The sequence below is a fragment of the Lepeophtheirus salmonis genome, chromosome 9 (genome assembly GCF_016086655.4).
Source record: "Lepeophtheirus salmonis chromosome 9, UVic_Lsal_1.4, whole genome shotgun sequence".
Taxonomy (NCBI): domain Eukaryota; kingdom Metazoa; phylum Arthropoda; class Copepoda; order Siphonostomatoida; family Caligidae; genus Lepeophtheirus; species Lepeophtheirus salmonis.
This window is the reverse complement of record NC_052139.2, coordinates 3,603,826-3,706,825: the sequence shown is the minus strand read 5'-3', so window position 1 is coordinate 3,706,825 and position 103,000 is coordinate 3,603,826. Positions and strand designations below refer to the sequence as shown.

The 103,000-nt window shown below is 32.1% G+C and overlaps 4 protein-coding genes and 1 long non-coding RNA gene across 20 annotated transcripts; 4 read left to right on the top strand and 1 right to left on the bottom strand.

Moving 5' to 3' along the window:
* Window positions 1-408: 408 nt before the first annotated feature.
* Window positions 409-2,215, top strand: LOC121124273 (uncharacterized). The gene is made up of 6 exons (XM_040719430.2): window positions 409-542; window positions 611-854; window positions 907-1,454; window positions 1,523-1,619; window positions 1,672-1,826; window positions 2,091-2,215. Exons 1-6 carry the CDS (start codon window positions 533-535, stop codon window positions 2,129-2,131), a joined length of 1,095 nt encoding a protein of 364 aa, XP_040575364.1. The 5' UTR covers window positions 409-532; the 3' UTR covers window positions 2,132-2,215.
* Window positions 2,216-2,346: 131 nt separating this feature from the next.
* On the bottom strand, window positions 2,347-5,068 carry LOC121124274 (uncharacterized). Of its 4 annotated transcripts, none has more exons than XM_040719432.1 (3): window positions 4,979-5,068; window positions 4,642-4,910; window positions 2,347-3,360 (listed from the first exon to the last, which is right to left on the bottom strand). In XM_040719432.1, exons 2-3 carry the CDS (start codon window positions 4,806-4,808, stop codon window positions 2,667-2,669), a joined length of 861 nt encoding a protein of 286 aa, XP_040575366.1. In that variant the 5' UTR covers window positions 4,809-4,910; window positions 4,979-5,068; the 3' UTR covers window positions 2,347-2,666. The 4 variants fall into 4 exon arrangements, with proteins under 4 accessions (XP_040575366.1, XP_040575367.1, XP_040575365.1 ...); XM_040719433.2 differs by having other exon boundaries at window positions 4,642-4,858; window positions 4,979-5,063; XM_040719431.2 differs by having other exon boundaries at window positions 4,642-4,913; window positions 4,979-5,050.
* Window positions 5,069-7,397: 2,329 nt separating this feature from the next.
* On the top strand, window positions 7,398-71,390 carry GramD1B (GRAM domain containing 1B). Of its 13 annotated transcripts, none has more exons than XM_071890996.1 (16): window positions 8,496-8,559; window positions 8,622-8,777; window positions 10,479-10,586; window positions 11,168-11,295; window positions 11,381-11,471; window positions 11,545-11,782; window positions 11,918-12,021; window positions 12,178-12,354; window positions 14,040-14,234; window positions 52,923-53,100; window positions 57,410-57,619; window positions 57,684-57,805; window positions 57,866-58,058; window positions 63,778-64,017; window positions 68,216-68,610; window positions 70,852-71,390. In XM_071890996.1, the coding sequence occupies exons 4-16, from the start codon at window positions 11,180-11,182 to the stop codon at window positions 71,050-71,052; spliced, it is 2,460 nt and encodes an 819-aa protein (XP_071747097.1). In that variant the 5' UTR covers window positions 8,496-8,559; window positions 8,622-8,777; window positions 10,479-10,586; window positions 11,168-11,179; the 3' UTR covers window positions 71,053-71,390. The 13 variants fall into 13 exon arrangements, with proteins under 13 accessions (XP_040575771.1, XP_040575772.1, XP_071747100.1 ...); XM_071890997.1 differs by having other exon boundaries at window positions 8,526-8,563; XM_040719837.2 differs by lacking the exon at window positions 11,168-11,295 and having other exon boundaries at window positions 7,398-8,563.
* On the top strand, window positions 18,775-19,646 carry LOC121124657 (uncharacterized). The gene is made up of 2 exons (XR_005866362.2): window positions 18,775-18,912; window positions 18,987-19,646. It is a non-coding gene; the product is annotated as an uncharacterized lncRNA (long non-coding RNA).
* Window positions 37,361-39,972, top strand: LOC121124656 (uncharacterized). Its single transcript, XM_040719848.2, has 3 exons — window positions 37,361-37,525; window positions 39,274-39,726; window positions 39,783-39,972. The coding sequence occupies exons 2-3, from the start codon at window positions 39,334-39,336 to the stop codon at window positions 39,831-39,833; spliced, it is 444 nt and encodes a 147-aa protein (XP_040575782.1). The 5' UTR covers window positions 37,361-37,525; window positions 39,274-39,333; the 3' UTR covers window positions 39,834-39,972.
* Window positions 71,391-103,000: the final 31,610 nt, after the last annotated feature.

Genomic DNA, 103,000 nt, shown 5'->3' with positions numbered 1-103,000 from the left:
TTGCAACAATTATCCTCACTCTTCCCATCTCATTAAAGTATATTTTATAGTGATTAAACTTAATTCAATTTATTATGAGTAACTCATTTTTACTAAACTCTAGAAAATATATAACTCTATATAATAATTATGGGCTTGAAATAATTGGAAGTAACTCGGAGGATTCAAACTGGATATATAAGTATATGAATTATTTGATTTAAATACCTTTGTAAATAAAACATACAAGGTACTTAATTATTATTTTTTTTTTTTTAATTTTTGGAGATTTATAATAGAATATACATCATACTTTGTGATATTTTCAAATAGAAGCAATTTCAACTTGTTTAGTTTTAGCGTTTTGCAGATGAAATATGATAAAGTTAAAATCCTAAATATATAATATTGTTTAATTAAATAAGATTTTGTTTATCAACAAGTGTTTACTATTCAGAAGTAAGAAATATGTTTTCTAAATATTGCTACTTACATAAAATGTGATATTTTCACCTATGAAAACAAAGTTTGAGATTAGATCGTACTATTTAAAATGTTCGGGGGTAAATGATTTACATAAAAATCTTCATATCCTGTGAGTAAATTCTTATTTTGTTACTTCCTCTTATAGCTCGTATTATCATTCAATTGATGTGCTTATTTGAATTATGTCCTATCATACTGAGCGATACTTATATGCATAGCAATGATATCCGGTGTTTAAAGACTCCTGCTGGAACTCAAGCCACTTATGATGACTGTATGTCTTATGGTTCATTTCCGTTTCCATACGGAAATGAAATTGAAGTGCTTTGGACATTTCATTATTTTAGAAAAAAATGTTTTCCATTTACACATAATGGATGCGTTCCTAGGTAATTTTTTAAATTAGAACACATAATACGCCATAACCTATTGTTTTTATAGATCAGCCAACTGGTTTTATACAGAAAAAATGTGTAATGATATTTGCGGACACTACATTAATGAAGCTAATAAGAGTAATTCAGAAAATGTGACTGAGAGTGGTCCTCTTCCAGAAAATGTGACTGAGAGGGGTCCTCTTCCAGAAAATATATCTGAGAAGGGCAATACAACTACAAACCAAAAGGTATTTTTTGGTTCATCTAATAATGGAAATGATAGTATGAAGAGTAAAAACGAATCCCCCAATGCACAAAAAGAGTCAAAAGGCTCAATTGATACTTCCTCATCGTTTAATTCATTAGGGCCTTGCAGTGAACTACCCGCTTTTGGAAGCTGTGTTAATTTTAGAAAATATGACCTGACCCTTAAAAAATGGACTCAATACCCCCAGGAAATTATGTATACATATCGTAGAGGAGAATGTAAGGAGTTCATTTTCAGCGCTGGCAATTGTGGAAAAAACATGAACCTCTTCTCAAGAATTGAAGAGTGTGAATCATCTTGTGGAAATATGACGAAAGCATGCGAGCAAATGCCCTTCAAAGAAGGTTAGACGATAAAATTATATAAACAACAATAATTGATATATATTATTATATATATAATATTTAAACAGGCATGAAGTGTTCAAAAGCAAATTCCACATCTGCAATGAGGGGATTAGGTCCTGTGCCCAGATTTTCTTACAATGGTGGAACATGTACACCCTTCTGGTACATACTTTTTTTGAATGGCTGAAATTTTTAATTAATTAAAATATTAAAGGTATTATGGATGTGGAGGCACGCAAAATAACTTTGTATCACTATTGGAGTGTGAAAAAATATGCAGTAATGGAGAAAATACACAGCCTCGTTCAACGACAAGAAGTCCTTCTTGGATCATGCCTACACTGAAAACCGATTATGATGATACTAAAGGTGTCTATAATTATTGAAACTATTTTTTAAACTTTCGCAACTATGAAATGCAAGTTCATGTTGCATAGTTTTAATTTATCTTGACTTACAAAAATGTTAAATTGTATTCAATGGAAATCTAAGGTTATAATTAATGATAATTAGCTTTGATTATTAATTGTTTCAAAAATTTAATTCATAAAGAAATTTCTTCAAACCCGACAATGGTCATCATAAACATAACAATATCAACTAAAATTATGTTTTATTTTATTCTATTTTTAGTGGATCCTGGTGCCGAAGGATTAGAAAATTCAATATTCTAAGGGAAAAATATGCATATATACAGAATAATTAAATTATGCAATCAAATATTTATTATTTGAATACAATAAAGAAGTATAACTATCTTCCAGGAACATTTTTACCATATATATCAATTGTAAAATGTATACTAAGAAAACGAAATTTCAGTAATAATAAGTACTTGAATACTGGTAGAAATTATAAGCATTTCACTGAGAAATAAAATATTATGAAGTGTGACAAATATATTTATTTCATAAAGAATTGGTAGCAACAAAACGAATAGGCACATAAAAAAAAGTTAACTTTTCTTCAATAAAATGATGAAAAACATCTTATTTTCTTAAAATAAATAAATAAATGCATTTAACTGCAGAAATTAAAAGTGAAGCGAGTTCTACTTTAATCTCCGAAGGAATAAACATTACTGAAGGAATTTATATGTATATTTAAAATGGAACAAAGTATTACTTTCCAAAACCATTTTTCTGCAACAAATTACGACGTCGAAGAGCCTCTCTCCTTTTCATTTCAATTTCTAGTTTCATTTGAGGTTCAATGGAGACATTTTGATTTTGTTTTGTTTGACGCTTCTTCAGAGCAGCTTCCTTTTTTTCTCATAATTTCTTCTTGAGTGCAAGGAATGGTTTCTGGAGGACTCTCAATGATGGGAGCACTATTATTTCGTCTGAAAGAAAAATTCCTACCAGTTGATTTGGAGGATCGAGGAGTACCGATATCTTCTGACGTACCATGCCTCTTTAAAGTCAGCTTAGTTGACTTTGGAGTAGATTTATTAAAAACATCCTCCGGAAGTTGAGATAACAAGACATCAAATGAGTCATCTTCAAAATGATCTGTTGATTTTTTTCTGTTGAAATCTTTTTTTAAAGATAGGGGTGTCTTTTTAATGACGGAAGAATCAATGGCCTGAGATGCGAGTAGTAAAAACTCGTCCTCATCCTCATTATCATCAAATAAATTACTACTCCCTTGATCTTTTGTTTCATTTATTTGAACAATGGAATCAGATATGGCATCGGAGTTCTCTTTATTTTTCTTGATAAAATCCCCAAAACACTGATTCAAAAACTCCTTTGCTTCCTCATCATCATTATTATTGTTTCTCCGTCGACTTCCAGCTATTTTCAATCTCAATTTTGGAGTACTTCTTATTCGAGCCTTTTTACGACATGTAGGAGATGCATCGTCCAATGCCCTTACCTTCCGGTGCAATTCTTCGTCTAATCTAAAAATATATATTAAGAGTAATGAAAATACAGAAAAAAATACTTATAGTATGCAAACTAAATATCTACAAAGTGCTCAGGACCTAAAAGAAAAACAAAGGATAATATGTTTCATATAATATAGGTTAATGAATCATATTTATAATTTGCTTCTCATAACCTCATATAACGAGTCCTTATAACCTCAACATTTATAAAAGTAAAGTACTATGCACAATTGCATCATCATGGATTGAGATTGATTTATAACTTGACATTCAACTTTTTCTAAGATTATGTTTTAATGTTATGGACACAGTGTGCGAATAGGGAGAATAACAATATAATAAATAAGTATTTGTTATTTTTGATACAGTAAGTCCAAAAGGATTTTTTTTTATTAGAGGGGAAGAGAGGGAACGAAATATGCTGGAACACCTGCTCTATGATATATGAGTCCGTTTTCCACATAGAGTACCAACCCCTACAAAGGCATCTACACAACTAAGATAAAGATCCACTGTATATGGACCATTTATTAGAGTAATCCGGAGTACTAATTTATTTAAAATGTGCCATGGGTTGAGCACCTTTATAGTCATTAATAGAATACTTTCCCGTGACGTCATAATTGTTGATGTTGCCCAGTTTGGGGACCTAACCGACCAACAATAAAACCCTTTTTTCATTAATATTAAGAAAAATATTCAACTATTGCATATCAAAATGTGCCCGTTATTTAAAAAATAATATCGCATAGTTTTATTATATATTTGAAAAATGTATTAAAAATATGTTATTACATCGATAAACAATCTTTTCCATATAGTGTAGATAAAAATTAACTATGCCAATGGAGAAGATAAGATATTTTTCCATAATTATCCTACTTTTCTCGTCTTTCATCAATCAAAAAAACAACAACTACAAATCTAGCAAATTTTAGGAATTTTCAATACTTTGTTTTAATTTTAATAACACATTCGATCAAGTAGTATTAAATGCACATAGTAAGTCTTTTTTTGTATTCATAAAGGTATTTAATGAAGTTGAATATAGATTTATCGGAAATTTGTTTATTTTATGTAGTAAAATACCAAGTTTGATGCCCTCAAGATGGGGTCTCCATCAATGATGATGCAATTTATGGCTAAAGTAAAAGCGCTCTATGATGCTAAAGCAAATTTTTAGGAACATTCTTTGATAAAGTGCGTCAAAGCAGAGAATGTATGCCTACAAAAGCCATTTCCTACTGACCACTGATGAGTGACTCTCCCAAACCGAAGAATGTTAAATCATACTTAGGATTATCATATGCCCAGTAGATTCCATCCTCTTGGGGAACTTGAGATTGGTAGATTTCTTCTGGATACGGTGACTCCTCCTCTTCTAGAGTCGGAGTGCTGGTCTTCAACTTTTTACGTGGACTTCGTCGACGCTCCAAAGAGAGAAGTGGTGTCTTGTTCATTTTCTCTAGCCTCTCCTTCAAAATAACTCCATTGGACGAATTGACATTGTCTGAAAAGACAAGAGCACGGCGGATCGTGATGAGGAAGCTCTTTCGACTTTACTACTTATAATGTATTACGTTATTATTGGTGATTAAATAAAGTAGAGGTTAAAGTTAAGGTTACTTACTCTGGTTTTTGGAAGTTATAAATTATTGTGTAACAACTTGTTCCTTTTTCCTTTTGTTTATTTGGTGGTTCCGATTGCAGCGCTCTCATTTTGCCTTATAATAAAGAGTATTACTTATATAAATATCAGGAAGAGCACAAACTATACCACGCAACCTCTTTCACTGATTAACAAAACTAACATTGAGACTCTGTTCAAGACTGATTTCTTTTCTTTTTTGTTACATCTTCATTAGTGTAGTGTGAGTCCTTATTTATCAAATCCTGTCCAGTCATAAGACCAGTCCTTAGTTCTGTAAGTACTAGGACTGAAGACTCCAGTTCCGTCCCATTCAGTTCTGCATATCTTTCGATCCTATCACTTATGAAGTTATAAGGCATTGATGACGTTATTGAATATTTTTTATCCTTTTTTAATCAATTTTTGTCCTGATGATCCAAAGGACCGATGGTCGTAACTCTTAATGACCTGCCCTAAGAGTACACTAGACCTAATAAAGAAGGACTGACACAGCAGTAATAGAACTGATTAAAAAATAATGAATAAAGGGATTTTATCTGGACTGATAACGACCAGTATTTCAGTCCAGATTGCCATCTCAAACCGTAGACCAAAACTTTATCGTTTTTAAATCGCGGACCATTTTTTTCACTCTCATTATTTATATATATTTTTTAAGTATCGTGTATGGACCTAATTTCTCACATATCCTGATTTATGAGTTGTAAAAAAATATATAATTTGTATTTTTTAATTTGTTCTACACATTTAACGTAATGTTATTGTGCCAATGTTCAGAATTTTGAAATATTCATGACGTCAATTCATCTTTGTAATCGGTCTGAATATTAAAAAAAATTTATACCAAACCGAACATTTCAAAAGTAGCGAGTTAGTTCGGTTCATCTAAAACATATGCTCAAATCTTCCGAGACCCAACACTAATTCAAGCCACATAGTTCGAATTATTTTAAGGTATTGTTTATCAATGTGGAAAATAATTATTAATTTTGCACAATTAAATAAAAATAACAACCATTCGTATGTGTGGTCATCAAATCACATCCATTTCATTTAGTACAATTTTAACAAAGAAAAACAATTCTCTATATTTTGAGCCCTGGCATAAGTAGATTCTTATGCAAGTATTTTGTACTGAAAAGGCACAGAAAAAATATTCAATAATTAATTTAATTTTGTCTTTGACTTTCACGATTAAAGGGACACGTTGCGTGATTCGGCTCATGTTTCTCCATATATATTATTAGAAATAATTATTTGCTGATGGACTTATGATGTCATTATTTATTCAGCCGAAGCGGCAAATAGATACTTTTATGACGTCATTGTTCTAGTTTCCCTAACAACATTACCAACCTAGTGCCCATATAAAATACACAGAATGACTTTACTGAGCAAAATCAAGGGGAATTCTTTGAGGTCACGACAGCAGACAAGAGAAATTGATAGTTGACCAAAACATTCGAAAACCTAGTACTTCTCGCTCTAAGATCCAACATTTTTTCCCCAAATTAAAGCCATAATTTGCATCTCATTAGTCATTTCATCACATTCACTCGCACATCATTACTACATGCGTACTTTATTTAAATAAGATAGATATATATTTAGTCCCAAGTTTAAAATGCCAACTTTTTTAGCCTATTTTAATATTTAATTCAACAAAATCCTCCAAATAATAGGAACGATTCTCAAATAAATCATGAAGATGATGATCACAAGCAAGAAACAAGGTCTATCAGGAATTTGAATATTTATATCATAGATCTAGAGGATCTTTAATACTTTTTTGAAGGATCCTTATTATGTATAATTAATTTAGGGTTATAGTCGTTAGCGTATATTATTTTAAAAGCGTATAAAATATATATAATTTGGGAAAACGTAAAAATGAGAGGATTCAAGTGACCAAAGTTCCGAGCATACTCACAAATCTTGCTCAATTCACGCATAAATAATTCTTGATTCTTGAATTGAATTAGAGTGAGAATAATTTAACAAATACAATATTAATAATTATGCTAATAAATTATTATAATCACAATAAACATTTTTTTAAAAATATAGGCATTTGAAGCCCCTTTATGTTTTTAACATATCTTAGCAAGTGTATAATTTGAATATTTTTGTCAACTATTTCTTAATTCTATGTATTTTATATCTATGATATGGTGCCCCTAGTAGAAACAAGACATGACGTCATTTGAAGAATTCATGTGGAGGATTTATCTTCTTCTATGTTATTATTTATTATGCCTCTGCATGATCCGCGCAAGGAGTGTGCTGTGTGTCCGACTTTCATGTAGAAGCTCTCCTTTGCAGCTGCATTATTTATAGAAAAACTCCAACGCTAGCGTAATAGCAGAAATTGTACCTTCTGTTTTATTATTCTTTCTTTCTTTCCGTATTTACAATAGACCAAAGAACGCTGAAATGAATATGAAAGACGCTCTATTTCTGTACTTGACGGTAGTGCAAAAGTAAAATGCAGGAAATTGTAACTTTGATAGCTCATATCTTACCCATTTCAAAGTTGAATTTAATTTCTTGTTATAGAAAAATTTTAAGGATTAAAAAATAACCATTTGAATGCCTTGGGATATGTATTTTAATTTAATTGTTACCTAAAAATAAACCAAATTTTTAGTGTTATATATATACAACACTAGTACACAGTATGTATTCCAGCTAATTTCCGCAAATGAGCGAAAGAAAATCAATTTCCTATCCGACTAACATGATTTTAAAAATTGACATGTAGTAATAGCTACCTACTCAGTACTTTTTTCAATCAAGTTTCATCGAAATTCTTCAATATCTAATCTAAAAAAAATGTTTCTCAAGGTAACTGTCGTCAAATTCATGAAAATAAATAAAGGATAAGTGTTTTCAAAATACATTTAACTCCTCTTTTTTTTTTTTTTTTTTTCAAATGTTTAATTAAATTATGACTTAACTTCGTTTTATCTTCAGTCTAGTGTATATTTGTTGTGTACGAGCTGAAATTTGTTGGTTTTAAAATTAATTATTGTAATTATCAATTATACAATTTTACTATTATTTGATTTTGATCTATTAAAATTACATGGTTATTATGTATTTATGAGTAAAATGACTCTGGGCATTTAAAACTACAACTTGCACATAACATATTGACAATATTGTACATAATATAAATGTTTCTCCATAAAAGTTGAGTTAAATTTAAATTACTCAATACATATTTAATGTAATTGAAATGACAATTTTTTAATGGTTAAACTGTAAAAAAAAATAATGTAATAGTTTTTTTTAAATGAATAAAATATAAGTTGTTAAATTTACAATTTACTGGATTTACTATATAAATATGAGACAATATTTTGCACTAAAGTCAAAATAAGCGCACGTCAAAAAAAGATACCGTTGTATATTCATTTGAGTTTTCCTTGTATAACATAAACTATTATATCAAATATGTTATGTTAATGTTTTTATTCACTTATGTTATGTATCTAACTCCAAGGAGCAGCTAGAGGATCACTGTATGCATGAGTCGACGTTGTGAGTCGTGAGTCGTCGTACGTACGTCTTTTCCCTTTTTTCTTCAATAATAATAACTCACTTCTTCCAACCATAACAGAGAGTTGTTCGCGAAATGTTTTTCATTTCCAACTATTCGTATTAATTAATAAATACATTGAAGAGAGAAAAAAAGTGAAGGATTTGAGGACATCATGATGGACAAGGAAGACGAAACCAAATTCGACGACGAAAGTCCAATTATTTTCTCTGCAAGGTCAGATTTTCGAATATTTTTTATGATTGTTTGAGGTTAAGGGATTTTTTATAAGTTGTTGTCACTGTTTCGTTCATTGCAGTAGTTCATTTTTAGCTATACTTTGATTTATTCAATGCGTTCGTGTATTTATATTAATTGTAAATAATAGTCCAAGGTCTAAATTTGGTGGGGATCCTCTAGTTGGGGGTACACGGAGAGTTAATCCAATGACTCTACAAAATGGTCAATCACATGATAGTGATTCATTTACCACAAAGAAGAAGGGGAAACATTAAATAGTATGTGCATGTTTCTACTTAATATGTACTATTCATTATAATGTTTTCTATGCCTTTGCGAAATCCTCATTTTGTCAATTTTGCCACCAAGATGTTGACGTGTCATTTTTGGCAAGTAAAGAAACATTTCAATACCTGTACTCAAATTACAAGAACAAAAGTGCAAATACTGAACTTTTTCATCTTAGTATTTCCCTTTGTAAAAAAATAATGAATTATTTAAGAGTATAATTGCCAAGGTATAATTGATTTAATTAATTGATAAAAATTTAGATTATATTGTTGGATATAACTTATAATAAATTTGTGTGAGAAGGCATAATATGCTCCGTAAAAACTCTACTCTCATCAATTATGACGACTTGTAATACTAGTACCTGATCATAACCTGTACGTAAATTACACAAACAGTGGCCCTTGTAATGTTTTCTTACTTTCAAGATAAGAAATATGACCCTATCTGCATACATAGGTGGTGAAAACGAAAAAGTTCAATTTTCTCTGGATTTTGATAAGTGTTTGTACGTTGAAATACGATCAAAGTATATGTTATAGGTAGAACTCATTTGTAACATGAATGGATCAATCAAGCTTATGTGAATCGCGTTATGTGTCATATTTTGAATAATAATTAAACTTGCGCTTCTCTAATTGATGTTGAGCTCATTAAGTTCATCATTCATTTGTTTTTCACAAGTGCTTTTCAAAATGATTAGTTTCAAAGGTCAGAGTGATTCATTTTTATTTTTGAATATATTTTGTATATAAAAGTCCTTTTCAGTATGTCTTCTCCAATATTTGTCGTTTTGGAAGAGTATCTTTTGGAGCTATTTATAGTATATCTCATTTTTTATAAATTATTTCAAAAAGATTTCTGTCTTTTATTTTTTTATCTCTTTGTTAGCCCTCATTGAGAGTATTTATAGTTTGATGTAAGTTGTGCCGTACTTCCTTTGAATATTGTTTATTCTCATGCATCAGCCTCTAACATACATAATATGAAACGTTTGTTTTAAGCAGTTGTAAGTTATGTTTCCCTTAAACGAATCATTACTCATGTGTATTGAATGAATTTGCTTCATAATACTTATCCTTATTTTTGTCAGTTTCAATAGTGAAAAGCTTGTCTTTGGTGCTATTATATTCAAAAGTTTTTAGTAGTTTTAAATGACTACCTATCAGTGTTGACATTTTATTTAGCCAAGAGTAAGGTACCTTTAAAAGTTGGGTTTATTTTTTTCTATTGGAAAACAAGAGTCGTTGCTATGTGTTGTTGCATTTGTAACTTCCTTTTATTTTTCTGCCTTAGTTCCTGATCCCTCCCTCCATAAATGTAGATCAACTTAACTTCATTTGAAGTATAGATAATGGATGCTTTAAGATTGTCGTGACTTTTAACATATTTTTAATTTCATTATAGTCGAAGATCCTCAAAAATTGACAACGCTCAAGATAATCAATTAGGACTGAGAAATGAAAGTGCTCCTAATTTTTATAAACTATCAAATGACAAATCAATGGATAACAGGTGAAAATAATAGCTTAATATTTATTTGAATATTACTTTAATTCTATGTATTGACAACATTATACGTACAATTTGTTTTTACATTTCTTGAGGAGTCGCCATAAAGTTAGCTACTATTAACTTTTATTATTAATATATATATTTTCCTCTGCCTTAGGCGACTGCCTTTAAAGTTAAGAAATTATCTTCAAGATAAAAAATATTCATTATGCAAAATTATCTTGTTATATCAAAAATGATAATCATATTAACTATATTATGAAAGTCAATTTATGATTGCATTTTTACTCTGTTTCAATATATATATATATTTTCATCCTACTTATGAGGATATTATTTGATCAGGGGCTTTAAGACTGTAATAATTATTTTTCTTTTTATTATTTTAATTTGTTTCTATGTATTGCTCCCTTAACTTATATCATTTTTATCAGTACTTATTAACCTCTATTGACTTGAATAATATTGAAAAAGTTGCTACAATGAGTTTTAATCAGTTCTTTTCCTCTTTATTTTGCTAGTTAGTATTTGTTTCTCAAAAAAGATAGTGGAAGTTTTTGCTAATTTTATTTCTAATTCAGTTTCATTTGATAATGGTGCTGGGACACATAGTATCAAAAAATCAATTTAGAAGGAAAATAACTTTTGAAGGTGCAATAGACTCTGGCGATTTCGTAACAGCCATTGGAACATTTCTGTATTATGATGAGTAATGTAGTTCCCTTTTTTAATTGTGTCGTTTATTGATGTATTTTTATTAAAAACACACTTTTAAAGTCTATTATTATTTTAAGAAATGATAACACCCTAAATGGGGGTATGTACTCCTCCAATTCAGAAGACTCAATCATGCCTGCCTCCACACAATATCTTGTCAGAACAGAGGTAAGTACAACGAACCCATATTTACTATTATAAAAGTGACGTTATATCTATTGTTATTGCTTTTTCTATGTAGTTGAATGATTCCGAGCCTAAGGTGTCGACTCCAAATCCTTCAATTTCTTCAAGTATTAATCTAGAAAATAGGAGTCTCTCCTCCAAGTCCGATCTAAATGAGGCAAAAAATTTTGATTCTTCGAAAAAAGCTAAGAAGAAATCCTGGTATAATGCTTTCTATCCCAATTATAAGTCCGTAAGCGAAGACTTTAAGAAAATTTTTCCTTCGATTCCGTCAGATGAAAGGCTTATTGCTGGTAAAAAAATTAGTCACATTAATTTTATTTTAATGATAAAAAAATGTAAAATTAGGCGTATATATAAAAAAATAAATTCATAAAGTGTAGATAATTTATTCAAGAATTTGATAATATCCATTCTTTTTCTTGCAGGTTATTCTTGTGCCATTCAAAAGGATATATTAGTTCACGGTCGGCTCTACTTTACAAAGAAGTATTTGTGTTTTTACGCAAAGATTTTAAATTGGGAGACTCAGGTTGGAAATTTTGATTACAAATATTTTCATATTTAAGCCATTAGTATCAAAATTAGTTCTTTATGACTTTAAAAGTCTGGAGAGTCGCATTGAAATTTAATGATATTCTTAAAGTTATTAGTTTAAATTATAATTATTTTTTAAATTTCCTTTTAGTTGGAGCTTGCATGGAAAGACGTTGTGTCTATTTCACGTGAAAAGACAGCTTATGTTATCCCAAATGCTATTTCAATATATACCGACAATGAAAAACACTTCTTTGCTTCATTTGCATCGAGAGAAAGAACATTTTTTATTTTGGAAAAAATATGGGAGAGTGCAAAAGCGGATCAGGTGAGAGTCAAAGAAAGAAAGACATTATAAATTGCTTCCCTACCTCAATACTGAGAATATCCAATCTTTTAATCTACATTAGATTAGCTAAACTCGCTACCTTCGTTCGTTGAATATTAGATAAATAAATGTAATTTTCTAAACTTTTAAATCTATAGATTCGGTTTTGTATAATTTTATGTTAAACTCTTTGGGTGGCTGTACAAATTATTTTTAAACAAAATATTAAGTATGTATAAGACTATTCGTTGACTATACAATTTTTGTAGGTTAAAGTTGCATAGATATATATAGATGATTTTTAGTATTCATTTATTAAGTTCTAGGTATATCATTTGTTTCGACAAGAGGCTAATTCTATATGACCAAGTTTTTGTATAAAATAAGTTTTTATAAAAACGCCAAGAGGAGTGTAGCATAAAGTGTAACAAAGATGGAATTTACAGACTCCCCAAAAACGTAAAATAATAACCTATATTAAGGCCAAACCTACAAAGAAGTCATAACCCCAAAACAAGCTCATTCTATCCATTGGTTTTGAGTCTTCAAAGTAGTAGGGATATATATTTATACACCAGTTAATGTTAAAGAGGGATGCGTTCCATAACAAGGGCTTGTAAAACGAATTTACATGAATCGATTACATGGTACTGATGGAATTTAAAGGTTGCATGACTTCATAAAGTTTTCTTGCATCTTTCGGTTATAATTTATACAACTTTATTTGAGGCACATATATCAATATACATAGGCCAAAGTCGAATACATTGCAAAATAGGTCGTATAAGATAAGAGTTACGTCATACGTGCCTTTAGATGGATCTCATACATAATGTGTATTTAAAAGATAATTGATCTTGGTCCTGACAGCATATATATGCATATTTTTACTGCACAAAGTTGTTTTATTGATTATTGTTTTACTACGCATCTAAGCGACTCATTTTTACTGGAAACATTTTCTTAGCAACCTACTTAATTTGGTGATTCATCTTATATTTGTATCCCTTTAGTAATTATTCACCTTTATTTGCCTTCTAATTTTATTTACTATGTAAAACTCTTTGGAAACCCCCAGAGTTATTACATTCACGATATTGTATTTTTCATTAAAAGGTTTTTCTCAGTATCTTATAATTCTTGACTTACTTGTATAATTAATCCACATAGTTTATTTTGTGTATTAAAAATATACTTACATTGATTTTTGATTCACTCAAGGATGTACACCCTATGTTTTCTATAATATTGAGACTGAATCTTTACCGTATATTGAAGTAGGGATAATTTCATTTACGAAGATTTTTTGATTAATTATATAATATGTGTTTATTTACTAGCGATCAAATCCCCCTTGGTGGTTGAAATAAATATATATTATTCTGATTTGAATCTTTTACTTACCAATGCCTATATATTTAGTTTAATTAAAATGAGTGAAGATAAAATGCTCTTGGCGCTAAGGAAGTATAAAATAGATAGAATATTTTTTTAACTTATCTGCTTTAATGCAAAAAAAGAATAGCCACTCTGGCCTTCTTATTTATGAATAATCTCTCAAAAGTACATTCATACATATTTACACACCAAATCTCTAAGAATTATTTGTTCTTTAATGTAAATATGCAATCATGTTAATGCATTTCATATTTAATAAAATACTACTTTTTTCTTATGTCAACTAGGAGATTTCTAATTCAGAGATTTGGCAGCTTGTTCATTCCGAGTATGGTGAAGAACTTGGACTCACATCTGAAGATGAAATGGATTACGTTTGTCCTTGGAATATAGAAACCCAGTCAGTTTATAGTAGTTCTAAAGACAATGACGAAAGTTCATCCTATAAAAAGTCTTCCAGTTGTAATAAAATTATGAATGAGGTAAGGACCTTTATTTAGCATTGATTCTTAAATCATTATCAATTCGGATCAATACATTGTTTATAGCTATGAATCAGGGTTATCATTTGTTATTCATAGATTTTTGTGAGCCATTTGTTTAAAAATTAGCTTTTTGTCGTTAAAAATTAGATTAATAGCTCTCACAAATATACTAATAAATCAATGTAATTGTTCATATTTGAAAAATACTGTCTGAAAATATTCAATATATATATATATTGTAAAATATACTTTAAAAAATACCTAAATTCAAAACTTTAATTACTGATATCTCAAAATAGTATTATTGTATATTTTTATACTTTTCTCATGACCCACGAAACAAATAATATGTTATTATTGTGGTCCCTTCTTGCCTTTGTTTTGATATCATTATTTGACAGACTGATTGTATTTTGGGTCATTCTTCGTCTATGATCTTAATCAGAGAATCAATCATATCTGAGATCTTTTTTATAAATTACAATCAATTAAAAAAGATAAAAAAATATGTTGTCTAAAAGGCATTGATTGTGTCAAACTTTGTGATGTTTAATAAATAAAAAAGTTGAAATAATTAGGATGACATCTTTTTATTTATTTCTCAATAATATATTAAATTAATAATTTGTCATCGCCGTCCAAAAAAAAAAAAAAAAAAAAAAAAATTGCAAAACATGGTGTCAAAAAACTATTGTCAAATCTTAAAATATTTCATTAAAAAATGTCAAATTTAGTTTTTTAATAAAATCCTTAAAATGCTTGTTTCTGAGCAAGTCAAGCCTTCATCCCTTATAGGAAAATCTTAGTAATGGTTATTTAATATTTGTAACTGGTTAAAATTTAATTTAATTGTACTAATTAATTAGTATAGTAAAATTTTGAAACTTGTCTATTTCAAAAACGTTTAATTCCATCATTCTTTGATAGAACAGTAAAGAAAAGCAACATATGAATGTATGTATAAATACACTTCTTCTTCTGATATTAGTGTTGGGACTCGGTCCGAGACTAAATTTTTTTTTTGGTTCGTAGAGTGTAACAGCGGTACTTTAATAGTAACAGTCAAGAAAGGCGATATATAGCTACTCTTTGGAACAGTTATTCTCTTTGACATCACTATTAAAAAGCATGTTGGAAGTCGACAAAGCGTTATGGTATAACCTTATATTTCTATTAACCTTGGGGCAGATCTACAATTTATCGGATGCAGATCAGACGTTGACGGGTTCGACGTAAATATTTGTCTAAACATCAGGGACTCGAACTTTTGAGTCTGGATCTGACACCAAATTTTGACAGATATTTGTCTCCTATTTTAGGAGTATTTTACCCGAATTTCGGTTCTTCATCAAATAGGTTCGGGACATTTTTACTTATTACTTATTTCGAAACAATGAATAACTCAATCTTGTTACTATTAAAACATAATTATTATAACTATTGTTATAATATTATTGGACACGTCTTTACCTATACCGTATCTCGCAACCTCTCATTCATAAGAGAAGCTGAAAAAAGTCTTAAATCCGTTAGTTGAAAGCCAATTCCTCCAACTATGGAATTATGACTAATTAATTCATAGTTGGTAATTTTTCACAGCATCATTCCAACCAATTAATATTTAGACCAATGATTAGAGAAAATGAAGAAGAAACACCGGCAGGCTAATACAAAAATATACAGTCCATTTTGATGTTTTTTGCTTCTTTTCTTTTAATTAGGCATGCGAACGGAACGCAAAATTGAACGGTATAGTTTCCACTAATTTGAGTTTTTAATAGTGATATCGCTGCTAGTTATTTTCATCGAAGAGAGCTGAATAAAAATAGTAATTGAGAATTATGATTTTTCCTCTTCCATGAAATAGGGGTGTGGCTCTATGGAGTTGGGATGCGGCTCCCTCACTTTTCGTTTTATTATGAGCAGGTTTGTACCTAAAGCGGCCTTAGCGATTCCAAATTATGGAACCGCTAGAATTGAATCCGATGCAATAGTACCAAGGCACCAATTATATTTTTTGTCAGTCTAGATTCTCAATCACCCATTATCCAATTCCAACTAAGAATTATTCACTTGTAAATCTACATTTCTTATCAATCACACGAGGAAAAATAATTTATTTAATTCTCACATATAATTGTTTCCTGTTGCCATGTATTGATAACGACAAAATAAAGATGTAAACGCCAATTTTGGAGCAAATTTGTACTGAAAAAAAAAAAGAATACATTTTTATCATAATTAATCATACTAATTTTTATCCATCATATTAATAAAGATACGAAGAAAAGAAAAATTCATTAGATATTGGTAGATAGCTGTTCATATTGTTTGTTCTTGAAATTTTATAGCCGAGCCCGTTGAAATAGAATCGATAAATTTGGAATATTCTCAACATTAAAGAAATACAAGGTTAGGTCGTCATTTATTCGGGCTTCACCGAATTTTTAATTTGATGTACCGTCCAGACTTATGGGCAAGGCGGATAGATTTTGACGTCATAGAGAATAACAACGGTATATTAATTAAATTACTAATAGTAATAGTATATACTCTTTGACGGCACTATTTTAAAAGCGTGTTGAAAGTCAAACATCGGTGGGAAAAGTGTTATGGTATAATCTTGTATTTCTATTAACCTTGGAATATTCTCAGAGGATAATTTACATATTTATATCAGAGGAATAACGTTTTTTATGATTGCCATAGACATTTCTGACAAAAATAGCTTTGGCGCCCTTGATACACATGAAATTGTTCTTGATTTTCTACGTTCAATCTATTCAGCAATCTCATTTGGAGTATCCGGTTTGTTTATGCCTCAAAAACTGTACAGCTTCATTTAAGGTATACACAATAGTGTGTGTAAACCAGAAGCCTAGTACTACCTTATGATTGGAACGCTGAACGAATTAAAAAATGAACGGAACACCAAAACAGGGGAACGCTAACAAGCCTTCTTATAATCAATGTACTGAACATTAATTGGTTGAATTAGAATAAGTTTATTTTAAGCTTTTGATAATTCTCAACAACTATTGAATAATATTTCCATTTTTGGGAAGAGTTTTCTTACTTCCAACTGATTTTGGGGTTTTTTTCGCTTTCTTTTCGAAGGAAAGGTATAGTAACACAATAAAAGTAATTGTGAGCGGTGCAACTAATTATGAATATATCGCTCCAAGCAATAGTCTCGATAAATAGAGATGCGACTTTCAATTTTATCTTTTTTAAAGCTTTGATTAAGTACAACCATAACCTTTTTAAGACTAAAAAATCCCTCAGATCTTTTTTAAGATACGTAAAAAGTGCGAGTACCCGGCTTACCCGAAGCTGGTTTGGGTCTCGGATCTTTTGGGATAATACAAGTTTATTTATACCGTACTCGAGTACTTGGGACCGGGTTCCATAAGTTAACCCGTCCTATTTCTACTTGGAGGTAAAATTTCAACTTTGGAATTGATGATCATTTTGATTTCATGCAATATTTTGAATTCGATACTCCCACATTTTATTAAAGAAAATATTTGGCTTATGCAATTCACTCATTGAAATGATTTTACTTTTTTAAATTTTTCATGCTAAATTACTTTTACTTTTTCTTTAGCCTTGATAAAATAAATGGATACTTAAGTGTATTTAATGTTTTTTTAAATAGAAAAAAAACAAATCATGTTTGACTTATTCGCCAATTAGTAAGTTTTTAAATCACGTTTTTAGACTTATTTACAGACAACAATTCATTAGTGTTGTTTTTTTTAAAAACATCTTGGGATTATTTGAATTCATAATTACTCTGGGAGGAAGAAAACTAATTATGCTTCCTGTTTTCTTCTTTTTTAAAGCTCTAATTATTTTCCATATCGTGTAACAAGCTGTAGTAGGATTTAAAAGTAGATCCTAAAAAATAAAAAAAGCTTCATTTCTATTGCGTCCTTATTTTTTAATTTCATGTACACCTATTGGACTATTGTTGGTGTGTTGTCACGGGGAGGGGGATGGGTCACCCATGGAATATTAGTGAAATAAAAAATGGGAATGTTTAGGATTATTTATGAAGTAATTTAAAAAAAAAATTAATAAGTTCTTTTAAAGAAATACATTTAAAAAAATGACTTATATAGGTAGATTACTACATATATCGTGCGTATACACGTCTAGGTGTAGATATAAAAATGATATTGGGGAAGAGTTGCTCTCACAAAAATACCATTATACAGATCGTCAGTGTTGCTTTTTGTCTTTGATGAGGACACCTTCTAGTGATAAATTGATACTTATCTCATGAAGAATGAAAGCATAATGGCAACAGCTTAAGAAGATAATAAAAAAATCATTCTTTAGATTGTTTACTAGAATAAAATATTGCAAGAGTTAAGGTTTTCTATATAATGGAACGTGTCTCACAAAGATCGGGTTCTGTGCACCGTTTTTGAAAGTAGAGGTCAATAAATAGTAATGTAAATCGTGTGTATTTTTTAGTTGGTCTGGTTTTTTTTTAATAGGTAATCTAAAAAATGAAATTTATTTTCCTTAGGTGTTGTCATTATTATTTAATTCCTGATTATTGAACTTCCTTTCCTTTCCTACTACATTACCGGGTACGGCTAAAAGTTCTTAACACTTTCAATCTAGAAATTTATGAAGGTGCATTTCAGCAATCAGTTGTAATGGGGTATGTCAATGAAATAAAAATAACTAATCTGATGCCTTGGCTACCCTAATCATAGATGTAGCTCCCCTTGGCAGCAATGATGGCTTCCAGGCGACCCGGAAGGCCTTGCACCCATTGTGGATGTAGTCCTCGGACATGGGATCCCAGTACTGGTTGACTGTGTCCTTGAGATTGTTGATATTTGGGTGACGCAAAGTGCATGCCATGGACTCAACGTGCACCCAAAAAGTGAAGTCCAATTGGTGTGCATCTGGTGAGAAGGGGTGCAAAATTTTCTTTGGCCAGAAAGACAAGTTGTCCTCCAACAACTTCTGGGCTTTTTTGGATGCACCATCCTGCTGGAACACTACGTTCATATCCGGGTATTTGGTCTGGACCCATGGTAACATGGCAATCTCTGTTGGTTTCTGGCCAGTGTCCAAAAGTGTACGGACTTAAATTCTTTTGTGTCGTTCAGAGTGCATTTTCTCAACTTCTAAGACATTTGAGAAGATAAAGTGTTTTTTTTTTTTTGAGTATTTGACCGGAACCATTTTAGTGCATTCAATAATTAATGTAGCAAAAACGAAGTGTAAATACTTTTTCGACGCACCCGGTATTTGAATGACTCCAATTTGGCTCTCATCCAACGAAATAGACTTAACATCTAAGATTCAGTGCTTTAACTGTGCAATTTGATTTGGATTGTGTAATAAAGTTTACATTGAAAGAATAAATAATTATTTTTAAACTAAGAGATGGCACAGCTACTAAAAATATGATGCAAAAGCAAAATGTTAATATTTTTTCGCTGCACCCGGTATATTATACTCAAAACCTGATTAAATATTCGTGTGTGCTCATAACAGACGGAAAGTCACCTTGAGGATTTGTTTCGGAGTTATAAATGTAAGTCGTTGTTGTTCTCAGAGTATAATTGAGGATCAACATCTGAGTAATTCTGGCCAATGTTCTACTTGATTTCCTCTTCCATCGCCACACCTGATATATATTGATCTAATGGAACTTCATGACAGCTAAGCAGCTCTCCTCCAAGGCATTCTTCAAGTTGTCCCGGTTACTATGTTGATTTTCATTTTTTACAAATATTTCCACTCACTACAAATAGCTATATTTGTAAAAATAAGAGTTTTATGCTGCAAATTGTTGGGTGGCCATTTTAACCGTCCTCTTTTTACATTATGTCCTGTGCGTCTGGGAGACTTTTCACAAATGCATAAAAATGTCCGGGGGTGGTTAAAGGTGTTAAATATATTTTCAGAATATAAAAATATACCACTTGGTCTTCTTAATTTAATATATAATAGGGATTATTTATCCTTAATTTAATATATAATAGGGATTATTTATCCTTAATTTAATATATAATAGGGAGTATTTATCCTTAATTTAAATTATACTAGAGTAGGTTTTTCGTGCCGTTGCAGACTGGAACAGTAAGAAATTTAAATAATTCTGAACTCTTCTGCTTAATATAAAACACAATAAAAAGACTGTAAAATTTGAAGAAGTATTCTGGCTGGATGTAAGTTATATCTTTACACACTTTTTTTTAAGGAGATTATAAGGTTTAGAGAAGAAAAAAATAATTTTTGTTTGTTTTTGTTTGAATATGAAGCATCTGTAAACTTGTTTTAATTCCCTTACATCTAAATTATTAATTAAATGTTTCGTCATAAACTAATAAATAAACAATTCCCCCCTTCCCCGGAATATTATTGTAATCATAGTTCACGCAACCAAACCAACTTATTTTATTAAATTTTTATGATAAAAAATAAAAAAAGATATTAGCTTTTAAGTAAGTTCCTTCATTTTACTCGATGCTTTTTTTCATTTTTTTATTAATTTCAATAAAGATAAAGGAATAAATTATTTATTTTTGAAATTCTGAAATGTTTGTATCAATTTGTTATTTCCTTTGATTTTCATCTATATAGTTCTTTCATATCGAAATATGGCGCTGCAACATAGTTAAACCCTAAAACATGATTTATAAAAAGCCTGTAAAGGCCAAACCTGTCGAGGTTGTAAGTTTTTATGGTCATTTTTGTGTTTTACGGCTTAGGTAACAGTAGTATGGGTTTTAGTCTCTGGGCAAAATACGTTTTCATGGTGATATTATTTCATTTCTAAGTAGTAAACTTCCTTTATATTCAAAACTTGATTTAACATTCGCTGATGTTCATAAAAGATGGAGAGTAATCTTGAGGATTTGTTGTTGCGGTTATAATTGTCAGTTCTCAGAGTAGAATTGAGTTTCTACATCGGAGTAATTTTTGTCATTGTTCTTATTTATTTTCTTCTTCCTCTCCTCTCTTGTGCCAGCTGATTGACGCTGATCACATCCCAAACATTCTTCAAATTATCAGGATTACCACATTGATTTTCGTTTTTTTCAAACATGCCCATTATACAGACAATTTTCATCATTAAGGATCTGTCACTCAAGTGGGAAACAAGGAAAACAAAAGGACGTCGATGGATTTCCATGTATCTCTATGGATAATAAACAAGAATCAAAATGGAACCTTAAATTTGACTAATTTCAAAATGTTTATCCTCTAACCCCACACTAATTTGGACACATGACTCTAAAAAAAATATGGACACCCCACCTATATAACCATTAGCCACCCCTGTACTCCTCTTCCGTTGTACGCAGGAATGCCACTCAGAATTTTATAATATCCTTAGATTTCCCCGCTAAAAATAGCAATAATCATCTTTGAGATCCTAAGAAAACATTAAAAGTTCACAGAATATCAATTAAATTTGACACTCAACTTGAATCAGTTATATTTATTTTAAATTTTTCTTCACTTTCAATAATATCTGCTGATAAGTATATAATATTTTCCGTATGAGTTTTAAGCCTATCTTTGTATCGTTGATATTGAACATTCCCTTGTTCAAGTTTCGTTATTAAGGCTTTATGCGTACATTTTCAACTGTTCTTTCTAATATATTATTTAGCTTTAGTTAAAATCAAACGAAACCAAGACGAGTTCTGAACGAGTTAAAAACAATAAAATGAGTAGTAAACTCTTAGAGATTGTGATTTAAAAAGTTTATAGATTTAAGTAATATAATCAAATAAAAGTAATTTCAATATTTTGATACTAGTAGTCTCTAATGTAACGTCAATATCCTCAGATCTTGGAAATAAGTCCCAAGAAGTGACATCTCTAGTTATACGCGTGGCTATGGAGTCAGTACATAAAATGCCCGACTCCAACTCAGACTTTAGTATTTTGAATTTCACCGACTCTGACACACAATTTTTTTAAGAATATATTTTACAGCCTATATAAGTTACTATTGGGTATTTTGAGTCTGGAGACTATAAATATATATTTAATTTATAGCTATAGGTAGTTATTAGTTATATGCAGTAATTAATTGTGCCTGGTGTAAAGAAAATATTTGGAATACATATAAGATATTTAACAAGATTAACAACAAATGAAATGGATTAAAAACTATCTATTGCTGATACATTTCTAAGTCTCTGTGCACTTGTGACCGAGGACAAACAATTAAAAACAACCTCTCATTGCAACGTTACACTGATAACATCGACTATTTACCAGGCTAATAGTTTTTGTAGCCGGAGTCTGATTGGATACAAATTTTCCGACTCCTGACTGACCCCATCAAAAAAGGTACTGTCTTCGACAAATCTGCAGCTCTAGTTGTACGGCCCCTGAAAATATATTCATTTTGTAAGGCTCACGGAGGAACCATTTATTATTCATACGTCTCCTTTCCCTCTTAGAGTAGAGACGGTTAATTAAGTTAGAGAAGCTCTTGATTTAAAATGTACATACATTTATTCGTAAATGGTTAATAACTCCTTACCTATGTACAAATCTAGACCTTACATAAATATGCATACAATTATTACTTATTAAAGGGGGTCAAGAGAGATATTGGATACTATCTTCCTTCCTACATATTTGATTACAACAAGTATATTAATTAAAAATACTAATTATGTAACAATTGGGCTGAAAAGTTCCTATGGGGGGTGGGGGAATCGCTCGACCCACTGTTGTGCAACACGAACCAAGAGAGTATCGGGGTCGTATACATCGCAAATCTTCTTGGTTGCTTTGTATGCCTTTTTACCTATCAGGTAGTCAAAATGTAAAATAGGGTGAATATCTTCCTTTGAGACCATTATACTCGACGCACTATCAAAATATCTGTAGTATACACTCACCCCTTTACATCACTTTATCGTATGATCCAATGTGTCCATTATTGAACAAGATATACTTAGTTAAAGAAAAGGACGGTAAATACGAAATTACTTTTTCCCCAACCTAATATATTGATAATATTGAGTGAATATTTAATTGATTATATATTCTTTACTTTTTATTCATTCTGAAAAGGGACCCAATCTTTTAGATGTCTCTTCTTTTTTAATGAATGTGATGGTTTGCCAACGTTAAAATATGTATACTTGTTCGTAGTAGGAATGTGACGGATTGGAATCTGTTTGCGATGTGTCAAAATGGGAACTGTTTTCCGTTAAAAAATATTTCATTTCTACTGAACGTAACATGAAAAAAAAACCCACAATTTCATTTATCTAATCTTTAAATTTATTCATTAGAATTAGGATGCATAGACAATTTCATTAGTTGTTTATTTGGTTGTAACTTCTTCAGTTATAGTCCGAGCTTTAAGAAAATATTGTAATAAAAGTACACTTAAAATAATGATAAAATTTAATTGACAATTCAAATAACTCACCCAATCAACTTAAATGTATAAATATGTGAAGCAAGATTTGTATTTGTGACGTCGTTTCGCTTCTTTTTATATATATATTTGTAACACTTTTATGCGCATAAAAGATGAAATATTTGCTTTTAATAGTTGTTTACCAGAACAGGATTTTTTAAGTTCCAAAGCTGTTGTCATCTATTATTTAATTCTTGAAGACTGAATATCTAATCAATACTTATGCTGCATGTGATCATGAAAGACCCACTCAATAGAAATAAGGGTTTGCTCGGGGCTTAAATGTTTAAGTCTTGCTTGACTCAGAGTAGTAGAATTGAGGATCGAAATATAATTCTAACCTGTATGTCCGTCCTAGCAATATGCACTAGTGGGATTTGTGTTTATTTCAATTCCTCTCTTGCAGCTGATTTATTAAAACGTCATGACAGCTAAGCTGCTCTCTTCCAAAAGATTCTTCTGATTGTCAGAGGGAACTCGTGAATTTTCTGTTTCTTTTATTTTTAAATTCAGGTGGCACGTACGTATATTTTATACAACTCTTATCATAATCAGGGGCACCCGTGGGGGTGGACTTGAGGGAATTTAGCCCCCACCCCCCAAATTAGGGATCTTTTGCTTTTCACTAGAAAATTTGAAATTTAATTGATTTTTTCATATTATTTTCCAAAAAAATATAATTTTCGGTGAATAGCTCTGGATTTTTGAATTTGGAAAAAAAATTACAAATGTTAAATTTTACGGAGAATTTAATTTTTGTTGAACAGCTTTGGATATTTTTTTAATTTTCCCAAAAAATTAAATTTTCTATCAAAAGTTATGTTTTTTTTTATAACTTTATTTATTTAAAGAAGTTAAACACTAATGAATATATTTAATTGAATATTTTAGTTTAAAAATAATTCCCTAAAACAAAGTAAAACATCCTGAAACATTGATATATATGATGTTAGTTATCAAACAGTTTTCTACAAAAAGCTCCTTTTATAAAATTTGACAGTAAATAAATAAACAAAACAAAGCCATAAAATAGCTAATAGTTTCTTAATACAGAATGATACATAATTGATATGTAAGTAAAAGTAATTATTCTGTAGATCCGGAAAAGCTTTTAATATTTTATAATTGTGGTGAATTTTCAAAAAAAAAATCAAAAAATTTAATTTTTGTAATTTTGTTTTAGAATAGCTATAGATTTTAGAAATTTTCTTCGAAAAAATGTAATATTGAAAAATAAAAATTCCAAAAGAATAATTTTTCAAATTTTTAGATTATTTTTTTTTTCAAAAAACCTCCAAAACCAAGCCCCAAAAAAAAAAAAATATATATACAGGGTGTCCACGATAAATTGGAACTACTTTAACCTTCATCCAGATCCATAATGTGGATATTCGGGGCTAAATCGTACTAATATAAAAGTTTGCGTGAACAATACACTATAACTTCCACCATAACTGTTTTGACAAAAAACAATAGTTCTCATGAAACAAGCAAGGAGAGATGCCATCCTCGAATTGGCTCGCGTGGGACACAAGCCCTCTGCTATCTACAAGCTTCTTAACTACGCCAAGACCACGGTGTACCGGGTCTTCAATGCCTGGGAGGTTGAGGGGAAGGTCTGCCACAAGGCCCACAACATAAGACGTGACCGAATCCGCACTCCCCGCTTCCTTGAAGGCCTCTGGAAGTCCATCAAGGCTTCGCCGGGGACTTCCTTGTCCAGGTTGGCCAAGAACCGTGGAGTGAGCAAGCAGCTGGTCTCCAAGACTGTGAATGAGGACCTCAGGTACAGGTCATACCGAATGACCAAACAACATATCCTCACGGCATCCATGAAGGCCACCAGGCTCACCAACGGTAAGTGTCTCCTCAATGACCTGAAGAGCCATGGGGGAAGAATCATCTTCTTCTCCGACGAGAAGAACTGGACTGTCGACAGAAGTTACAACGTCCAGAATGACAGGTGGCTTGTTAAGAAGAGAGAAGAGGTCCCTGCAGTCTTCACCACAAAGTTCCCGGCCTCCGTGATGACCCTGGGTGTCATCTGTACACCGGAGAGGTGATGCCTCCTTTCTTCTTCAATCCCAAGGAAAGGGTTAACGCGATAAGGTACTGCGAAGTCATGGAGGAGTTCGTCATCCCATGGATGAAGGATACGGCCGCTGGGAGGGAGTTCATATTCCTACAAGACTCAAGACTCGTCATGAGGGCCACTAACCTCTTCAACTCCCACGACATCACTTTCTGGGATCGTAACACCTGGCCCTCCAACTTACCCGACCTCAATCTGTGTGATTACTACTTGTAGGGGTAGTTAGAGAGGGAGGTGTGCAAGGTCAGCCACAAGAGCATCGCGGCCCTAAAGGGCTCCATTACGAGGGAGTGGAATGCTGTCCATTCCGCAGAAGTTATCAGGGCATGCAAATCCTTTAGGGGCAGGATGGAGAAGATGGTGGCTACTGAGGGAGGACATGTTGAATAAATTTATTGTTTAATATCATGGCTAACTTTTTCATATTAACAAATACACTCCAAATTCCATTTTTATCAAGCAGGTTGAATTTTAAGATAGTTCCAATTTATCGTGGACACCCTGTATATATCTATATCTATACATCTAATCATGCGAACGCTCCTGATAATACTTTGTTAATAAATGTATTATACGTACGGTGTTATCCTATCACTAACATAAAGTAATTAGGTTTATTTTGAGTAATGTCACTTATTCGTGTGTAAATGTTGATTGTTGCTTGAACTTCAACTACCTCTTATTAAGCTTTAAACAATCCCCTACTATTGATTAAATGAATACATGTCCAATAATTAGGAAGAATTGGGTTACAATTAACTCATTGTATCCCCTTTTTCTTCATCTTTTGTTACAGACTGCGAATTACAGTTAATATAACATTGTGTATCTTATTTTTGTAATATTCTTTCAAAGGTTATACGAAGTTAGAGGTGTGAAAGAGGTCAAAGTCCATATGAGTGTAAAAACAACGCCTTGGAGAAAGTTGTCAAAAATTGTAAGAGACAGAGACAACTATAGAGTTCTCATTGTCTGCTAATGCGCTAGAATGTTCAAAATAGGAAGGAATTATAAATAATATCACTGCCAAGGTTAATAGAAAAATAAGGTTATATCATAACGCTTTTGTGACGGATATTTGACTTCCACCACGCTTTTTAATAGCGAAGTCAAGGAGTATGACTATTACCAGGAGTAGCTATATATTGCCTTCCTCTACTGCTACTGTTAAAGTACCGCTGTTATACGCTATGACGTCAAAATCTGTTCGTCTTGCCAACAGTCTATACGGTACATCAAATTGAAAATTCTAGCCAGCCCGATTATATAATAACATAACCTTATATTTCTTTTAACCTTCGAGCACTGTAATCTTTCAAACTACCACGCCGTACTTTTTATAAAAAGGCTTGCCCGTATTTCGGCCTTTAACTCCCTTAGTAATCATTATAGCATTTAAAAAATATTGAATAAACGTAAACGCAAAATAATGTTAAATTTCAGTAGGCAATCTGCAGCATAACTCACTTAAAAATCAAACGTCATAATTCTGTAAGATATAATTTATATTCATGACGTCAGATTACTTTTTTTTTCATATCGGTAAAGCATTTTTTTTTTACAATTCTTTGCATAAAACTGTGTCTAAAAAGATATTGTGAGTTGTTTTATGTTGTAAATTAAACATAAGAAAAACAAAATAACAAAACTCCACTGATATTTTTATTAGGAGTAAGCGTGTACCATTATCCATTATTTTTTTTTTTTTGCAGCTCTATTGTTTATTCAAAATTATTATGACCATTATACGGGGATCATGCATGTCTCCAACGAAAGTGTAGAGATTATTCAATCGTGTCACTAGGGTAAAAATGTGGTATACGTCAGAGAGTTGGACTTAATGTTGTAAAAAAAATGACAGTGGTTGTTGTGAATATTAAAAAAAATTAAATTATGTTGTAAAAATTGTGAATACTTAATAACTGAAAAAAAAAAAATCTATTTTTATAAATACGAAGTGATTGAAATGTTTTGTCCATCCCGTAAATATGTCTTAATGTTGTAAAGAGAAGTTTATATATATACATATATATATATGTTCTTTTTTGCATAACATTAATTTCAAAAGTTTGTTCAAAAGAAACCGTGATATTGACATTTCTAGTTAATATAAACATGTAACGTAATTCCATTTCTCTCCTTATTTTTTCACCATCAAAGAGTTGAATGAATAGTTACGAGTATGAAATGAAAGAAGGAATTAAAGTTATTTTAATTTCGTAAGACATTCATTAAACGACTGTTATAATTCTATTTTCTCTTTTATTTCATAGAAATTCTATTGATAGAACAATAGAAAATATAGCCTTAAGTTGGTCTAAAAAAAGAAAAAGAAAAGTGTACGCTTGCCAAGTATATAGTAATTCCCTAAATAATAGTTAGTGATGCTAATCGGCTGCATTTTTTAGCTTGCTCTTTTTTGGAAAGTTGGCAACTGAAAGAGTGAATTTACTTCTCTTAAGCTGTTATCATTTTTATTTACTTCATGAGGATTGAACTTTCTTCACTACGGGTGTGGCGAAATGCACTATGAACGTGACCAAGGAATTTCAGTCAACGCACTTTCGGACGCTGGCAAGAAACCAACGGAGATTGCAGCCCAGAAGTGGTTGGAGGACAAAGGAAATGTGGCTCTCCTACTCACCAGCCCATTGGAGTTCACTTTTTAGGTGATTTTGAGTCCAAGTCTGCACCGTCCGTCACACAAATATCAATAACCCCATGGACACTGTCAACCAGCACTGGAATGCAATGTATGAGGACCCCATCTTCAATGGGTGCAATGCATTCTGTGGGCGCCTGGAAGCCATCATGTGTACCAAGGGTTGCTAAAAAACATATTCATAAAGTTCTGGATTAAAATTGTAAAGATTTTTTCGCCGAACCCTGCATACACGCTATCATTGATATATACGAAACTGGATTAATCATATTTGTTTGCAAATTGTAGACGTAGAGTAATCTAGAGGAGAGTTTCGTAGATGTAATTATAAGTCATTGTTTGACTCAGTTTAGAATTGAGGATTGACATCGTTGTAATTTTTGCCTATTTCCTTATTGATTGCCTTCTACCCACGGCACAGCTCCTTATAGCTGGTCTAAGGGTACGTCATGACAACTAAGCTACTCTCCTCCAAAACATTCTTCAAATTGTCAATGTTACCATGTTGATTTTTTTAACGTGTCAAAAATGCTACCGATTTGCATTACTAGTAGTATTAAAACTCTGCGAATTTTTATTATTTTTGTCTCTACCGAGAAAAAGTCAACTTAGTCTGACATATTTGTCTCCTTTTTCAAAAAACAGAACAAAAATAAACACTTCATTTTATTGTGGGATTGATTTTTAGTGCAAGGCTGCTCCAGACTCAAAATTTACCTGATTTGATAGTAAAAATTATAACGGTCTTAGACCGGTTTAAGATTTCTAGGCCCAACCCCAATACCATTATCTAGAAGTAGATAAGTATTAAGATATTTCATATTACTTAACCACATTATATAATGTATTTTAATGCAATCCTATCACTTGTTCTGTTGATAAACATTTATATTTGTATATACAGGGCTATTCATAAGTTTTAAAACTATTATTTTACAATATAATGAATGGGATAAAATTATATAAGTTGATATAAAAAACAATCCATTATTTTTAATGGATTTAAAAAAAAAAATCAATACTGTTTATCTCTGTGGCTATCAAAACAGTTCTTACTAGTGATGGGGAGGTTAATTGGAATCAGCATGTTTAATCTGCAATACTGATTCTTATGTATTACCACTAGTATTTAACTATTTATTACTTTTCTAAGTTATGAAATAAAATTACTAAATATATAAAAAACGACTATGTGAATTTGTTACATGAGTTTTAAATATTGTAATAAAATAATTTATGATAAAAAATGCTCTAAAACTGAGAAGAAACAAATGTTAGGGGAATAAGTTTTGTGGATTTATCTTAGGAAAGTCCACCTTTGCAAAATCTGTCTTCGGAAAGTTTGTTGTGGGATTACTCGCCCGGGAAAATTTGCTTTGGAAAAAAGATCGCCGGACATAGGAATGACCTTACTTTATTTAATGTAAATATTATTGATAAAGGAAGGCAATTTATTTGATCAATTGTAATTCTTAGAAATTTATAGCAAAATGATATTTTTTTAACTATTATTTCAAATATTAAAGCATCGGGATTGGGATTTTTTTGAAATCGTTCCTTCACTTGTGCTTACACAGGGGCTGGATTCGACGATTTCCATTATTTCCCCCATATTTTTGATGATTGCCCTTGCGTCTTTGACTTCAAAATTTACCGAAATTGAATCGAAAAAACCAAAAATGGACGTGACTGGCTCTTATAATATCAGGACCATAAACACTTCACATTTTCAGCCGCCCGGCTTGCATTTTTGCCTCGTTTCTAAGAAAAAAAATGTAAAATACAGCGTATTTTCTCTTTGCTGATGTTCATCCTTGGTGTGCAGTCGAAAATATCGTAGTCAAATCATTACAAAACCATCTTAAAAGTTTTTTCAGCATCAAATAATACCTTTCTAACGCCATCCAGCGTAACTTATACAACACAAAGTACAGATTGATAATGCCATCTATTCGATAAATAATGGATTATTTATTTACTACCCCCTCCCCCTATTTAGAAAACAATAAAAACTTTATATCTGAGTTTATTTTTGATACACTATTTATTCAATAAACAAGAGTAGAAGAGTTGCATGCTCTACGTATGTAGTTTTCCAAAAGTTCCAGCCATAATTCTTCGATGAAATTGCAGATTGATACCCAATTCTGATAGGAATGAGTCATAACTTTTGACATGAATCGACTTAGCTCAATGGACAACTCTTCTGTGTACGTAGGCTCACTTCCTGGTCATTCCTAGAGAAGGAAATATACTTAATGAATTTGGACTTCAGAGACAATTCTAAAGTCAGATGGAGTAATTTCTATACTAAGTATAATGTTTACTTATACTAAATCAATGCAAATCCATGTGACCAATTAAAAGAACAGCAACAACAAAAATATTTAAGTCTTAATATACCTATAAAAATAATGAGAGAGAGTTGACTCAAAGGAGACCATATATATTTTTCTCAAAATTGAATTATTTCTTTTAGCCATTCCTGAGATTTTTATCTTCATCTTCCTGGAAACGGTTTTACTGTTTTCTCAGGAATGTTCATTAAACCAAAGAAGGACGACAACAGGCTCCAAAAATTGGGAGATATATTCTTCCTGCTGTATACGAAATCCCTCTGGTTGAAAAACCAAAGGAAACTTATTTCAGAGCGTGAAACTCCTGTCCAGACCATCAAAAATCCACTGTTAACTCAACAAGGGATCACTTTTTCCATTCAAATAGATTTGTTGGGAAGTTTAACTGCTCAAATTTAATCATTTTAGCAGTTAAATTTTTTATTAATATCCCATTTTTTCAGTCAGAAAAGACAATGCAGAGCTTCCGCGTGTACAAGTTTCCAAAAATTTCTCTGACTTTTACATTATTTTCGCTCGTATAGTCTCTGTAAGTTACTGACCCTAACGTAGTTTAAAACGTTTCTAGATCAACCTTTGCATTGATGGTGGTCAAATTGCGGTTTCTGACGCCATTTTCGACGTCTATCGTTTAAGGTTAAGATACATTTTTCATGGAACCTTTTCGATGTTCCTCCGGATCCTTACTGACCTTGGCCGGCTACTTCTTGGTGTTTTATCGCAGCTACCATTCTTACAAAGACTTTGGTTCGTATATTCAGTGGTATTCAGTCTTATGGAGTAACCTAGGGTCTGATGAATTTACGATGGAGTTGTTCCTTCATTGTTAAGAGCTTCAATCCCCTTTCTAAATGGATGACTGAATGTAGGAGTCTTTAGTTCATCCTTTTTCATATATTTTATCGGACTTGATCTGGAATTGAGTTAAGCCCTTCATAATGCAAATTGACTTATTAAGGCCTGAAAAATTTCGTGCGAATTATGGAACCTTAAAATTGATTAAACCCCCTGTATATTATTTGCATTATATATTAGGTAAGGTATATATTTTATGTACATAGAAATATCTTGTTTGCATTCTACTTAAAAATAAATGTAATTTTCTCTTAGCATATACCCACAAAAGCAATTGTGTATTTTATTTGACCCACTTCAATTTATAGTAACTTGATTATTTCTCAAATATGCGGGGAAATTGAATATTTTTTTCCTTAATATATTTTTATATAAAATATTGCTATTCTTAACATATGGATGTAATCATATCTAATGTTACACCTAGTGTTGTTCCAATCCTTATTAACGACTGAAGATTGCATTCAGGTTCAGTTCAGTCCTGTATATTGGTCTTAAAACTTAATTAGTTCGGTCCTTGATGAAAGCAATCAACTTTTTTTTCTCCATCAGTTCTATTACTGACGGTGATAAGGTCCAGTCTCAAGGACTGATCCTAAAGCGGGACTGGACCGAATAAATAATTCAACAGAATAAGAAAAATGAGTTTTTTATGCTATTATAACTTTTGTCATCATACAATTACATTCATGACATATTTCGCTTATAAATACTCAACAGATTCTATAATGGTTTGATTGACTTCTAAAAATGTAGGACGCATGTTATAACCAGGAATGTGACTTGTGTAAATTGAAGTGAACGGCCGGAACAAATGTCATATAAAATATGGTAACTTTGAGAGAGGACATATTTGCTGACAAGGGATCACATGGAAAACTCCTCAAGGGACAAAAATTCCAAAATTGAGATGTTTTTAAGCTGTTTGATCGGCATTGCATGAACATATGATTAAAAAAGTCCATACTTTTATTATTTTCTAATTATAAATTATTAACAAAAAGTTTTGATTAGGTCATTTATTATTATTTAAAGATGTCATACGTAGTGAATGGTGGTGCTATATAGTAAAATATAATATGGCCCAGATACAGTAGGCAGAACCAAATTAAAACGATAATAATAATCGATAAATGATCTATGGTACCAGAAGTCCTCACTTAGCAAAGATGTGCTAAATTGTATAAATTATAACAACTGTGAAAATTGGTTGTCCGAGTTTTTGGCCAATAGGGACAAGGGCTTCTACGAAAAGGGCATTACAAAGTTGGATTCTCGCTGGTAACAAGTTATCAAACAGAACAGGGCAAACTTGGGTTAAATTGAATGATTGTGACACTTCTTATAAAACATTGAAATAAAGCAAAAAATACATAATATTTGCTTATATCTGGAATGTGTTGAATATATTTTTGAATATTTTTTCATCTTCCATTAATTTAAAAAAAAAATCACTTAAACTTCCTCCAAATCCTTCATACGAATCTACATTTTTTCCTCGTTACGTCTCGTATATCTAAACTTTCGTCCGGGTTGGTGGCTCTGGTACTATGGGCTGAGTGATAAAGTACCTTTGTAAATGATCATAAAACATAAAAGTCAAGAAATAATTGACAGCTTAATGGAAAGTTGTGAAAGTAGAATTAGTTGTAGGATCTCTTTTACTTTCTAAGTGGACTCTAAGAAAATACATTTCTGACTTTTGTTCCTGGAATCCAATTATTGGAATTTCAATATACGCTTAAGGGTAGTCAATTAGTAGCACTTCTCTCCTTCTCTATATTGACATCTATAACAAAAAAGATAATAATGTTTTCTAAACTTCATATAGTATATATATATATATATATATATATCCTTGGGCGTATTAGTGAAATAACCAAATTCATCGAGCGTATTTACTGAAAATTTTGATTTTGTTTTCTTTAATTATACTCATATTAAACGGCTTCATTTATAAGCGTGTATAAAGTATATATATATTATTGCGTATGGACAACCCGTTCGGGAGAAATTATTTTTGTCTGCTCAATGTGTGTAAGTTCGATGGCCGGTCGATCCTAGAGAAGAAAATATAATTCATAAATATGGACTTCAAAGCCAATTTAATATATATATTACATAGCTTTAAAAATTGAGGCATGCCGTAGTAGAAAGGTAGAAAGCATCAAACATGAATATAAAATGTCTTAATTTCCCAGCAATTCACTTGTAAGAATACTCAGTATTGCTTGGAGTTATTAGGTGTCGACAAAAGAAAGGCAGAATTTACTGAATTCATTTAGAAATATACAGGGTGCACAAGCTATCTATTCCGCGAAAAGAATTTTTTTAGACACTATTTTTTCTCCAAACAGTCTTCAGATCAAAAAAATAAAAACAGATTCTGAAAGCTTGATGGTTTTTGATTTATTTTGTACAATTTAATCACCTCCAGTATCAATTACTCTCTCTATACAAGGCCGAAAGTGCGATCAGGTCTTCTCCACTTGGTTCCTTGGCAAATCATGGAATTCCTTCTTGATACCACTTATAAGTTTAGCTTTGGTGTTGGAGGGGATTTGGTTGGTTGTCGCTCGATCAAGCCATACACAAAAAATCCATCGGATTCAGATCTATTGAGTTTGGAGGCTAAAAGTTTGGCAAGATGAAGTCTACAAAATTGTAGGACACAGTCACTTCGACCTCAGTCCACATTGCTGTTGCCTCAAAATTACCTTTACAGGCCTTAAATTCCCTCCTAACTTTGCAGATGAACGTCTCACTGATTCCCAGAGTTCAAACATTTTTTATGATGTCTTGCCCGCCCCGGATTCACAGGATGGCTTCGTCCCTTTTCCAAATAATTTGGGAAACTAATTTTTGTCAGACTGGTGCAAGTTTGAACAAGCTGTCTTACAAAAAAATATCAACTGCATAAGTGAACAACCTGTACATATTCATTAAACTTAGGGGAGAAAAATCTAGGATGACAATTATCTTCTATGGGCTTTCTATAAGAAATTATGGGAACAAAAGATTTGATGCCAAACTTGTTACACAGTACGGGGGCCCATTTACACTTTATGGCCACGCTAATTAAATAACATTTAATGGTAACAAAATAGTCTAATGAACCCTAATGATCATCTTTGTTAATGAAATACAATTTTGATTCCGATTAGATATCCGTATTTATGATTGGAACTCTCTTTAAACTGCATTACGAGCATATAAAATTTTGAGTTGAGGATGTTAAAAGATAGAGTGGTAGGATTTATTTTTTTTTCTAGCCCTGATATGTGACTTTAAAAATAAATAAGATTGGGCCTTTTTAACTTTTTCCCAAAAATATTAAAAATCCTTTTTGATAAATAATTTGAAGGAATATTTTATTTTTGCACAAAAAACCTCCATTTCAATTTTTTAAGTCACTACCTACATAATCAAAAATTCCTAGTGACATCCCATTTTTCCGACCAAGATACTCAATAATGCCCCCCCCCCATCACAACGGACCTGGATGTTAGATATAATTTGGTTAAATAAAATTTCTAAACGAAAGGATATCCCTTGTTTTTTAACTTTAGCCTTAATACGCTTACGAATTATGTTAAAAAAACCAAATTACATTTTTGTAAATATTCATAAAAATGAAAAAAAAATCGTCAATTGTATTTCTTTTTAAATCAAAAGGAGTACTTTAAAATCTTTATATTTTTACTTTTTGAAAAAAAGCAAAATAATTGACTCTACTGAGCAGATGCACTTTTTACCTCATGCCAAGAATTTGCAAGAACATTTTTTTATAAATTCTTGATATGTTTGCTTTTTTTTATAGTGGATTAAGTTGATTTTAATAGGATTTAAAAATAAGGAAAGACATATATAAACTTTTTGAAGTAAAAGTATAAAAAACAAGATCAAACTTGTACAAGGATCCAAATTTATTAATATTTTAGGTATTGTTAAATGTTATTAGTATTCATTATGTCATATTCCCCCTTTAACACCTAAACTCGTCACTGATAGAGACACCCTCCTCTTTTTTTAGATTTTAAAATACGATCCCTAGTGTTGGATGACGGTCTTAAAATACTAGACCGGTCTGAAACCTTTAAACTTTTTTATTGGACCCAACTAAATAAAAAAGTTCAGTCTGGACTGGTCTCAAAGAAAAATTCAGTTTCGACTGATTCTATCAATGAACTGTGAATGACGTCAGTTGTATTTCAAAATGTTGGACATCGACCTTTAAATAAGATCATGTGAAGTTAAAGCATTCATAAATCATATTTGTGCCAATCATAAATCAGAATAGGGAATAATAGAACCTGTCAATAGTTTGAGACTGAACAAATTGGTCCACGATTTCAAAACTATTATATTTTGGTCTACCCTCTGAGATCACGGCTTGGATCGAAATATCGGTCCACATCAGTATAGAAAAGAGCTGAGCCACAAAAAAATATATAGGTTTAAAAATCGGTTTTGGACCGAGTCTCAACACTTAGGGTCGGTCTCTCTTACGATAATTTAAGTATTACTGCATTTTTTTATAAGGAGAGGTTGAGAGAGAAAAATAAAGATGGCATCCGGATGATGTATAATATAATTCTGACCAGTATGTCTTATTATTTGACTATTAATTATGAAGCATTAAATCTTATTAAATACATATATACTCGTAAGTAGTGATGGGAATTGGATTAATTTTTTAGTTGGCCTGTTCTTTTTTTAATTGGTAATGTGAGCATTGATTTTTTTCAGCTGTTATTAAATTGCTGAATAGTGAAGTTCTTTTCCTACTCCTCCATTCAATTATACAGGCTCCCGTTTTTGAAAATGATACAGATTTGTATATTCTAAAAAATATACAAAAATTTGGATGTAAATCCACGGACACCTTATTCACATTATCAATCAAAATAGCCGGCTGCTGTCAAATTCACGAACAAGGACATTGATTGTCATCTTGCCTCAACTGTATTCATTCATCCCTTCAGCAACAAATTCTTTTGGACTTGATCTGGATCCTGTGGAAGCTTTTGGCGTGCCTTTTGCAGTCACTCAGTAGAGTGGTTACAACCCTGCACTTTATAGATCTCTGGTGGTGATTTTCTGGCGCTGATAGCTCAAGAATTGCAGTCCTGCGTCACTTTTGGTTGTGACGCTCTTAGTTCTCTGTTGGCTTTGCTTATTTTATTATGCAGTTTTTTAAGACAATTTAAACAGGGTTACCATATTTATTTTCATTTTTTTTTAACATATCCAAATTACACAGGATTTTCATCATTCTAGTTGCAGGTCGCCTCTGTTTTTCTTCGGAAAAGAAACAGAAAAAGGCCCAAAATCAGTTGATCATTCTTCCCGACTATGGAATTATTATTCAATAAAGAATTGTGCAGAGTTTAACAAGAAATAATTTTGATTTCCCCAATCAACGCCTGAGCACAAAATACATTTTTTTATTTTTGTGTCAGGGAAGTAACGCCGTGGAAAAAGTTTTATTCCTTTTTAGCATAAATAATAGTAGATTTCTCTGTTCCTTCCTCCCTTCTTTTATTACTACTACTCATTCTGTCTCCTCCGTGCCCTCTTCTCAGCTATCTTTTCTAGTATGGAATAGTAAAAGCATAAATACTTGCCTATTTGTTACTACACTTTACTCCATACCGTTGTTCTATGTGTGCGCTTGAAATTTATTTTTTCACATGATATTTTGGAAAGGTTTGTGGCTGCTGCTTTAGTTTGTGACAAGTGGATTTGTTGAAAGGTGTTTCGTTTTCGTGTCTAAAGCTAGAGGATAAAAAGGAACATCAAGTGTAAAACATCCTCGTCTGGATCTTTTGAGAACAATGGCTCTACATATGCTATACTAATAAATAAAGTGTGTACCGTACTCTCCTTTTGGTAGAAACACGAATATGTTATTCAGTTTTTTTTTTCATTTCCGGCCCGTCAACACAAAAGCAAGCACTAAAGATGAATCTCAAAATTGAGTGGAGATTACATTTGTACTTTTTGCCGAATTATAGTCAATGTAAAGAAATGCAAGGTTATACCATAGTGCGTATACGACTGAGGTTTGACTTCCAACACGCTTCTTAATCGTGACGTCATAGAGAAGGATTGGTTGCGTGTTGTATCAACATCTGCCTTTCCTGCTCAGCAGTCGGTACGACTCATCAAATTGAGAATTCTAGCAATAGTGACGTCATAGACTATGATTGGTTGCGTGTTGTGTCAAAATACGTTTGTCTTGCCCAGTAGTCTGTATGATACATCAAATTGTAATGGGACACATGGGGACAATATAAGTCTCTTAGATCAATTAAAGGTTTTAAACTAAAACTTTTGAGTATCTTAATTCATATCAGATAGTTGAATACTGAGCCTATAATTGTCACAAGTATGAAATATGGGGCTGTATGTTGTATTTGTAATAAAAAAATACGTTTGGATTTTTAACTTAACTTGATTTTTGTTCAAAATTATTTTTATACTGACACTATGTACTATGTTTAAATCTATTAACAAAAACCGGCTTTAAAGGTGCGGAGATCAGTCTTACATAATTGTTTTGCTGTTTTAATTGTATTTACCTAGGCATGTGTGTCTCGATTGCTTATGCAATATAATCATCTATCTACAGTTCAATTATTATGACTGTGAAATAAAGTTTTTGGACAATTTATGTGACGGGATTCATGTCAAATATTTAGAATAAGTTATGTATGTAAATTCATGTTTTTATGAGTTCAACACTTTACAATGACTCATAACTGTTAATTTTTTAATCACCTTTTTATTCATAGAATAATTATCATTATACATATTTTTCTGTTATACTCAACAGATTGCTGTAGATTCTATGAGCCTTTTTAAGGTTTCATTATATTATGATGTATCTACTCATATAATTAATATGATCTACTACGGGGGGTCCGCATGTCCAGCCCTCCCTAAATTAAAGAATTCAATTTTTGATCAACTGCTGTTGATTTTTGAAAAAAATGTCAAAAAATTCCAAAAATCTTGCCCCCCTCCCCCAAATATCCTGTGGACGCCACTGTACCAAGGAATTCATTTGACTGGAAGCTGTATTTCAGCGAGATCCCGTATAAAGTTATGAAAGGTATAATCAAATATTTAATTGTGCCTTTCTTAAGGGTGCTTCATTGGTCTTTTTTTTATTATACAAATCATTTGCACTGTAGCATAAATCGTTAAAAAAAATATTTCAAATGAAGCTTTAATTACATGTCTAAATTCTGAGTCTTATTTATTACACGTATCGAAATGATTTTTTCTTTGCAAAAATATGCTTGTTTTTGTTGTGTTGAATATTGACTGTTTGGTCCTGAATCTCCTCTTCTAATTTTTTGTTTGATGATGTAAGAAGAATATGATATCATCACATTGAGAGACATGTCAATTTTTTAAAGAAACCTTTTATATAAAAGGAAGAATTTATTATTATGTATACAAAAATGTTATATGCATAGATGGTTGGACAAGCATACCATAACTATTTTAATGTGTTGTTAGAAGCCATATCATCCATCCCTGCTGATTTCATAACCTAATTTTTGCATTAATTAACTGAATAAACATATTTAATTATTCAACAATGTGACACTTCCCTTTATGAAACAAAGAGTAGACACCTTGGTTCAGCCACCGCCAAAATGACGATGGTAATTCAGAACGGATAAGGTATGCTAAAGCAGACTGCAGGAGATGAACTTCCTCCCTTTCCTCCCAATTCTCCGACCTCGAGTGGTTCTCGCCGAAAGAGCTCTGTGGGACTCTTTCGACGAAATGGAAGCCCCTCTGATGGAAATGGAGAATTACCTTTATCCAATAACTCAGCACCAGGAGGATGTCTTTTAGACATCAAAAAGAAAAAGTCCCGCTCCAAGTCAACTCCTTGTACTCCGTTCACATTAAATACCGGAGTCAATTCCCTTGGAGGGTTTTCGGCCATTGCTGCAGCTGCTACAATTGGTATGGAAACTCTGGGCTATGAATTAGACTCCTTACGACCTGAAGGGAATGTGGTGAAACACTGTGGAGTGAGTGTCACTCTAAATGATGGGGAAAATATCCTAGTAAGTCTTTAGTATTTATAATAATTAATTATTAAATGAGTATCATTACCTTTTAGTCTCTTGATTTGATTTATGAGAGTATATTTGGCTTCGATGTGGCCCTTTAAGTAGTATTACTTTTCATGAATTAATTAACGTTCGGGGGATTTTCTCTATCTGTAGATACAGATAATATTTGTGGTGCTTCCAAATGATTAATCAGAATAATTTATTAAAGAAATTGAAGATAATAAATAATTGAAAATACCAAATATGTCCTCCAGACTCATTTTAAGAAAAATCCTCTTTGCTCATGGTATTTTATTGTACAGGGTCGTGCACGAAAATTATACAAACTTTAACCTCACCCGATTCCCGTTTATCATGGGCCTGGGTATAATCAGCAGCAAGGGTGACACTCTGATCCACTTAAAGGAAGAGAGGAAAACTAAGTATCTATCTGGAGGTCCCGAACTCGATGGTGAAGCGTTTGATGGACAAGAAGACAAATGGAAGGCCTTACAAGTTCAAACAGGATTCTGAAACAGCTCAAAATGACAAGAATTTGCAAGCTTGGCAGAAGGACAGCGTGCAGCCTTTTACAACACCCAAGCGTATCCCTTGAACTCTCCCGACATGAACACATAGGACTTATATGTATAGAGAAAGTTGGACATGCACACATGCGCCACTTCACAGAACAGCGGGAAGTCCTTCAAGGCCGACATCAAGTGTGTTGCTCTTCTCTCCGAACATCATCAAAACCTGTTGAGCATTCCGTGAAGTTGTGGAGGAAGTGTTTTAGGTAAATGGAGGTCATATTGACAATGATTATGCTATTAGATAAACAAAAAAATCGTCACAATACATTTGTTCAGGATCTGGCTGAGGCCAACGTTTGTTTAAATTTTAGTGCACAACCTTGTGTATACATAAACAGTAATGAAAAGCTGGTGTATTTTGTAGATGCTCAGTTTCTTTTATGAATTGATAATCGGAAGAATGATTTTTTTTCCTTAGTAGTTGTCATTATTTAATTCCTGGGTAGTGAACATCCTTTCCTAAATAGATTCAATTATATTCAAAACGTGATGAAACATTCGTGTGTACTCATAAAAGAAGGAGGTAACACTGAGGATTTGTTGATGAGTTATAGTTGTAAGTCCTTTTGGACTCAGAGTGGAATTGGGGATCGACATTGGAGTAATTCTAGGAAATGTCTTTGTGTATATCCTTTTCTCCTTCCTCCCTTTTTAGAGCTGATTGTAGTTGATCTAATCAAACGTCATGAGCATTATTCCTTCTTTCCTCTAAAACATCATATTGTCAGTCACCATGTCGATGATCGGTTTTTTGCCCATTCCACTCTGAATTTTTCTCACTGTACATAACACAGGGGCTGAAAAGTTGCGGGCTTCACACATACAGTTCGATCCCGTCAATACCTAAAAGGTGTTATGGGGACTACGCTCCATAAATCGAGTAATTAAAAAAAATTAAAAAATAAAAGCAAATTTATTTATTTCTCATTTGAAGGAAGATTTTTAAACAATATGGCTAAAGGAGTTACAAGGTACAAAATGGCACCATTATGTTCTTCATTTTCTTAAGCTGTTTTAAAACTTGAAAAAATATACACATGTATTTATGAAAAGGCCTCTTATCCTTTGGATTGAAGTAGTACTTTCAAAGAAAGTTTCTAGCGAGTAGAGTCTTCAATATGAAGGAACGAAATTAGTATATCTTTTTCTCTATAATGTTTTCAAAATATGGAGATTGGGTTTTTTATGTATTAGTAACACGTACGTACATAACTCTTGTAAATTTAACTTATGATGCACTTAAGATTAATGAAACATTTTTTTGCTTTTTCCTGAAACATTTATTACAAGACACATTATATATTGACAGTACGCGTGGGATTGCCCGCAATTATACTACATTTATAGTAATTCATCTACCACTCTGTCCTATATACAGATAACTCTAACCAAAGAGACTACAATAGAAGGAGGCGTCACGTATATCAGTCAAGAATGTTTTTTCTTATCTTTGATTTGTCTAAAATTATGTATATGCCCTATTTCCAATTCTTACAAAGTTCATTGTTATCACGTCGTTCAACTAAGATTCATCTAATTTAAGCTCAATGAAGTGATACTCAAAATTCTTGAGCGGAAGTTTGTTTTCTTATTGTTTTAGAAGAGCGATAAAATCTCTCGAATTTTCGTTCATTTATGTATGTGTTAATTACTTTATCGGTGTCTTCCTCTGCTTAGACTCAACTGTCTATTTCCCCAAAAATACGGCTAGTTCCTTCCTTCGTGGAGAACAATTGGGAAATATAATATCATAAATGAATCAATCAAAGGAAGTCACCTTGAGGATTTGTTTCGGAGTTATAACTGTAGGTTTTTGTTGGACTGAGAGTACGATTAAGGATCGACATCGGAATAATTATTGCCTTTGTCTTTGTTTATTTTCATCTATCTAGTCGGAGCTGTTTGCAGCTGATTTAATGCATCGTAATGATTGCCCATGTTAATTTCTTGCTTCTTTTTTTAACATGCCAAAAATATAGACGATTTTCATCACTAATTATAAGGCATTCAATTCCATTATATATAGTTTTTAATTATAGAACTATTACATAATAATATACATAATATTTTGCTTTTATACAAAGCCTTTTGAATCCTTTATTGAGGGAAATATGTTTCAATAAATTTGCAAATAATTGTTTTTCCTTAGCTATAGGTCTCTTTGGGAGCTATATATATATATATATTATGGTATTCTAGTAACTTGCATGAAGTCTTTTTCTTTCATGCATTATATTATTGATTTATGTATGCTCAATAAAACTTTTTGGTGCATGCTTACACTTGAGGTAGGTACAGCAATTTAGACCTATTCAAGAATATACTTTTTGGAATTTGTACATGTTTTTGCATTTTTTCCCATGCTTTAATATGTGAGAAGCTCGGAAATTATTTTGTTATGGATCCAAGTATATCCTATACCTTACCTATTCGTCCTTAAAGTTTTTCCAAAATCCCTTTTTTGATGATTTTTCGTAGTTTTTGGACATAAAGAATAGATTAAACACACCATTTCATGCCAAAAAAACGACATAAAATTAAAATATAACCATTTTAAATAATAATTTTTTTATATTTTAATTATTTAAGTATCAAGATTATCCGGTGAAATGAAGGTAGAGAGAAATATTTATGTGTGCGGGCCACGGTAGTAAAATTGTATACTCCCATCTATCAATGTTATGTTCTCTTATATTTACCCATCTTTTTGAAAAAAGATATATATATTTTCGAAAAATTATAAACTTATCTCAATTTATTATTAAATAACAATATTTATAATACCAATTAAAAATCAGATTGATTATCATTTTATATTATTTTTCTTAGACTTCTATAAATAAAAGCATACAAAAAAAAGTGATTATTTTTCTTAATAATTTATTTAATGAAAATATTATTTTCCAAACAATCAAATAAATGCCTATTATATTCTACGGCTTGAAGGATATACTCTCTCTGCTTGTGATTTGTAGTTTTTATGTCCCCATAGTCATTGATCATTTTTATTCCTCTCTCTGCAATAACCGAATATTGTGCATATAAATATTTGTTGCTTTCATTTAGTCTTCATTTCTTGACCATGATGCAACACACAGTGAGGTGGACCAGCAAAGTTTTGTAAAAAAAATATACCAACAAAATTACTCCCTAAACTGAATAGCTGTGCCATCTGGCTATCAGAGTCACTTGAGAATAAAATATTCCAGGTAAGGAACCATAGTTATCAACATTTCAATTTCGAAATGTGGTCAAAAACATGATTTTAAACCACCTAAAAATAGTTTTCCCCCATTTTTTGAAGCTTTTGGTCGCCGTACGATTATGTATTGTTGGCATATTATTATCAAATTCGATCTGCCATTCCTGCCGTTTCTTCCTGAGGAAGCGGGCTGAGTAGTGAAGTTCTACCTCAAAGCCAATAGTTATTTTTGCGGCTTTTAAGTTCTTGGAGGTTGTAGATTAATTCAACAACTTTCCCATCCCCAGAAGTGCCAACCCTAATCCCAAAGTTGACTGTTGCTGTTACTTTTGTAAGGTCGGCAAGTAAAAGAATAAGACTCTTGATTCCCCTGTTCCTCTCGGCAGACCCAAAATCCTTTCTGACAAATCTCCTAAAGTTCTCCAGACCTGTTCTAAATGCAAACACACCTGCCTTCCCATAGCAAGGTCTTCTAATATTCTCACAAGAATGTCACCGAAACGAAAAGGCCAACTTGTCACTGCTGCACTGAGTGCCCTTAGCCTATCTTGTTCTGGTGATGCTGTCCTGCCAAACGTCTCCAGACACCCATCCCATCCTCAGATGGGTGGAAGCTTACTTCAAGCTAACTCAAGTCAGATCTCTGCTCAAACTTTCCTCTCTTTTCAGCATTCTGTCGATTTGTCAGGTCGCCGAATCTTTGAGGGAAGATCTCGGCAGGTTTTTCGTTCAACCAAACCTTTCGAGAATCTTGACGGTGAGAGGAGTTAAATTCCAGGAGTTTTTTTAACGTGAGAGAGCTGGACTCAAGAAAGAACAGAAGGATGGATCTACTGAGCTTGAGAAAAGGCTTGTTCCCTTCTGAAATGCAGTTAATTGTTCAGTAGTAGGAACTCTACTGGAGACTATGACATAAAGGTGGCACTGGATTCAGGGGGGAGGTTTCTTTATAGTTTGCCTCAATGGGATACAGAAAGATAATTTTCCAGCAGGCACATCCAGGGACTTCATAGACTCGGGGCTCCATAATGCCATAGAAACATACGAAAACGTCTTTCCCTCATTAAGAACTTTTTAATTAAGAAATTCTACAAAATAGTTTTATAATATGTAAAAAAATATTTAATCTTATGGAGACCAGAAGCTTTAACAAATTGGTTTTTTTTTGTAGGTGGTTTAAAAACATGTTTTAACCACATTCACAAATTGCAAAGTTGACAACTATTGTTCCTTACCTCGAACATTTTATTCTCAACAGACTATGAAAGCTAGAGGTCACAGTTTTTCGTTGTGGTGTCATTTTGATGGTATATATATATTTTTTTTTTTTTGCAAAACTATGCTGCTCCAGCTCACTCTGAACAAGCCCTTGAAGCCAATCTGAACCTATATTCAGTGTGACTAACAAAGATGCTATTCTGGAACAATAAGAAAATCTAATTTATTTTTCAGTTGTAATCTAAAATATAGGTTTGTAAATATTTTAGTAAAACTGATATTACAGGAGTCTGAATGGGTCCCGAGCCAAGGGTAGAGGGTCGCCCCTAGGGTGGTAAGGAGTGTGCAAACCCTCTCCCTTTGGCATAACCCCAAGGCTATCAGCATGAGAGTACTTAGAGTTCCTCGTCAAATATAATTAGGGCAAGGGGCTGTTTAGGATCTAGCCCAATTGATTATTCATCTTCTTTAAACAATTGACCTTTTTCCTTTCAGGCATAATATTTTAATAGTGAGGTTTTTTGTATGTTCTTTATTCGGGTTACCTCATTTGTCCTTGTAATGTTTAAACCAAGTATTTTCTAGAGACTGAACTTTCCGTAACAACTTATCCCAAACTGAGCCTACAACCACCTTCAGTATGTACTGTCTACATGCTAGATAAAATAACAGGATGTCTAATTGGTTTTATATAAGATTAGTGGTTCCCTTACGAATGACAGAAGTGGTGTCAAAAACCAGGGTACTAATCCTATCCTTGATTTTTTATCTATCTAATGGATCTATTGGTGCATCGGCTCGGCATTCTCCTGTTGAGATGCAAATCACTGGCACTCTCAACAGTTTTCCTTCAAGATATCCGCGTTGGATCCATCACATTTTCTCAACATTTTGATATCCCTGTGTAGCGCAGCATATGATGGAGGATCTCTAATGAACATGTATGTTTAATTAATTTTATGTCTTGAGGGCATCCTGTTTCGATGAGTAATTGATATAGATACAATGAAAATATCTAAGTCACCCCTGCTAGAATTTGTACGTAGCATAAACAACACCGTTAATGTGTTGTCAGGTAGTCCTAAATCATAAGTAGTATTGCATATTATTTCACATTTCATATTTTTTTGTGGATATGTAATTTGAGGTGTAAATCACTTTTGCCTAGTCATTTGATTAATTTTAGTTCATTAATAAAAACATACATGTTGCTAAATTAATTTAGTAATAACTTAATTCAAAAACTTGTCGTCGTAATTTTACGTTTTTAGCAATAGAAGTCTAAAAAAATATGTAAAATAATATAACGGGTATATCATTCCGGTTTTCAAATGGGTATTTAAAAGAATATTGTTTTATAAGAAATTGAGCTAAATGTAAATCTTTCGAAAATATTAATACATTTTCCACAAAAAATGGGTAAATATAAGAGAAAATAAGATTGATAGATGGGAGAATACAATTTCAATTTTAGTACTGCGGTCCGCGCACATTAATGTTTTTCCCCCCTTCATTTCACAGCGTAATCTTGATACTTAAATAATTAAAATATATAAAAATTATTATTTAAAAATGGTTATATTTTAGTTTAATGTCTTTTTTAGCATTCAATGGTCTGTTTTATCTATACTTTATGTCCAAAAACTACGCAAAATTATCAAAAAAGGCATTTATTTTAGAAAAATATAATAAAAATATATATTTTACATATTTTTTTAGATTTCTATTGCTAAAAACGTAAATAAGGACAAATAGCCAAGGTATAAGATATACTTGGATCCATAACAACATAAAAAAATGCGGAAATATATCAAAATTCTAAAAAGTATATTTTTGAATAGGACTAGAGAGCAAAACCCTTCTTTAACTTATTGTTTAAAAGTTATTTTTTATCCTTTTCTTTTGTGGTAATAGTTGGTTTTTTTTTCTTAGTCAAAGGAAAATATTAAAAAATAATGAAAAGGTTTGTTTAATTACGTTATGAATTATTAATTAGGGCTTTGTGTCATATAATAAATTATTTTGTCAATGATTAAAAAAACACTCATTTTCATAAAAATACATGCATTAATAATGCGATTAATTTTTTTTGGAGATTATTATTAAAGATGTGAAAAGTGACTAAATGTTTATGTATCGGAATGTGTTTTTTCCCTTGATCTAATTGAGTAATTTACAACGTTTTTGATCCTCTGACGACCCCTTTCCTAAAAGTGGAACACCCAAGAGACTCCTCACTGATGACTTTTAATTTATCTGAAGCATTATTTTCTTTTTCTTTTATAAGATATAAAGGGGGAAACAATCTTAAAAACCCTGTAATTATTTATTACACAAACTAATAATAGGGGATCCCAAAGGAACCCTAATTTTAAACTTCAGTTATTTCTTGTTAGTTTACTTAAGTTGACATAGCATTGTTACAAAGGCCATTCCTAGCGTTTTTTTAGTATCTTTTACCAAATTATTTAATACAAAAGTACCAAAAATCCTACTTCTCACTGAAAAACTATCAAAATATGAATAATATTAGCTATTAATAATGTTTTCAAATTCATGTATTATACCAGGTGGTCCATTGAAATCTGAAAACTTAATAAATTAATAATTTTTCAGTGATTGAAATTAATTAATTCATATTTCGATATAAACAATTAGTTAGAAAATAAAAGAAACCTGAGCTCCAAAGCTTACTTACAAGTCGAGCAAATGCCACTTGAACGTGATCGACGGATTTCCATTCGCGCACGCCAAGCAGTTGGGCGTCTCTAGGACCACCATCTGCGGCATCAACAAGTCCAAAACGTAAGAGAGGAAGAAGGGCTCTGTCAAAAATGCCAAACTGGATCCGGAGGAGTTAAAGACACTTTTGGCCCCCGTTCAGCCCTGATACCAACTTCTCGACATGTATCCGAAAGATGTAGGGGCCTGTAAGGTCCGTGATCCCAACACTGAGGACCTACAAACCACTGTCAGCCAGCACTGGGATGCCATGACAGATGAATACATCTGCAGTGTGTGCCAGGCCTACCGCCGCCACCTGGAAGTCATTATTGCCACTAAGGGCGGCACCATTAGAGTTGTGGTGCCTTTCTCCTAACCTTCATTTGAAGGAAAACAGCCATGATTAATTCAGTTAAAAATCAATAAAACTGGGGGCATATATTAATCTATTTTTCTCTATAAAAATGTTTACCCTCGGCCGCAATCATCGAAGCGATTCTTATAGCGGATGGAGCAAATTTCCCCTTATCATCCTCCATCCTGCTGCAATTGATGGTGTTGATAGATTTCTCGTTAAAATCGACACATCGATTAGTCCTTGCCTTGAACACGGCCCAGAAATTTAACCCTCCCTGGAGACTGAAATATCTTCTTAATAATGTTTTTTTTTTTTGTCATTTTTGCGCCTTGAGTGACATCAAGATATCATTTTCCCTTGGTGTTGATCACTACGACGTACTTAGCGGTTGAAATCGACCTATCCTATTTTATTACATGTTGACTCTATGGAGGGTAGTTGCTATTTATAATTAGTATCAATATAAGATTATATGAGGATGAAGTGTACCAATACTTATATTTTTGGTCTAACCTTTCTTGCATAGACTAGTGTTAATATTTTATCGAGATACATGTCCAAAAAAAAAGGAATGATGTGCCAAAACTTTCTTAGATATATCTTGAGTACGACCTCTGTTCACATCTACATAAATCAATTGCCTCTTTAATCGATAAATATAGAAAAGGATCTTTTATTCAAAAACTTCCTTGTCATCATTTTCGTGATTTTCTTTAATATAAAAATATATATGTCTATATATTTTATATTTTTTTTTTGCCTTTCCTTTATCTCTTCCTCTAATATTTATTCTTTTAAATGTTTTCTTGTAACAAAAGCAAATATGTATCATATTTGATACATGACTGGTACAATCCTCGTGTAAACAATTTGATACAAAAACTACATTGTTACTATGGGGATTGAGCAAACTATATAAATTTCAATAACTGCAAGATGGCGTAGATGTACTAATTATAGATGATAATCAATATATCATTGAAAATAAAAAATTGCAAACGTATTTTCTTAAGTGTTACTTAGAATCATACAAAGTTCTCAATTTTTAAACTAAATTTTTTTTTTAAATATTGTAAAACTAGTAGGTGAAGTAAAAAGTTCGGAGTGTTTTTTCGCTTTATTTTGACAATAAAATTAACATATTTCGGATATATATGGTTCCAAACGGTAATTTGAATAATCTTCAGTTCCTGGGCAATGGAATAAGTGCTTACAAGCCGGTCCAACTCCACGATATCCATTATTTTATCGACATTTTTGACGTTCATATTACCAGAACGGAATTGTTGGAACCACTGCTTTCCCGTTACATTCTGTGTTGGGTCCATAAACAACCCAAATTTTATGGGTTGCAGCCTGCTCCACCTTCTCGTAGTAATACTGAAGAATCTATCGAATTTTCTCTTTTTTTTTTACTTCCGTTTTGAAACACAGTACAAAAGACATAACTGTAAATTGACTTTTTTTTAAAGTGTACGTTTCACCTTTAAGCATACTTTAAGCTTTTTTAATTGTGAGACATAGCTCTCAAAAGACATTTAGCGAAAAACGCTCAGCACTTTTTATTTAAGCTTATAATAATTTCAAAAACAAAAATTGAGCCACGTATTAACATATTGGGGCTATGGGGTTAAGGGGAGGCTGTCAATGAATAATCCCATTCAGTATCTGAGGATTAGTAATGAAGGGGCTAATGTTTCAAAGAGGGATTTTTTGTTTTTTTGTGATTATTATTCACTTTGTTTGATTAACAGATCCTTTTTTGTAATTAGGGGCCTCCTAAAGTTATAAATATCTGCCCCTATTTTGTATTTTTTTTTTTTTTTTTAAGAAATGGACAAGGATTTTAATTAAAAAAATATATTTATATATGGGGCGCTTAAATAACCTATTGGGGCTAATGGAGCAAAAGCTAATGAATGAGCCCTTTAGTATTTGTAGAGTAGTAATGGAGTGGCTCAAGTTTCAATTTAAAACCTTTTTTTTATTAAGATTTTTCATTTTATTTAATTATTTAATGTTTTTTTTTTAATTTTGTACCTCCTAATGTTTTTTTATGTCCAGATAAAGTAATACTGATGTGCGGTTCTTTATATTGTTCCAAACCTTCTATATCCTAAGAATGTGAGGTTCTTACTTATTCATTTAAAATCCCTCTCCTCATAAAACTGCTTGAAAATCAATAATCGATTTGGTAATGATATCAAAATACTAATAATCTATTAACATAATGGCATTATAGGGTTATAAAAGAAAGAAAAGAAAAAAATTAAATATTTTTTATGTTAGAATAAGAAGGACAATAGTCTACAATAAAAAAAATCATAAGATATAGTCTTAAAAGCATCATTTCTCAGAGATTGTGGTTCACATGATTCCATTTCTGATTGTGCAATATATTTAGAATCTAGATGATGACTTTCTATTCCTTTTCAAAGCATGCTCATTTATTCTTATGCCCTTTCTCTGTCCTTCCTACAAGATTCACAGGGATTACGTATAGGCTTATTATTGCCTTAAGTGTTCTTTGAATACATTGTTCATATACAGAGATATACTAATTATTTGTTTAATGTGCAATACATATGTATGGTTCTGATTCCATGCAGATTGTATGGTTTGACATCAGATTTTTCTTCCTTTGGCCCCCTTTTTTCTTTTTTTGCCCCCTCTTTTCTCTCTGTCTCTCTCTTTAACTTCTCCGTTTTTTTAAACATCCTATGTATCGTCCTGTCTACATAACATGTATACAAAACGAACATAACTTTTTTGGCTTCTTGCCTATGTCTCCATTCGTAGTATTTACTAACGTACTTACTATTGAAGGACACAATCAGAGAACTCTCTCGCTCTGGTCTACTAGACTCTACTTACATTAATTCATAGAGGGATTAGTTACATTGTTTAGGACTCTCGAACTCACATCATGAACCAAATAGAGGAAAAAGAGGATTAAGTGCAAAGTGTGTCTGGCTCAAAAGGGACTAATGAACAGGAAAAAGTGTTAAATACCCTAGATGATATGGATATCGCCTATTTATTAAGTTTGGATGGTGATGGTGGGATTTGTTATATTGATCTGCAAGAGTCGAAAGGGAGCTTGAATACTTCTTGATGGAAACATGGACTTGGAGAGGGGAGATTCATCTATATACAATATGTGGCTTTCATTTGTCCAAACAAACAACATGCTTTCAATTCATTTAACCTAATGTTTACTGTATTAATAATGTTATATAATATGATAAAAGTAATATTCTAAAGAATAACAAATAAATTATTCTATTAAACATACATAATACATAGATTCGTATAAAGGTTGTGTTTTTATTGCTTTCCTTTCTTTGAACCATATTAGGATTATATACTTTATTTTATATATATTTGAACTTATTTTCTATTGCGTCATGATGCTTATTTCATAAATTGCGCTTAATATATTGTGTATGCTCCCACAATAGATTTGTTTGTTTTGAAGTAGTAAATGATCTAATTATGTGATATTGTTGAACATGTACATATATTAAAGCGGGGTTGACTTTCAACTTTTATTCAAATTTCGATTACGGCGAGTGTGGAAAAGTTATCCCTGTTATGAAAAGACATATGCTAAATTTCATTGTCTTACAAGGGCATTTTTAGGGAATGATGGGAAAAATTAACTTATTTTTTTCAGTAGTTAAGTTAAAGTTAATTATGATTTTATTTTTTAATAACTAGTTGAGTTACAGTTAATGTTGTTTTCTATAAAAATTAATTAGTTAGGTTAAAGTTAATTAAGAGTTTAATTTTTATAACAAGTTAAGTTTAAGTAAATTTAGAGTTTAATTTTTGTTACTAGTTAAGTTTAACTTTAAAGTACTTTAAGTTTAATTTTTGTTACTAGTTAAGTTTAACTTTAAAGTACTTTAAGTTAAATTAACTCACCCAACCTTAATTTCGATATTAATTATTCTGTCGGTCTGTATGGCTGGGATTTTATCTATATCCAATTGAATGATCAACTGAAAAATACAGATTCAAACTCCCAACAACTTTTCTTGCAAGGTGAAAAAGCAATGCAAGAGAAATTAAATCAATAAATGTAGGTCAAGAAAGCTAGAATTTTATATTTTTGAGTTTTTATGTAATTTTAAACTATATGTAAAGTTATAAGAATATCGAAGATAATTTAAAAAACGATTTGTTGTGGAATATTCCAGCTCCAAAGTTGGATAAAACAGATAGTGTCGACACAGTGTTTAACTAAATTTTCGGAGAACTAACGGTTATTTAAAGAAAGTTTTTTTCTTAGTATTTTCACTGAGAATAAAAAAATAGATTTAACTTTCACAAATTAACTTAATCAAGTTATGTTTAAGTTAAGATAATGCAGTTTAAAAAAATAATTAGTTAAGTTAAAAGTTATTTAACTTAACCTATCTGAGTTGAGTTCAGTTGCATTAACTTGCCCTACACTGTTTTTAGGTCGCACATCTCGATCAAATTATGAAAAAAAGCAAAAACTCTTTACTTTGTTTATATAGATGCTAAGGAGACTCTTTTAGTTATTTTGCATAAAATAACATTGGATTGCCATTTTTTTTAACTTACTATTAGTTTTTGAAAGATTTTTTTCCTTATGAAATTGTTTAATGGCACAAGAAAAGTCAAAAAAGTTTTGAAAATTTTATGATCCCCGTATAGTGCGCACCCCTTTTTATTTCACATTTTTGGAAAGTAAAGATCAAAATTTTCTAATGATATTCTCTCTTTTTGCTCCGTAGAGTAGCTTTAGAAAAAAAACTTTAATTATGTTTATTGTAGATTAGAATAATATCTATTATAAAAAATTTATGCAAAATAATGATTATTGCTCTACTTTAACTTTTGTTGACGAAAAAACAACTTTTGTCTCCTTTCAAACTATGAAATAAATGTACTACTACTTGTAGATGTCAGCATATGCAAAAATCAGATTTTTGCATGTCTTTTTTTCTTACCACAAGACAATATTTCCGAACAAGCCGTAATTGAAATTCGAAAAAGTTGAAAAACAAACCAGCCAAATATAGTATGTATGTACCTAGCTATAAATATTATTAATGAACTTTTTTTGCGTATCCCTCACAAGGAATCCCTCTCTGAAAATGTTCGTCAATGTGAAAGTAACCCTACCTTACATTGTAGTAAAACAATTGACACAAACGAAAAGAGTACTCTACATAACAATGGAAGTGGCGAAGAGCCAAGTAATGAAACATCAGATTCTTCAGAAGACTTCTCACCAGCACTTTCTTCAATATCTAAGGGTAATAATGAACGAATATTTACATATTTATAGTGATACATGTCTTTAAATGATAGTCTACTCATGCATAATTTTCTGTCGATCCTAGAGTCTCATACAGTTTAGTTTTAGTCCGGGTCAGGTCTGTCCTACATATCAGTCCTAAAACTTGTAAAGTTTCGTCCTTGATGACATCAATCAACTTTGTTTATTCTTTTTCAATCAGTTCTAGTACTGATACTAAGTAGTACTAAGACTGGACTCACCTGGACCGAATAAATAAAGACTAACACAACACTACTCATACATTTATCACCTTATATACATACCTGTATGATTGATGACTTGCATTTCTGATAAAGAAAAAAGATAACCAAAAATCGTTAACTAATTTATTTTGCCCCCTATGACTAAAAATGTAAAAAATGCGTCAATGTATAAACTACGTCTGAAAAAAATAGGAACAGTGGTGTCATGACATGCTGTGGTTTACTATATAAGATGGGAATTACATCATTTATATGCTGTAGGGGCCCTATATACTTTATTTTACCAGGCATACTTGATTAGCGTTAGGAAGATACATTTAATTTATTTTCATTTTCATCGTTAAGTTATCAATGGTGGACGATATATGTAGCCATACCTATTTGTAAGATGTATACTTATTACGTCACACCATTGGGCATGCTTTCCTATATTTTTATCATGAAAATAGTATATCTAATATGCAGTAATAATAATCGTTGGCATTTTTTTAGCTCGCCCGTGTTTTTATATTGAGTTGGCAACAGGAAGAGGGTTTTTTTTTCTTAAGCAGCTATATTATTATTTAATTTATGAGGAGTTAACTTCCTTCCCCCACCCCTTGTCACAGGTGATTGGAGTTAATCTAATGAAACGTCTTGAGAACCAAGCTGCTCTCCTCCAGAAACTTCTTGAAATGGTCAAGATGATCATATTTATTTTTGGTTTTCTAAATGCCTAAAATACACACGATTTTCATCACTTGACACGGTAACTGACAATTTGACGAATGCTTGGGAGAAGAGACGTTTATGGCCTTTGCATTTCCATCAATCCCCTCTCCTTATAAAGTGCGTTCGTTATATTTTTGTTACTATTTACAAACTCCTTTCTACAGGCGTACATGGCAGTCTAGGGTGACTAACCGTCCTTTTTTGCCTAGACATGTTCTCTTTCTACATCCAGGTTTTTTTTTTTAAATCATTAAATGTTAGACTTTGATTGGTTCAGTCGATTTGAAAAACTACTTCAAGTGAAAGTAAATTTGAAATGATAGAAATATCAAAATGGAGCAAACAATGTATACGAAAAAATAAGATAATTAACAAGAATAAGAATTTAAAGATATTTTATTGCTAAGTATTACTTCAAAGCAGTCACAAGAACTATGTAAGATGTCATTCGGCATTTCCATAATATGTGTGCTTATATTTAGATACTCTAGAGTATATCAGTTGACAAGATGTTGATCAGATTTATCATATTTTCGATGACGTCATCTCAGGCCATGTTTTTACACGTGCATCAAGAAACAAAAGGTGGCAAATAAAATTTAACTGATTTTTGAAAACTATTACAAAATGTAGGACTTGAAGTTATTTTATAAGCCAAAGTTAATAAATAAATATTATTCATTGAATGCTTTAACCATAAAAAGATCCTTGAACATTTATAATTATTCTTCCTCCTTCTTTTTCTCTCTCTCTTTCTATACCAAGAACTTTTTTCCCTAGACTCGACTAGATATTAATCCTATAGCAACCTAATATATTAAAACCCATCATTCAATATATAAATACATCAATGATTACTATTAACATAATAATTTGAATTGTTCAAAGTACCCCAACGGTCATTACTATACTCATAATTCCCCATAGTTTCATTCTATTCGTGAATTTAGTAGAGGAAACATGCGTGCAGATATCTCTAATGCTCTTGCTTCCAAAGAAGCTGCGATTAGGTAGCTTCAAGCCCGAGGACTCCTTCCATCGATCGTGATTTGTTCTTGTGGCAGGAATTGTAAGGAAGTAGTGCGTGCAGGCATCCTCTGGTATAGTTGTTCCCGGGCATCTTGTGGGAAAATATATTCAATTAAAAAAAAAAAAATTTTTTTTTTTGAAAAATGTTCCATTTCTTCTAAACATTCTATGATGATCGTCTGTCCTACTTTACTTATTTAATTGAAATACTATGAAATAAATAAAATATGAAAAATTGTTATTAAAAAATATCTTGGGTTGATATTGAAAACATATAAATTAGTATAATTCATTCTTAGCTACTTTATTGATTTATACACATTCAAATTGAAATTGGAAAAACAAAAATTTATAGTATTTAATTCATTAATTTCCTATATCTATACTTTACTATCTTAATGCATATTTAGTATTTAGTTGATGCTAGGGGAAAAAGTTCTTGGTGTAGAAAGAGAGAGAGAAAAAAAGGAAGAATAATTAGAAAGATAAAGTGGCGATGGTAGATTTTAGTATATATATATAATCCTGCGGACGCCCCTCATATGTTCCATTTCTAAAAAAAAGTTATATAATATATATGACTCATATTACTTGATATATATATATATTTTTAATTTGGCAAAAAATCTTATAGGGATTCGTTAATGAATCAAAGTTTGACATGGGAAGGATTAATGGGCAAAATAATTTTTGAAAAGAAATTATAACCTATAAATTCTCAATTGTTAATTTATATTTAATTGGTTTCTTATAATTCGTAACTCTCTAGAGACCTTTTATGGACGAGAAATAAATTACAAAAGGATTTCCTACAAATAATCAATTAATTGATTTGTTAATTAAGAACATTTCCCACTAATGTCTTTCTCCAGTCTAAATAAATGCTGTCATTACGAAAAACCCTAGTTAACTTTAAGACCTTTTGTACTAATATTAGTGTTCAATTCCACTTGGAAATTCTGGATCAGCACAAGCCAATTTATATTTTTTTCAAAATCTGTTTTGCTAACTAATTCAGTCCTGATTGGTCTTATAATATAAATGAACTGTTGATGACGTCAATTATGTTTTGCATGAAGAGCACATAACTTGGAATGGCATTATAAAAAATCTGTTTTTTCTACTAATAAGGTAGAACCAATTATTGCTGTCACACGAAGGAGTGTTTTTGTTTATTTATAATGACTATAAATGACTATGGTTTTAACAGTTTTTAAATTTTTTGAAATACAGGCTGCTGCAAAATAATTTATTTTCTCCAATGTTTCTTAATAATAGAAAATACATTAAGTTTTGTTTTGTACAGTTTTGAAAGATAGATGACATCTCTCAATTTGAATCATTTGTTGTTCTTCTTTGAATAACTTTTCACTGAGAGTTTATTATTCCATTGAATTAGGAACATATCCATCTATTATGATTGTGGGTGATAAGTTGATTAGGAAGTTAGTTATGGGAAATTATGCAAAGGTCTTAAATATGTTGGGGGTTTCTGGAATTAATCCGGTTGCACCAATTTAGATTTCTTGCATGAAATTGGATTTGTTAAGAACAATTTTTGCTATTTAACACACTTATCTGTGGATTTACTCGTGTTGAAAGAATTTTATAAATTTCAAATTATGAAAATGAATTCACAAAATTGTATGTTTTTTTTTTTTTTGTAAATTAGAAATGGAAGCAAGTAACTGATTTTAATAAATCGCAGCAATAAAAACTCTATGAGCTAAACTGCAATTAGTTTAAATACGAGCAACAGTATGTAGAATCCTTTTTTGCAATGTTTATTTTCGACGGTAAACGCCCGTGTCTAACTACTCCAACGCATGAGAGCGACTCACTGTATTTCCAAGAAAACATAGAATTTCGTCTCTAGAATGAAACCACGCACACTCATAAAAAATAATTTGGTCTTACAAAAAAAACAAAAATTTGTCTCGTTTAAAATTTGGTCTAAATATGAATTGTAATGACGTTACGTGTATTTCAAAATTGTGAACATCGTCACAGTAAAGGTTAAGGTGTTGCATTAATCATCTTTTCAAAGCTCATAAATCAGAATAGGAGAGAAAATCGGTCCGTAGATTCAGACCCAAATATATATATATATATTGAGACCCAAAGAATTGGTACACATTTTGAAAAAAAAAAAATTGGTTTACGGTTTGGACCTATAAATGGATCCAAATGGTATAAAAATAATGACTTAAGACCGAACCGGATAAAAAAATCTGACAGAGTCTCAACTATAGTACATACCTACTTATCTATAGGATGAGAGCCACTGCTTTTAGAATAAACAACTTTGATTTTATTTAACAGAACACACAGAGAATCGACGAAAAAAGAAAAGATCTCTTCCCCCTCCTCCAGTTATCTCTATAGAAGATAATTTAGAGGAATGGAGTTCGAAGCATGTCGGAAAAGACATGGTTGATGAAACCCTTCAAATGTCTGTGGATTCACTTTTTACACACTACTTTACCAATTCTAAATTCTTCCTCGCTTTTCATTCATCTAGAAAAACTTCAGGTAGTATACCCCTTTTAATCGATACCCTTTCATCAATATCTTAATTGTTTGTTTTTTCCTTTAGACATAGTTCTCTCACCTTGGTCTCAGAAAGAAGACTCTGAAGATAAAGTGAGAGTCACAAACTTTACCATATCAGTTACTCATCCCATGGGACCAAAGTCTTCACAAGTTACGGAAACACAGGTATGAAGGAAGTTGGTTCTTCTTCTATTAATGGATTATAGCTATGAAATGCTTATATAGGTTATGAAATCTGAAAGTCGTCCAGGGTATTACTATATGATTGATGTAGATACTGTCAATCGCGGAATACCCTATGCCGATAGTTTTTACGTGACCTCCTTTTTCTGTCTATCTCGAATTTCCGATAATGAATCCAGAGTGACAATCAAGTCCACTATTAATTTCAAGAAAACAGTTTGGGGAATTCTGAAAAGTAAGTCAGTCTTTTCTATTAATTTAAATTTGTAGACCTTCTAGTTCTATTAAGCAATTGGGATCATTGTTTTTGGACAACGTGACTTGCATATTTTTTTATATATCTGTAAAAGTACGCTTATAAACGGATTTTTTTGTCCTTTATATATTATACAGGACATACATATATAAATATAAACCGGAGCAGTTGCATAACAAGTTTATAAATAAACATTATAGTTTATACTTATTGCTCCGGGGTAGAATTTCAACTAATATTTAAAAAATCAATCTTTATTTTTAAAAAAAACAAAAAAAACAAGCAAATTAGCAATCATGATAAGTATTTGTTAAAATGGATTAAAATCCTTTTTAAAATGCTTGAAGTTAATTGGAGGCACTCCATTTCTTCTCCTGCAAAATTGACTCTCATCATGATTTAGGAATTTTAGTTGCGAAAAAGCCATTGCAGGGAGGAAGCTACCAAAATTATACTTCTCGACTAATCTTCACAAATAGGGTGATAGGTAGGTCGTAAAATGCCAGATAGACACTATGATTGACCTTCAAAACCTCTGTAATGAAGCCTGCGGGCGTCTACATCCCTGAGGGTGATTTTTGGACTCTGAACACACTGTACTCATGAAGGGGGGTTCCTTGATGCTCCGCCGCGTCACCAGATCATTGTGGCTATTGTTAGCCAACTCCACGATGAAGATCTTCTAGTCATTTCAAATTATTGAAACGGTGGTACAAGAATTGAGGAATATCAAAATCACCTTGGTCCGTGTCAGCCTCTTGGCTATTGTGCCCTTACTGAGAAGCCGCCACTTTTGTAGATAATATAGCTGCATCTCCAGTTTCCCTGAAACACCCCACGCATAGTTTCTTGAGACACACTAGCCTTAGAGCCATCTTTCTCATAGATCTATTCTTTTTTGCGGTTGAGCTTAAACCTCATTGCCTCGATCAATCGGATTGTCCTCATGAACCTCGTGCGACAACTCCTGGGCCTGTCATCGATACTCCCAATACCCCTTGTACCGCTTGATCGTGTAGTGGACCGACGACTTGGACAAATGGAGGTATTTCAGGGCCTTTTTAATGAACCTGCAGCTCCTTCCCTTCCAATAAAGCAAAATGATGGTGCACTTCGGGTTCATGATATCGTTGTTAGGGCTACGTTTTAGAAAAAAAATAATAAAAATAAAGATAAGGGTTGCGTGAGGTATATATAACAAACATAATTTAAAAAATATGCCTCCTTCTAGGAGAAATATTAGGCTAAAGTTACTGTTCTAAGACTTATGGGTCTCCCGGTCGTTAGCAATTTATATATCTTTCTTTGTACTATTATTATCATTTTTTTTTTTAATGAAGGGTTAAATCACTCATCATGAAAGCTTTTATTATTGTTAATCTAATAATAGGTTTACATCAATATCAAAGAAAACAAATTGTGTGTCTATTAAATTCGTAATAATTTATTAATTTAATCCGCTTGATCCATATTGACAAATTTCATCAACTTATTTATTGTGAAAAACAAAAATATGCATCGAGTAATACTTTGATTTTTGACTAAAATACATCATGTCAGATAAAAACAATGCTTCTTAAAAATAAACGTACAACACTCGCAACAATTAAATGGCATTAGGTTTATTTTGAAGAAGCAATCAAAATAACTTTATCAACAATTTTGCTCCAACAATTTAACGCTATTATAACATCAAAAACTTTCATTAACACTAAATCAATAGGAACTCTGAGCTTTTTTTCTTAGCTACGAAATAGTCCCATCTGGTGGTACTAGGAGACGAAGACACCTAAAGTGTGCTGCGTATGTTCAGTCTACACTTTTGCCCTGTTTTCGTGGCTGTCTCTGCAGAAAATCCAAATGAAACTTTCTAAATACGTCTGTTTCTTACTCATTTTACTAGATGGGTTAAATTTGTTTGCGTAATACTGTCATTACAAAATGAAAGACGGCCCAAATGAAAATGCCCCAAATGAAAACTTACAGTTGGTACTTGGTTGGGGAAGAAGAAAGAATTAAGTATGAATACAATTAACTAAGGAGGGCAGAGAACTTATAGTTTGTTGCCCGTAAAATCTCACGAGTCAAAAAATAGTTAACAACGACCTCGCCAAATTAATTATCTTGTGCAATTTGCGCATTTATTCTTAATATTTTATTTTTCTACTTTTTCTCCTAGTAACTGTAGATTCAGTAGTTATTATTCTTCAGACTTAGATAATAAATAATTAATCAATTATTGTTTATCCCAGCTCTGATTGGACTGATTAAGTATAAGTAAACGTAATAGTATTACATTAATGTAACCCATTTAACCTAGGAATATTGTTTGCTATCTTCATAAAGTATATTTATTTCTCTAGGAATGGCTGGGGTGGGAACTTATGCTCATTGAGTTCAAAAGAATAATATGTCCCGAGGGCGTTGTCCATGAGCTACGTCGATTCCCTAAATTTAATATAGTTAGCGCAACAAAAAAAAATTCCCCTCGTCAGAAAATTTTTAAATGTTTTAATTTTCGAGAGAGAAAAAATACATTTCTCTAAATTTGAACAAATAACAAGTTGTTTTTTTTTAAATAGTCTTTTCTGAAAAATTTTTACTCTAAAAATTTAAAAAAATGTTTTTTTTGCCTTCCAAAAATAGTCAAATTAGGTATTTTTAAAAAAGACAAAAAAATTTCATTCAAAAAAGCTCATCCCCATAAAAAAAAATCATGCATTATCACCATTATATAACTGTGCCCTTCACTTGGAAATACATTATTGTACCTCACTAGCAATAAGTTAAAATTGTAAATTATATACTAATTCTATAGTTGAGAAGAATTTTGCTAACTACCCACTAATTTCCCCCTGTTTCTTTTAAGAGGTATAATAAAATAAGATAGTGACATCCTTTCAAATATTATAATCCATCATATTACTTCCTCTAATATTGTATGGCAAATTTCCTAACTTTTGAATGCAATTTCGTGGGTTCCTAAAGTGTAAATAAGAAAAGTTTATCAATAAAGAAACGCTTTATCTATGTAAAAATTGTTGATCACAAGTGAGGTAGATTGACTTATCCAGCTGTTGCAAGCAAACTAATCTACAGATTGCCCTCAAACTTGGCATCATAATGAACGACAGTGCTGCGGAAATAAAAAAGAAGTTTTTAATCTCTTCAGCGCGGCCATTTAAATTAACAATTCCCCATACTTTTTTGACAAAATGTATATATATATATATATCATATAAAGGCAGCTGATATTAAGAAGGGTTTTGATTTTGTAATACCATTTGTACTGATGAAAATCATGTGTACAATGAGCATGTAAAAAGAACCCCAAAAAAACGAGAATAATAATGCTCTTGACGTTTCATTAGATTAGCTACAATCAGCTGTGAGAATTGAAGAAATGGAGAAGGAAATAAACAAGGACATTTGCCTGAATTACTCGGACGTCGATTCCCAATTCTACTCTGAATAAAACAAGGAATTACAATTATAACTCATCATGAAATCCTCAGGATTACTCTTCGTCTTTTATGAGCACATACTAATGTTCAATCAGGTTTTGAATATAATTCAACGTTTTCTGGTATATAACTATAAAGGACTCTAGAAAAGGAAAGTGTAGGATAAATTAGTTCTCAATTCTGATTAGCTTAAAATTAGAAGCTGCTACATGTTCCTTTATCACGCAGCCAGTTTGAACAGGCCGTCTCCCCCCTAGTGGAAAGAGAAGAATAAGGGCGACTACGTCACAACAATAAAACCATATTATAGGTCGGTGTTAGGAACATTTTTTTTTTTATTGTTCCCTTAACCGCTCCTTCCTTAGAGTCCTTTAGTTCACTACTCAGGAATTAAATAATAATGACAACTGCTAAGGAACAGAAAATTTCTTCTTTATATGACCAATTACAAATTATTGGCCATCTAAAAAACACAATGGATTTACATCACTGACCATATGTCTCACTCCAGCCTTCTCCTTGTGCTCTTACACTAATCTAATCTTTACTTATAATTAAATAAAATTAGTGTTGAGACTTTGTTCAAGACGGATTTTGTCCCAGATTCGGTTTTTTTAATTTTTTCTAGGCGGATTTGGACTGATACTTTTGTCCGGATAGCAATATCAAATGGAAATTAAATCGTTTTCAAATTGTGGATAGATTTCTTTTGGTCTCAATCTATGGGAAGATTCTACATTCTATCCTAATTAATGAGTTGTGCAACACATTAGACTTCATATGACGTTATTTTGGTTGATATTCACAATTTTGAAACACCACTGGCATCATGAACTAATTATTTATAGAATTGTTCTACACCAAATTTTAAACAAGACTAATTTTTTTGTAAGACCGATCCCGACCGATTTTTTTCGTAGATACCGACCTATGTCGAATTTTTCAATCAAATCTAATGCAAGCCAAACTTACTGAAAGGACTTCAATTAGTCATAAGTGCCTCAGACTTATCCCTTTCCTTTTTTGGTTATTCTCGCAACGTGAAAACTTATACACTCTTCTTTAAAAATAATTTTCACGTCATGACGTCTTAGTATCTTGTATTATCAGTGTTACCAAATAACTAATTTTACAGGTTCACTTAACCTTAAAAATAGCGGCTCCTAAGGACTTTATCACTTGTTAAAAATTAATATAAATTATAGTACTCATATCAACGAATATGTTTATCATACTGTCGCAATATTGAGGAAAAGTATCCCAGCTTGCTTTTATGTTATCGCCACACATATATAGTGCTTTGAATAATAGAAATCGTTTGTATTTTGGGATGTAAAAAAACAAAAAACGAAAAATCAATGTTTTGGAGGAGAACAGCTTAGGTGTTTCATTCCATCAGCTACAAGAACCTGCACCGAGAGAGGAGGAAGAAATCAACTAGAACTAGGCAAGAATTACTCAGATGTTTCTTCTCAATTATTAATCTGCAACAAATCATCATGAGCACATAAAAAACTGAGAGGAAGCCATCTTCTTTGGCAACATACGAATTTTCAATCAGGTTTTGAATATAATTGAATGTAGTAGGAAAGGAAGTTAAATAATAATGACAAGAGCTGATGAATGGAAAATTAATTCTTTAGAGTACCAATTTTAAATAATCGGGCGAGCTAAAAGATACACTCGATTTACACCAACAGTACTTACCTTACCAACCCCTACTTCATACATCAAAAGAATATGCGTTCAAATAAAATCAATACTATTAAAATGTATTTAAGGATTTTCTCATTATCTTGATTATTTTAATTTCATATATACATATAGCCCAATATTTCATAGGCATATATGAGTCAATTATAGACATTGCATTCAAATATCTGGGATCAGAAAAGATATCCAAGTATGTTAGCTTTAGTTTAAAACCTTTATTTGATTTAAAATACACATATTGGCTCCCATACGGCCTCTTTAAAATAAAATTTGTCAATTTATCAATCTTTTATGGTGACAATCAATTTTGGCTGCTTTAAGTGCAATTTGCAACACACTCAAAGGTAAAGAATAATTTTGCCATAGTCATAATAATTAGTATAAGAATACAAATGTAATTCACGCTCAATTTAGAGAAAAATCCTATTTGCTTGCTTTTATATTGACTGCTGCCCGGATGTACCTTCGAATTATTAATTCCCTTTTCTTACATATAACTAACTTTTCTTTGTATTAAAAAGGTTTCATTGAGAAAAATGCATTGACGGGATTAGAGGAGTTTTATGGAAGTCTTATACGAACTCTTCATGCTGAGAGTGAAGTAAGAAGATCCCTTTCATCCGCTGATCACAATAGAAAGTCATCTACACAAACTGGAAAATCAAGTCATAATTCTACTGATGTATCACGTACAAGGCATTCGGGGGAACCATCCTCGGAAATGCTTTATGAAGGTCGAGATGGAAAGAAGTCGCGATCAGGTAATTGATTTTTTTAATAATATAAATTTACTTATCATGTTTGACCTGAAAAGGTATTGCAAAAGTAGTCACTTTAAGAATATTAATATATAGGTATAACATATACATATATTTATGTCAAAGGATAACCTAAAAACAATCTTAATCAAAGATTATTAAAAGAAGAAAATTTGTTTGATTAATTTTTTACTTCAGAATAGGTAGGGAAGAAAAAGTAATTTCATATTTTCCCGCCCTTTTTTTTAAACTAAGTATATCATGTTCATTATTGCTCACATTGGATCATACAATAAGGCATTGTAAATGTTTGAGTGTATACTATAAATGTTTTTGGACAGTAATGTGCTTGGCCGATTCAGTCGTGAATTATTGTGCGTCGAGTATGGAGGTCTCAAAGGAAGAAATTCGCTATATTTTACATTTTTACTACCTGAAAGGGAAAAAGCGCCTTAAAAGAGACGAAGAAAATTTACGATATATACGGGCCGATACTTTTTCGGTTTGTGTTGAACAACAGTGGTTCATTCTGGTGTAGTTGAAGTGAATGATGGGCCACACACTGGGAGGCCTGTCATCGAAAGTGTCGATCAAAATTGTGGAAAATATCGATATTGACAGTCATATTAGAAGCTGTAGCATTGCTCAAGAAGTGGAACGTCATAAAACCCTTTTAAACTATTTGCGGAAGGCTAGATACAAAAATAAAATCGAATAAGAGAGGTTTCTTTTAAAAAATGTCAGGGCTGATGACACGCCAGAAGCATTAGCCCTCATTTGGGAAGTTTGGCCTCAATAAAGGCCATTGGAAATTGGTTTTCAGTTGTTGTTTTTGCCAATAGGAACAAGGGATTCTACGAAAATGGTATTATTTAGTTGGATTCGCGTTGGCAACAACTGATTTACAAGAACGGGCCTACTTGGCTTAATTCATATGATTGTAACACTTGTTATGGAGTATTGAAATAAAGTGAAAAATGAAAAATATGAAATTACTCTTTCCCCATCCTAGTATAATAACCAACAGCCCAATTTTGTATATACATACATATTTAAGTAAATTATAGGTTTTATTTTCTTATTTATGGGATGTCTTAAGAATGTCAAATATAGTTTATGTGACTTACTCCAATATGGCTTGTTACATAAAATTGATCAATTTATAATTATTTCTGCATGAGGACATCATTCTATGTCAAATCAAGGAGAGCATGTAACCCAACCCTCTCAGATTTACATGATTTTTGGGACACAAGGTCAAATTCTTGTGTAGATCAATAATTATTAGTTGTGCATGAGATATAGATACTCGTCACACTCTCTTTTTGGACCGAAATTTTCTGTGTCATTTTAATGTTTTATTACTGACCACTACGGTTTCATGTACATTTTTTGATTGCAAAGAATTTACCTCTTGAAATTTGGTACTTTACTATTTTGAAGGGCGAGGACTCCAAAAAGGAAGAATATTTGAATGTCTGTTCACCTCAATTTTGATTGAAAAAATAAAAAAACTGATTACCACGGGCAATTTGGGTTACTTTTCTCTGGTCAATTTTTTAGTTATGTGCTTATATCTTAAACTTAAACTAATAATAGTGATGAGAAACTGACAAATTAAAAAAATAAAAATATGAGTTGGTTACAGCGTACCACTCTATGGAAATGGAACTCTCCAACAATTTACGGCATCTCCAAAAGATTAATCAGAATAATTGGTTGATACAAATTGATGTTAATTTGTTGAAGAAAACAAAATGTTACGAAAAGTAGTTTTAGCTTACTTTTGTGTTAACGGGTAACGTATGTAAGTTGTATAAATTCACAAGTGCCTTGCTTGTGTGCTCTCTCTCTCTCTTCCACTCTCATAAACGCACTCTCCTGATAAGGATCATATCATCATCTATATTTTACTGTGCGTGAATAAATGTATAGAGTCTCCTAGTTGCCGTTACTTACATTCAAGTAATTCAAAGACAACTTTCAAGTGTATTTTCTCGTGGTGGCTTTTTTTTTATTTTTAAAGTGAATCATTTAGTTATTTAGTGTTGTTCTAATTATTAATATTTCTCTTGCTGTTACCATGAAGAAAGCCAAGAGCTCAATGGAGTTAAATTCAAACCCTTCTAAAAAGAGAATCCGTGGATTTTCCAACTTTCTTTTAGATAAAAGCCCGAAGAAACACTTGTCTAACTCAGTGTCAAATCTTTCTTCAGAAAAGAAATTGAGTCGTCCATTATCAAAAACGCGGGAAAATGATTTAACGAATGTGGTAGAATCTTCATCAACTACTATGAAGGACTCTGTTAAAAAACCCAACCATCTTCACAGTAAAAAGAAAAAAACGGCAACTCCAGACAAGAAGATTTGTTCTTGCAAGTACTTGAGAAATAATGGCAGTAGAAACTATAGTTTCGAGTATTGTTCTCCTTGTGTTTCACAGCCTGATATTAATTTAGGTAGTAACCTTTGTGATTAATGAGTAGGAGATATACATACATAATTACATATAGTACCTACTAGTGGCTCAATTTTGACGGATGGGGATTAGAGTGGTTCTTATTCTATACTTACAAAATCAACCTTTTATACGGATCGCTTTTAAATAGAGAAAGAATTAGTGTATTTTCCTTTTTTGCCGTTTTCATTAATTTTCATGAGTTGAGTGTCGTATGATTTAAAACAGCTCATTTCGTAGTATGAACTCAAAAGAGGGATCACATAGGAATTTTATTTCTTTATTAGTTTATATCAACAAGTTTAGAATTCGTGTCAATTCATACTCTATCAATGATTATCAATTATTATTTAGATAATAAATATTAATTTTTACATTCATTGAATTGATGATTTTATCTAAAAAATCACAAAAATACAAAAGACTAGCTACCATATTTCTTTACAAATTTTTAATTTCCCTTTCGATAGTCGTGGTTGAGATTGGATAAAAAAGCTAATTGTGTCTCCCACACTCTGAATTGGTCTGAAATAATTCGGAAAATATATTCAACTCCCAAAAGTTGTAACATTTGAGCGACGTTCAGAAAACTTTCAAACTTTCGACTAAAACTATAAATTTATCAACATATCCTGATGTTCTTATTTTTACACACAAAATAAAAATAGAGTATATTACAGGTACTACCGAGAAGAGAAGAGTGAGTGACCCCAATAATGGTTCGTTTTGTAGATATTTTTTTTATTCAGTTCTTTTTCCAGACAGCCCGAGGGACTAACAGTCTTAAGGACTAATATGACCTTTTTCTATGACTAAACTAGACTTGACTAAATACATAAATACTAACACCAGCTGTTGCCCCCCCCAATTAAGGAATTTTTACTTTATACCAAAAAAATAATAATAATATTTGAATTTTTTTCCTAATAATTGAATATTTTAAATTTAATTTAATTTTTCATTTTTTTCCCCTAAAAATTTAATCTCCTGTGAGTAGCAATGGATTTTTGAATTGTTTTTCGAAAAAATTAAATATTTGGAATAATTTTTTATAATTGAATTTCTTTGTGAATACATGTGGATTTTTGAACTTTTTTCCTTAAACATTAGCTTTTTGAAAATTGTTTACTTATATGAATTTGTAGTCAAGGCTTCAGAGAGTGGGTCCGTGTGGCAGCGAAATAATAAAGCTCCAAGCAGGAAAAAAGCCAATAGGGAATAAACTTTGCTTACTTAATTATAACTTGACAACCACCTCTTGAACATTCATATCTCTTTGAAAAGTTGATGAAAGAGACTCCATACGATCCTTGGCTCAAGATAAAATCCAAAGTGAGGAATAAACTGGGAATGACTACAAAAAGAAACAAAGAAAGGGACCTGAGAGGAATGAAATAAGCACAAATCTCATATATTGAAGGAATTCTAGGAATTGTTATATTATCATGACACCAGATATACTCCATTCCTTCCTAAGATGTAGTTGGTAGGTGAGATAAAGGATAAGAATTTCGAGATTTGTACTCCCAGGTCATGAGGGAGGTATTTTTTTCTCATTTCTGTTTCTATTTTGTATTTGTGAATGCCAAAGAGGGTAGTTTACTTATTTGTTTAGTACAAAATCAGTCCCTATTGGTTGTTTTTAAAGAATATATTTTTTATTTGCCTATATAAATATGAATTTAAGAATATACACAAACTCTTGAATTATTGTTAGTATAAGCAATTCTATTTTTCTTTCAGGGCGCTCATCTCATTTTGATATCAAAGCCACTGCTTCCAATAATGAGAAGTCCTTTTCTCTATTAGGAAGCTTTCCCTTGAAGTTAATCATTACTCTTTTAATTGGTTTGTTTCTAACAAATCTATTATTGTTTTTCAAAGTTTGGACATTAGAGTCAAAACTCTCGAGTGCATCAAGAGGCGGCAGCGGAGAAGGCTCTTCAGCTTCATATTCTCTAAACGGATATTCATCATACTACTTATTTCAAGAGGACTTGTTGAAACTCTCTTCTCTTCCCTCACCACAAACCAAAGAAGAATGGATCCAACTTCTTCAAAAACAAGAGCTTATTCATCAAATTGAATTGGGAAAGTGGATTGAAATGTTGGAGCATGCCATGTCCATTCTCCGTAATGTAAGTCTTCAATGATTATTAGTATTGTGAAAGAAAAAACTTTTTATCTTTTCATTGTTATCTCTTACGTTATATAAATACAAATTAACGTCATTGTCTTAATTTTGAAACTAATCTTGGACAGATTGTGTGCACATTAAGGATTTTGATCTGTTTCCGAATATGAGGGGTTCTTTTTTTACCTTTTTGGTGAAAGAAGTGCTCATATTTTCTACAAATGAATTCAAGCCAAAAAATAAATTTATTTTTGAACGCAGAATCCTAACCTGATTTCAGTTTTTATATCAGTCATCTGAATTCTGACATATCTAGGATTATAGTAATTTGGGACTATTATTATTCAGAGGCATTTTACCATGCTCACTTGGTTAATGATAAATCAGAATAGTCAAAATTAGAAATGTTTTATGTTTTGTATTTTTTAAATCGGTCAATCGAAATTTTTTGAGTTAAACATTGAGGATTCCGATTCTCTCCCCCCGCTGAATGACCCATTCATTATACAATATTTGGAAATGCATGCATAAAGTTGTCAACTGAACTCAAGTTGAGACTTTTAAAACTGAGGAGTGAAATATAATAGGTACATCGTTATGGAGTTAAGGACTAGGAAATGAAAAGATCTGTCAAACTAACTGACGTAAGGGATAACTAATTATTATTTGGATGACAGAAAAGACGTGGTTCTAGGAAATTTTGCAGCGAACTTTTTTCGTGTCTTGGAAATTTACTGCATGCTATATTCGTTGCCTTTTTCTGCTTGTAACATACTTACTGTTTATCGGAAAAAATTTTTTTTGTTCCTAATTGGCTTTTTTTAAATTATAATTTAAAAATATTTTTTTATTCACTTTATGGAGTGAAGTCCCCATTAGACTTTTCAAACCATTGCTTAACTTGAACAGTATTTTTTTCCATCAAGAAGCAATGTAAAATTAAAAGACGAAATTGTTTTTGATCCATTGTTTAGGAAATAATAAATGTAGCGAAGCACTTTGCACAATAACTCATAAACCAATGAATAGAATGTCATGAAAGTTGGTACTAACGGAAAATGAGGTAAATGAATAATAATAATAAAACATCGCCATCTATATGTGAAGCCCGGTACTTTTGAGCCCTTTTGTTTCCCTGGTGGAAACTTTCACACTCTGAAAGAAAAAAGAAAATAGCCTATCATTCTTTAATTATATATACATATATAACAAAAATCTTCATTAATCGTTTTCTGAGATACAGCCAATGTCAAATGGATTCATTCTATTCTGCTGCCATTAGCCTCACAGATGGCGACAAGCCTCTTGCAAAAAAAAATAGCAAGTATTGCGAATTAAGTTCGGATCCATGGCACCCTACTCCTTATCGACGGAGGTATGCATGGCTTCAATGTACGCGTGACGTATATATTGCCAGAAAGAAAAGTTGAGGGGATTGACAGCGACCTGTATAGTGGCCCAGAAAGCGATGTTGTTAGCTAAGAAGGTCAGAGTATTTTTAGCTACGTGAGCAGGGGCCCCATCATGCTAAAAAATGACATTGCCGCGGGGGGAAATTTTTCTGGACCCATGGAGACAGATTAGCCTTGAACATGACGTGGCACACTATAAAGTTACAGACAGTTCTAATTTCCTGAAATAAAAACCTTTCAAATCAAAATAATAAAAGTGTGTAAGTTTCCTACTTTACCTTAGTCTTTACCATTGAAATATTATTCCTTTTTTTCTATCCATGGAGTGACTTACATTTTTTTCAAGCATCAACTAAAATCATGACTATGAATGAGCAAGGTCCCAATAGTCAATTAGTCCTTTAAAAATAGGGTAAAGATCTCAAATTTGTGATTCTTAATTCACACTATTCCTTCTTTATTTCCTCACCATTTTCCACTTCTTCAGAACTATAGCTGAGCTGATACAACATTTTAGACTAATAGTAATGTTTTGACCTATATTATAAACATGAAAAGGCGGCGAATAGGTCATGTGGCAAAATATCAAAGAGGCAAAAGTACCAAAGGCAAAATGTTCACTGCAAAGTTACTTATCACGACAAAAATAGATCAACAAAGAAAAAACTTCGTAAAACATATGTACATTAAACGAATATTTGAATTCAATTCCCTTTTCTATGTAATAACTATTCTAAGTTCCAAAAAAAGAGTGGGTGCTCAATGTAATCTATATTCCTTGATTAATCTAATTATGTGATACCTGGAATACATGTTTTTTGTTTTTTTTACAGACGGAAAATTCTTTGAGTGACTTGGAGAAAAACCTTCATCCTTGGACATTAAATAAGTTTCGTCCTTCATTATTTGATAAGAAACTGAAAGAGCACAGCTTTAATAGAGAGAGTCATCCAGAAGAATCAGAGGAGGGTACATTCAGCTCACCGCCATCATTAGCATCCTCGTCGTCAGCTCCATTAAAGGAGGACTTATGAAGATGATGATTTAATAATTGTTTTTATTTATTTATTAGTATCTATTTGTTCCAATTATGCAAAGAATATTAAATTGAAGAAGAAAAACATGAAATAAAATAAATTGAAATCAGAACAAGAACTTTGGAGAGATTGTCGTCTAGCCATATGAAGGAAAAAGAAAGACTCCTCTTATTCAAATGTGATCATTGTGATTAGTCTCAAATTTATATGTATCGTTTAATCATTTTACCGGTGTCAATTAATTTACAATTTCACTAAATATGTTATCGATGTTAAAAAAAGGTTTTTTATCTTCCACAAAAAAGAAAGAAATATATATATATATCTACACAATACATACACGCTTACCACTTAATCATCCATACTGTAGGGATGGGCAAAATGTAGAAAATAAACAAACTAGGAATTCCAGCCCTGAAATCCGTGCATTAAATTATGCAAGTCGACTTACTTGCAATTTGGGGAAATTAAGAAGGTAACTATTCCATCAGGGAAAAAGATATATCGCTTTTCCCTTGCGTATTCCTTGGTGAAAATCTTTGAATTGCTACTTTCCCCTAAACTTGCTTCGATATTTTCCTTCAGAAGAGGAGTCTTCTTCTTTATACATTTTTTCTAATTTATATCTGATGAGCACACTTTCGTAAGCATTTGGTCGTGTACTGAGTATTAACAGTAACAAGTTCATAAATAGTAGCATTTGGATTCGGGTTGAAAGGTTTAGACTGGTTAGATGATACCTTTATTTTTTTGTAATACCAAACTCAATACATGAACATTCGTTCTGGACCGGTCTTGCAGTAAATATATCTTATATATACATACAAAAATAAACATATCTATCTTCCTCCTCCGTATTTTTGTTGCCTAGCAAAAGTTTTTGTTTTCTCGTAGCTCTCTCCAAGATACTTAAAGACAAGGTAGGTCAGAGACGCTATTTTCATGAAAATTGTATTAATACACACGCCCAATTCTGTGACGTCATATTTATACAATATCTCAATCTTAATTAATGAACTTGTCAACAGAAACAGCTGACTATATTATGTTTTATTCAGCTAGGGAGTGCTTTCATTTATCGCCTTGACGTCATGTCTGCTTGGCGAGGCTTAAAAAATGATGACTGACCCACCTTGTCTCTAAGTAACTTGGCTCTATCTGCTGTTAAAAATAAAAGTGGAGGGAAGATTGTATTTGTCAGTTAATTCGTCTTTGATGAACACTTATGATAATTCAATCTGGTCAATAATTTTGTAGTTAGTAACATGAAGGGAGATTGCATTAGCCAGTTAATTTGCCTTGGATTGCTGCAATTCAAATGAACACTTATGAGCATTCTATTAGTGTTGGGTCAGTCCATTATCAGTCTGAGTCAATCACGTGATCGACTCACTCGGTTGGTCCCAAAAAAAATGAACCAATAATAAAATTATTGTCTTATAACTCGGTCCTGTACCGGTCTGCGGACTGAAGACGTAGACCACAACAGCAAGAAGCTTTTAAAATTACACAACCGACCTGTGGAGACACAGGAATACTCTATTTGGAAATAGTAACGAAATGAAGTATCATAAATCATATATATTATTTTAAAAAATGTGTTTGACGTCACATACTTTCTTTTTCTAATTTGTATCGGTCCAGACCGCGTTCCGTCAACTCAGTCAATTTAGACTGATGAAATATCGGTCCTGTTCATTCAGTCCAGACCTACCCAACACTACATTCTATTGAAGCATTGGATATTACGAAGGATACTAATTTATTAGGAGGTAAACTAATTTTATTGTTGTTTTGTAGTAGGTGCATGTATTAGGTACTTTAACATTTGATTCAAATAGACAAACTAAGCTATGAATAACATTATTTATTTGAATCTTTAAATTATTGTACCTACACCATTTTGTGTCCAAATGTTTGCCTACCACATGCGTCCGTGGAATAGGCAGGCTCATACTAGTAATACATACAATTTATTGCCCCTTTATACAGAATCGGTATGTAATAATGTTGGATTGGAGTCAAAAATTTTGAGTTCGAGTTTGTGTGTTCTTCATCGAGTCGATTTCATAATAATCGAGTGAAAAAAACCCATTATCAAGTTTTTGACAATTTCCACATAATGTAGTTTCTCCTTTTTGTTACAATATCCACTCTTCTTTCAAGAAGGAGAAAGGAGTTTTTATATTTTTTTACGATTACATTTTAAAAGCATGCCGCTCGTCATTTTTTCCCCATTCTATCTCAAAATTGGAGACAACAAAAGCGGATAGTTGAAATTCAATTATTGCGACTTTTTAACAATAAAGAAATAACTTCGAAAAATATATTATTGGATTAAGTAAGTGAAAAAGGATATCTACTTTTTCAAGATATTGGGACAATCATCACTTTGGAAGATCATAAAATTAAATGAAAGGTCTCAGTATGTGATCAATGAGTTTATCATCAGAGGGAAGACGACTGAGGGATGAGGCTGGAGGAGATCAAATCTGGTTAAATAATAACTCTAATTTCAATTACAGTATAGTTAAAGGATGAGCTTAATAAGTGTCGTAAAAGGAAACTTCTATGTGGTAAAATCTATTACCTCCTGAAACAGAAAATTACTCTAAACATAAAAAAATAGAAATATACAATACAACATCAAATGGTTGTCTAATCATACCCTGAAACTTATTCAGGCAATTGTGATCGATGGAGTCCAGACACCTCTCCTCCTAATCCAATAATATATTCTTCGCATTGCGAAGTTATCTCCTTATTATTAAAAGAGAGCGATATTTGAATTTGAACTATCCACCGTCGCTGTTTCCAATTTCGAGAAAGAAGAGATAAAATATGATGTGCGAGCAAAACTTATAGTGTGTACCCCTTATTCACTGTCCTTTTGGGCCATACTATCATTTTGCCTATTCATTATTTGTCTAATGTTTCGAGTTTTTCCAATTTTTCCAAAAAATATTTTAGAGGGTTTGAATAATATTCATAAAATTATGAATTTAGTAAAGTTGATTTTTCCCCCGTGTTTGAGTATTACTTGAATCCAACACTACTTAATCAATCTTATCATCTATCAATTTAACACAATATACGTTTGTTGTTAATATAATGTTTCTATGTACATACGTAGAGAAAAGAACAAAAAACCATGAGTTAACATAAATTGTTGTCTTCCTGTTTGAAAATTAATACCTATGTGTTAGTATCTTATCATCTCATTGTTTTCATCTATGCATATTTTAGTTGCATTTTTTAAAACTACTGACTACCATAGAGAAATAAGTTTGTAGAGACGACAAGTTATTTTGTATGACAGTTTGGCAATGTAAGGCAGGATTATTTTTTAATATAAAGCTCGTGTGGAGGAATTCATTTGCTATAAAAATAGATTAAGTAGGGGTGGTGTACTGGGTTTGAAAATTCAGTTTAGACTGTTCAACGCTCATCCTACTCATTGGGCCTCATACATCAGCTGAGTTAATTGATTAGTCAGAACAATCTTCCAAAGGAAATAAAAAATTATCTGTTTGCGACTAATAACCCTTCTATCTAGTGTTGCGTCGGTTCTTATTTAGTACGGAAGACTGCAGTCCTGTTTAGTTCAACCTTGGCCTGGTTTCATTCTGCATATCAGCCAGAAAACTCATAAAATTCGGTCCTTTATGTCACTCAAATTGATTTAATCTTTTTTAAATCAGTTCTAGTACTGACAATCTAAAGGACAAATATTTATATCTAATCAAAAACTGACAAGATCTCAAAGTTTAAGAGACAGTGGAACTTTTGTCACAAATTCAAATTACTCCGTTGCATGCATCATTTTCTTAAGATATCCATTTTCCTTTGAGGTTGGATTTTTCACACTTTATAATTTTTTCAGCCAAAATGATCGTTTAGAATCTTATTGAGTTTTTCTCCGTTCTACTAACGCCATGTATCTACAGACAAGTCATGGCGGAGGTTAGAAAGTCCTGATATGGAATGTTTGACTCCTTAATACTGTGACTGTCTTATCTAAGAAAAGTTCTTGAAGATATTGCTTTTGAAATGTTGTCACTCAGTTATTTTCCTACTGACACATTTAATTAATTTCGTTGACTTCATAAATATTATGTACTCATGTACATTCTATAGGTTAGATAAGGTTAAAATAAGTTATTTGGGAGTCGTTGAATATTCGATTCACGAGGCATATACTTAGAAATTTGTTGGATAATAATTCAGTTGTCAATTTATATCAAACCAAATATGTAATTACTTTTAAAAATAATGGGTCATTGATCCCTCCGAGGATGCAAAAATAAAAATGAGTCAAAAGTCCAAAAACTTGAAGGAAACGTAGACTTTCTTAGATTTCCCTTACCCATAATTCAATAAGAAGTAACAAGTAGTAGAAAATAGATATCAAAGCTTAAATATCCTCCTTATTGGAAACCTTTTCTACATTCTATAGAGTGTGATAAACATCTTGAACAAGAATGTTTTTTTGAAGGATACAAACACGATAAAGTATTTTCAGTTCGATACTGTTCCAACCAAAACCTCTGATTTTAAACCGTAACCCGATAATAACTATGGTATGAAAGCTCAATTTGCATCAAAAAAATATATTTTTCTTTTGCAGAATATTATACTGACGACTCCCAGGAGTTTGATATTATAGTTCAGTTGAGTCCTTGTGTCATTATTGACATAATTACCTACATATGGTTCTCATATTAAGAATGAAATGCGTAAATTTGGCCATGAGCAGCCTCGATACGGCCCCTGAAGTGGGGAGTAGAATTCTCATAAAAATGGAAGGTAATAAATATTTTTACAAATACTATATAAGAAAAAACAACAAACAAGTATTTACATATCCCAGTTTGCTTTTAAGAAAAGTATTACATTCAGAACATCACATTAAACTACCATACAGCTACCTTTTATTTTCTAAAGACTGCCACTGAGTAAATAGAACCAGACTATTCAGCACCAGATTGACAAATACCATAACCTACTTTTATGATTAATACAAAGCAGAAAGATAGTTAGACGAGTCCAAGTCCTAAGACAACATTGCAACCCTGCGAGTCTACTTCCTAGAATAAAACACACTTTTATTTAGTCCAAGTACAGTCGGGGAACAGAGCAATTTCAATTTAAACAATTCCCAATATAATGAGGGAGATCCAAGAAGGATTGATGAGTACTTGGAGATTTAATTGCCATAAGGATTTGTTCCTTTAAACTGATATTTGAAGTTGTAGCTTTTCATTGTCCATTAACGATGTTATATCTTCAAATTTATTTAAAAACGGAAATTCAAATACTACCCATGAAAGGATGTGCTTCATTCCATGATTTTAGAAATGAAAAAAGCTTAATACAGATTCAAAAGATTTATTGATTCAATTTCATTTTGAACTAATTGATTCCTTTCATATCTTGATGAAAAAAAAAGCACAAAATTTTGGGGTTGTTTAACGTATCTTTTCCAGATATATAGTATATTTATTTCTTGTAACTTTCGTTCGAGTAAGATAATCTCGAGACTCTTTATTAAATTAGTAAAATCTTCTTTAATAAAACGCTTAGAACCAACGACGAAATGCTGAAATGGATTCTACGTTGATTATTATCGATTTATTCTTGGAATCCCGATTTCTGTTGAAATGATTTTGCTTGAAAATTTATGAACTGACATTTTTTTGCAAGGATATTTTATAATTTGAATATCATATCCTGGAACACAGCACTCTGTTACAATTTAAGCTTTAAGATTAAATTCTTGAATGTAAATATGAAGTAATCCAAAGTGAAAATGTATTTATATTACATAAAGTACAATTAAAATGATGATATTTAAAAAAATAAAAGTTCCTACTTAGATGATAACAATTTCCTTTGATTAAATTATTATTCCCCTTTGTGTATGAACGCTTGAAAGAATAAATAATAGCTGCTCTTTAATGATTAAGGCAAGTTAAAAAAGAACTTCCAATTCAGTTTGTAGAGTCAATTAGTATGTAAATAACTACACGTCTTTACTTCCATTTATTAACTGAAAATTGGTACTCTTTTTTTTCCCTTCATAAACATCAAACAAAATCCTAATACCCCGCAACCTCTCAATGGGATAACAGATGACGTCATCACATAGCTCCCCCTTTAACTTGCGGAGCATACAAAATAATTACAAGAATAATAATAACAATAATAATTTAATAAACAAGGATAGCACCAACACACTTATCAACAATGAAAATAATAATAATCATCCTCCTTCCTTAACCTAACGTTTCTTTTGGGATATTTTCTCTGTACAATCGGTTCTTTCTAGAAAATTTTATTCTGAATACTTTTTTCCACTAAATATCTCTCTGGCTTCAGCTTTTCAATAGATCTTTCTTGCCATTTTTAAACTCCACAACATAATAATGACTAGTCCTTGATATCACTTTGGCAGGACCGATATATGGTGCCTCTAGAGGTCTCCTGACTCAATTCACTCTAATCCATACATATTCAGCTTCTTTAAGGGCCGAAGGAATAAATGTTTTCTTAGATACATTACAAGAGAACTCAGACATTATTTGAAAATACATATAACGAAACCTTTTTGTCAACTCAATTAAATAGTTGTAAGATAAATGATCAGACTTTTCCAACTATATGTTTATTAGACATTGAGGAGCCATCATATCCGTACCAGTAACCGCGATGAAAGGAGATATTTGAATTTGGTGTTGATGGAATTCCAAGCAAAACCAGAGGTAAAGCAGCTATCCAAGCCTCCTCCCGTGCCATAATTGCAGCTTTTAGCGTTGGGTATTGCCTCTCTCCACCATACGATTATTTTGTGGGTGATATGCCTTTGTACGAATCCTGTGAAACCCAACCAGTTTGATAATCTTTTGAACAACTCCGATTCGAACTGGGTTCCTCTGTCCATAACTACGTATAAAGGAACTCCAAATCGATAGATCCAGGCTCCCACAAACGCTTGTGAGATCGTCTTAGCTTCGATGTTAATCAATGGAACGGCCTCCATCCATCTGGTTGATCTATCTATATCAGTCAACCAATATCAAAACAGCTCCAATGATGAATGTCCAGGAGTTAAGGACGGAGGTAGAGGTCCTACGATGTCGATGTGCACTGTCTGACCCCCCACCCCCCCCGGAGGAAAATGATTTCAATTCAACTTTGGTGTGCATATTGACTTCAGATTTTGGCAACTCACATAGGGTGACCCATTCTTTTTTTGTTTATGCATTCGAGGCCAAAAATATCTTGATTTGATCACTCTGACAGCAGCCTTCGAACCAAGATGGGATATCGAGTGATATCATTTGAACACTTTTCTCCTCAAATCCTTAGGAACATTAGGACGCCATGCCTGCATCGATATCTCGCATATTAATTTAATGTCTTTGTCAAGCTCAATCTCCCTAAAATGAATAGAACCATTGTGATATTCAATCTCAGTATCAGCCACGGCCTTCTTTTCAGATTCTTGAGCCTTTGCCAACGATAACATATCGGTTGGATTCATTTTAACACCACCTATACTTGATACTAGACGAGAAATGCAATCGTTGACGACATTATCCTTTCCCATCATGTATTGAATGTCTTGCACATATTCAGTAATTATACTCAGATGCCTTTGTTGTCAATCCGATTTTGTTTCTTTAGAGCTTCGAAAAGCTTTCACCAACAGACGGTGTTCTGTGAAAATTGTGACCACTTGACATTCAATGATGCGTTTAAAATGTAATACACTCAGGTATGACGCACGCAATTCACAAACATAGGTGGAATATAGGAATAGAATCCTACAGGAAAAGATTGACTGTTAATAAGTTGATGAAGAGCTGCTCCAACACAGTATTGGGATGCATCGGTAACCAGATAAAATATTTGCTCATGAGGGTTGAAGAATGAGAGGGATATAGCCTCTTTAAGAGCTTTCTTGATATTTGTGAAAGATGATAAAGCTTCCAACGACCAAAATAAATATTTCTTTCCATCGGCGTTTTTAATCATCTCTGGCATTGGGAATACTAAAATGGTAAACTGAGGAATTCAATTCCTGTAATATCCAACCATTCCAAGTAATCTTCTGAGATCACTAGGTTGTACAAGTACGGATATATTATGAATTGTGTCGTCCTTGGGTCTAGGTTGTAAGAGTTCTTACTAAATATTTTTGATCCATGAAAGGGGGTCATCAAATCTTGAATTGTAGGTAAGGGGTACATATCAGGAGTAGTGGCAGCATTTAAGTTACAATAATCTCCAAGCATTTTAGAAACGCCGATTTCCTTTTTCCGAACGAAATGAAGAGGAGAATAGGATGATGTAATTATACCTGCTTTTAATAGATTATCTGAAGTTTCTGTATAGATTTTCATTTTTCAGAGGACAACTTTCTCACTCTATCAGCGAAAGGTGCACTATTTCCAGTATCGATTGAATGTTGAATTTCAATTTGTATATCAGTAGGTCGACAAATTTGCATCGAGGGAACAAGCCGGAGGAATTCTTGTGACTTTCTTGTCTCTCAGTTAGACTTCCAATGGCACCAAGCCCAGTCTGAGAGTTTTGAATTAGCCCTTTCGACAGTCTATCGTAAATTGATAGATTCTAAAAAAGTCTAACCCGATGATGGATCTGGGCACGTCTGCCACGATGAAAGTCCAGGAGTATTTCCGTTTTAATTTACAAATATACACTTTTAATTTTTTATCCCCCAAAGAACTTTTATTGAGGCTCCATTAGCTGCTGATAATTTTAGGGGTGAAGGAGTAATTGAAGCACTTGAAACACCTTTGTACGGAATCACAGAAACAGTTGCTCCTGTATTGATAAGAGATAAATGCTTTATCTATCCAAGATTAAATTCGGTAGCTACCTCGATTAAAGGCAGACCACTTGTCGCTGTGGCAACTTGCTCACTCAGTTTCCCTGGAATTCGGGGAGGATGATCGGTTACATGGCCTAGAAGGAGGGGACACGCGAACTCTAGCTTTTGTAGGCAATTGACAACATGTCCTACATGTTCTTTCTTGCTCTCCAAAAAATATATGTGTCTGACACACAACCAGACATTGACTGGGGATAAAAGGCGACATTCCCAAAGAAGCACGATAGGGCTAATTCTTCTTAGGACTAGCTCCTCTAATGGCAAACACAGTTCCCGAAGATATAAGAGTCGTAGAATCTACAAGAGCTCACATAGCTTCGATGGGTACACTTACTTGTGACACAATGACGGGAATTATTCGCTTTTATTTTATTTCACCAAATAAGGAAGAGCTGCCTAGAATCTCTCTGGACTAAAGGATTCCCTGGCCAGTAGGTATGCTCTATCCGATCTCAGCGAGATCCACCCTCTTTAAAAGTGTATAAAATTAATATTGACTTTCATAGGAGTTTATGGAGACCCATGGGTATATTGAAATTGCAAAGGACTCATAAAACTTTTATTATAACAGTTTCTTCGTTTCATAGGGGCTTAATGACTGAGAGAATACATTACCAGCCACGTATCCAAAGAGGTTGGAAGAGGCTACAGATACAATATGGGAGACTTTTGTCCATCATGAAATTAATGTCTCGAGGTTTCGATTGTCAGGCTGCAAAAGGAGTACATTCTCCTCTTTTTACGTTCGAAAGATTTATTAGTGAAAATGGATGCCATTCGATTTTTCTGACTAAGTTTGTTATAAAATTTCTTTGTTTTTAAATATCCCTTTCTTTAGCTTGAAGGGGACTAATGAAGTATAATTAAACTTTATAGTGTGCCATTTACTCCATCTGATCTATCAATGGTGTTGGATGTCCAAATACGTAATGTGTATATTTTTTTTTTCTTTTGGAGAGTCCCGGGAATCGAACATACGCACATTAAGTTCAAGAGAATAAATTCTTCCCTGAGTGCGTTGCTAAATGAGTTACGTTTTTCACTGTATTTATTTTTTTGGAGAAAAATATTTTACCTTTTTGAATAAAACTTTTAGTAATATTTATTGAATGATTATGTTTTTAAGAGCGGATAATTTTATATAGTTTGTAGTTTTTATCAAGAAGACCAATTCTTTTTTGTTATTTTTAATCAATTGTGTGCATATTTAATGACTTTTTTTCTAAAGACCATCTCATTTTTTCGATTTAAAAATTGAATGATATTTTTTTTAAATGAATTTTTCGAATCAAATATTCTACGGGGAGGGGGTGCAGATTAACATTCAGGTCACACATATTGGCTTCCTCAAACTGTCTTTCAAAAAGAAAAAGAAAAATGCCCAAATAGTTTATACCTGTCCATCTGCGCTGTCAGTCTTATATCTCATTAATGCTATGAACATTGACAGATTACCACAAAATTAATTAAATATTCATAGAATAATTATGAAATAGTGAAAAAACCAACAACTCACACAAATATAGTGGAATTGTTAGCGTGGCTCGAAAGCAAAAGCTGAGAATTCATATAAACTTATTACATTTTTAAGCTTGAAAGTATTTAATAGTAGTATTAATTGTACCTGTTAATCTTTTTTACAAAAATAAACCACTGAAATTAACTTTCAGTACGATAATTACACGATTATCTCCAACTCTATTTATTTAAATAGCTATATCTACTACCGAAGAAAATTATTTACATCGAGTTCAACAAGAACTTAATAACGCAGGGGTAGCTTCTATTACTCGTCTTGCTAATTTCCTACAACAACATACAGTGGAAGATGGTAAAACTTTCCCTTTATATGTTGGAGGCATTGCTAAGAGGCCTTTTTCACTCAATAAGTTCCTTGCTTTTTGTGCTTAGTATTTAGTGACATTGAAGGTTGTCATAACTTTACTTACAAGAATAAATGTGGGGCAAGTGTTAGTAATTGTGTAACTATTCTCTTATCAGATGTGGGAATCTTTTCCATTACCGCTATCACAATCTCATCAAAATGTCTAGCTAAGGGAAAGGAAAGGTGAGAAGATGTCAACAAAACAAGGTACAAAATGGATAGTACTAGCATAATTCACACAATCAGACTCCAGTTATATATTAATTATCTTACGTACTTTTAAACTTTTTATTGTGTTTTCCAAATGGATCACAGCATTTCTTCTGATGAAGCTCAAACACTTTCATGAATTTTACAAAGTGTTTCTCATATCAGATACTAAATCGTTGGGATATATTGCACATCTCAGTAAAATTAGTTTCTTGGTTCTTCCGACTTAGTAAAGAGACTGTTTTAATTTTATCATTTTCAGGGCGTATTTCACCAAATTTTACACCAATTGAAAAAAAAAACCCTTCCATTATGGTTGAACATACCAATTTTTTTAATTTTTTCTACGAGTTCTTCTCCAAATATTAGCTAAATTAGTTTTCGATTTCTAATGTGAACCAGTCGTCTATATTTGGGAAATGGACCTTTACGAAAACATCAATAACTCGGGAAGGCCTTATGTTAATTAACTCAACTTTTGGAAATAGAGTTATGACAATAAGAGGTAAAACATATGTAAAAATGAAGAAAATCTAGAAACCTTGCTGTAAATTTTGAAATTTTTTTTGGCTGATTTGACTCCTTTACAATATGGTCACAGAAATTGTTTCGGTAGAGGCTGGGGACATCCTTTATATACACCAGCAAGACAAATAAAAAGGAACGTGGAGGTTTTTCTGTAAAGAAGCAGTAGAATCTTCGTTCCACCTCTTTTATTTCTGGGATTGAAAATTGTTGATGGTGGAGATCATAACTATCTGTTGGTTTAACATAACTCTAAAGGTGTCAAACTGGCTCATTGCTCTTACAATGAGAGGAGAGAATGATTTTAAAGTGGAGGCAATAGTGCAAAGACATTTACGATTATTTATGCTAGTAGAACAAAAAGAACTCTTCTTCCTGCAGGTATAAACAAACCAATCACAAGATGTATTGAAACAGTGGACTTTTAAACTGGACAAATTCAATATTTTAGTGTATAAAGAGGACTGTTACCCTATCCTTCTAATAACTTTGGCATCTTTGATGCTTTTTTAAATAACTTAAGAAAACTCTGTTTTGGTTGATTTGTTTTTATAATTTAAATTATTAATATTTAGTGGGAATTTTGTATATGTAAAAGGATAATAATAGTAAAAAAACAAGAATTTAATTTAAATAGCAATAAAAGGCAATAAGTGTGCTGAAATGAGAAAAAAAGCTGATCACGTCTTTAAGGACTTTTTTCTTTTTAGAGGAGACTCACATATGTATATATATCAAGACCAAATTAAATTGCAATCTCCTGGTTTCAATTGAGATCACCCTAACACTATCTATAAATATATTAATACTAAATATAAAGAGTACAGTAGCTTATGCGTTACTTGTTTAGTGACTACTTTGGACAATGAATTCCTCTTTTCCATTTTGATAAAAAGGGATGTCATTCATTGATAATCCCTTAATATCCATTATTGTCTTTTTTTAACAAATAAAAATAATTAATTATAGGGTTCACTGATTTTGCTTACGTCACGTCTTTTGCATGCTAACCTTCTTTACTTAATCTTTTAGTTACTACAAAAAGACCGACCAATCAGAATTGATAGGAAACTGATTCAAAATCTATTTACCTTTTTGTGACAATATGTGCTTTTGGGAGCAGTAAGCTTTTACTCAAGACTTACATTCATTAGGTATAGTGTATCTCTTACATATTTAAGACACGTAGGCAAATTTATAACTGATAAGTCAAGATTTAGTGCATTGCATTTTTAGTTGTAGCTCTTGAATTTAATTACGCAATAAAAATCTTGATTATCGTATAATTTGAGGATTAGATAAGAAACAAAAGCTTGTATTTCTCAGAAAAGAGTGTTCGCAAAAATCAGCTGTTTAAGAAGTATACAGCGTGCGGCCGCTTTTAAACAAGCAACTTTGAACATATACGCAGGTAAGACGTTGTTTGGTGTTTTAGCGTCTACCATATAATGTTTGGTATCACTTAAAAAAAGGAACGATCAACCATGTATTTTTTTAGATTGTTTCGATCCACGCTGGACGAGACAATGTTGAGATTCCAAGGTTCTTAAGCCTACAAAGGTAATTGGTTTTGAGGTCCAGGAAAAAACTGGAAGAGTTTTGAGGTAATTATGACTCTGTTCTATGCCTTACTGCAAAGAAAACGTTGACTTAGTTGTAATATTTTTTTTAATACTTTGTTGAACCCATAGTTTTGTATCCAAGCTCACAGTACCTCAATCACATTTACTTTTTTGTGTGGAGTGCAGTTAGGCAACACCCTAACAGATTATCTTGTAACAAAAAATTCAAACGAATGTCCAGGATCTGGGCGTAATTCCGTTATCTGTCATACGAGAATGTCATCAATACCTTTTCCTGTTTTCGAGGTCGAGTCTAGTCCGTTATATACGTCAAAGATGAGTAAATTGAATATATATTTTTTTTTATTCAGCTATAATTTGGCATTGGTTTTCATTGAAATCGGATAATTAGTTAAGGAGAAAGTCAATTTAAAAAGAAAGGGTGTTGTTGGTTAAATAGAACACTGTAGGTTGTCTAATCAAGTTATTTTTTCTTATTTAACCAGAATATTTAGAACATAGATGGATGTAAAAGTAAATGGCTTATATCAGAGGTTATTTATGCTTTACTAAAATATCTGATATTATTTAAGTTAGCTAATATTGATTTTACATTGTATTAGTTCTAATGTATATATGCCAACAATTTGTTTTATACTTTTGCCACATAACTTAATCTATGATTGTTATGTTTGCAAAACTAAAATAAAATATTTGTTATCAATTTTCTATTTATTTTTGTACATATTATGCTTTATTTCATTTATTGATCTAGTATTATATAAATTTTTAACATTTTCCGTTATTGCAAATATGTCTATAGTGATAAAAATTGTAATAATATTTAAAGGCTCGCTTTTTTTTTTGTTTTTTTTTTTGATAATGTGAAGAATGAATTTTCTCTTCCTCAGTGGCTGTAATTATTATTTAACTCTTAAGTAGTGAACATCCTTTTCTAATACATTCAATTATATTCAAAACCTGATTGGACATTCGTGCGGGCTCATAAAAGACGGAGAGTAACCTTGAGGATTGGTTCATGAATTATAACTGTAAGTCTTTGTCGGAATCAGAGTAGAATTGAGGATAGAGGGGAATTGGGGATTAGACTGGGGGTATTTCCAGTATATGTCCGTATTTATTTCCTTCCCCGTCCTTCCTCATCACAACTTATCTAATGAAACGTCATGATAGCTAATCTACTGTCTTCCAAAACATTCTTCAAATTGTCATGGTTACAATGCGGATTTTTGGTTTCTTTTTTTAACATGTCCAAATACACACGATTTTCATCACTATCTATCCACATATGATATATATTTGCCTATATTTATTTCGGCCACCCATGTGCCCAAGTCAGTTATGGAAGAATTTCAAATTTCTGGTATGATATTCTACCTAATAGATAAGAACTGACACTCATACCAAATAAGGAAGACCCTTGGACTTTTTAATAAGCCTCACCATGACAGGCGAATGACAAAACAAAGTACCGTTAGTGCCCAGGAAGGACAGTGTATCGTCCCTTAATATCCATTATTGTCTTTTTTTATTAAATAAAAATAATTAATTATGGGGGTTCATTGATTTTGCGTGCGTCACGTCTTTTGCATGCAAACCTTCTTACTTTGGGTTTAACTATTAGGTTAGTGTAGTAACTCTAAAATGATCTATGAAGAGTTGTTATGATAATCATGACGGAAAGGGAGAAGATTCGTGTGAGTATATAAATTAATGAACCCACAAACAGTCAAATTTAGAGTTGTAGCAAATATGAACTGCCGGTATGTAAATAAAAAATCAACATGCTAATTTGTTTGGATTCCCAAAAGTCATTTTTGAGGGTATCTTAGGAGTGAGTAGATACTTGATCTAAAAAGTAACTATGCTAAAAAAGAAACCGATCAGGTTAGCTACTATGACGTTTTATAAGACCTAGTTGCGAGTAGCCATGGGATGTATGAAAGAAAAGCAAACACTACTCCGTATCTAGCAGTGATGTAGGCAGAAATTACTACAATGTCGATTTTCAATTCTACTCCAAGTCAAACAAGGATCCCCTTATACTTTTATATTATTTCTTCAAAAATAAAAGAATAATACTAAAAGCCTTGGAAAATTTGAAACACTGCTCAGGTAGCAATTACAAAAATTGTCCTGCTCGTCTATCTTCATATTATTTACAACTCTAGCCAAATTTATTTCATAATTAAATTGACCCATGTATGGGACAAAAGAGGTTCGTGTTGTGTAGGAAATTAATCAATTAAGGCTTACAAAACTTTTTTGGAATTATCTTCATTTACTTTGTATTCTTGATGTGCATGTTAAAAAAAAGCAAACATATAAAGTCTGCGAGATAAAATCATTGATTCTTTTATAGCAAACAGATAATGGATGCTTTTGGTATAATGGAAAGGAGTATAACATTGAGGCTTCATCACAGACTTCTTTATTGATATATCTTTTATTTTTCAAAATGATTGGCCTTGGTTGCTGACATGCCCTCCAACCTGGTCCCAAAGGCGCTGCAGCACTTCTAGTTGAAAGCCTTGGACATGCCCACCAACTGATGCTTGATCTTGAGATCATCCAAATGTTGATAAAGGGGAGCACAGCCTCTGTTCTTGACTAATCTGTTAATGTGATAGACAAGCCTTGAACAGTGAGGGGAGGAGGGTGGCCAAATTATGTGATTATACTTTGAACCAAGTGAATAATTTTTTGGCATTCTTGACCCAGTTGACCTTGGTTGCTGTTGAAAGCAGTTTCCAATGTCATCATACATAAGAGGCCCTCCTCAAAAGCTTTCACATACCTTCTCACAGTCCAATCACTTACATTAAGAGACTTGGCATTCAGACCCAACGGCTAAGCAAGACTTCTGGTAATCGCAGTTTCAAGGCTCTCCATGATCCCAATTTTCCAGCGTCTACTGCTGCCTAGGAATCTTTTAAAGCTCTGACCTGAAGCTGCCATCATTTTAATCTTGTAAACAAGAATACAGGAATATCCTAAAAGCTTCATAATCTCCTCCACCCTCACTTTTAGACACCCTTGGCCTTTTTGCCTTTGCCATTGTTGTTTTTTAATTGTTTATTACCCGGAATAGTCCTTCCTTTTAGGAAAGCAAACTAGTATTTTAAAACATTCACACTCAAGTAATCCAGATTGATTTTATGTCAAGTCCACAATTTTACATCCCACACTATACAAGTGTGAATTTTTTAAATATAATTATATACTAGGTAATTCTACACGCATCATGAAATAGGAGTTAATTACAAACAAATGAAAGTTTTTGCAAAAACTCTTTAGTATTCTAGTAATTTATGGGCGTTATTCTTTTAATTTATTAGTTCTACACTTGTAAGTAACTTCAATATTGAACCAATTAAAAATGACAATCGAATTGAGTAAGAAGTGGTCATATATATTACATTTGTATATGTTTAAGTTCACAATGAAATTGCATTTATATTTGAATAATTTTAATTTACATACTTATTACAATTACTTCTTTAAACAAAAAAAATAGCTGAAAATATGTACTTCTCTTATGGTATCCCAGTGTGGTCTGAGAGTGGCTTTAAGGGCCTCAGTTTTTGAATGATGGACACTACAGGCCTTCCCCTCGACATGCACCCCAAAGGTGTAGTCGGGAAAACTGAACTTAAAAGAATCATTCAAACGAATCTTGCAACGGATGAGATGGGTTTCTTTCATTACTGCCAAAAGTGGCCTCTTTACCCTCACAAGGCTCTTTCCACCCACTTTTTTGAAAGCCTTCTGGGCAGTCTGATGTGGAACCTCCGGATCACTTGCATGGGCTCTCATGGACTTGAGGGGATTGGTCTGGGATGTTTTCTTTAACATTTCTGGGTCCAGTTCGGTCTTTTTGATAGATCCCTTCTTCCTCTTAGATGTTTCGGAATTGCTGTCGGCGTAGACGGTAGTCCTAAAGAGGCCAAAATGATGGCACAGTTCTGTTGGGGTGTTTCTTGTGTCAAGGAATGCGCGAATGGAAATCCATCTATCAAGTAACACTTTCTCGACTTGTACGTAACCTAAAGAACTCAGACTTGTTTTGTAACTTTGTAACTAATCGTTTATGCTTTAATATTTCGGAATGAAAATTAATTTCGATTGCTCGACCTTTGTTAATTATTGAATTAGCAAGTGTTTAGATTTTAATGGACCACACTGTATCTTTTTAACGTCTTGTTTTGGATTTATTAGTATATTAAATCATTTTTAATGGGGGTTAGTCAATTTTAAATGACTTTTTTACTTAAAAGTTGTTAATTTTTTTCTTTAATGTGGAACTGAGGTTTATATTGGTAGCTAAAAAAATATAATATAGAGTTTTTTTTGTATATTATACTCGCAACCTAATCAAAAATAATTCATACTAGGTTAATTACCAAAATTCGGATAAACTATTATTAATAATTTTTTACGTTTTTACTATAAGTATAACAAATGATATTTTGTTAAAAACCGTAATGCATGGTGTTAAGATATTTTTTAAAAAGGATTTTTTTTTTTCTCGATGTCTTATATTTATACAAGTACTTTTAGCATTTTAACTCATATGTACAAGTGCAAAGTGGACGGAAAAGTTAAAGAAATTTATTTAAATTATATTTAAATGATGTGATTATTATAATCGTATTACTATTTATCAAGTAACTAAATACGTTTTATTTTTGGGTAATTTAGACACAATTCACTAACTGTGTAAAAAAAATGATGTGACCTAACGGAGGGTGAAGTTTTAGTAATTATTCCCTTCAAGACTTTGTGTTAAAAACTTTCTTAATCATTCCAATTTCCTTCCACAAACAACTTAAAAATATAAACTAATTTTGAAATGATTAAAGTTGTAATAATATAATATATCAAGTTCCTACATAGGTATGATACTCCCTATAGATATAAACCGAGCGATTAGTTGTGATTGACTATTAGTTACGTTATTTGGCATTAAAATGGAAAATTTCAATGGATGGTCGAATATATTATGATTAATATAACTTTCAAATAAATACTACTACTCGAGAGAGCTAACAACCCCAAAAACTTAGCAGTCTGTAACGTAGATTCAGGATAGATCAGGGATTCTCTCAATCCGAATTCAAAACCTTAAGAGTGAACTTTTGTCGATCCTTTACACGAGGAAAGTTGAACGAAGAACGTACACCATGCTTCTTTGCTTCTTAGCCTAGAAATTATATTACAATTACACCCTCTAGTTCAGGTCTTGATCCCACTCCACCAATTTAACCAGAGTTCTGTAATGTTATTTTTAACATTGGTCGTCAAACAAATTTATCTACTTGAATGCCTGCAGGAGAAGATGAATTTACAGTAAATAATTTAAGAGTTTAAAAAAAGAGATGGAAGACTTAAATTGTTCCTAAGCTTAAAGTCATCTTTCATTTTGCAATTTGAAACAGAAAACTGCATCAACTTTACGAACAGGCAGAAACGAAAATCATAAGCAAAACATAACATTATCGTTAATCTGAAAAATAAATCTTATAAAAAAAAATTGTGTTTTTTACATCTCATTGGTCTACAATTCGTAATTTTATTGCTCAAATGTTAAAAGTAATACTTAAGGTTTATCATCATTATTATTATACTGAGGAAACAGCCTTCCACTATATCACTAAATACTAAGGTTTTATATATTTTTATAATGACCCTAATAACGAAATACATTAATTTTATTACCACTAATGTTCGGAAGATTTTTGACGAATAGAAATGTGTTCAATACTTTCGCCTTATGATATTTTGTCCAATACAATTTTTTTATCTTTATTAATATCATATAAGTAGATTTATACAAGACATAAAATTTTATAATATGAAATTGCTGAGGAATTAAATTGTATTAACATAAATAAACATTTTAGCTTAAAATTAGAACTCCTATCCAAGATCTATACCTAAAAACAGTTAAACATTCCAACAATCAAAAAGTCATAAAAAACAATCACCCACTAAATAATATAAAATATAATAATTAATCCATTGGTCTCCCTCGATGAAAGCATTCATACCCCCGGACAATTGTTTTTGAGTAATTATATATCTTTTTGAATCTGACAATTTATATTTGACAATTTCAATAGTATGGTCACCACTCACGCTTGATATTTTCAATGCAAAATCACCATATCTTGCTGCAGAGGACATAACCATTGCTTTTATGTTTTCTCTAAGAATTGGTTCTCCACATGTCAATTTATTGCCAATAAGGGATTTTGCACTCAAAAGAGCAAAATGTGTTGCCCGATTTTCTGCACTTTTTCGTCTTTACCTTGTATTCAAGGCGAACAAAATTGTTGCCTTTAATATATTAATGTTTTCCCCCTCCATATTTAGATAAACAAATTCATTTAAAAAATATACTTAAAGACACTCGACAAACGAATGCAAAGTAGTAGTTAAAAACATTCCATAGTCTTTTCAGGGATTGTAGTAAATAATACAGTCTGTGAAAATCTAGAATTGAGATGCAATTTTTTTTTTTTGCTTTGATCCACAGAAATAATTCCCTATCGTGTTGGTACAAAACTATGACAGTTTTAATTTTCTGATAAAATTTTGACGTATTTTGTACGATATATAAGCACATGAAGGCGAAATCCTCATCTTTAAGTGCAAGGGCTATGGATGTTAATGATGTCTTGCATACTTTGTTAGGTGACCCCGATATTTTCCATTATTTAACAGGGAGTTTTGTGGTGCGGTTCAAGTCATAAACATTAATTATATTATCAGTTATTGCTTTCATTTCTAAGTCCCTAGGTTTTATATACTCTTGAAAAAAATATCTTTTGCATGCATTTTGTCTCATGATATCCACTGTCGAAGTAGAATAACAACAGGATCCCCGTGCCATATATTTCATTGTACAGCTGCCCAAGTTTGAGAAATGTAATCCAAAAAACTGTTTGATTGGTCTGGGCTGAGCATAATTCAAGAATATATACTCGCATATATTACACACAATCGATCTCCATTCAAGATTGGGTTTATTGGACATATCAATTAAGAATATTATATATATTTGTGGTAAAACTTTGCTCAAGACGACGAATCCACTAACGAGATGTTTTCTGAGTCTTTTAAGTGCCGGAATATATGTTTTGTGAAAAAGACACAAAAGTCATTTGCTCTCCTCTTTGATTGCCAAATTTGGCAAATAGAGCAGATGCCTTGTATAGTACTAAAAGAATTATAAATTTATTATAAAATTCAATACGCGTCTGGAGATGTAAACTTCAACGAAAAGATATTGTTTTAAAGCCCTAAGATTTCTTTTTACTTTCATACTCAATGCCCAATACAGTAGTTTCCTTTTGATAGTGCAACCCACATGCTTTAATCCTGTAACTGCACTCCATTCTCCCAATGGCAGAATACTTGTTTTTCTTTTGATACTTTCAAACCCAGACTCTTTTGTAAATTCTGTAAAAAAAGACAAAATAGCCTAAATTCTCCTATAAACAACGTCACATCGTCAGCGTAGAAATCAATTATATGGGGTTTGTCATCAAACAAAATACCGCAGCCACCATACTTTTGCTTAATTTTTATGATTAATTCTTCTATGGCCTTAACAAAAAATAGATGAGCAGTTGGATATCATTGGCAACAGCTTCTATTTAAGATGATCGGATTACTTCTATCTCCGTTTATATAAATTATAAAGGTCCCGTTAAAAAGTAAAGATCAAAAAGGGCTGAAAAAACGCTTGGGAATAAATTTATTCGTAGTTTGGAGTCACGGGGAATCGATCTTGTTTTATGAAAAATTTAACTTATTTGCTAAAAAAGAAAGTTGCCCTCCAAAGCCCAGGAATCTGGAACAATCATAATTAAACATAGCCTTAGGTACGTAACTCAGAATTCTAAATAACTTTTATACACGTTTAAGGGCTGTATCTGTCTCCGTTTGTAAAATAAATAGCCTGGTTATGCGTTTTGATGAGCGGACAGATACGTACTTTAATATTATATTACCTATTGTAAATAGTATGTATGTCTACTCATAAAACGTAATGGGTAGGGTATTTATTTTAAAAATAGAGATAGATACAGACTTTAGAAAAAAATAAAAGTTGTTCAGACTTTAGAATTACGTACCTAAGGCTAGTGTTTTTTTAAGGTATCATCCATGGATTCGAAAATACACACAAAAAAAAAAAAAGTCCAAGAAACGAATTATTGTACAAGCGGAAAAAGGGAAAACGTATATTGAATAAAATTTTAAAAATGGCCAGAAAAGGATGAGTGAGTAAGTGTTATTCTGGTGGAAGGAAGAATATTTTTTTATACCTTTATTTAGACAGCCAATAATATTTCTAGCTATAATGGCGTAAGGGATGGAAGAACTTGAAATGTTGTCTATTGAAAAGTTTCACTTAATTCTAAAGTTATTTAAAGCATTAATAAAATAATTCAAAATGAAATGTATAATACAGGGGCGTCCTAGTAATTAATAATATAATAAAAAAATAGAAATAAACAAACGCGAGAGAGGTTCAAATGGAAATGTGTGAAGAATCACTTCTACAGTTATCAAAAATCATTTGACATTTAGAATTATTGTTACAAACAAGAATAACAAGAATAATATGAGGCAAGATCAGTAATTTAGACTTCCTTATTATACAGGATGTTTCAGAGGAAGAGGTGCCTGACTATTAATTATGAGCCAACCATTGAGTACCTCCACGAATCCTCTCACTGGTTGTGTCCTCACGAAACCTCATAAATAAAACATTTTTATTTTTCAAAATGAAGCTGAACTGAAATGTCAACATGTAGTGTAATCATTGAATGTCAGAAACTCAGGAATGCTTAGTCTGGAGGGATGTAACAATAGTATAGGGATATGACGTTAAGTACATCAATATTCACATGTACTGCTTGTATTTTTTGTAGATACATATTAATTTATGTATAAAAAAGAGTTCATCCATTTGAAAATATAATGTGCACGAATGCACTTACAAGCGTATGTATATACGAACATTGTAAATATATTAGGGTGGTCCTTAAAAATCAATATTTTACTTTGACTTGTTTCCACACTCGTCATTTTGTTCCCTTCATAATAAAACTTTGCTTTGCCTAATATTTAATAGTAATCCTTGTGTTTGCTAATATTTTGGCCTATATTGAAAATTTCAGGCTTGTTAGCGTTCTGATATTTTGGCATTCCGTTCAATTTTTTTCTTCGTTCAGCGTTCATCACTCATCCATTATTTCCGTTCTAGTCGAGAAACTCCAGGAACGACCATTACCTCGCCTACGTGGTAAGTGAGGTTCCACTAGACAACCAAACTAAGTTCCCAGCCTCTGCAAATGATTCTGGGAATCGTGGCATTCGACTGCCAGATGATACCCCCATATTGGTTCCCGAAAGGTTTCAAAATCGGAGTAATAGGTATCCCAAGCATTCATCTTTGCTTTATCAGTCCTTTAAATAATATTTAAAATATTAAAAAAATATATATCAACCTTGATTTCTTGTAAGTACTATTGTAACAGAACGCTAAAATCTTATTTTTAAGTGTTCTATGTTCAACATTTAAAAAAGATACGTTCTGTTCGATGTTCTGTTGATTGAATGCAGTTTTCATGAAACCCCGTTCAATTTTGTATTCCTTTCATAAGCCTGAATAAATTAGCTCAAAAAAAAGTTGATATGTCCAGTTTTTTTAAACACATAAAGTTATGTACAGCGTGCATCGGAAAATCGCAGAAAGATCTATAAAGCCTATTTTCAATTTAATTTTTGTTGAGGATTTGTAGAAAAGAGGTTTTATATTTCTAAATTTCAGGTTTCAAATGACATTTGTTTTGATTAAATTAGAAAACAACAAATGTTTGAAATGGAAGCAAAATACAACGAGTTGCTGACTTGATCTGCGCCAGAATATCAGTGCCCTCCATTTGTGATATTGTCCCTTGCAAAAAGATACTTGTTTATGAGGTGAAGAAGAAGATCAAGAATAGGGCAAAGTTATTAAAAATACAAGATTAGACCATCAGGTAATCAGCCTTGCTAGAATTTTCAATTTGACGTATCGTACTGACTTCTGGGCAAGAAAAGATATTTTGACAAAACCACTCATATACTATGACGTCAATTTTATAAAGTGTGGTGGAAGTCAAATATCAATTGTGCACATATTATGGTATAACCCTGTATTACTGTGAAGGGGAAAGTTTGAAAAGGAAGCCGGGGAGTGGAAAACAGAACAAATTGAGGAATGATGAGTTTTTGGATCAATTGGGGTACACCATCGAGGGCATTCCAACAAAGTCAATGTTTCTACTTTCAGGGGAGTCGAGTGTCTCAGAGACTATAGCGGGCAGAGTGGTAGGGGATCTTGGCATGACCTCAAAAGGCAGAAAGAAACGTCAGCTAATTATTGAATCGAACAAAATCAGCAGACTGGATAGGGGAAAACGGGTCACTAATTGGCCATCCAACTTTTGGCCCCCATCATCTCTTCACTATGCTCCCTTAGATAAGGGTATGTGGAAAGAAGAAGCTATACCAACGACCACTCGCCTGTCATCCCCTTTAACGAAGTAGTAGATGAATAAAGGGCTGTTAGGCTGAACGGCTTTGTTGTGAGGGTCTTATTTGACGTACTCTTCTTTTTTCGGTAGTGGTAAACTTTTAACCAATTCTACGTTTCATTTGTGCTTAAAATAAAAACGTCAGCAAAAGTTGAGAAATGTATAAATTAGTTAAAGGTTTAAAAGACAATGACCACCTCTGAATGTCACTGAAATGTTCAGTATTTGAAATAGGAAATATTTCCAATATTAAAACCGATTGAGAGAATCAATTAATTAAAATATTTTGTTGGAGAAAAAGTAATTTCAAATTTATATTTTTACCCCATTTTTTTAACTGAATATTTGATTGTTCATTATTGATCAAATCGGATCATAAGATAAAGCGTTGTAAAGGCGTAAGTGTATACTAGAAATGCTTTCTAAACAGTATTGCCCTTGGCCAGTACAGCCTTGAATTTATATTTTGTGTCGAGGATAAAGGTCTCAAATAAAGAAATTCAACCTATTCCACATTTTTACTACTTGAAAGGGAAAAACGCGTCATTTCTGAAGCAGATTGCAATAAAAAATAAAATGCTTATGTCAATATCTAGCAACAGAGATCGTGTTTGAAAGCCTACAATGCGTCCCATATCGTGGCCAAGCTAAGATTGATTGCTATAAAGGTATTGTTGTGTGTTTGGTAAGATTGGCAGGGAATAATCTATTAAGGGTTGTCCTAAGGCCAAACGCTGAATTCTGCCCTTTAGTATGAACAACTTGACCATTAGAAGCTGAAAATTGAACTGAAGCCACTAGCATTGGCGAATAGGAGACAACATGGCATCATCAAGACAACGCCAGGCCGCACACATCTTTCATGAGGTACCAGAAGCTCAGGGAGCTCGGCTGGGAAGTTCTGATGCATCCATCTTACAGTCCAGACCTAGCACCAAGCCACTGCCACGTTTTCCTATCTATGTCCAACCTGCTTGAGGTTACAAATTTGGCCTCAATAAAGGCCTGTGAAAATTGGGTGTCCAAGTTTTTTTGGCAATATGGACAAGTCAGTGTAGGTGCAGGGCATTATCAACTTGGATTTTCGTTGGCAATTAGCTATCGAACAGAACGAGTATACTTGACTTAAATCGAATGATTGTAACAATTCTTATAAAGTATTGAAATAAAATAAAAATAGGAAATTACATTTTCCCCCAACCTATTATAGTAAGAATTTTTTAAGTACACAACAAGGATCACCCTTTTGGCATATATTATAAAAATCTTTCTAGGACCTCTCCATTGATTAAAAATAATATTTTATGGTTTTTTGTTACGGAGAAAAGAGTGAAGGATGTAACTTTTTGTTATAAAAGATTAATTCGTTTTTATACATGTTAAAATCATTAAAATTAAGGGGAAAACTATACGATGACAATTAAAAGCTATATATTCTATGAATGCAATAACAATATGAAAGTCAATAGCTCGAAAGAGATGAAAAATAAACATTTTTTACTATGTACGAATTGTAGAACATGCCTTTTACAATATTTTTCAAAATCTGTCACATTTACAATATGACCAATAATATAATTTGCTTAACATTATAAATCGACTAATTAGGATAAAAATTAGCAGATTTCCTATATACCGGGTGCGTAATAGAAAACTAGAAATTTTGAATCTGGGATTTTAACCAATTTAAATAAGGAAACTAGGGGAGCTACATTAACTAAATTTTGTACATTTATAATCACAAGTGTTGCCATTTCTAATCTTCAATGTTGCCTCCATGGACTTTGATAGTGGCCTTGATACGCCTTAAACAGCTCTGAAAGGTGGTTATAATATAAGTAGAGTGACATTGTTCATCAACAGAAGCCTTGAGAGGTTCGAGATTGGGTGTTCTTGTCCAACAGTCCCTAGTTTCGACATTTGGTCAGAAGGAAAAGTTGAACGGGCGGATATATGGTGAGTATGATGGCCACATTGTTGTCGGACAGAATGGAATGTTGGTCTATAAAAAGGACTGTGTAACCTTTGCTGTTTGTGCCCGTGCACCATCTTGTTGATCTCTTCTGCAATCTCGTTGTTTTTGTATCTTGGTGAGGGGTGTGTCAGTACACAATTTGTCAGAAAGTGGGATAATTATGAATCCTTTTATGTGTTTTTCTTCTTGTTCTTCAGATTTCATTTATGCAACCGGTAACTTTGCAGTAAATAGATATATTGAGGACTTGTTATTTTAGGAACTCTTAGATATCTTAGAAATCAACGCAGGAAGGGAACTGCAAATTTTAGAGTTTGAATTGTAAGCAGATTAATTTATCACAGTTCAAAAATGTATTTGGCATTATATGTTACTTTTTTGGCCAAATGAAGGTATCGAACTTTAGAGTAAAGTATATTACGTATATAACATATAGTACACAAAAAAAAAATCTCTGGTGTTATTGGAAATTTCTTAATATTAAGTTGAATCATAAATATTTTGTGACTCGCATAACTTTTTCCCTAAAAACTCTAAAAGAAAATAATGTTATCATTATTTTTCTCATGCCCTTAAAAGTAAGAAAGGATTGTTTGTTTCATTTGGGTATTTAGTGTCAAGGTACATGGGGTTAAAATGTAATAGTTAGTCATAACAACGTTGTATGATGGCGAATCTTTGTCTTCTCAGCAATATTTACCTCCTCTTGAATATCACGGAGATCTACAATAAACTCTTTAACAGCGAGCTAAAAGACTCCCCTACTCAACAGACTGTTTTAAACTGGACTAAAACCATGGTGAATAATACATTCCCTTTGGAGAAGAAGTGTCGAGCAGGACGTCTCCAGAGGGCCTGGTGCCTCGACAACATCATATATGTTCCTGATCTGATAGAATCCAACCCTCGGCTTAGAACTCAAAAGTTACAACAAATGAATATCTAGCAAATGACGTTTATCTGATGGATAAGTATAAGACAGACAAACAACAGCGTTAAACAACCAACCTACAGCCCCAACCTAAGCCTGTTTTTAAAACACACGAGCATATGCTACACAAAATAATTTTTCAATGGGTGAGTCCCCCCCTCAAAAATTGTGTTATTCAAAGCGATGAAAAATATGAATAATAATTAATTCTTCTCTTTTGTACCATAATGAAGGATCATCTAAGGCTTTATTCATTTATTTAAAATACATTATGTAATTTTTTATAATTTTATTTATTCATATACTATGAAACCTGATTATTTTTTTTGTTATAAAGCGGATTAATTTCAATCAAGATCTCTTTTATATCTAGGCTTACTGTAGAAGAGTGTTTTTCAATGTGCGTAACGCGCAAAATTTATATGTTGACATATAATATAAAAGAATAGATACATCGAAACATTTCATATAGGTACCTATAAATATATTTGAATACATTATCTTAAAATATGAAATATTATAATATAAAAAAAAAAAGATCCACAAGAGTTGAGCATGATTGTCTGTGAAATAGAGCCTCAGCCTAATATATGCGAGCTTTCGTCCAGGAGAAATACTCCTAAGAAGAGGACATAAAAAAACAATTACCACAAATTTGGCTTCATCAAATATATTTTGCAGATGAAGGTGTGAGGCTAAAGGAAAAATAAATACTGCAATTGCTGCCAATATTTGCTACAGTGTTACTTCCATGTTTTTTACAAGTACTAAAACACTGTGTCCCCAGGGGCAATATAGGAATAACAAATTTTTAAGAAAATTACAGGATTTGGGTCCAGGCTGCATGTTTGACACCCCTGATCTAAAAGAACCATATATTAACAATAATCAATCCTCTTGTTTTAACAAACCCTTGCTAAAAAAGGACTTATTTTTAATAATAACAAAAGAATTCACGTTGAAAGATTTACTTCTAATTAACCTGTCTAAATAATCCCTAAAATATAGAAATATCACTAACATGCTTAAAAATAATTTGATCATAATCCCCACCTCTACTATTTAGATCTACAATTTTTATTCTTTTGAGTGCTACAACTGATTTGATATTTAGCCTTAATAATACAACTGCTTATATATCAACTATTTCAAAACGTAATTTAGTACAATTTGGCTTTGGTACTATATTTATATAGTTGACATAAATAAACATTTTTATTGCTATGATGAAATAAAAAATATTTCAAATATTTTTAATGAAAAATGTATAATTATCACTTATTTGGTATGAAAAAGTTGCGTCTTATCAATGAGAATGTAACTATGTCTGATACAACTTGTATTTCAATGATAAAACTATGCAAATTCTGCGAAGTATTTTATTTTCTCAAACTCCATATCCCTTCATCCAATTAAATATATAATGTTCAATTGGATAAATATTTTTATTTCTGGAAAAATGAGGCTCCTAAAATAGAAAAAGGATTAATCTAGACCAGCGATTAGTAAACTCTAGATTTCGACAGACCAGTATGACCAAATAATAGTAGTTGTCCGATTTTTATCCGGAATATTTGATTCAACTCAAATCGATTTCGAAATATTTACGTCTCTACTTATTATCAAAATTTAACATGTTTACATACTATACTTTCCTTAAAAGGAAAGAATATGGAAGGAACAAGGTATGCCAAAGATTATTCAACTGCATTCAGCTGTCGGTATGCTTTTAAATCAATAGTCAGATTTATTTCTTCCGGATTTTAACGATATATATAACAGTAGACCAAACACAACGCAACAGCTCCGTTAAACTTTTGAAGAACATAATTTTCATTATTTAGCTGTCTAACTTAGCCAAGCCGTATTGACGCCCTGTTGATGTTACTACTCCAGAAGTCATCGATAAAATCCATGATATGAGGATAGATGACAGAAGAGTGAGGGTGCATGACTATACGAATAAGAACGTTTTCTAAATTTTTGTCATCGTTCTATTTTTCATTCTTTATGGATAATACTTCGTTATATGCATATAAAAATTAACACTCGTAAAATAGAACACTTTTTACGTAAAATTATCATTCTTATAAGAAATTCTCGATTCATTTGAACATACTTTAATAGAGTCTTAAAAGAGATAATTTTCTATCTTTATTGCTAATTTAATGGTCTTTCTCATGAACAAAGTATGATTGATTGGATATATTTTCATAGTTTAACTACATTTTTACATGATTCTTATTTTACATCATTCAATTACTAAATACATTTGTACGTATGATATAAGACATAATATATAGAGCTCGGAGTGTACCATAGCTACACAGATCTGGAAATTATATAAAAGGATATTTTGCATTTTATTGATTGAAACAAGAAAATAACCTTCAAATGTCGGAAAAAAGTCCTTTATGGGCGTGTATTTATTTCAAAATCAAAAAAATGATTTTTATCATATTCTTCCTTCACAGTTATCGAGTTAAATCCAGTTTCATGATTTTTTATAAAATTAAGTATTTTAGATTAGAAGTATATCTCTCAATAATAATTACTCTAATTTGCCTCACGTTTAGTATTGAATCCGTTCTAAGACTTATTGCCTGATCAGTCTTTTTCATTGGTCCAATTTTTACTAACATTCAATGGCCTTAAGGACCGATAAGTCGGTCCTTCAGTCCTAACTATTCTTATGGGTATTCTTCAATCATAGCTAGGATTGAATAATTTAAAAATGAAGAAAATAATAAATGATATCTAACACGTAAATATATTTAAAAGTTCTAACCACACAAGCTTTATGTATCTGGTTTCTTGAAAAAGATTATATTGAAGAGCTGAAAGGATATATTAAGGGCATTTCAGCTGTTGTAGTTATCATAAAAGACCAATATTAGGACCGAACTCCTAACTTTTGTAAAACAATCCAACACTACTCACGGTGTGAACATTTTAGTCATAAGTATGCCGCAAGTCAATATATATACCCTTTTGGTAAATGAAACCTGGAAGTATATTTTGATAATAATATATTAGACACTTGCTATCTAAAAATGAAGAAAAACATCAATGAGAGTATATTTATTTATTTGTGACATATTTAGATTTAAAATCTCATATAGTGCGGCAAATTAGAGCAATGTTGTTACTATTTTGTGGAAATATATATATTTCTAATCTACAAAACTTAATCTTATTAAAATGCTTTTTATAGATTCAACTTGATAATTTTAAACATAAAAAAATCATTTTTAGGACATTTGAAGGATATTTTCTTGTTTAGATGAATAAAATGCAAAAGAAAAAACAAAACTGTTATACCCACTAAAAATTTTTCACCACGGTACATTCTTAATAGCTATACTAAGAGTAATGAAGATTACGTAGTATTAATATTTGAGTGGACAATTTTGCCAAAATATACTTTGGTACTGGGCACGACGCTGAAATCTAAACACAAGCTTATGTGTTTATTGAGTGGTTCTGGTGAGTTTTTCAGAGACGGTCATAAATTAACTTCGTTACATTGAACATTTTATTATGCCAAAAAGAAATATAGCCCCTGTATTCACCCAACGCCAACCCTTTGGACTGCGCCTTGCGGTCGTGTGTAGAGTTCAGGGGCTGAAACCCTTATGCACTAAAACATCATGGTCATGAAAGCCATCGTAAAATAACCCTGCGCGATATTAACATAGATCACATAAAAAGATTTGCCAAGTCTTCAAAGGCGTCTTGAGGCCATCGTGGACGCCCGAGGGTGCTACAGATAAGATTATAGGACACAATATAGTATTACAAATGGACTGAAATATATATCGCTTAAGTTAAAAGTATTGATTGTTTAAATTTCAATGTCGTATCTGATAGATATACGTAGATTAGTCTTGCAAGCATTTTAGTTATTGAAGAATATGTCTTATTTAACTTCATTATGAAATAAGAATTATCTAATGTGAATTTTAGCATTTACTCAATTTAATTTTTTTAAAGAATTGTTCAACAATTATAGGAAATATGAATGGTTCAAAAACGTATACTTGTCCCTATAAATACCAACATTTCAAAAATATGATTTATCCACATTCGATTAAATGAAGCCTAAATATTGATAAAATGCTGTTCTTCATTAAATATTTGAAACCACTTATAAACTGTTTTAATGATTTTTCGTCCATTTTTTTAAATTACTCCACTTTCTCGATTCAAACGAATGTCAAACCGAAAGAAATAGACTGATAAGTCTAAAAGTTGGTGTGTCTTTTTCCAAGAACTTCACATAACCTCGATACTCCCCAGTAGTGACATCTCTCGTACTTTGCACGGAATTTTCAAATTATCTTTGCAAAAGTGAAAACGCAAGGCAAACGGCCAATAATGTTAATAGTGTTTACGGTCCGGATACTGTAACAGTCAATTACGCGTAATTTTGGATTTGTCTATTCTGTTCCGGTAATTTTGATGTTAAAATGCACAATTCTCGGAAAGACCAGTTGTATAAACGTGAATAAAATAATGGAAATCGTCGAGTCCCACGACATGTAAGCATTGTTTTGATTGCGAAGGAAAAAAACATTAATGGAAAGATAATCCATAAGAAATGATGGATTTCTTTTAAATACACCTATTATATATGTAAATTTAAATATAAATCATTCGATTATAAATTGAGAAGGTTCTTCTCTATATAGCAGAACCGGCCGTGCAGAATTATTTACCGATTTTTGTTCAGAACATATCACGGACAATAATTACATTTCGAATGACTTGAGAAACAATATATTCATACATTTTTAGAATAATAAAATAGTTTGTGATCAAATTTAATCAATGTAGCCACCATTTGACTCAATGACACTGGTCAGGCGACGTCTGAAGCTACCACAGACTTACTGGATGTAATCGGCGTCCATGGAGGCCCAGGCCTTGTTGACAGCAGCCTTTAAGGTATTTATGTTCTTGTGTCGTTTTTACAGGCCTTGGTCTCCACGTGCGCCTAGATAGAGAAGTCTAGTGGGTTCAGATCTGGACTCTGAGGGGCCAGTAGTCCTTGGGCCAAAAGTTCATTTGTCCTTGAGCCACTCCTGAGCTTTTTTGGAAGTGTGGGCGGGTGCTCCATCTTGTTGAAAAACCCAAGGAGAGTTGCCGACTATGGATTTGATCCACGGAAGGACCTTGGACGCTAGAATCTTCACATAATCCTCCGCTGTTAATCTGTAGCCAGTGGGGAACCATGCCAGCTTCATGGCCTTCCCTTTGGAGGCCACGACACCCAACATCATCACCGAAGCAGGGTGCTTTGTTGATGCTACATAGCGGTACTTATC

Excerpts from the sequence above, each read along its gene's own strand:
- LOC121124656 (XM_040719848.2), top strand. The coding sequence starts at position 39,334 with ATGCTAAAGCAGACTGCAGGAGATGAACTTCCTCCCTTTCCTCCCAAT. Across the intron at positions 39,727-39,782 it reads ATGATGGGGAAAATATCCTA|TCTCTTGATTTGATTTATGA; the intron begins GTAAGTCTTTAG and ends ATTACCTTTTAG.
- LOC121124273 (XM_040719430.2), top strand. Across the intron at positions 855-906 it reads CATAATGGATGCGTTCCTAG|ATCAGCCAACTGGTTTTATA; the intron begins GTAATTTTTTAA and ends TTGTTTTTATAG. Across the intron at positions 1,455-1,522 it reads GCAAATGCCCTTCAAAGAAG|GCATGAAGTGTTCAAAAGCA; the intron begins GTTAGACGATAA and ends ATATTTAAACAG.
- LOC121124274 (XM_040719432.1), bottom strand. The coding sequence starts at position 4,808 with ATGAACAAGACACCACTTCTCTCTTTGGAGCGTCGACGAAGTCCACGT. Across the intron at positions 3,361-4,641 it reads TGGGCATATGATAATCCTAA|ATTAGACGAAGAATTGCACC; the intron begins GTATGATTTAAC and ends ATATATTTTTAG.
- GramD1B (XM_040719837.2), top strand. The coding sequence starts at position 8,716 with ATGATGGACAAGGAAGACGAAACCAAATTCGACGACGAAAGTCCAATT. Across the intron at positions 14,235-52,922 it reads GTAATAAAATTATGAATGAG|GAATCCCTCTCTGAAAATGT; the intron begins GTAAGGACCTTT and ends ATCCCTCACAAG. Across the intron at positions 57,806-57,865 it reads CACAAGTTACGGAAACACAG|GTTATGAAATCTGAAAGTCG; the intron begins GTATGAAGGAAG and ends ATGCTTATATAG.